Source organism: Lacerta agilis, chromosome 7 (assembly GCF_009819535.1).
Source record: "Lacerta agilis isolate rLacAgi1 chromosome 7, rLacAgi1.pri, whole genome shotgun sequence".
Lineage (NCBI taxonomy): Eukaryota > Metazoa > Chordata > Lepidosauria > Squamata > Lacertidae > Lacerta > Lacerta agilis.
Genome location: NC_046318.1, coordinates 58,491,433 through 58,634,531, shown reverse-complemented (window position 1 = coordinate 58,634,531; position 143,099 = coordinate 58,491,433). Strand labels below are relative to the sequence as shown.

General features: G+C 42.2%; 6 protein-coding genes and 1 pseudogene across 7 annotated transcripts; 5 read left to right on the top strand and 2 right to left on the bottom strand.

Annotated features, from left to right (window-relative positions):
* Positions 1 to 28,290: 28,290 nt before the first annotated feature.
* SNX16 (sorting nexin 16) lies at positions 28,291 to 49,674 on the top strand. Its single transcript, XM_033155490.1, has 8 exons — positions 28,291 to 28,370; positions 32,657 to 33,109; positions 34,849 to 34,935; positions 35,797 to 35,945; positions 42,623 to 42,692; positions 46,239 to 46,375; positions 47,610 to 47,729; positions 48,201 to 49,674. Exons 2-8 carry the CDS (start codon positions 32,738 to 32,740, stop codon positions 48,307 to 48,309), a joined length of 1,044 nt encoding a protein of 347 aa, XP_033011381.1. The 5' UTR covers positions 28,291 to 28,370; positions 32,657 to 32,737; the 3' UTR covers positions 48,310 to 49,674.
* A 9,422-nt stretch (positions 49,675 to 59,096) lies between these two features.
* Positions 59,097 to 75,410, bottom strand: CHMP4C (charged multivesicular body protein 4C). Its single transcript, XM_033155488.1, has 5 exons — positions 75,078 to 75,410; positions 62,867 to 63,044; positions 61,555 to 61,663; positions 60,345 to 60,453; positions 59,097 to 59,938 (listed from the first exon to the last, which is right to left on the bottom strand). Exons 1-5 carry the CDS (start codon positions 75,271 to 75,273, stop codon positions 59,874 to 59,876), a joined length of 657 nt encoding a protein of 218 aa, XP_033011379.1. The 5' UTR covers positions 75,274 to 75,410; the 3' UTR covers positions 59,097 to 59,873.
* A 1,988-nt stretch (positions 75,411 to 77,398) lies between these two features.
* On the top strand, positions 77,399 to 84,398 carry ZFAND1 (zinc finger AN1-type containing 1). Of its 2 annotated transcripts, XM_033155486.1 has the most exons (8): positions 77,532 to 77,586; positions 78,959 to 79,001; positions 79,989 to 80,028; positions 80,928 to 81,055; positions 81,150 to 81,241; positions 82,227 to 82,345; positions 83,843 to 83,998; positions 84,105 to 84,398. In XM_033155486.1, exons 1-8 carry the CDS (start codon positions 77,532 to 77,534, stop codon positions 84,273 to 84,275), a joined length of 804 nt encoding a protein of 267 aa, XP_033011377.1. In that variant the 3' UTR covers positions 84,276 to 84,398. The 2 variants fall into 2 exon arrangements, with proteins under 2 accessions (XP_033011378.1, XP_033011377.1); XM_033155487.1 differs by lacking the exon at positions 80,928 to 81,055 and having other exon boundaries at positions 77,399 to 77,586.
* Positions 84,399 to 91,205: 6,807 nt separating this feature from the next.
* On the top strand, positions 91,206 to 102,471 carry IMPA1 (inositol monophosphatase 1). Its single transcript, XM_033155485.1, has 9 exons — positions 91,206 to 91,343; positions 92,607 to 92,675; positions 93,459 to 93,592; positions 94,317 to 94,421; positions 95,474 to 95,519; positions 95,650 to 95,758; positions 97,169 to 97,277; positions 99,688 to 99,839; positions 100,753 to 102,471. The coding sequence occupies exons 2-9, from the start codon at positions 92,613 to 92,615 to the stop codon at positions 100,869 to 100,871; spliced, it is 837 nt and encodes a 278-aa protein (XP_033011376.1). The 5' UTR covers positions 91,206 to 91,343; positions 92,607 to 92,612; the 3' UTR covers positions 100,872 to 102,471.
* A 7,508-nt stretch (positions 102,472 to 109,979) lies between these two features.
* Positions 109,980 to 118,432, bottom strand: LOC117050431 (myelin P2 protein-like). The gene is made up of 6 exons (XM_033156096.1): positions 118,273 to 118,432; positions 115,618 to 115,681; positions 112,147 to 112,394; positions 111,386 to 111,558; positions 111,085 to 111,186; positions 109,980 to 110,137 (listed from the first exon to the last, which is right to left on the bottom strand). The coding sequence occupies exons 1-6, from the start codon at positions 118,415 to 118,417 to the stop codon at positions 110,087 to 110,089; spliced, it is 783 nt and encodes a 260-aa protein (XP_033011987.1). The 5' UTR covers positions 118,418 to 118,432; the 3' UTR covers positions 109,980 to 110,086.
* Positions 118,433 to 120,666: 2,234 nt separating this feature from the next.
* LOC117050107 (fatty acid-binding protein, adipocyte-like) lies at positions 120,667 to 127,897 on the top strand. Its single transcript, XM_033155484.1, has 4 exons — positions 120,667 to 120,827; positions 123,109 to 123,281; positions 123,881 to 123,982; positions 127,650 to 127,897. The coding sequence occupies exons 1-4, from the start codon at positions 120,755 to 120,757 to the stop codon at positions 127,698 to 127,700; spliced, it is 399 nt and encodes a 132-aa protein (XP_033011375.1). The 5' UTR covers positions 120,667 to 120,754; the 3' UTR covers positions 127,701 to 127,897.
* A 3,949-nt stretch (positions 127,898 to 131,846) lies between these two features.
* Positions 131,847 to 137,996, top strand: LOC117050430 (annotated as a pseudogene).
* Positions 137,997 to 143,099: the final 5,103 nt, after the last annotated feature.

Below are 143,099 nucleotides of genomic sequence, written 5' to 3'. Positions count from 1 at the left end.
ACATAGGGTGGAATGCTAAGTGGCACAAATTAATACATACTTTGTTGCTCAGAAATACTTTGATGGCTGGGAGGATCCTAACACTAGTTAACAGTAAGTGCACAATCAAGACTGAAGGTAGTGGAAGGAATTAGGTGCAGAATTTGAGGGAAAGATTCAGGAGCTAAAAAGTATAGAGCAGAGACTTCTGTTTCAGTGTATCTGAAGAAGTGTGCATGCACACGAAAGCTCATACCAAGAACAAACTCAGTTGGTCTCTAAGGTGCTACTGGAAAGAATTTTCTATTTTGTTTCGACTATGGCAGACCAACACAGCTACCCGCCTGTAAATGAAAATAAAGGTTTTGGAAGGGGGCAGAGGTAATTTAGCCATGAAGCCCACTGGGTGAGCTTGGGCAAGTCAATGTCTCTCGGCCTCATGAGGTTGTGTGTGAGGATGAAATGGAGAGGGGGAGAAGTGTGTGTGTGTGTGCTGTTTTGATTTTAGTTGGGGATTTCAGCTTTGTGAATTTCTCCTGGCTGGATTACTGCAAAGGGGCTACTCTTAAGGAGGATACAGAAACTTCGGTTGCCAAACTAGTATGGCCAAATTTATGAAGTTCACTGGCTGGGTCCAATTGGATTTCTGGATCCAATTCAATATGCTGGTACTTACATTTGAAACCCTAAGCAGCTTAGGAGCCATATACCTGAAGGAGCATATCCCAACCTGAACAGTAGGGATCTGTGCACCTATTGCATATGGCATCAAGGAAAAAGAGGTCAATTCACCAGGGCCTTAATAGGTGCAAAGTGATGGCATCCTCAGCCTAAGCAGTCTGTAAGTGTACAACTGCACCAAGAAAACCAAGCCCTTTTCTTTTGTGGCATTATTACATGTATTTATTCCAAGTATTTCCATGCTGACTTTCAGGGCAAAGCCCATCCAAGGCAGCTTACAAAATATACTAATCACTTCTCCCATCTTGATTTCTTTGCCAAAAATCCATCACTCCTGCAATCTATATGCTAGCTAGCATGCTATTGGCACCATCAAAATGCTCGACTGTAGCTTTAAGCATTAACTATGAAGAAATGGAAAACTATGAGCCCGTCTAGGATGTCCATCGGCCTCCCACTTATTCCCCCGGGCTCAAATGAGAAGCAATTATTCAGAAGCAAGGAAGAAGAAGCTTCCATCCAGAGAAACCACATTTCCACTTGGCTGAGAAGTTACACAGAAGCAAGGCAAAATCTGAAAAATCAATAACAGGGTCTATGAACAGTGCTGTTTTTGTTTTTTTTAATTTGAGTACACACACTATAATTGCTCTGCCTTGCTTTAAATGCCTGGTGGCCGCACACTTCACAGCTGCTGGTGCCATGGCTTAGTCTTGTGGGATATAAGGTGAAAACCGCTTGATGTACAAATTGAAGTTCAGTTTGAGTACATACATCATGCCACAGCTTTTAGGACCATGGAAGAATCAATAAAGCATGACTTTGGAGGGGAAAGGGAGAGACATGAACAGAGGAAGCAGAGAGAGGAAGGTGGAGAGAGATCGAATATTCTCTAAAGAAAGCCATGAGAAAATCTCTCCCACTCATCTAGTTCAAATGTGCTTTACTTGTATGTCTCCTTAAGACATAATTGGTTGGAATTGTTTAGCAGATATGTGCCTTAAAGTAACCAAAGCACCAGTCCAGATTGGATTCAAACGCAAAGGCCCTGAGGCAAAGCTCTGCTGCACCAAGCCTAATTCATATTTTATAAAATGCAAATACTAATAAGATGTTCCAGCATGATGGATGGGTGGTTGTAATCTGTCATGTACATCTAATACTTCAGTAAATATTTTCTTAAAATTATTCTGCTATTATGTTTGCTGTTCCCTAGATGAAAAGTTCTAATTCTGAATAATACTAGCCTGCTACTCATACCAGTCGTAATAGTATATTCTTCCCTGCTGCCCTGTGATTTATCCCTGTTTCCATTAGAAATCCATATGAATGTAATATACCTGTTTAGACAGGACATTCAGGATTTCAGAGGAGGAACAGCACAGCTTCAGACAGAGGAAGTTTGGGAGGCATGCAGAGAGCAGGAAGAAAGGTGACAGCTGAGATACAGTTGAGAGCGCAGGCAAGCGCCTTCTCTTGTTGGGCAGGAGGCAAGGGAAGCAAAAGGTCCCTATAGTCCAATAAGTCTGTTATCGATTTCTTAACCATTTATCCTTCACTGGCTCTCAGAAGCATCAGTGTGATTGGTCCTGCTTCCTGCACTTAATTGCTGGCCCTGTTTTGAGCCTTCTCAAAACTGTAAAGGTTTTTATTTGAAATATAGAAGTAGTAGTCCAGTGCAGATCTGATAGTTGAGCAACCTATATCCACCTCCTCCAGTCTGGTTACCCTCCGTATGTTTTAGACTTCAACACCCATCAGCATCAGCCTTGTTTCCTGGGGTTGTTGGGAGTTTCGTTTTGAAAAATATAGAGGGCACCAGGTTCTGGAAAGATGATCTATAGTCGTGGCTTCTGGTTTGTGCCTGTGCCTAATTCAAAGTGCAGGTACTTATTCTCTAGAGCCTTTCATGGCTTGGGATCATGAAAACAGTTGAATGACCTGTCTCCATATGTAGCTATTCATATGTTGGATTCATCGTCTGCCTGGGTCACCATGCCAATGCAGATACAGCAGATGGCAGCTAAATGGTGGCACCTAGTTACAGTATAATCTCTGCAGGAAAGGTCACCTAGCTAGAACCTGCCTTGATAGCTTTCTGGAGGTTGAGAAGACCTTTCTCCCCTTCCCAGACATTTTCAGTGTGAGCTTATTTTAATGTTTGGTATTCTGTCGCTTGTATCTGTTGCTATGTTTTATTGTGCTGTCATTTCATGGTTAATTCTTGTGGTTTTATTTTATTGCAAGCCACACTAGGAAAGCTTTTGTTTTGAGTGTAGAATAGAAATGCATTAAATAAGAAATGCTGTGCAAATTAGTTCTGGACAGCGACTGGAAATACTAAGAACTCAGATTATTTATTTACTTTTAACAAACTGGTATTAGGGTGTGCATGCCCTGCCTTTTGGGATATTGGGGAATGATCCATCCCGCCGTAGCTGTGAGCTTTCCTAGCATCGCTTGTGATGCCAGCTCACAACTTGTGACATTGTACCAGCACAGCTGTCACTGTATTCAAAGCTAAATCTTTATTTTTCGAGAACAGTGCCTCAGCTGAGAAGGCTGAGTCCATTAACTTTAAATCTTGCCATTTTTACTCTCTGTTCCATCTCTTGCAGCTAGAGTGTGACTGCCCGGCTATAAAGGAAATTGCCTCAACAATTCCTTCATTTGTACTACTTTACGATAAATTTTAAGAAGCACTATAGTGCAGGGTTGGTTTATCACATCCAGGAAAGATGTACTTAAAGCGGTGCCTCCCAAAACACACTGATCGCCATGCCTCTCATTTTATTGCAAGCCACCTAAAGCTTTTGGTACACTAGTCATAAAAAAGTAGATTTGCAATTGATGGTAGATACCAAAAGTGATGCAACACGAATTGTACCGATGGGCGCAGGGCATCATTTCTATGATACGGAAATATCTTCCACTAGAAGCAGCAGGGGTTTGATTAATGATTCATAATGCTGAGTTTGCATGCAGCAGATTGTTAAGCGCATTTCTGTTTTGTTTTTTTAACAGTGGAATACACTGCAGTCCTGCTGGTTTGGCAGGCGTGACAGGGTGCAAACCACTTCTTGTTAAAACAAGCCCTCCCTACATACAAGCTAGAGAACGAAGAAACATGAAATGAAAACAAAGGAACCTGAGATGAACCAGCTGTTTATGAATGCTCTTAATTTGTATATTAACTATGACAATGCTCCCAAGATAGAAGGTGCCTTATGTTAGTATTTCACCCCCTCCCTTTGTGAGAATCGTATAACTTGTGGTCTGAGAGAAGGGGGAGGGAACTGAGTCTTTGATCTCCTATTTAGCTTCTCTGTGTTAGTTAGTAAGACAGACAGGGTTTGTTCTGTTTCAGTTCAGTTCTAGTTATGAGTTAGTTCTATCTCTGCTGTAGATAAGATGTGTGGAAGAAACTTAGCCACACAGGCTGTATAATTTATCTATATAATGTAGCTTGTAGAAATAAAGAAGAACTGTTTCAAGTTAACATAGCCAGCGCTTTTCTTCGACCTCTGAAGTAATGCAGGTGCTCATGGCACACAGTCATGAGTCCAGTTATCTGGATTAAGCTGAAGGTGTTCCAGTCTTCTCGCCTGGCCCAGTCGGGGCCGCAAAGAGGGGCACAAGACGTGGATAGATCCTGGCTTACATCCACACCTTATATGTCCCAGGAGCAGACCTGAGGGGAATCTTCATGCTCTGTCAGTCCCGTCCCCAAGGAAAGCCCTGCCTTCAAGGCTGGCTCTGCAGGCAAGCTTGGGTCCAATTCCCTGGTTGGTGATGTGAGTGTTATAGCCAGAAATTAACCGAATACTCCATTGGACATTTCAAATGCTCCTTTAAAGAAATGCAGAGAAAATGCATGAATTCACAATCGTCCAGACACAAGGGGCTATCAATTCCACCCCCCCCCCTTTTCTTCCTAATGTCTCAACAAATGAAACTGATTTGTAAAAATGTTACATGCAAAAAAATACGAGAGAGAGACATTGCACATACTTTTGTAAATCAAGAAAATCTTGAATAAAAATACATTTAAAAAAAAAGAATGACAGAGACGGCATGTAATCTAACCTCCACATAAGCTTTTTGTGCAAGCAAACCAGGATGAATGTGAAGCAAACAGCTTGTCTGTGGATGGAGGAACATGCCAATTTTGGCTCCTCTTGGGGCTGAATCCACTTACTTGCCTTTTGCCCTTTTGCTCTTTAAAATAAATAAATAAATAAAATGAATCAGGTTCTATAGTACCATTGTTTAGTCGTTTAGTCGTGTCCGACTCTTTGTGACCCCATGGACCAGAGCACGCCATTAGGAATTTGCATAACTTCAAAAAAAAAAATACTTGCCAAATTTGCACCTTAGTAAACTTTCTTTTGTAACTTGCTGGCCTAGGAAAACTGTAGTGGTGTAATTATGTTTGCATGGGCATAGGTTCAATGTAAGCTTTAACACCTGATTTTTAAAAAATGTATCGATTAAACATGTATCTCCCAATTAAAAAAATAATATTCTTTTATTATTTCCAATTTGAAATGTGATTATAATTAGGATTTCAGATCACTAGGCAAATTCAGAGAGGAAAGGAAATAGCTGGAGCTGTCAGCCTGAAGAGTCCTACACAAAAATATTGAAATAACCTGTCTTTCTTCATACTTCCTCTGTAGGTATGTGAGGACCCCTGGGACAATTTGTGTCCTGAACCCCTGACCTACCTGGCAACAAATGAGTATGCCAAGCCTAAAGTTCAAAGTCAGAGGGTCAATCCACACAAGCAAAGGCCAAAGGTCAGGAAACACAGTTCAGGGTCAATCCAAGTAGCCAATCTCAACAAAACTCTCCATTTGTGGTTTTGCAGCCCCAGCTACTTGTTATTTCTACATCTGATAGCTAGTAAAGCAATTAAATGTCAGCTACTTCAATTATGCTACCCTGTAATCATCCAATTAGTGAACTGCACCTCAGAACTGTGGGCTCATTTGTATTTCTCAAAGCTGTTCTCTATATAGGGAGAATGTACAGCAAGAAAGCAACAGCAAAGCCGATTTAAACAAAACGTGAAGCAAGGAACAGAGTTTGCATAGGTGAGGAATTTTGCCTATATTGATATATGCTAAGCCATATCATTTCGAAAGAAATTTAAGGTTTTGTTTTTCTCTAGACATAGGTAGGGTCAGCCTTGCACACCCTCCCAATATATATGCATGCAGAATTTGAAAGTTCAACCCCTTTATTAATGGCTGTTTGTTTTTACTAGACACAGGTATGGGGAGTTCTAAAATAGTCCCCAAATTCCATTATTATCCTGCAAGTAGTATATATTAACACAAGTTCCTTGTGCCAAATCAGGCCATTGATCCTTCCAGCAGTTGGATCACAGACTGAGGTTTTTCCTCAGCCCTGACACCCAATATAATTTTATTAGAGAGACCAGGAATTGAAATTGGGACCATCTACATGTTCTACTACAGGCATAGGCAAACTCAGCCCTCCAGATGTTTTGGGACTACAACTCCCATCATCCCTAGCTAACAGGACCATGCCTTAGACCTGGTATTCACCTCTATGGATGTTGGTGATCTGACATTAAAAAAAAGTGAAACTAAAGAAGTGCCATGGTCAGATCACTTCCTGGTGCAACTGGACTTCTCCGCAACCCTTCCCCTCTGCAGGGAGGTGGGACCAATTCGGATGGTCCGCCCCCGCCACTTAATGGATCCAAATGGTTTCCAGAGAGTGGTAGGGGATACTTTATCCCATGTTGATGGCCTTTCAGCCGATTCCCTGGTGGCCCGCTGGAATGTGGAGCTAACCAGGGCTATTGACTGTTTGGCTCCGAAGCGCCCTCTCCGGTTGCATGGAGCCCGGACAGCCCCGTGGTTTTCCCCGGAGCTGAGGGCGATGAAACAATCGTTGAGACGGCTAGAGCGCCGGTGGCAGAAAACCCATTCTGAATCCGACCGAACACAGGTTAGAGCTCAACGTCGAGCCTACCAAGTGGCGATAGCGACGGCAAAGAAGACTTTCTTCACCGCCTCTATTGCATCTGCGGAAAATAGCAGCAGGAGACTCTTTCAGGTGGTTCGGAATCTATCGGAGCCACCTTCGTCATCGGGGCCTGGTAGGGACCCCAAGATCTCCTGCAATGCGTTTGCAAAGTTTTTTGCGGATAAAATCGCTCAGATTCGGAAAGAGATAGACTCCACCGTGGGAGCAGGGCCAGGGCGGGAGAGTGCCAGAGTCCTGTCTAGTCCAGTTGCGTGGGATCAATTTCAGTCTGTTACCTCCGAGGATGTGGACAGGCTGCTTGGACGAGTGAAACCAACCACCTGTCTCCTTGATCCTTGCCCATCCTGGCTTATAAAAGCTAACCGGGAGGGGCTGGGCGATGGGCTGCGCGGGGTGGTGAATGCTTCCCTCTGTGAGGGAGCCTTCCCAGCCCCGCTGAAAGAGGCGGTCATTAAACCGCTTCTTAAAAAAACATCTTTAGACCCGGCCAATATGGCCAACTATCGCCCAGTCTCAAATCTACCATTCTTGGGCAAGGTGATTGAGCGGGTGGTTGCTGAACAACTCCAGGCACGCCTGGAAGAAGCGGACCATTTGGATCCCTTCCAATTGGGATTCAGGCCTCACCATGGGACTGAAACCGCCTTGGTCGCGCTGGTCGATGATCTCCGGCGGGCTAGGGACAAAGGTGAGAGCTGTTTCCTAGTTCTGCTGGATCTCTCAGCGGCCTTTGACACCATCGACCATAACATCCTTCTAGACCGGCTAGAGGGGTTGGGAGCTGGAGGCACTGTTATACAGTGGTTCTGCTCCTTCCTCCTGGGCCGTGTTCAGAAAGTGGTAGTGGGGGATGAGTGTTCAGACCCCTGGGCTCTCACTTGCGGGGTGCCTCAGGGTTCTGTCCTCTCCCCCATGCTTTTTAATATCTATATGAAGCCGCTGGGAGAGATCATCAGGGGGTTTGGGCTGGGTGTTCATCAGTATGCAGATGATACCCAGCTCTACCTCTCTTTCAAATCAGAACCAGTGAAGGCCGTGAAGGTCCTGTGTGAGTGCCTGGAGGCGGTTGGAGGATGGATGGCGGCTAACAGATTGAGGTTGAATCCTGACAAGACAGAAGCACTGTTTTGGGGGGACAGGAGGAGGGCAGGTGTGGAGGATTCCCTGGTCCTGAATGGGGTAACTGTGCCCCTGAAGGACCAGGTGCGCAGCCTGGGAGTCATTTTGGACTCACAGCAGTCCATGGAAGCGCAGGTTAATTCTGTATCCAGGGCAGCTGTCTACCAGCTCCACCTGGTACGCAGGCTGAGACCCTACCTGCCCGCGGACTGTCTCACCAAGGTGGTGCATGCTCTGGTTATCTCCCGCTTGGACTACTGCAATGCGCTCTATGTGGGGCTACCTTTGAAGGTGACCCGGAAACTGCAATTAATCCAAAATGCGGCAGCTAGACTGGTGACTGGGAGTGGCCGCCGGGACCACATAACACCGGTCCTGAGAGATCTGCATTGGCTCCCAGTACGTTTCCGAGCACAATTCAAAGTGTTGGTGCTGACCTTTAAAGCCCTAAACGGCCTCGGTCCTGTATACCTGAAGGAGCGTCTCCACCCCCATCATTCAGCCCGGACACTGAGATCCAGCGCCGAGGGCCTTCTGTCGGTTCCCTCACTGCGAGAAGCAAAACTACAGGGAACCAGGCAGAGGGCCTTCTCGGTAGTGGCGCCCGCCCTGTGGAACGCCCTCCCATCACAGGTCAGGGAAATAAACAACTACCTGACATTCAGAAAAAACCTGAAGGCAGCCCTTTTTAGGGAAGTTTTTAATGTTTGATATTTTTGTATTTGATTTCTGTTGGAAGCCGCCCAGAGTGGCTGGGGAAATCCAGCCAGATGGGCGGGGTACAAATAATAAATATTATTATTATTATTATTATTGTAGTCCCAAAACATCTGGAGGGCCGAGTTTGCCTATGCCTGTTCTACTACATACTATTGATTCTTTAACGTGTGGTGTAGTATAACAACAACAACAACAACTGTGCATCGCAACTGAAATATGCATTGACATATTTGCAAATCAGCAAGGTACAACATGGCCTGCATGCAATTATTCAACGCCAGAATAGATGTGTATTTCCAAAATGCAAATACAGTGGTACCTCGACTTACAAATTACTCAACATATGAATTTTTTGACTTACAAATGGACATCCGTTGGCGGTTTTAGATGGGGTTTACTCGACTTACGAATTTTAGATGCAGTTTACTCGACTTATGAATTTTTCCGAATTCTTCGTTTCCAATGCATTCCTATGGGGAAATCGCTTTTTCCGACTTACGAATTTTTCGACTTATGATTGTGCATTCGGAACGGATTAAATTTGTAAGTCGAGGTACCACTGTATATGGCATTCCTAGCTGCACTGGTGTAGCTGGTACTACTTCATTCTATGACTTTTCACCAGGCTATCTAAACACCTCTAATGTGTGAAGAATTCTCCACTGGCTGTAGAGCTTCTGTGATGACACAGCTAGAGCATCCATGGGATGCTGTTATGGCCACCAAATTGAATGGTTTTAAAAGAGGATAAGACAATCAATGGATAACAGCCATGATGGGTAAGTGGTATCTCCACAGTGGGAGGTAATATGCCTCTGAATAACCACTGCTAAGAATCACAAGTGGGGAGAGCGCTGCTGCCCTCAGGTCCTGCTTGTTGGCTTCCCATAACCATCTGGCTGGCTACTGTCAGAACAAGATGTTGGACTAGACTGAGCCTTTGCTCTGAGCCAGCAGGGCTCTTCTTAAGTCTCTAAGAAAGGGAGTCTGACCCCAGGGTCATGACACCCAGCTACTTTGAAGCTATTAAAGCCATAAAGAAGTTCACAGCCATTGTTTCTTTTTAGTTGGTGAAGTATCTGCCAGCAGCAACTGACACATCTTCCCGTGTTTCTGAAAAATGCTGACAAAGGTAAATCGTACATCGTGTCAAATCATCTAAAGTACGGCAAGATGAGAGTGTCTCTGAGGTGTGAAGCCACTCATTTGGAGGATGAAGGAGAACAGAGACAAAAATCAATCAGAAGTACACATACTGGCAAATCAAGTCTTTCCTACTTCATCACTGTATCATAAATACAACGATCCATTTGACAAAGTTAATTAGCAGCAGGGAACATTGCAATCTCTACCAAGATGAAACAATATTTGGTTCTGTCATAGTTCAGTAAGTATGCAACTACTTAAAATGCAGAGAACTTTTGCAGAATAATTTAATATGAACCCATGTTTCTAGCAACAGAGACTCTGAGATATCTTTCTTTTACATCTCTAGCCCTCCTAGTGGAAGGGGTTAATTAGCTAACCTATATATTTACCTGAATGTATTGTTAGTCCAGTGAATGTATTAAGTATAAAAGTGCCCCTGTTAAGCTTTTCTGTATGAAATTGCTCTGTAAAGCTGTGAACTTTGATCTGCATTGTACTTCTCTCTGGCAAGCTTTGCCTTACTAAGTGTCTGGAGATAAGAACAGTAGACCTTACGCAGAGAGTACTGTAGCTGTCCTTCATTGAGAGGAACTGTTGTCTAGGTCAAGAGATAGGATGGCCTTGCTGGAGTGCGCATGAACCAACACTGGGCTAAATGTTCTTTTGCCTTATATGTCCTTTGCCTTATATGTATAACAGGAAATGTACAACAGGAAATGTTCCTTATATGGACAAGAGGAAGTTTTCTGGGGTGGGAAGAGAGCCAGAGAACTGTCTATAAGAACTGTCTGAAATTTGACTAGTTTTGTACTTGCTTGGCTATCTAAACACCGAAGTACCTCTGCATGCAGAAATTAAATCTTTCTCTCTCTGAAGCCAGAAGCCTCAGGTTTTTTTGCTTCTATGTTTTCTCACCGGGCGCAACAATGGGAACCCGTAGGGGCAAATAAGGCTCCATAACGTGGTGCGTTGGCCGGGAACCCTTCGCTGTTCCCCGGGATTGAGAAAACAGGGAGTCCGAGGCGTCGCTGCACAGCAGAAAAGGCTCTCCTGATCTGGCGTTTGCTGGCCCCAAGCGCGCTTCCTGCCTGTTTGTGGGAAGGGACTGGCTTACCCCAGGGGGAGAGCCAAACTGCACCGTGGCGACGGGAGAAAGAGAAAGCGGCCGCAGGGGGGAAGGGAAGTAAGATCTGCAGAGGACAGGTAAGCTCCACAGGGGGAGCAGCTTCCCAGGGAAGGGGAAGCGCAGGATGCGATCGATCCTGCAGCGGCAGTGTGTCGTAGAGGGCCGCCGCTAAAATCCGGTAGTGTGCAAATAGAGTTGCCACCGGAGCCTGGCAGTGTGCAAATAGAGTTGCCGCCAGAAGCCTGGCCGTGAGCCGTGGAGGGCCGCCAGGAAGGGGGAAAAGAAGGGGGGTGCCCTCTCTGAGGAGAGAGAAGGGGGTTAAGAATTTTTCTGTGATTTTACTCTGTGTATGGTGAATGGTGTGTGGGGACGCTCCAGTGGATGTATTGAGTGAATGAGACGCAGGAACTCAGTGTCCCTAGCGAAGCGGAGAGTGTGTGCATGAGAAAAAAGTCTGGTTAGGTGGAAGGAGTGTCCCACTGTCCCAGGTTGAACCAGAGCTAGCTGAGATGGGGAATTGGAATTTTTGTTGCTGTGTAAAAATTTATGACTTGTAATAATTTTATGATTTTTCCTTCACTATGTGTGTGTTGTATGAGTTCTGTGTTTGCAGTGATTGTGCAGTGTGATTTTTGTGAGTTTGTCTGTGTCTGCAGTGCCTGTGTGTGTGTGTTGGTCCCTGTTTGAGGCTTGCATTTATTCTGGAAAGGTGGGGCAGAAAGCAGCCCTAAAATGTGTGTTCCCAAACTCTGTGTTCCCAAAATTGTTTCATTTCTTGCTGCATTGCCAATGAAGTCTGGGAAGTCTGTTGATATGTGGTTGCACAACGACAATCCTCTTGTATTTGTTGTTTTGTTTTGTTGTCCCTTCAAGGAATCTGTTTGAACCCCAGGGTTTGGTGAGTGTGTTTTGGAAATTGTTTGTGTGCCAAGGTATGTGCCTTCAATAGAATGGGCTGTAAAAGTATTTCTCTGCAATGTTAAGGTGAATGTAAAAGTGTGTCTGAAGCATTGAAAGGAGGGCTGCTCTTGCAATCAGGAATGTTTGTTTTTAAAGCTGGTACAGTCTTATTTTGTTTCTTAATTGACCTTTGGTAAAGCAATGAGTGGGGAGATGGACAGAAACAGAGAGAAGCCTTAGTTTAAACAGCAAGGATTTTTCTCTTTGCAGCAGTGAATCTTGCAAAGGAAGGAAATTTGCCTCCCACAAAGGGGGGGGGAAGGTGATTATGTCTTTAGAAAAGAGAAGATTATGTCTTCTGAGCAGTTTGATTGTTTCCAACAGAAGTTGATTAGAGGGAAAAGTTTTATTTTATATCCCAGGTTTTAAGTTTTTCAGGGAAGGTTTTGAAACATAAGAAATGGCTTCTTGGAAGAAAGTTATTTGAGAATGTAGATGTAGGTTTGTGGGATGTGTAATGAAGGAGAAGAGAATGTTGAAGTAGAATGGGAAGGGGCTCATGGTTAGCAACTGACAGTGTAGCCCTGACAGTGTAAGTTAGGATTTGGAGGAAGTTTGAACCTCAGGAGGAAAAGGGGACAGAATTTTTTTGGAATGATTGGAAGAAAAATTGATGATAAAGTGAAGGTATACATATCACAGAATCATAGAATCATAGAGTTGGAAGGGACCCCAAGGGTCATCTAGTCCAACCCCCTGCCAAGCAGGAAACAATATTGAAGGCAATACACCAACCTCCATGCCAAGGTTGCAGAGCACATCTAGGGGGGTGAATCCATTGTCCAAACCATGGAGAGGACCGCCAGGTTGTTGCCATGGAAGCATGAGACAATGAGAGAGGCCTGAAGATGGCTCTGATTCAAGAGGTGGTAGATATAGTAAGCCCTTCAAAGATTGTTTTTTTAAAAAAAGACAGGAGCTTTCCCTATTGCCCTGTCCATAATTCGTTGTTACCTAAAAGAAGCCTGAAAATTGTCACTATTTGAATGAGCACATCAAGGGTTCAACTCCATTGTCCTAATGAAACACCGTTGTGAGGAGTTAGCAATTTTGCTAAGCTGGCCGCCATGTGTGAGATGATGAGAGTGACCTACCGATGGCTCTGAAGCGAGATAAATAGGCCAAGTTCTATTCTGTCTGACAACCCAACTCTGTCAGAATTTGTTCCCTACTGCCCTGTTTCCACCTTAAGTCCTCCTGAGGGTCAAAAATAGGTTGGTGGTGGTGAGTTAATTCTTGGACACAAGGTCCTGATAGGCTTGGTGAGGTGGTAAGTAGAAAATTAGGTACTGAGGATCAATGGCTGGTGCTTGGATGCAGGAAACAGAAGAGGAGGGAAAGTTAGTTTTTGATATGGCTGTTGGAACTGGTAATATAATTGGGATGGAGAAATGGAACATTAGAAAAGAGAAGAAGACAGTAAGGAGAGAATAGCTATACCCAAACACCCTAGATCATTTGTACAATGTTATATTGGAGAGGATTAGTTGCTAGGAGAATGTTCTGAAGGATGTCAAGATAGTGAGAATTGCAATGGCTCTAGTAGTGTGTCTGGAAGGTGATGTTGAAGAAATGGATCTTATTTGGGGGGAAATTGTATCTTTCTGTTCCCTGACATTAGCAGAGTTTATGCTAAATTGGTCTGAAATTGTGGTGATGCTAATGATGATAGTGTGTATGATTGTATTGTGTATTTGTTTATATTTGTGTGTATTCTAAGTTTAGAGTGTTTGTATGGATTGGAAAAATGAACTAAATTATTATTCTGGGCCAAAGAAGTAGACCAAGGAGCTATGGGATAATCATTGCGGAAGAATATTGTATTTCGAGGAGATAGTGATCCGGCATGGTCAGTAATATCTTGTGAGTGTATGGGAGGCTGTCCTTATTTGATTGGGTTATTCTAGCTTACCTCCAACAGGGAGGAGGACTGAGGTGTGATCAATATCGATACCTGTGAGGTTAATCTGTGAGGCAAAAGAAAGGCAGGAGGGGCCCAAGACACCACCCTCCAAGGGCAGATATAATCTCTGTAACTATCTCCTATTCTTTTAGCAGGTGCCCTAATGCCATGTAGCTTTGCTATGCTAGTTTTATCCCTACGCAGAGACTCTGAAACCTAAGTGGCAAAGATCCTGCAGAGTCTTTATGACAACACTGCCAGTGGTGAAAGTGGCTGGTGTCCGCCTCCTCATGTAGAGACAGGACCTGCCAGTGTGCTGAAACATCCTTTGAAGCTGGAGATCCAGGGAAGCAACAAAGGCCAAGAAGCAACAAACCTGCTGCCAAAGCGCACACCAATGGAAGAAAAGGAAGGAAAAGAACTCTGAATGGGAGGACTGAGTGATCATATTGCCTTAATTTGTGTTGACCAGTTACCAGATAATGTGACCAGTTGAACAGTTTCTGTAATTAGTGTTAGGAATATTTGAAGTAAAATATCCTTAGTTGTATTTGTTGTATCTGTTGATATTGTGTCCCCCATTGTTATTTTGCCTTTGTATTTTTTGTTTAATGCAATGCATGCGTATGGTGATTTATAAAGTTGTGTCATGGATTCTTTAGCTCATTGCCCTTGCTAGAGAATATCAGTCATTTCCCAGGGACGCGCTGGAGAAAGAATTCCAGCGGTCCAAGAGAACAGGAGGGAATGGAAGGGGTTAATTAGCTAACCTATATATTTACCTGAATGTATTGTTAGTCCAGTGAATGTATTAAGTATAAAAGTGCCCCTGTTAAGCTTTTCTGTATGAAATTGCTCTGTAAAGCTGTGAACTTTGATCTGCATTGTACTTCTCTCTGGCAAGCTTTGCCTTACTAAGTGTCTGGAGATAAGAACAGTAGACCTTACGCAGAGAGTACTGTAGCTGTCCTTCATTGAGAGGAACTGTTGTCTAGGTCAAGAGATAGGATGGCCTTGCTGGAGTGCGCATGAACCAACACTGGGCTAAATGTTCTTTTGCCTTATATGTCCTTTGCCTTATATGTATAACAGGAAATGTACAACAGGAAATGTTCCTTATATGGACAAGAGGAAGTTTTCTGGGGTGGGAAGAGAGCCAGAGAACTGTCTATAAGAACTGTCTGAAATTTGACTAGTTTTGTACTTGCTTGGCTATCTAAACACCGAAGTACCTCTGCATGCAGAAATTAAATCTTTCTCTCTCTGAAGCCAGAAGCCTCAGGTTTTTTTGCTTCTATGTTTTCTCACCGGGCGCAACAATGGGAACCCGTAGGGGCAAATAAGGCTCCACTAGAATAAAGTTATAGGGCAAAATGTCAGGTACCTTCAAAACAATTTACATGACATGAGTGGTGTGACTACCTTGTATATTTATTCTGGTACTGCGGAAGGCTCCCTGTTGTTACTAGACAGCAGCAACACCAGTGTGTGTGTAATCTCCCTAATCACCACCTGCACGACATAGCTGATTTCCCATGGTTGTTGGGAGTAGTTGTCTCTCCCATTTTGTGCTATGTCACACCCACTCCATGGCAGCCATTTTATCAAAATATGCCCACTTGTCCAGACAGGCAACGATATGAGACTGATGTGATTGGAAGAGCAGTATTTGGGGAAATGATTAACCCTTCTTTCTTTTCCTGATCTAAATCGCACACAAACCTGAAGTGCAAATAGCTTTGTGGTTGATAAATGCATATATCTGTATTGTGTCTGTCTTCTTTTTAAATTCCCATTGTGGATCTAAATAACAGCCAGGTGAGGTTTAAACCAGGAAAATAGGTAGGGCAGGGGAAGAAGCTTCTGTGGCTCCTTTAGAGTAAAAATGAACATGTTGGAAGATCCATTCACAGACCAAGCATACATTTGGCCTTTAACAATGTGTACATACCTTGTTGAAAGCTGCTGCTGGGAACTGTAATTTGCAAAAGGTGCTGGAAATTGCAGCTCTGTGAATGGTAAGTTAGAGTTCCCAGGGCTCTTGGAATGGGGAAGATCCTTTAAATGTACTCTAAATATATGGCGTGTATGCAGCCAAAGATAAGACAAGCCTGAGGCATCAAACCAATAGCCCCTCTAGTCCCGTGTCCTTTTCTCACAGTGACTAAACACTTGTGAGAAATGAGCAAGCAAAATTCCAGCACTCTCCCCTCCTGTGATTTCCAGCAACTGTTATTCAGAAGCTGCTGCTGTGTGAGCAGAGCAGATTTCTGCTTCTACAAGAGGAGTTCCTCTTCCTCTCCCTTCCTGCGGTTCCCTGCCATGCATCTTCAAACTCTGCTCCAGATGGTTGCTGCATGCGATGGGGGGGGGGGAGCTGCAGGTTGGAGCAGAGACAGGTAGAGCCCATTATGTGAGCCAAGATTCACTCATGCACCCAAATTCACTCATGCAACTAATGTTTCTAAGGCAAAACTGTCATCAAAGCATAAAGGTGTACATCACTTGCTGAAGTGCTGAGTATGAGACACACCCCAGAGCACTGCACTGGGAAGGTTCAGACAATCCAGAGTCCTTGGCTATTCACTCCATAGCATAGATATTTTATAAACCAACAGGACTGCTGTGATGAGACTCATGCTCAATTGTGTTTTTCCTCTCTTCAGATGTCCTTGAAGTACACTGCAGGAGAGGGTTGTCTCCGAGTCTGACAACAATAAAGCTCTCAACAGGATATTGTTTCCAACCTAGAAATAAACAAGCTACCTTGGTGTTATAAAACAAACCAAAGCAGAAAGCCTTGTGCGAAGAGGGTACTCCACTTCCTTGCGAATATATCCTCGTAGCATTAGAGCCCATTACTTGTAACACTGAAAAGTAGAAACACAAAGGATGGTTGCTGTGGGAGGTTTCCTACTGGCCGTCTTCCTACAAACCCTTGCAATTGACAATGAAAGAGCTGAAAACTGGAATGATTTGTTTCCAGTGTTTGACTTTCTCCCCCAGTAGGTAAAAGCAGATCCATGTGCAGCAACAAAATGGGCAGGTAGAGGTAGTGGCAGACTCCAAACAACAATGCGGTGTTTACTGGGGTGGACTGTGGCAGCAGCAAGGTACCTATATGATAGTAGTGGCAGCATCCTGCAGGTAGAAGACCTACCTCATCCCCATTCTGGGTACCACCGCATCCTTCTTAAATGACACTGCCTATGGGACAATTTATTCAGGATATTGTTCTTTTAAATTCAGGTGTACCGTATATACGCGAGTATAAGCCGACGCAAATATAAGCCGAGGCACCTAATTTGACCACAAAAAACTGGGAAAACTTATTGACTTAAGTATAAGCCGAGGGTGGGAAATGCAGCAGCTACTGGTAAATTTCAAAAATAAAAATAAATACCAATAAAAGGCTTGGAAAGAAAGGGTCTCTTACAGGGAGGGCTCAGGGGGTAAGGGGGCATATTGTGGGTACATTTCAGGGGGCAAGGGGAATATTCTGGAATGGATTAAGGGGGAAGGGGGCAGATTCTGGGAAGGTTTCAGGGTGGGTGGGGCATATTTAGGGAGGGCATGAGAGGCAAGGGGGCATATTCTGGGAAAGTTTCAGGGTGGGCAGTTTCTAGGGTGGGCAGAGCTGGGATGGGCAGGGGTTAAGAGGGAAGGCTTGGAAAGAAAGGGTCTCTTTACAGGGAGGGCTCAGGGGGAGGGGGCATATTCAGGGAGGAATTAAGGGGGGAGATTCTGGAATGGATTAAGGGGGAAGGGGGTTGATTCTGGGAATGTTTCAGGGGTGGTTGGGGCATATTTAGGGAGGGCATCAAGGGCAAGGGGGCATATTCTGGGAAAGTTTCAGGGTGGGTAGTTTCTAGGGTGGGCAGAGCTGGGATGGGGGATGGGTTAAGAGGGAAGGCTTGGAAAGAAAGGGTCTCTTTACAGGGAGGGCTCAGGGGGAGGGGGCATATTCAGGGAGGAATTAAGGGGGGAAGTTTCTGGGAAGGTTTCAGGGGTTGATAGTTTCAGGGTGGGCAGTTTCTATGGTGGACTGAGCTGGGATGGGATGGGGGCAAAAGCAACAGGCTCTCTGGGGCTGAGCCGGCTCGCGCGCCTGCTCGTCCTCCTCCTGCTCCCGCTGCCCCCGTCGCTACCTCTGTTCCCCTTCGGGGAGAAGGGACGGGAGGAGGAGGTGGAGGCGATCCTCGCACAGAGCAGTGACTGCTCTGTGCAAGGCATCGGAGAGGAAAAACATCGAGGAGCACTTTCTCCCCACTTTTCCCTCCCCGATGCCTTCCGCAGAGCAGGCACAGGATCATAGAGTCTCAGCGCAGTTTCTACAGTGGGCAGAGCTGGGATGGGCAGGGGTAGAGCAGGCACAGGATCATAGAGTCTCAGCGCAGTTTCTACAGTGGGCAGAGCTGGGATGGGCAGGGGTAGAGCAGGCACAGGATCATAGAGTCTCAGCGCAGTTTCTACAGTGGGCAGAGCTGGGATGGGCAGGGGTAGAGCAGGCACAGGATCATAGAGTCTCAGCGCAGTTTCTACAGTGGGCAGAGCTGGGATGGGCAGGGGTTAAGAGGGAAGGCTTGGAAAGAAAGGTCTCTTTACAGGGAGGGCTCAGGGGGAGGGGGCATATTCAGGGAGGAATTAAGGGGGGAAGTTTCTGGGAAGGTTTCAGGGGTGGGTAGTTTCAGGGTGGGCAGTTTCTATGGCGGACTGAGCTGGGATGGGATGGGGGCAAAAGCAACAGGCTCTCTGGGGCTGAGCCGGCTCGTGCGCCTGCTCGATACCTGTCCTCCTCCTGCTCCCGCTGCCCCGTCGCTACCTCTGTTCCCCTTCGGGGAGAAGGGACGGGAGGAGGAGGAGGAGGAGGCGATCCTCGCGCAGAGCAGGCACAGGAGGAGGGATCAGAGAGCAGGCACAGATGGGGGATCGGCAGGGCAGGGGAGACAAGCAGCAAGAAAGGATCCCTTTCTTGCCGCTTGTCCCTTTGCAGCCGCCCGCATCACTTGAGTATAAGCCGAGGGCGGCTTTTTCAGCCCAAAAAATGGGCTGAAAAAGTCGGCTTATACTCACGTATATACGGTATATCAGGTCAATCTTCTAAATTTGCAGGTGTCTGAATATCAGAGATCACAAAGTATTATTTTATGCGTGATTACACACACACACACACACACACACACACACACACGTATTTTACTGTTTCCAAAAAAAATAGAAAATGTTTCCTAGGAGTCTTAAACCCCCCTCCCCAATATTCTGAAAAATGTAAAAGAATGGAGAGATGTTTGAGGGTGGAACAATTCCTTCCCACACACAATTTTTCCAGGCCTTCACACCTCCGCTAACTCCAGTGTCAACAAGCGGTCAACAGTGTACTCTGCAAGAAGAGAAATCCCAAACATAGCACATCTGTGTAAGTTTAACATGCTGGATCTTGACACAGAAATCAAACCTGTTATACCGGTAGTTAGTTGTTTTCCTTACTAGCTGGCTTGCCTGTGGAGTGAACACCTGGAATGCACATATGGACAGGCAATTGGACAATGTAACCCTTTGTTTTCTGGACTTCAGTCACAAATCTATGGCCGAAGAATACAGCCATAAGTAGCCCATGGCCTTTTCGTTTGCCTTTATGAGGTGTAGTTAGTCAATATGCTTCCCTGTGAAGAGTAGCTGCAAATGATGAATCAGTGTGCTCCCTATAAAGCTAGATTAACTGCTCTCTCGAATGCCTTTTGTAAAATCTCATTGTCCTTCTGCAACAAGCGCACCTGTGCCATTGCAGAAAATGCTCGTTAGCTCAGCGACAGGTGGAGTAAATGAGTGCATCATGTACTTTGTCAGAATTATCACGTATCATCAGGTCTTATCTACATCAACATCTGTTCACAAAGCAGTAGAACCAGCTGCAAGATCATCAATTGACTCGTGGTTGAATTTTCATTACAGGGCAGCATGTTACTGGATAACCATGTGACTAAATACATACTGTAGTAAGTCTGCTAAAGGATATGCCACAAGTACTATTGGGTGAATTAATATTTGAAAAAGGAGCCGTTTTCCTCCTAGCGTGAGAAACAAATACAGTGGTACCTCGGGTTAAGAACTTAATTCGTTCTGGAGGTCTGTTCTTAACCTGAAACTGTTCTTAACCTGAGGTACCACTTTAGCTAATGGGGCCTCCTGCTGCCGCCACACCGCCACCAAACGATTTCTGTTCTCATCCTGAAGCAAAGTTCTTAACCTGAGGTACAGGTTTTCTTTATAAGAAGCTGATGTCTGCCCTTTTGTGGAAGCTGGAGAACACTTCTGAAATGTCACAAATTTGAGAGCAGCATTTGCTAATCAAGTACCATCCAGATGTTGGACACCCAGCTGCCCAATGGTCAGGGATGATATAGGAGTTGTAGTCCAGAAACATCTGGGCAGCACCAAGTTGGCAAAGGATATTTTAGGCAAAAATGACTTCAGATCCTCAGATTGCTAAGAATGGCTGAAGACAATAGTAGTTATGGCATGGCAATGGTTCACAATAAATAAGAATTTATTTATTTTTAAGTAAAAAAAAAACCAAGCCAGATGGGCAGGGTATAAATAACAAATTGTTGTTGTTGTCATTTATATTTGTTTGTTTGTTTGTTGTTGTTGCTGCTGCTGCTGTTATACTATCTGAAGAGAAACCAGGGAATAGAATTTAGAGGTGTAAAAAGCAAAAAAGTATAACATAGAAAGGCACAAAGACACAAAGTAAGCTCTCCCTGAATTCTGCATAACTTTTTTTCGACTGAATCCAAAATGTACTTTGGGTAATTTCTATAAATATTGAAAGAAAGTTGAGTTGAATCACTATCACACGGGTCAAAGGGTTATTTGAGGAATAAGGAATCAATGTGCAAGGTCAGAACCCTCTCTAAAGACTGTTGGATGATTAATCTATCATTCAAGGTCAAAACTGTGTTTAAAGTTTTGTTTATCAGTTAATAAACTGATAAATGTTGAACTAAGAAATAAATAGCAACTGATAAATTTTGAACTAAGAAGTACACGACCTTAATATATACATGTTATTATAAGGATAATCCTAAAAGCTGATGTATCGATTAAATGATAGTAAAAGCTGAATTTAGAATTTGTTAAGTTAAATTTAGGAATTCACTTTTATATAGAAGAAATGGTGTCTCCTTGTTTATGTCTTTTAGGACTGTTTGGGGATAAAAATGTAGTAAGCAGCTGCAAGTCTCCTTTATGTTTACATCTCAAGAACCAATGGAACAGTTGAGCCAGTGTGGTGTAGTGGTTAAGAGCGGTAGACTCGTAATCTGGGGAACTGGGTTCGCGTCTCCGCTCCTCCACGTGCAGCTGCTGGGTGACCTTGGGCTAGTCACATTTCTTTGAAGTCTCTCAGCCCCACTCACCTCACAGAGTGTTTGTTGTGTGGGAGGAAGGGAAAGGAGAATATTAGCCGCTTTGAGACTCCTTCGGGTAGTGAAAAGCGGGATATCAAATCCAAACTCTTCTTCTCTTCTTCTTCTTCTTCTGTAATAGAATTCTCCAAAACGGTATAAAAACCATGTGTTTGAAAATAGCAGCATCCCAGAACTCTCTTGCCTGTGTCTGTTCTTTGGCACTATCATATACAGGGGAATCTCCACATGTGAGCGTTCCATTCCAGGCACATCACTGGGAGGTGGGTAAGTGGGGATTTTCCGGTTCCACCCCCGCCCCCTTTCAGTGCCGAAAATGATGCATGTGTCAGCGGGAGCATGCATGCTAATCATGCACAAGTGCGGAGATGCCTGTACAAGCACTATTGAGACCTGAACTTATAAAATGATAGACTTCGTAACAAAATAATAATAATAATAATAATAATAATAATAATAATAATAATAATAATAATTGTCACTTCTAGAGTATTTATGTTTTATATTTGGATATTTATGTGATACCAGAATGATATGTTTATTAATAAAAATAGAAAATGTACTCAAAAGATTCTCCTCTCCTTTACGTAAAGCCAAAATCAAACCCACCAGCAAAACAATTTTAGGTGTATGCTTTGTTGAAGTGTATTAATTAGCTATAGGTGGTAAATTCCAAAAGGGATTCCTAAAGACTGGCACTGTAAACTGATAACATTAGCAAAGTCTAAATTCATAAGACGTGTTTGCATATTGTCTCTCCTTCCACTAGCTGACGAATGGCTAGTTTTTGATTAATTCTACTAATCAGTCCATTCCAGAGGAACTAATCTATCTAACGATATTCTATAATGTCACATTTTCTAATCCTCACTAATCTAATTATGATGCCACCTAAAAACAACCCAGAATAGGCAATATTGACCTTAAGACAAGTGAAATTGGAATTTTACAGATAAGCAAATAAAATATTTTTATTCTAGACTTTGAGAGTGTAAGAAAGTATGAAATGCTTACAAAGATGCAAGCTTTCATGCCCATCAAGACACATCCCTTTTCCCATGTTGTTCCAATCTTTGCAAAAGAACAGATATCTGTTGTACAATGGCCAGCTCCCACCAGTCCAGTTTGCTATCCTTCAATGGACCTAAACATAATGGAATATTTCCAGTGAAATAAATCTGGAATTACACTTTAAATGGATACAGTCTGACTTCAGTGCACAATAAATGTTTGAGAGAAGCAGCATAAATAATTCCTTCTCTTTTCCTTCTGACACGGAGCTCATCAAATCCAATCCATGCTCCATGCTGAATAATGAAGGTTTTCTTGTCTTTGGAAGCTCTCATCATGCAACAAATTATTATACATCAAAGGAATGAGTTCTGCCTCAAAACTGATGCTAAAGGTTATGAGTTAGAAAAAAATGAGGGGGGGGGGAAATCACCCCTAAAAAACATCTGCAGAAATAAGTCAACAGGGATTTTTCACCCATTCCTTTCAAATTACTGAAACAGTCAAGTGAGAAATAAAGAAATGTAATACAAATTGCAGAGTACCATGGCTAGGGCACAAGTTTTTGTATAAAAGGTATGGTGGGAAATTAACTGGAAACCAGCCATGGAAATGAGGTAGCACCACTAGCGGGGAAAACAAGGGAAGGAACTCCAGGTGCTATAAAATTATGTTTACCGTGAGCTGAACACAACTTGAGAGAAAACTTTATTACAGCACATTTTTTGCAACAATTCTGACACAACAAGAATCCTATAGGAGTTAAGATTACCTATTTTAAAAAAACCAGTAGGTTCAAATCAAAACCTGGACTTGCTTTGAGTAATTTTTGCAAAACAAAATATGGTCTACAAGTATAGTATATGAGAAGGGTAGGATTATAAAGAGGATAAGAATGGATAAATAAGTGTTTTGTTTGTGTGTATTTTGTTTTTGTAGTTTTTGTATTTGTATTTTGTGTATGTTTATTATTAAAACCCAATAAATTCTTATTTAAAAGAAATTTTAGACTTCCGGTTAGGTGCCGAGTCAATGGCGGACGGGAGTCCGACGGCTCCGTCCTCCGTTAGGCGATAGGGAGCTCCGTGCCTGCGCCACGGGTCCCTTAAAGCCACGGGAAGAGCGTCCCGTGGACCGACGGCTTCGTGGGTCCCAGACGTGCTGTCTCCGCTCCTGATTTACCCTCGTAAGGGGGAGAATCGGGCGAGCGGAGCCCCAGCACGGGACTGAAGAAGCGACTGCCTGCGGAGGATCAAAGCAGCGATCCCGCCAGACCTGAGCACCCGGCACTTCCTACATAGAAACTTCCAAAGAAACTCTGTAAGTTAAAATACTGGATTATTTTACAAGTTTAAAGAGCACTGCTTGCAGAGGAAACTTCAAAAGGAAGCCTGTTCCCTTTGAACTGTTTGCGCGAGCTTGGTAGCGCTAAAAGATCAAAGCCGCGGCTAACGGGAAAGTTTTGCGAACTCTGCCAAACTTTTTAAAAGTTACTTAAAAGTTGTTTAAAGGTTGTTTAAAGACTTAAAAATAGTTGATATGGCAAAAGAAGACACCGCTCCCCCTCTGGACTAGGATTCCGGGTCAGTAGCGGGCTGCAATATATTGTTGCCATTTTTTCTTTGTTGGGACTCTAGTGTTACAGTGACTGTTTACCAGTGGAGATACTTTGACTCTTTTACAGCCAGATACAAGCTATTTTAAAGACTAGTGTCCCCAGAGCCTTGGAATTAATTGAACAATTTGGACTTGTAGCTGGCTTCAAATTAAATAAGCAGAAAACCAAAGTTTTAGGCAAAAATTTGAGTGCAGAACAGATCCAAAGAATTCAAGAAGCCACAGGCCTCAATTTTGTTAAATCTGTAAAATATCTAGGTATCAATCTCACAAATAAGAACTTGAACCTGTATAAGGATAACTATGAAAAATTGTGGATGGAGATAAAAAAAGACATGGAGATCTGGACAAGACTTAAATTGTCGTTAATGGGAAGAATAGCAGTGGTTAAAATGAATGTCCTACCAAGGATGCTGTTTTTATTCCAAGCCATACCAATATTGGACAAACTAGACTGTTTTAAGAAATGGCAAAAGGACCTATCGAAATTTATATGGCAGGGCAAAAAGCCAAGAATAAAATTTAAGATTTTAACAGACTCTAAAGACAGAGGAGGCTTTGCCCTGCCGGACTTAAGGCTTTATTTTGAAGCTGCGGCCTTTTGCTGGTTAAAGGATTGGTTTAAATTAGAGAACGTTGATGTGTTGGACTTGGAGGGACATGATAATATGTTTGGCTGGCATGCATACCTTTGGTATGACAAGGTTAAAATCCACAGAACTTTTAAGTCTCATATTGTTAGAAAATCCCTATATCAGGTTTGGACTAGATACAAAGACTTGCTTGAGAGAAAGACTCCTAGATGGATCTCTCCAGTGGAGGCCAAGGCATATAAGAGACCGAATATGTCTGCAAACTGGTTAAGATATATGGACATATTGCAGCAGGAAGGGGACTCTTTTAAGCTAAAAAGCTATGATCAAGTAAAAAGTCAGGTCCCCGACTGGCTGCACTATCATCAGGTTTATGAAATATTTAAAATGGACAAAAAAGTTGGTTTTCAAGTAGAAAAATCAAAACTGGAAACAGAACTGATAGAATCGAACTTCAAAAACCTTTCCAAAATGTATAATCTTCTGCTAGAGTGGCATACAAAAGATGAACTGGTTAAATCCTCAATGATAGATTGGGCAAAAGATGTAGGACATAATATTATGATGGATGACTGGGAGAGATTGTGGCAAAAAGGTATCAAATTTACTGCTTGTCATGGTTTAAGAGAAAACATAATGAAAATGGTTTATAGATGGTATTTGACACCAGTTAAGATTGCTAAGATGAATACCAAAATGTCAGATGTATGTTGGAAATGCAAACACGCGAAAGGTACCTTTTTTCATATGTGGTGGTTGTGCCCAGCGGTAAGTGCTTTCTGGGATAAGATTTACAATGAGCTTAAGAAGGTAATGAAAGTTACCTTTTGTAAGAAACCAGAGGCATTTCTTCTGAGCATAACCAATGAAGAGATACCCAGTCAGGATAGAGTGTTTTTTATGTATGCCACAACAGCAGCCAGAATTCTATTGGCAAGAACATGGAAAGGTGAAGAGATACCAACGGTGGAGGAATGGCAGATGAAGATGATGGAATACATGGAACTCGCAGAACTGACCGTCAGAGTCCGGGACCAGAGGGAGGGGAAGGCGTCGCAGGAGTGGAAAAAATTTAAAGACTATTTAGTTAAATCAGTTAAACTGAATATTTGAGCAGAATTAGACAGAACATCGGCTTTGGTAGATATGTGTCAGATATAAATGGTAAGAGGAATTGTTGTTATGTGAAAGATGTATGTGTCAAAATATGTTAAGATAGGTCGTCAAGATAAGATACATAGTTATTGAGATATTTGACTAAGTAAAAGCTAAGTATATTAAAATTTGGGTAAATGTGAATCGAACAATATATAAAGCTACCTTGAAGAAGTATTTGTTTCTTTGAAGACAGTGGAGGGAACGGGGGAAGTCCCCAAATAGAGAAGTTAGAAACAAGAAATATACAAAGATAGATATTGGTTAAGGTTTGTATATGTTTTTCTTTTTTTATGTTTTTATTGCTGTTATTGTTTCGAATGTTGATTATGTTTATTGTTGATTATGTTCAATGTTGATTTTGTTTTTTATTGTTTCTTATCTTTTGATGTTGTATTTTGTTTTCTCTTTGTCTTATTGGAAAATAATAAAACCTTATAAAAAATAAATAAATTCTTATTTAAAAAACAACAACTTTTCTGCTTGTATACGTTGATAATATAATTTTGGTTACTGGGGACAAACAAGATTGTACAAAAACAACATTGGGTGCAGGCCATGTTGTAATGTAGTGCTTATGCGACTGTGAATAAAAGGTGGCTGGGCTCATTGTCTCAGGGTTTGGGGGGGAAGAGGTGACAAAACTGATTTCCAATACGTGCCCCCCTTTATTTCCATAACAAGTCCTTGAGTCTGTACTATGAATGGTGACATCAGGGACCTTGTCAGTCCAACCCCTACACAGTCTCATCAGGGCTGACCTTAAGGCATTTGGAACAATTGGGCCAACTTGGGCCCCGCGGGCTGCTCCTAAGGGGCCCCTGCACCAAGGCAATCTAGATGGATTTTATTTATATCTATAAGATTTTGCAGACTTTAGGTGTGAACTGGGGCCCTACAAAAAAAAAATCAAGTTGCGCCCCACTGCTTCAAATTGGGCTGCACTGGCTAGCCCTGAGTCTAATAGTTGCTGGGCCTGAGTTGCCCTGCCCTTGCATGAAGTCTTGGGTTTACAATTTGGGGAGAGGGGAGACTGCGGCACTGGAGAGCGGGCAGGCTGGCGAAGCCCCCTAGATTTAGAGGCCCAAGTTGTCCTGCCCTCACATGAAGTCTTGGGGAGCGGGAGGGCTGGCAAGGCCCCCTAGATTTAGAGGCCCTAGGTTTCAGCCTACTTAGTTTATACATAAATCTGGCACTGATTAAATCCCAGCCTGTAGTTTCAAGGAATGGCCAGCAGATGGCAATGCAATAAAAAGGAAAGCAAATATTTATTCTTGATCTGCTATTTTTGGACAAATGGATGCATGGATTTCGCTCCTCTCTTTCAGCATGTGCCATTCCCAAAAAGGTTCTCTCTTACGGGATAAAGGACCTCTACACCTATAAAGCGGGATGGGGGGGGGACACCTCCGGCTCCTCCTCCTCCCTCAGCGGCGCTGCAGGATTGCAGAGGAGGAGAAGCTCTGCTCTCCCCAGACTCCAACTCTCCTTCCCGGACACTCAGCTTGCCGCCCGGCCCTGGTTCCCCGTGCCACTGGTGCCACAGGATAGAGATGTGCCTGGGGAGAGGAATATTCCCTTTGAAATAAGGGAAATTTAAGGGATATAAAAAATCAGGGATAGCAGCGGGAAATGGCTTGGAATAAGGGAGTTTCCCGCAAAAAAGGGAGACTTGACAGCTATGACAGAGTTCCAACAAAAGATCTGAAGAGCCAAAGCTTCTGATTTATGGGAACCTGTTGCACGCATGTATATTACTTAAATATATTACTTACTAGGCACAGGGCCTTCTCGGCAGTGGCTTCCACCCTGTGGAACGCTCTCCCATCAGATGTCAAGGAAATAAACAACTATCTGACTTTTGGAAGACATCTGAAGGCAGCCCTGTTTAGGGAAGTTTTTAATGTTTGACATTTTAGCATGTTTTTAATGTTTTGTTGGGAACTGCCCAGAGTTATTATTATTATTATTATTAGGCTCCAATACAGAAAATACTACAAAAGCACCAGACACCTTCAGTACAGTACTCTTCTCTCTCATCCAAATGAAGCTCAGGCTGCAAAGGGACTTTTCAGTTTTCGTGAAAGCGATGAGCGGGCACCACTATTAAACAAATCCATTTGTTTTCTAGCTTCTTGGTTTATTTATTTTTTAAAGGGGTGGGCTTAAAACGAACCTAGGTAGTTAAAAAACAACAACCAAGCATCACAGTGCCATCCTGTACTTGCCTACGCAGAACTAAGCCCCGTTGGGGATCAATGGAACTCGCGTCCAGGTAAGTGCATTTACCATAGGATTGCAGTCGGGAAACTTTTAAGTAAATATCACGAGGATTGGCTTGTTTGGTTGGTTTTTTTGCGGGGGCGGCAGTTGATGGGCAGGCAGGAAAACATGGAGACGCGACACTTTTCCTGGCATTCCCCAGCGGACAAGCGAACTTAAGGCACAGGCGCCAGCCGCGAGAACTTTAAAGCCGGATCTGCTTCCCTTGATTAAACACCACCGCATTAGGCAAGCCTGGGATACGCAGCAAGTCTTTTCTCGCACCTGTTCCTGAAGCGGCACAATATCTCTTTCCCCCCCACAGAACTACAAATCCCAGCAGGCTATGCGGGAACAGGTGGCGGAAGGAAGGTGGAATGTTTTCAGCCCGCTTTTCCAGAATACGCCGATTCACGGGTCGCGCGCTTGGCCGCGCTGCTTGTCGGGACTTGAAGTTTTTTTTTTTTCCCTCTTCCAAGCGACGGTGTTTTGTCCGCGGAGGGGGCAGAGCAGGTCTGGCCGCAGTGCACCCCGGGAGCTGTAGTCGGAGACGGGCTGGAGAACCGTGGCGGCGGCTTGCGGCGGCTCATACCTCTTGGGACTCCGCAGGGGCGGCCGGCGAGGGTGCCTCCTCCCGCGCGCAACAGGTAGGCGACGCCGCGAGCGCGTCCTTGTAGCGCCTTGGCCTCGCCTGGCCAAGTGGAGCGTGGGGGGAAGGAGGACCAAGGGGCCGGGGCGGCCGGCGAAGGGCAGGAGGCGTCCGCGTGAGTAAATGCCCAGAGCGAAGATCGTAGAGTGGGAAGGGTCCGCGAGGGTCATCTAGTCCAGCCCCTTGCGGTGCAGGGATCTTTTGCTCAACGTGGGACTCGAACCCGCGACCCTGCGAGCGCGAGTCCCCTTCACCGGCTGAGCTGTGGAGTCGAGGGGGACGGTGGTCCCGAGCCCCTTGTTGAGGGGCACACCGTCGACTGCACCCCAAGGAAACGAAGGTGGGCCTGGGAGAATGTGGTTCACAAATATTCCTTCGTAATCTCCCTCCCTTCGCTCTCTGATAGTTTGCTGGCTGCTGCTCCCTGCGGTTCGAGGAATCGGCTTCAGCGCCCCAGTAATAACTAATGGCCACAGCCAAAGTAAGAGGGGGAGCGAGAGAGTTTTGTGGCACCTCGAAAGGGCTTTATTGTGGTCTACAATTTTGTGGTCTTTGGAGCCTCGTCAGATGCACGGGACTGGCAGCTGAATATGCAAGAACTGGTAAACATCTCGAGTAGGATGATTTGGCTTATTTACTTGTTAGGGTTGCACCCTGCCCTCCACCAAACAGACGGTCTCTTGATTTTCATTGGCCTTTTGCTCTATGTAGGGTTTTTCTTCCTTTTCTTTATAGTTATGTATTTATCTTTGCCAGTCTAGGTTAACACTTCATGGATCAAATGAAATGGATTTTTGTCCATAAAAGCTTATGTCACTACTTATGCTTCATTCATTTACAGCCATGTAGGATTACATCATTAAATGCCATGAAACAGCACAGTTGGTTAAAACATCAACTGAAACACAAGAGTTAATAATAGTTTGAAATATTCCGGAATAGACAGTGAAATAGTCACTAAACTTTCCACAAAAGCTGTGGCAAAAAGGTATACTTTAGGCAGTGGCAATTTACAGGGATGGTGTCTGCCTTATCTCAAAGGGGATGGAATTTCATAACTGAGGGGCCACCGTGGAGAAGGCTTTGTCATGCCCCACTGCGTGACAGAACCACAAGAAGGATTTCACTTGCAGATCTTAGTAACCATTGCTGTTGAATTGGGTGCATCAGGACTGGTAGCCTAGTGCTAGAATTACTGTTGGACATGCTGCTAGCATTGTGTTTTTAAAGACAATTCCTACTGTATAGCAGTAGAAATACTGTTGTCAGATGTAAACCATACAGATAACTCTTTTCTTCTGGGCAAGAATAGTTGAGCTAAATATCACCATCCATAATACTCCCTCCCTCACAGCAAGGAATTTGTACTGTAGGATAGTCTTTACATGCCTTTCCAGAATGTGAACAAAGCAAAGAGGAACTGCAATACCTCCTTCTGCTCTGTTCTTTCCTATGGCTATTTCAGTAGGGAATAAAGTACTTTACTGCAGAAATTAGTGTGGGAGTAAATGGCTGTAGGTGGAACTCAGTATTCGCCAAAGGGAAGCACTGTGCTCATGGCATCCCTGTAGTGGAGTCAGTGCTGCTTCCAGGGAGGGAGGAGGCAAGTTGACAGGGGCATCAACATTGTGAAAGTGCACTGGTGGAGCCGCTCTCATGCTCCTGTTGATGTGCCCCACAGTGCCAACATCCCCTCTCCCTCCCAATAAGAAGCAGCGGCTACACTGTAGTGGGTTATCAGGTGCAGAGCGCACCTTTTTCCTGCTTGCTGCTACTGAGTTCCATCTGTATTTACAACAGCGAATTGCTTCCATATTAATCTCTGCACTAAAATGGTGGTGAAAAGAGAAAGCATAGCTGAGAGAGAATGACTTAAAAAGAGATAACTAGGCTGAAATAGCAAAGAAAATATTGCCAGCTTTTGATGGTGTTACGCTTCCTGTGTAGGAGCAGGTATATAGCTTGAGGATACTTCTGGATCAATTGCTGTCGCTTGAGGCTGAGGTTGTCTCAGTGGCATGGAGTGCCTTCCATCAGCTTCAGCTGGTGGCTCAGCTATGCTCCTATCGGGACAAGGATAGCCAAACTTCTGCTGCCTGTGCTCTGGTAGCCTTTAGTTTAGATTACTGCAATGCTTCATACTGGGGGCTGCTTTTGAAGATGGTTCAGAAACTTCAGCCGGTGCAAAATTCAATGACCAGGTTGCTCACTGGGGCAAGACAGCTTGAACATATAATACCAATCCTGGCTTGACAGCGCTGGCTGCCACTTAGTTTCTGAACCCAATTCAAAGTGCTGCCTTTGACCTATACAGTGGTACCTCGGGTTATGTACCTGATCCGTTCCGGGGTGCCATTTGCACCCCAAAAAGTAGGCAACCCGAGCGTCCATTATGCATGAAAGCATGATATCGCGCTTTTGCGCATGCGCGAACTGCGCAGAACGCTTGGCGCAGCGATCTTTACTTCCGGGTTTGCGGAGTACGCAACCCGAAGTGTTCGCAACCCAAGGTATGACTGTACAGTAAAGCCTTCTGTGGCACAGGACCTCAATGCCTTAATGACCATCTCTCCCCATATGAACCAATCCAAACCCTGCAATCATAATCTGAGACCCTTCTTCATGTGGCAACACAAGAACAGGCCTTTTCAGTGGTGGCTCCCCGTTTGTGGAATGCTCTCCTCAAGGAGGCTTACCTGGTGCCATCATTATAGATTTTTAGGTGCCAGGCAAAAACCTTCCTCTTTAACCAGTCCTTTGACCTCTGTCTGGCCTTTTGTAGGTGTTTAAAATGTATTTTGGGACGTGGGTGGTGCTGTGGGTTAAATTACAGAGCCTAGGGCTTGCCGATCAGAAGGTCGGCGGTTCGAATCCCCGCGATGGGGTGAGCTCCCGTTGCTCGGTCCCAGCAAATAGATAAGTAGGTTGGTTTAAATGTATCTATTGGAGTTTTGTTTGTTTGCTCATTTGCCCATAAGTTACTTTGAATTGCCTTTGGCAAGAAAAAGCAACTAATTAATGTAATAAAAAATAATATAAAGGAGGTTACTTCCTGCAGTTAAGTCAATACAGTCGTATCTCTGGTTACGATTGCTTCAGGTTGTGTTCATCACAGGATACGAACGTGCTGAACCCGGGATTAGCAGAACGGGTTACTTCCGGGTTTGGCAATTCGCAGACGCAGCACTTCAGGTTGTGGACCTTTCAGGTTGTGAACGGGTCTCTTGAATGGATCCCATTCGCAACCAGAGGTACCACTGTACAGTCCTTGAGTCGGGAAAACTATAAAAGTGAACCTTCAAATTATTTGACTTGTAAATCCATGCAGTAGTTGGATTACAGGTGTTGGTTAATATAATTTATGCTGTTGAATATCATTTGATGATTCAGAGATCCTGCAATCCAGTCTCTGTAGTATCATTGTGAGGAGATAATCACTTTGGAGAAGAACATCAGTGTGGCTGCTTATTCTTCTTTACATTTGCTAATGATACTGTTTAATTATACAACTCCTTTTTCCAAAAAGCATGAAGCTAAAGGTGTGGATAAAATTAAAATGTTGAACACATTTCCACTTTACTCAGCATCTTATCAAAATATCTACGCTGGATGATTTTGCTTTCTGCATATGCTAGTCAGTGTTCAAAATTCCAGTTGTTCTAGGCACATTTTGTGACAGGGAATTTGGTTAGTGCGAGCTCTGGGTGCAGTAAAGGTAAAGGGACCCCATTTACCTTCCCGCCGGAGCGGTACCTATTTATCTACTTGCGCTTGACGTGCTTTCGAAATGCAGTACTGCATCTAAAATTTCAGATTAAAACTGCAGAGTGGAAGGAACGGAGAACCTTATTCTGCCTCCCCACTTACAGCTACTCTCTGAAGACTGGAAAAGAGACCCTCTTAAGAATATTAGGGGGTGGGCAGGGGAAGGACTTGAGTCACTAGACCATGTGAAAAATGAGGACAGTAGCAGGAATTTAAAATAATGTGAATTGGATGAAGCAGAAGGTGACCTCATAGTTAAGAAGGATGTACCAGGCAGGATTAGGTCAGCATCTGGTATGAGAATTTACTGAAGCATTTTATAAGACTTTGTGACATCTAGCAACCCTAAGTTATGTTCTTATTATGTAAAATTATTTTCCAGTTCTATATAAAGCCATTCGTACTCTGTTGTTGCTTAATACAGACATTGAGGGGAATCTCCATGTTTTAAATAAGGTTATGAGAATGTCTCTATAAACAGTTTTGTTTGTTTGAAAACCTGCTTTCTCTTATTTCCAGATAACTGAAGGGAACGTGAATGAGAGTTCCATAAATTCTACAATCAAGAAGTATAAGCTTTCTTACGGTTGCTAATGAAGGATGGCTACTCCGTATGTTCCTGTTCCAATACCTATAGGAAGTTCTACTAGTTTTACCACAAATAGAAACCAAAGAAGATCATCTCTTGGGAGCATTTCAACATGTTCAGATTCTTCAAAAGCACAGCTAGAGGAATCTTCTATCAGTAGTTTTAAAAAGAGGAGTGTCCCTGATGCAATTGGTGCCACTTCATCTCCTTGCAATAGTCCGCTTGTTAGGACTAAATTTATAGGTACGAACACATCTATGGAATATTGCACTCAACCATCAGAAGACAGTGAGCAAAACATAAACTCTGGGAGCTGGGAAGATCGGCCTGCTACGCCTACAATACTAGGTTATGAGGTGATGGAAGAGAGGGCAAAATTCACTGTAAGTTGTGCTTTCTTCTTCAGGAATTTTGACTAAAGTTTCACAGAATCCTTAAAAAATACTAATCACGCTGCACAGTAAGTACTGTGAACGAGACTTCACTGTGTTTCTTAAATGGCTCTTGAATTGCCTGCTAGATGCCGTTTCCATACTATGTGATTCCTCACCCCCATTCCTCTCTTGACTCCTATTCTGGACAATGACTGCCTCATAGTATCCGGCTACTAGTGTTGTGATCTGGCCTTTGTGTATGTACTCGGGATTACTGGGATCTGCAATTGTGGAGCGTGTGAGTGTGGGTGAATGTGTGCAGGTGTAGTAGATGGTTTGAGGTGCAGATGTGTGAGCAGACATCGAAGTTGAGCGGATGTAAGTGTATTGAGTGAGTGGAATTCTGTGTCACAGGGTTTGATGTTTTATATATTGTATGATTTATGGGTTCTGATCATTTCCATACAGTATTTCTATTATTTTACCATTGTTGTTGTTTGTTTGTTTGTTTGTTTGTTTATAAGCCGCTAAACTGCTTTGTGATCTTTTCTATTGAAAAGTGGAATATAAATACTTGAAATTAATTAATTAATTAAGCCATCTGTTCTTGTATAAAAGTTGTTGATTCCAGCACTGTTGAGCTTCTAAAAACAATAAATGCTTTCAGTTCTGCAAATTTTAACCTTGCTCAGCTTTATACACATGGGTAGCTTGAGCATGGCTGGAATTACATAAAGCGGTGTTGATTACTTTTTGCTGTCTGAGCTGGATTCAACAATTGAGGATAACCGAGGCTGTGTTTTTGAAGTGGTTGTTCTGTGTAAACAACACTTCAAAAAAAAACACAGAAAAGGATTTTTTATGGTAATTTAGGCTGCAGTCCTATATACTTCCTTATTTGGAGGTAAGACCCATTGAACTCGGTGGGACACTTCCGGATGGACATGTATAGGACTGCACTGAAGTCACAAAGGGAGAAGAAGACGTATGCAGGCATCAGTAGTTTAGATACTAAATAGGTGGGTATAGTCCAACGAGTTCTCCTTTTCATCTGAGTCATCATAAATTAATATTGCAGATTATTGCAATGTACCATAATGTTTCAGTAGAAATTACTTTCATTGGTTATACTTTGAATATGCATTAGATTTTTAATCCTAACCTTAATTACCGGGAAGCAATATTCAGATCTTTGGGACTTGATTCTGATTAACCGTGCAAGCCAAACTATAGGAACCCAGCGTAAATTAGGATGGCATAAATTACCACATTCCAAACTCAATCCAGGAGCAGAGCCAGCCCAAGCCTGATAGAGGGAAAACAATACTTTATAACAGTGTGACTTACACTACCCTTTCTGCCAATCTAACTTCCACTTTATTGGTAGATGATGTGATTGAGGCAACTGGAGTTTGGAAATTAGGCAAGTCTCCCCATAACCCAGTTCCGCCTGAGCTGGGATGAGTGACTAAGTGTAGGTAGGATCAGGGTATCTTGTTGAAATACACTATGTTTATGAAAATAGTTTAAAATAGAAAATCCAAATTCCATGAATTGGTTCCTCCTGGGAGCAGTAAAACAATACCAGTTCTATATTTGCATGAAATGCTTGTTTATTTTTTATACTTTAGTATATATACATTAGCAAGCGTTATGTCAGCTTCCTAGTAATTATAGTGTAATATGAGTAAACTGCTCACACAACTTACTGAAACTGCTTTAATAGTTTGTTTGTTTTTATTTAACAGGTTTACAAAATCCTTGTAAAGAAAAATCCAGAGGAAAACTGGGTAGTTTTTAGAAGGTATACGGACTTCTCCAGGCTTAATGACAAGGTATATAATTCTTGATCTCCAGCTGTTAATGTACCAGATTAACATTTTTGCTTCCAACTTTGAAAAGTTAGAGTGAGAAAAACAAGCAATTGCTTTGCCATAGAGCTAGTAAGTTCACTGAGAAGCACTACTTTTAAATGGTATTTGGAAAGCCATTCCAGAGCCATATTTATTTACATTTTTTAATTGAATTGTTAAACCACTCTTCATGTGAAGATCACAGGATGATTTGCATATTTGACACCTAAAAATAATACCTGCAAGCCCTTTAACTTTTTCTGGTTACCTTCCTTCCCCCCCCCCCATGGTTTGGTCTGCAAAATCTTAGGTGGCCCTCAACTAACTTTTACACAGAGTACACCCGTTAAAATGAACGGGCCTAACTTCCATGTTCATTAATGTTGAATGCTACCCCTTGCTTAATCAAGAGAAGGCTAGTTTGCTAAGATTCATATATCTCTGCCTATTGTTGTAAACATTCTTCTAACAAGATGCATTCCTATAATGTGTTTCCTGACTAGTCATTTGTTTGTACCACAGAAGACAGAGGAATAGTGCAGTAGCACGGCTCAAATTTCCACAGTTTTTTTGCTTTTTTTAAAACGTGAATTAATAGATAGTGGTTGTTTTCAGGTATTGGCGCACTGGTACTGCATTTGATATGGTGTTTCTGCTCTTCAAACCAGCTTGACATACCACCCTTTGCTGAGAAAATCTCAGCAAAACAACCCATTGTACATTAATCTGAGTCAAAGGGATAGAAATAGATAAAAAGCAAAGGAAAAAACAAACACCTTAGTGATATATTAACTGTATGCAGAAAGTGTAATTCCTTGCTATCTACTTGGTTTGCTTTTTCAGCTCAAAGATATGTTTCCTGGTTTCCGATTGGCACTACCACCAAAGCGCTGGTTCAAGGATAATTACAATCCTGATTTTCTGGAAGATAGACAGCTGGGACTCCAAGCATTCTTACAGAATTTAGTAGCTCACAAAGACATTGCTAACTGGTATGTGATTCTCACCTTCTTCTACCAATTGGATTATCTTAACAGGGTAACAAAAGAATAAGACCCTCTTTAGCTGTTGCTCTTTTTTGGTAATACTTGGTTTGAGCTCTGCTGCCCACTATTCTAAATTGTACTCCTGCCTTTCCAGAATTAGACTAATGAACTTGCTTTCTGTGAGTAAAGAAACCCACCCCCAGACTAACACCAGCACATATGCTGGGCCAGGTTCAGGATTCTTTTATCAATTTGCAAGGACTTTAACAACGGTGGTCCACGAAATCTTAACAAACACCTAATTCCTTATATCCATGCCTATTGCCTAATCACTGAAGGCCTTGCAGGCAGGACCGGTGCTAGGGCTTCTGGCGCCCTAGGCAAGACCAATCTTCTGGCACCCTACCCCCCTGCCAAAGCCTGTTTTAGCGGGAGGTCGGGGGTGGTGGAGAGGCAAGAAGCGGTTTCTCCGCTTTAGCGGAGAAGCCGCTGCTTGCCCGCCCCGCCCCCTGCCAAAGCCTGCTTTAGCAGGAGGTCGGGGGGTGGTGGACAAACCCGGAGCCAGCCACCCCCTGCGCGCGCCTTGCCCACCTCCGTCCAGGGTCCCCGGCGCAAGAGGCGCCTCCGCTGCGGGGCTGCTGACTTGCTGCCAGTGCTGCTGCCGCCTCGCCTCTCCACCGGCCCGCGCTCCGCCGGCAGTCGGAGGGCGCAGCCAGCTTGCACCCCGCCAGGGAGCCGGAGGGCACAGCGCGGCTGGCCAACTCGCACTCCCACGCTCTGCTGGGCAGCCGGAGGGCGCGGTGCAGCCAGCCAACTCACGCTGCCGCGCTCCACCCAGCAGCCGGAGGGTGCTGCCGGCGGGCACTGCCGGCGGGGCTGGAGGGCGGAGGCGCCCTCCAGGCGCCCCCTGCATTTCGCCGCTCTAGGCGATGGCCTAGTTGGCCTAAATGCACGCGCCGGCCCTGCTTGCAGGAGTAGCTGTTAGTTGTCGATGGCTCAAAAGCACAGCCACATTTTCAGCATTGTGGGTCCAATTTTGTGGAACTTCTTCCCAGGTGAGATGAAATAGGCCTTTCCCCTTTTGAACTTCTTACACCTAGTGGAGGCCTTTTTATGTCACTAGGCATTTTAAGTAAGTTTTGTTATTAGTTTTAACTTACCTATCTTCATTATATCTTTTTAACTTTACTGTTACTCAGCACTGCTGAGACAACAGAGTTTAGCAATACTGTATATTAGTTGTTGAAACTGAAAATTAGTAACAGTGTAGGAACTTGCGTTATTTTAGGTTACAAAAGGGCAAATCTGTTTAAGACTGGAAATTGCAAAAGGAGTTTTGAGAGGTCTTTAAAAATATTTCAGACTGCTGCATTCTAGCCGCTAGCAGGGTGGCAATCTGTCTAAATGGTGTGAATCAAAGTTATTTAAAGGACTGCCTGCACCTGTATGAGAGAGCTCAAGCTTTGAGACCAAATTCTCTGGCCGATCAATAAGACGGACAGATATCAGAGACAAGGCCTTATGAGTAGCGGCTCCACATTTGTGGAATTGCCTCACCCAAGAAATGCATAACTCTTAAGATAACTTTTGAGATGCTTTTATTTCATTTCACTTTTGATTAGTCTGCTGTTCTTTAATTGTTGATGCGCACTTTAACTGAGTCTAAATTTTCTAGTTTTACGTAGTATTATTTTCTATTTATTATCCTTATACATCACACTGTGAGAGCAATGTATTTGGAAGGTGGTTGTTAAAGTCTTTAAATATACAAAAAATCTGCTGTTGGCTGTTTGGCATTGTGTATTCAGCATGTAGAGTTACAATATGGGGATTATTCGTTAATTTTATTTTTCAGTTTCTAAAAATACATATAAGATGATGATTTTTTAAAAGCCCTCTATAATGCAGATCTGAATGGAATGCTTTTGATTCTGCCTGTATTTGTTATATGCTTTCTAAGATGGGTAATTTTGAAGATACTCTTTTATGAATGCTTTAGAGCTTGGCATTGCAATCAAAACCATGTGTTGTTGTTTTTAATTATAGAATCTCTAGTTTTATGCAATCTTGAACCACATATGTTATGAGCAGTGTGCTATTTGGCAGTACATTGAATTCTAAATGCCAACCTTGAAGCTGAAATGTTCCATTTCAGTGTGCTTGTTTGTGTTAATGGTGGCTGGTTATAGATGGGTAATTATAGTAGAATCCTGAATGGTTGGGTGGGCTAGACTGCAAGTCGTTACAATTTCTCAATGGATCAGAAATTGGTCCTGGGGGGGGGATTTGTCTTTGCCACTATTGTTGAACATTTCAGTACAGGAGTGGCTAAGCAGTTGTTCTCCAGTTGTTGCCAGTGGTTAGTGCTGATAGGGCATGGTTATGATCTTAAGAGCACAGGTTAGCCCAGGGGTCAGCAAACTTTTTCAGCAGGGGGCCGGTCCACTGTCCCTCAGACCTTGGGGGGCCACACTATATTTTTGGGGGGAAATAATGAACGAAATCCTATGCCCCACAAATAACCCAGAGATGCATTTTAAATAAAAGGACACATTCTACTGATGTAAAAACACGCTGATTCCCGGACCGTCCACGGGCTGGATTTAGAAGGCAATTGGGCTGCATCCAGCCCCCGGGCCATAGTTTGGGGACCCCTGGGTTAGCCACTTCTGCTTCTATATAACAGCTGAAAAGTAGTGACAGAAGTGCCTCTTGGCAGGTACTTTCAGTTTCTATCAACTCTGTTATATATGAACTTCTTGAACTTTTGTCCTTTAGAGATTTGTGCCATCTGATAGCATGTTGGGAGTCTCTCACAGAAATTGTAGCCTTCTGTGCTGCAGCTGTGACAGCAACAACCATACAGAACTCCTCCACTATAGGTTGTAGACCCAATGTTCAGCTAAGAGCTTGTGCTGCATAGTGTTGATGCAATGATGTTTGTGATTTTATTTTTTAAATGCAACCTAAAATATCCTGAGATGCAACAAATAAACTCATCTTTTTCTGTCGCTTCTAACTTCTGCACTGCAGTGCTAATAGACTAGTATGTAGAGTTTTCCAAATTCTTTCACGATGTCTTGAGCTTCTTATGCCAGAATCAATGTTCTCATTAATGGTTTCTTCCTGACATGCAAAGCAGCGACACTTATTCAAGACTCTGTGAACCAGTTCTCTTGCCCCAATTTTAAACAGGATTTTGTTAATGAGATTCTTCACTTTATAATGCCATGAATAAGAGTACATTAAAACTGTGCATCCTAAAGTAACACCCTCATTGGAATGATTTTTTAAATAGGGATATAAGTTCACAATGAATATCAGAAATACCACATTGTGCAAGCTGTGTATTGGAGACATTAATAGACTCGCTCAAGAGAGTTTTCCCTTTTATTTGCTCATGAGTATTTATTTTTGCATATTGTGGAAACTGGAGAGAGGTGTTAAACCTGTAAAACAGATGCTTGGATTACTTATTCTTCTGACAGGCTGGGCCGGAGTCACTTGTGACTCCACCCTATCCTGGGGGAGAATCTAAAAATGGGATTCAGTGCTCTGCTGTTCATAAAAGGCAATTGTGCATGTGTGTGTGTGCATTTTCTGCTGCTCTAGTTGCACCTTTCTGTAGAAGCATACTTTCTGCTTCTATCAGTCTTGCCCATCTTATAGCTAAAATAGTAAAGCTTTGTTGAATCTGTGTAAACAGCTTTGCTCAATCAAAAACTGTAAGTTAAAGGTGGAATTCCCTTCCCCGCATGCACTGCATTACGGTTTGGAAAGAGGAGAGGAAAACCAATATTGCTGTCGCTTCCATTAAAGTTCTAGATGCATTTGAATGAACTTTTGCATCACAATCCTAATCATATAAATATCACATAGGAGCATAAGAAATGACTTGCTCCAGCCTGCATCTAACAGGTAACCAGCATTCTGTTTCCAGCAGCTGCCAATCAACTGATTCTAATAAACTCTCAAGTGTGGCATGAAGGCAGCACTCTTCTGTTTTATACAGTGGGAGACTCTTGAGAGTCCCATGGACTGCAAGAAGATCAAACCTATCCATTCTTAAAGAAATCAGCCCTGAGTGCTCACTAGAAGGACAGATCCTGAAGTTGAGGCTCCAGTACTTTGGCCACCTCATGAGAAGAGAAGACTCCCTAGAAAAGACCCTGATGTTGGGAAAGATGGAGGGCACAAGGAGAAGGGGACGACAGAGGATGAGATGGTTGGACAGTGTTCTCGAAGCTACTAACATGAGTTTGGCCAAACTGCGAGAGGCAGTGAAGGATAGGCGTGCCTGGCGTGCTCTGGTCCATGGGGTCACGAAGAGTCGGGCACGACTGAACAACAACAACAACCTCAGGTTACATACGCTTCAGGTTACATACGCTTCAGGTTACATACTCCGCTAACCCAGAAATAACGCTTCAGGTTAAGAACTTTGCTTCAGGATAAGAACAGAAATCGTGCTCTGGAGGCTCAGCGGCAGCGGGAGGCCCCATTAGCTAAAGTGGTGCTTCAGGTTAAGAACATTTTCAGGTTAAGAACGGACTTCCGGAAAGAATTAAGTACTTAACCAGAGGTACCACTGTACTGCATTTTGTCTCCAACATCTGGTATTCAGAAAGGTGTACTGCAGGCATCCCCAAACTGCGGCCCTCCAGATGTTTTGGCCTACACTCCCATGATCCCTAGCTAACAGGACCAGTGGTCGGGGATAATGGGAATTGTAGTCCAAAACATCTGGAGGGCCGAAGGTTGGGGGTGCCTGGTGTACTGCCTCTGGCCATAGATCAATGTATATTTCTAGCTTATTATAACTTCAGTTGAGAATATACTTAACAAAGCCCTACACTTGAATCCCCCCTTTTCCACTAGTGCACAAAGAACTTTGTTTCTTAACTGCAACCACATATAGTACTTGTCTATTAGAACTGCCAAAGGCATCATAGCAAAAAAAAAAAAAAAGCCAACCCAAGGCTACCCAAAACCACCTGATATTTATCTTATTAAGTTATATGTTTTTAATCATCATTCTTCCATGTAAAAATACACATTTTGTAGTATTTTTCACATTTTGTAGTTTAATATTGCCAAAATTGTCCTTTAACTCAGTAACGGGGTCTAAAAGAGGTACAGAACAAGTGAAATCATGGTTGGAGAAGGCAACAATGCTTTCATATAATAAGCTGTTCTGAGATGGCCATTTGCAATCTCATTCCACATCTTTTCAAAGCAGCAGTTCAACCATGAAGAGAAGCTCTACTGTAAATAAAACTGTGTTTGGAAAGGGTGTGATATAACTGTCAAATGAAGCAAAGAAGCATTGTTTCTGTTTTTTCTAGACAGTTCATTTGACTGAATAAAAGTTATGAGAGGGAAACTACACATTCTCACTCGCTTACAAACTCGCTGATGAACCTGGAAATTCTACAGATGTGATGTTAGAACAGTTTTCTGCAAGCTTTCTTTTATAATATAAAACTTCCTTAGTCCCAACCTGTGTGGGCTGCTGCTCCAGAATTTCCAGCAGCTCAATGTCCCTTCTTGTTGTTTTCTTCAAAACAAACAAACTTTGAATATGTAAACTGGCAAATCTGTGAGAGGAATTCCTTCATACAAATTATTTGCAATGTGAAGTGTTCTCCATTTCTAAGGTATTTAAAGCAGCAGGCACACTGGTTTGCATGTTTGGTTGAAGCCTTAGTTTAATCTTCTCAAAAGAGATGCTTCCACACAATTGACACATACAACTTGGTTTGTTTTTGCGTTGTTTTGCATTCTCATTTTGTATTTTTATGTTGTGAACTGCCCTGTGATCCTCAAAAGAAGGGCAGTGTACAAATTTACCGGAATAAACAAACAAACTTCTGCTAGTCAAAAGTATGCTGGAAAAGAGACAGTTTAGGAGTAGTTACACGGGCTAGACATGGCTTGAGAAAAAATCAAAGGCATCTTGCAGAATACAGCAGTGCAAGTCATTCTTGCTCAGTTTATATAAGCCTCTCTATCATCTCCTGTTTGAACAGTCTTCGTTGACCCCAAACAAGTAGGCAGACAGTTATGTCTAGTGTACAGATAAGGCGATAATCCTGGGTGAAGGCTTATTGACAGTCATTATTAATCTTCAGTTTGAGTGTGGGAGAGATCCTGCTTGGTATGCATAAAGCAACTATTATTTTCTTACATTTGTTTTGAAAAGCAAGGTTTTCGTGTTTCGAAAGCAATTTGCTTCTGTAGTACAGTATGGAGAAATCTGCTATTTGGGAAATGCAAATTCTAAGCCTCCACTGGGACATGGGATTAGTTAGCGGTTCCATTACTCCTGGCTGTTGTCATTCTCTATTTTAATTCAGATTTATTTACTTTTTGCTTTTTACTGGGAAGTTAATCAGATTTTAAAATCCAGGATAAATTAAACTTTTTTAAAAAAAATATCCTTACCCTGATTGTCTTTCATTTAAAACAATTTCATTTTATACTACGCAAGCATCCATTACTGGGGAGGGTGAAAATGGTATGGAAAACATTCATTTATACCTTCTAACTGAAACATACACGTTTGTTAGAATAAAAACAAACTTGCTCATTTTCGGAGAAATGTTATGTTTTGTGTTGTTTCTCACTGACTTCAGGCTGTTCTGTTTGGAGACCAACTTATTTCTTTCTTTTCATTATTTCAGTCTTGCAGTGAGGGAGTTCCTTTGTTTGGATGATCCACCAGGACCATTTGATAGCCTTGAAGAGAGTAGGGTAAGTGTAAAGTAGTTATTTTGTCATTAGAATAAAACACTCTTAACTGACCTTTTGCATATGACGTTTTTCATGTGGTGCCTTTATAACAGGATAAGCATCTGTTCTCTTTGAGGCGGACATAAAATATATATGTCTGCCACATAGAAAAAGGCATGGAATGAATAATCTATGGACTGTATGTCACACAACAAGCGGCCCAAGGCAGAAAGACAGGGCAGCTATGGAGCAGAGATCACAAAAGCCTGGGGAGGTGAGGGTGGGAAAAGAATGCAGAAGTTGTAGGAAATAATTCCAGAGTTTATTTTGGCTATATTCTTCCTGAAGTTTTTCTCAATCTCCGAATGTTGAATATTGTTTTATTCTGCTGCCTGGTATATAATTATTGATGACTCATGTTTGATGCATTGTTTTAAATCTACCTCTGCGATCTGATCCTTTTGCCTTATCAGTTGTGCATGTATCACACTTTAGGGTTTTTACTTCACTGGTTTAATTATATTTAGCATAAAGTATTTTCTCACATATTTTTAATATGTGTATCTTCATGATTTATCAGTTACACTGCTCAGTCTCACTGCTATTTCCTCCTACCTGAAATAGGATATTTTATTTGGATTGTATGTCATTCTTTTGATTTGTTTTCCTTGGGCATCTGATTTTTCAAATATTGCAGAACCCATCTAAAAGGCTTTCTGAATTAATATAATACCATTTGCTGAATACATGCAGGAAGAACAAAGAAAGACATTTCTTTGGCTCACATCTAGCAGATATGAACCAGCTTAACACATCATGTTAATATGTCCAGTTCAAATGCTTGGTAAAATTATTTTTAAGTTAAGACATTTGGAATTTTGTTAGCATTCTGAAATGTATACAGATGTTGTGTGTGTGTGTGTATGTATGTGTTGAATTTGGCTTTTTAGAGAACAACTTTAACTATTTTAACTTGGTTTCAGTCAAAGTATAATGCCATTGATGTATTTTAATTCCTGTTAATTTTGGCTCTAGTAAATGGCTGGTCCCTTCAGAACCGTCCCATAGTTTAAAGGGATTGGTAGCATTCTATCTGTACCAGCCCCTGGTGGATGCCTGGTTAACTGAATGTGCTGCACAACCAAATGCGGATCACTGCCAAATTACATAATAGGCTGTTTTGCTAGTGAAGTTAGCGACAAATTATGAAATGTAAACTTTTTAATGTTAATTGCAGGCTTTCTCTTAAAGAGAAAGAATTGTAAGCCCTCAGTCCGTGCTTTGTGATTTTCTGCATCAAATGGTTTTGTTTACGTAGGTAAAGGGGAGCTCACAGCTACAGAACTTCTTATATCTATCAAAAATATAGAGGAAGTCAAGAAGAAAAATATATCCACTGCTTATAGAGACAGTCTTAATAGCATGTGCAATGTACCAAGCATTGAATCAAATATTTCCTCTGGCAAGCTATTAGCATTTCACCCCAAAAATGTTAAAATGCAGCGTGTACCGGTATACACATCTGAAGAAGTGTGCATGCACACGAAAGCTCATACCAAGAACAAACTTAGTTGGTCTCTAAGATGCTACTGGAAGGAATTTTTTGATTTTATATTTTGTTTTGACTACCGGTATATTGGTTTAGTTTTTCCTTTACCCTGTACACACACACACTTTACACACACACACACACACACACACACACACTTTTAGAGATGGGAAAGTGGTTCCATTTAAAGAAAGGGAAGTAACTTGAATGACTCCTTGTGACATCAGTCAGGGCTTTACAAAATATTCATTAACAGTTTTGCAGGATGTTTGCTTTTCAGGTAACTATTAACCTTAGAAACTCGGCACGGTATCATTGGACATACGTATCACCTGTGTGGCACCTTGAAGATGAACTAGCTTAGTGGGTCATGAGCTTTTGAAGACAACTTCCTCTTTAATTGGACACTTGTCTACAAAAGCTCCTGGGGACATGGGTGGCGCTGTGGGTTAAACCACAAAGCCTAGGGTTTGCCGATCAGAATGTTGGCGGTTTCAATCCCTATGACGGGGTGAGCTCCCGTTGTTCGGTCCCAGCTCCTGCCCACCTAGCAATTCGAAAGCACGTCAAAGTGAAAGTACAGTGGTACCTCTGGATGCGAATAGGATCCGTTCCGGAGCCCCGTTCGCATCAAGAGCAGCGCGTATCTTGAAGCGCTGCGTCTGTGCATGTGCGTGACGCGATTCGGCGCTTCTGTGCATGCACATGACGTCATTTCATGCATCTGCACATGCGCGAACCACCGAACCCAGAAGTAACCCATTCCGGTACTTCCGGGTTCGGTGCATTTGTAACCCGCCAAACGCAACCTGCAGCGCCATAACACGAGGTATGACTGTAGATAAATAGGTACCACTCCAGCGGGAAGGTAAATGGCGTTTGCATGCGCTGCTCTGGTTCTCCGGAAGCGGCTTAGTCATGCTGGCCACATGACTCGGAAGCTGTACGCCGGCTCCCTCAGCCAATAAAGCGAGATGAGCGCTGCAACTCCAGAGGTTCCTTTACCCTTTGCCTTTACTACAAAAGCTCCTACCTCAAAAACCCAATTGGGCTTAATCCTAAACATACTGAGATATAAACCCCATTAAAATCAGTGGAATTTACTTCCAAGTAAGTACTGTATATTTAGGAGTGGGTGTTGTTACTGCAGCTGTACTGATCTCTTTGCTGCAGTTCAATCTTGGGATCTTAAGTTCTGCAATAAAATCTTTTAACATCTGATAACCTTTGTGGGGGGAGGGGGCTCCACAGTCGTTGCAATGTTTATTTATGTCACAAGGGACTGGGGGGGGGGGGAATCTCTAGTTGACCTTCTGAGCCGCATGAGGGGATTTGTAGAATTATGTGGCGTGGCAACAAGACAACATCATGTGTGCCAAGATGTAATCTCAAGTAATTACAGTGAGCTTCACCTATGCTTTTTTATATAGCTTTAGCAGAAAATGTCAACTTCTGGTGGACTTTCTCAGTAGCCACATTCAAACTAAAATGTGTTATTTTGTGTTTCATCGTGATTATGCCGTTACTATAAGATTCTGCAATAGATGCAATGCTTTTCTGTTCCCTTACATTTTCCTAGCTCCGTTTTAATGTGCCAGTGCAATGAATAGTAAAGTTGCTACAGGATGCATGTCTGCAGAGCTGTGGTGGCTGGTCATGCAGATATTCTCAGCTGCATGTGTAGGCTGCAGCTTGTCATTCTGAAAAATATTTTGAAATATGGGTTTGGACAGTCCCTTTGTGAGCCATTGTCTTGTTGTATACCATGAGGTTGTTGTTGTTTTTTGTCTTGCATTTAAAAACAATGGCAGCTTGGTACAGCTTGACCTCATTACTGTCACATAAAAATGTTCAGTGCAATGAAATCAAATTGAGGTTGTGTTTTTAGGGATATTAAAAATTAAAAGTATTGCAGTAGGGGAACCATGCATAAGAGAAGAACATCATCAGTCTCAAGCCTTTGCATTTCTCACACAAAACTATTGCCTTAAAAAGAAATCATTTAATTTTTCTTCTAGGCTTTCTGCGAGACCCTAGAAGAAACAAACTACCGTCTGCAAAAGGAACTTGCTGAAAAGCAAAAAGAAGTGGAAGCTCTGAAAAAAATGCTAAACGAGAAAGAAGTGTACATAGACGCCATAGAGAAACAATTGGGGTAAGTGGATAGAAAATTCTTGAAACTAGACTGCAATTTAAAAATTAATCCCAAAGCATTGAGCACTTATTCATTCATTTCTGAAAACTTCTTTTGTTGCAACCATACCCTCAATTCTCTCCTGAAAGACAGGAGATAACCCCCGGAGTAACTCTTGCATAATTTTAAACTTCAGTTTAAAAAGGAAATCAAAAGTCTTGTGTGAAGTAAAGCACTTAAATACATATGTGAGCGTTTCTGACACAATTGAGGTTGGTGCAGGCCACATATAGCCTGTCAGTTTAACTACATATTTCTTTGGATAGGAATAAGGGGAGGGAGAGAAGTTTCCAAGTAGCAATCTCACAAAGAGGAAATCCTTAGTAAAGTATCCTGAGGATGAGGACTTCTATTTTACTGCCAGTATGAACCTGAAATAGGGTGAAATAAATGATACTGCTAACTTTATAGTTATTGCTTGCTAGCAGCATTGTACCTGACATTGCCCAGGAATTCTAAGGAGGGTGGGAATGAATGCAGAGTGAAAATTTGTGCCATTTTGAAAGGTTCTGTGCAGTTTTGAAAGGTTCACCATCTTTATTCAAAGGATTGTCCAATCTTATCCAAACAGAGGGGGAAAACTGCTCCTTCATCTCAAGAACCACTATGCAATCTGATTATGAAACCTTAAGAGCTGTCCAAATGCATAGCAAACAAAATACTGTACTTTCCAAATTATTTTGTAGATGAGCATCCTATTTTGTAGTCTAGTATCTAAAATACTTACTTTACCAACATCTAATATAATTAGATTTTCAGTGCATAATGGATAAACAGTATGCTGAAGCATCAATACAAAATAGATACAATATGTAATGAAAGTTCTTTGCTAATTAGTATCAGTGTCATTTCAATATTAGGTCTTAAACCTAATAAAGGAATGAAAATATAATTATGTGTAGAAAAGACTTCTAAAAGAAGTTCTGCTTAGGTGCTTTTTCATTATTTCCTAGCTTAACTACAGTATCGTATCTAAACTAAAGTTTAGCAGGAGCTACAATTACATTTGAAGAAGCAGAGGGGGCAATTTTCACCAATTCCTCCTTTTCCCCTTATGCTCCTAGAAAACACTGGGGGGAAGGGAGAGTTAGCAAAAAAATGTGTATTCTCTTCTTTCTATAAATAGAAAGTCTCCTTACATTTGTGAAAGTGGTATTCTGGATCCAATCAGCTGTACCTTGACTTTGTTACACAGGGATTTAAATTTAGGAAAAGTGAAGTCTCGTAAGTTGTCAGGACAAGAGAGTGAGTGCAGTGGAGAAGTGGAATCCTCTGCAATAGAGGCAGATCAAGGAGGCCTGGAAGAAGACAACAGGTACAATCTAAAATTCTCTGTTTTATTTAAGGTTATTTTCTGAAAAGCCTTTCACTTGTACAGTCTCCTGTGATACGTTGTTGTAGAAGTGCCATTCACATTCCAAATGCAATTCACACTCCGGAAATATTAAATATATTTATGTTACTTGAGTTTAAAAGGATAATAGTTGAGGGCTGTACCTCTTCAGTAGGAGGTATGATGAAGAAGTTGCACTGGTTGAACATGAAATGATCTTACAGGCATGCATCTGTGATCCACCTTAACCCAGAGGTCTAGGTATCCATGACTAATAATGTAAACAATAAAAAATTGGCAACCTGGCTTAGCAGATTTTGGAGGGCAAGGGTCTACCTCTATAAACTCTTAGTAAAAGAGATTAGTTTTCAAAGTGTGTTGATCAGAACTGTGAGATATGAAATGATCCCCCCCCCAAAAAAGTGTGTCAAACATATTGATCTGTTCCTACAGTTCTGAGAAAGAGAATCAGGCAACATCTTGGAGCGGTTCATTGGCTGAAAATCACGTGCCAGAAATCGAAGTTGCTGAGGTAGCGTATACCACCGATGAAGAGATGTAAATGCTACCAGCTGCCTTTACAGTAGTGTAAAAAAGTCAATGTCTGGATTGCATTGAACAGAAGTATATAGTAGCTGTCAAGCAGAAGTTGAGATGGCAGAAGCTTGAATGTTTACATAAACCAATCTAGAGAAACCTATGGCATAGGAAGGATATAGGTGCTGCTTTGTCTCAGCCTTTATCTAGCCTTATGAGAGATATATATTAATATATAAAAAGCTCTGGTTAAAGGCAGGTCAAGTTGTTCCTGGAATCCTAAGTGATGTATATAAGTTATATGTACCCATATATAAAGGATAAATGCCACATATGTAGATATACCAATCATGTAGCATGTTTTATATCACATGCTTGCTATTAATATCTCACGTTTTGTATGGACAGCTTTTTGGTATTTGGATTTTCAGATTCTTTATATAGGCATGTAACTTCTGCTCTGGGAAATATAATTCTGCCATCTGGACTTGGAAAATGTACATGATTTCTTGTGGTTTTTAAAATCATAAATGTAAATAAGTGATACGTAAATTTTAATGCAATGATCTAGGAAAGCTTGCAGTACCAAAATTAAAACTTTCAGTAACGGGAATGTGATTTGTTTTCATAATGCAGAAAGAAATACTGCACTGTGGGCATTCACCTGCACTTGAAAACAATATAAAAGCTGTCTTTTAACTGTTTTTCTTTAAATCTCCTGACACTTTTGCCACTCAGCCACCGAATCAACAAATTTGCCTTATATAAAGAACACTACCTCTTTCTTTTGTTGCTAATACATAATTGCGCTGTTTAAAGGATGTATATTATAAACATATATTTGAGTCATTAAAGCCATACTTCTGCACAGTTAAATAACTAAATCTAATTGCAGTTTATGTTTGTGTGTGTTTATAAAATATTGTACACACAGGAACACACGCTAAGCTTCACTCCCATTTTAAAATTTGTGTTGAACCTAATAATGCACTTTATAACAAAGAAAATATTGTGCCAAGTTCATTGGCTCTGTGTTTTTTGTGCTTTTTGTTCGACCTTTAGACTGAGGGAAGGTGCAATTGGTTTGTACAGTAGTGCCTTTTTGTATTTTGCTTGTTACAGATGTTATAATAGTGTGTCAGCTTTAGGGAATCTTCAGAAACATTCTGCTCAGCAGTTATTTGCTGGAAGTGCCTTGTTTTGTCTGCTCTTTCAGTAGGAAGAATGCTTCTTTTGTTCTTCTCTGTGCCACCTACTTCTTTGTTTAATGCTGTTAACACACAGTCTCATGTGCCGGAATTTTCAATGGTCGCTTTGTGTTTTAGGGTGCGAGGACAAAGATCTCTGCAGAACTGTATAAAACCATCTGGGGCAAATAAACCTTTGAACACGACAACATCTTTTTTTGGTCGTCTGTTGCAAAATAATGCTGGGTTTAAGAGAGTCTGGAGTGTGGCTAACTTGCTCCTTAGCTTTTTAAAATCTACATTCCATGTTTTGTAACAGTGCATGAAATTTTAATGTTGGCTTGGAATGCATTTTCTCTGCATTTTATTGCAGGAGATTTTTGTATATTAGCACCATTCTGGAGGTCTTTCTGCTACTTCTACCTTCAACTGTACAAACACTCTTACTGGTCAGGGGTGCCCTGTTCCATCTTCATTGTCAGAGGCAGTAGGTCCCTGGATGCCAGATTCTGGGAGTTGCAGATGGGCAGAGGGGTGGTTGCATGCTTCTCATACACATCTGGTTCACTACTGTGAGAGCAGGATGCTGGACCGTTGGCCTGATCCAGCAGGTACATCTTATGCTCTTAACAAGGGGAGTATAACAATGACAGGTCTCCGTAGCCCGATGGGTCAGTGTGTCTGGCTGTTAACCAGAAGGTTGGTGGTTCGAGCCCACCCACGGACAGCTGTGGGCAGGATTCCTGCATTGCAGGTAGATGGACTAAATGACTCTTGGGGTCCTTTCCAACTCTACAATTCTATGATTCTATGAAAACAGGTTAGGTAGGTTGGAAGGTAACTGTTATTCTCACCTTGCCTCTCTCTGATTACTCTGTGCGTCTTAAAAAGCCCTGTGCATTGTAGCCTACCTTCTTAATGTGAGAAGTCTTTCTTCAAACCCCCACCACAGGGCCTGTCTCATCACCTTTGCACTATCGCTGTTCCTGCCCATTTACATGGGACCTAATATTGTACTAACAATGGATCAGGACTACTAGAAGTCTAGTGCTTATTGTAAAATAGAGGTGTGGGGGGAGAAGTTGAAACAACTGGAAAAGCAGCCTGCCTATTAGCTTGGGTGTGGATTTGCATTACTTAGTAGGTATGAAAGCATTAATTGTTGCACATACTTCAGATTAAATGTGATTATTCAAGCGTCCCTTTTTAGATACATGCTTAGATTTCATTGTAATAAATCACGGTTGAATCCTTCACTAATTAAATATGAAGGTAAGTTTCTTTGGACTGAACTATACTCAAAATATGATTCGTACTGAAATACCTCATTGTGTTTGAAATTTTGCATAATTCTCAGTCACTTAAGCTTAAAAAAAATACAAAAAAAGTTTTTGTTTTATGCATCTGTTTAGATAAGCTATATGAGAATTTCTCTCAGCTTTATAATAAGAATAATTTTATTCATACCCCGCCCATCTGGCTGGGTTTCCCCAGCTACTCTGGGCAGCTTCCAACATATATAGCTGTGGCGGGGAGGTAAATGGTGTTTCCATGTGCTCTCATTTCCATCACAGTGTTCCGTTGCGCCAGAAGCGGTTTAGTCATGCTGGCCACATGACCCGGAAAGCTGTCTGCGGACAAACGCCTGCTCCTTCGGCCTGAAAAGCGAGATGAGTGCCACAACCCCATAGTCGCCTTTGACTGAACTTAACTGCCCAGGGGTCCTTTACCTTTTCCCTTTTACCTTACAGCATATATAAAACATACCAGTGTGATGCTGGCATCCTTCCATATCCAGTTTAGTTCTGCATGGCCTCTTCAACAGCTGCAGTCAAGTTTATTAACAGATCAATTCTAAACTATCCCTCCCCATGCCCCTGGGCTTTTGGTTTGTTGACAGGTTTAAATTGACTCCAAAAAATATTAAATATAATTCAATAACTGTTCGGAAGAACCACTGCCAGCCTGTGGTCACATTCACACCTTGCATTTAAAGCTCTACAACACCACTTTAAACAGTCATCATCAGTTCCCCCAAATAATTCTGGGAGCTAGTTTGTTAAGAGACCTCTGTTCCTCTCACAGAGCTATGATTCCAAGAGAAAGGTGTTTGATGGTTAAATCACTCTGGGAATTGGTCTATAGGAGGGGAATAGTCAACAGTGTGATGCAGGAGGGGAATAGTCAACAGTGTGATGCAGCAGCTAAAAAAGCCAATGCAATTCTGGGCTGCATCAATAGGAGTATAGCATCTAGATCAAGGGAAGTAATAGTACCACTGTATTCCGCTCTGGTCAGACCTCACCTGGAATACTGTGTCCAGTTCTGGGTACCACAGTTCAAGAAGGATACTGACAAGCTGGAACGTGTCCAGAAGAGGGCAACCAAAATGGTCAAAGGCCTGGAAACGATGCCTTATGAGGAACGGCTTAGGGAGCTGGGTATGTTTAGCCTGGAGAAGAGAAGGTTAAGGGGTGATATGATAGCCATGTTCAAATATATCAAAGGATGTCATATAGAGGAGGGTGAAAGGTTGTTTTCTGCTGCTCCAGAGAAGCGGACACGGGGCAATGGATTCAAACTACAAGAAAGAAGATTCCACCTAAACATTAGGAAGAACTTCCTGACAGTAAGAGCTGTCCAACAGTGGAATTTGCTGCCAAGGCGTGTGGTGGAGTCTCCTTTGGAGGTCTTTAAGCGGAGGCTTGACAGCCATCTGTCAGGAATGCTTTGATGGTGTTTCCTGCTTGGCAGGGGGTTGGACTGGATGGCCCTTGTGGTCTCTTCCAACTCTATGATTCTAGGAGTCTAATGACTCTTTGGAGAAAGTTTCGACGAATGGGGATGTATTCAACTAATGTTTGCTCAGAGGCCCATAGAAATTAAGGGACCTAAGTTAATTTCAGTGAGTCTGCTCTGAGTAAAAGTTGAATGCAATCTATGATGTTTATGAGAGAGAGAGAGTTGTCAGTAAAACTGTCTCCTAGCCCCCACTCTAGAATAGCTATGTATTTCAAGTTCTGACCAGAGTGTAAGATCGTGCCAGAAACTCTGGTGCCATTTTCCTACTTCAGTCAGTGTTGTTGTCTCAGGAGGGAATGTAGGAAACTGTAGAAGACCTGTGATGCTTTGTTGCATGGCTCAGCAAGCCCCTCACAATCTCCTCCCCTGCTACTGAAAACTAGATGCAGACCTTGAAAATGGATGGGAGGAAAGTATGAAGTAGGAGCAGTGAATGACTGAACCTAGTGGGGAGTGTTTTGGTGATGCTATTTCAGATTAACTGGAATAGGAACATGAAAAGGAATTTAATTTCTGGTAATCTGGGGTTGCTGTGAAGAAGCTGTGGAGAAGAAAAGGGGGGGGGGGACCCTAAAGGAATCAACTAGTCAAGAGAACAAGGGAATCAGTTGTGTGTTAACCTTGGCAAACATGCATTAAATAGCTCCTTTATTTGCTTTCCAGAACAATCATCCGTGGACCGGAAATGTTTTGATCAAAACACTGCTGCTTTGTTGGATATTATTTTATATACTGATTATATTCTATTGCCAATGCTTTTTAAGTGGAGAGCTTTCTTTGCACACTGTTATTCAGGATAATTAAGGGTTGACTTTCAAGGCTAGAAACACCTGCAGATTGTGTGTGACCATAAGCAGGTCATTTAACTCTGAATTGGATCTAAAAGTGTAGCTACTGTATAAATCTTCTGGGGTTTTTTTAATAGCTTATTTTATTTATTTGTGCCATTTACAACAGACTTAACACATTTATTATGGTGCAAGCTTTAGTGGCACAGATTAAACTTTATCAGATACAATGAAATTTACTTGCTGCTTAACTTCATGGTGTTAAAAAGACACACTTAGTTTGGAACAAGTGAGCACTAGTAGGCCGGCACTCATTAAAGTAAGTTAAGGAAGTTTGGAAACATTTTCTCTTTTTTAATCTACATGCAATTTGGGAGAGAAGTGTAGCTTATGTACTTATTGTGCAGTTTACAACTCTTGACTGCCTTTTCAGTTTAAAGCCCAAAATAGTAATTGCTTGAATTCTGTTTTTTTTAATATTATTCAAAATTAAATATAAATTCCATGATGAAAATACATATTGAAAAACTTAAGTTTAAAAGGGGGAAAGCTAATATTTTTATACACATGCTTTTACAAGCACTTTGCTTCATAATGAATTATTAATAAATATTCCTTATACACAAATCCGCTGTTATAAAATATTAAAGTTTTAAATTATTAAGTTTCAACCACTGGAACTAGGAGGACAGGCTAATGTTAATTTTTTTTACTCTAAAAATACAAATCTATTCCACTCCCCAAAGTTCCTAATTCTGCTTTTATTTATTGGGTTATGACATTCCAACTCTCTATAACCTCCCTATATTTTTCTTGATCTTAAATGATAATCACTGTATTCAATTGTTCCCAAAACTTCCCTAAATAATTGGTTGAAATCTAATACATATAAGGATGATAGGGCATGGCCATTCCCCCAGTCTCACTCCATTAGTAATACTTCCACTAATATTTTGGACAGAACAATCCATGGGGCTAGGTGTTGGAGAAATGAGGCTAAGGAGCCTGTGGGTCCTCAGTCAACCCCCCCCCCCAACAATGGGCCACTGTAGCCCCACAGCTGATGGAGCACTACTGGCAGAACACCTGTGTCCATTGAGAGTGTACTAGGTGCACCAATGCCATTTCACTGGCTGGGTGGTACCGTATTTTCTGGCGTATAAGACAACTGGGCGTATAAGACGACCCCCAACTTTTCCAGTTAAAATATAGAGTTTGAGATACACTTGACCGCAGATTCTCCACCCGGCGTATAAGACGACCCCTGATTTTTGAGAAGATTTCCCTGCATTAAAAAGTAGTCTTATACGCCAGAATATACAGTACTTACTGCCTCTTTCTATAGCCCATCTGCCTGAATGCTGTTTGTAGGATTGCAGCCAAGGTCCCTTCTGTAAGCAACAAATCAGGATCAGCTAGCAGGTGGTGGGAAATATCTAGCCTGGTATAAGGCCATATCAAATGCCTGAAAAAGCACAGTAAGTTGTGTTGTAACTCTTAATGAAAATGCTTCCACGCATGAAACATAATTTAGAACTTGGCGTTTAAATAAGTGCCCTTTATTGCAAAACCTGGGCAAGGTGTTCCATGACTCATTGTTTCCAGATCTCCAGTGGTGTCTGGTTTTTTGTTGTTGTTGTTAACGCAGAAACCGGCTAAACCTTTAGTTGCAGCCAAGTTTGAGAAGAGCTGCTAATCTTTTCAAAGACAATATCTAACGTTTATTCACTGCCAACTGTATAGGAGCTACTGGGCAGAGATGGCTGGCATTCTTCAGCATGGGACAGAGGTCACCAATCTTTTGGGAAGTGTCCTGGGAGTCAAGTGAAAGTAGGAGCAAGCATGTAATGAATAGGAACACAAGGAGAGAGCTCTGCTGAAGTAGACCAAAGGTGTGTCTAATCCAGCACCCTGCTTTCACAGTTGCGAACTCAATGCCTGTACAAAGCTCACAAGCCGGGCACGGTACCATATGGTTTTATTTATATCTACCCTGCATTTCCTTCAAAGAGTTCAAGGTTTGTCCCCTCCCTCATCTTAATTTCACACAAAAAAGTTGTTAGGTAGGCTTCTTATCCCACTCCAGCTGTTATTCTCCAACAACAGAGATACACTATTTGGGGATGGTTTTGCCTTTAGTCTGCTGTAGTGGGAAGCTGGTAGAAGCAAGGATATGGAGACAAGCAGTATGAGCTGGACTCTACTGGAACATGTTCAGGTCTTCCACAAACCACAGCTGCCTGGGGTGTGCCGGTTGGCCATTTATCTGTGACTGAGAGGGTGATGCAAAGATGAGAATCGTCTCTACCATACGTTTGGTGGGACACTTGTTTCCTAACTTATAAAAATCAGCTTTTTTACTTTTGAATAAAAGTGAACCAAAAACAATGCAGCATAGTAGTTCAAATCCCCACTAAGCCATTCATCTCAATGGGTGGCATTGGACCAGTCAGCCTAACTAGGCTCTCAGGCATGTTTTAAGGATAAAGGAAGGGCAAGTGTGCATGCTGGCTAGAAGAGAGGGATAATAATAAAAACTGAGCCATGTCCATCCGTCTTGACAAAGTATCTTAATATAGTGGCACTAGTCTGACATAAGTTAACTGTGGGCTATAGACATTAACAAATAAGGGGTGGGAAGGGGGGGGATGTAGGCTTCATTCCCCTGAACTAAATCCAGCACTGTATGTCTCCTTGCATTTCTGCAGCAGATAAAAAAAGCTATCCCTCTGAACCGATCCATTTCTGTGTATAAAACGAAGCAATATTTACATATCCTCAAAAAGAGGTTATGCTGATTTCCTCATGTAAGGGAGCCTAGCATGAACAGATCTTCAAGCAAAAGTGGTCAAGCAAGTTTAACATTTGTTACTGAATTCAGAGTGCCACCTACAGGCCACCAAAATACCTCCCATCCTGTTTAAAAAATAAAAAGACCTTTCACATGCATCTCTCTCATACATATTAACTTGGTCCAAAGGCCATTACCATGATGCAGGTGAGTCTAAAAGTTATTATAATAATTGCTTCAATCTAGCATTATTGGGATGCAGGTGGCGCTGTGGTCTGAACCACTGAGCCTAGGGCTTGCTGATCAGAAGGTTGGCGGTTCGAATCCCCACAACGGGGTGAGCTCCTGTTGCTCGGTCCCAGCTCCTGCCAACCTAGCAGTTTGAAAGCACGTCAAAGTGCAAGTAGATAAATAGGTACTGCTCCGGCGGGAAGGTAAACGGCATTTCCATACACTGCTTTGGTTTTGGTGTTCCGTTGCGCCAGAAGCAGCTATGTCATGCTGGCCACATGACCCGGACAAACGTCGGCTCCATTGGCCAGTAAAGTGAGATGAGCCCCGCAACCCCACAGTCGTTCCTAACTGGACTTAACTGTCAGGCGTCCTTTACCTTTACCTTTACCATTATTATTTAATGCAGAGATTCCAGTAGTTCATTAAAATGAGGAGAGCAGCTTTCCTTCTGAAAGCTTCAGTTGCACTTTGGAGCACAATGCAGAAAGGCTCTGTGTCTTTAAGATGGATTTCTAGAGAGGGATTTCCACCAATCTTACAAGATCTGTCCAGCAGTTCTGTAGACCAGTGTTTTTCAACCACTGTTCCGTGGCACACTAGTGTGCCGCGAGATGTTGCCTGGTGTGCCGTGGGAAAAATTGAAAAATTACTTTATATATAGTCAATATAGGCACAGAGTTAATTTTTTTAACATTTTCTAATGGTGGTGTGCCTCGTGATTTTTTTCATGAAACAGGTGTGCCTTTGCCCAAAAAAGGTCGAAAAACACTGCTGTAGACTGCATGCATCTATACTTAGAAGAAAGTCCCACTGAGTTTACACCCAAGTAGGACTATACTTTGACTCTACCTAAAGAAAAGCAACAACTAATCCACTATGATGCAATTCCTAGTTAATAACACTTCAGCCTCAGCTTGCTTTGTTTGCGCCTATCAGGAGAAACAACATTACCAAGCAACTTTTAGCTAGTTTTGGGGTTGTTATACACACACCCACACACTTAAAGAAGAAATCGGAGACAGGGAGAGAACATGCCAAAATGTGCCATGACTCTATATATAAACTGCAGAAAAATAATTTGCACCAATAGCATTTTAACTTGCAATAATTTTAAAAATCATTTTATCGAAGGATTTCAACAGCTCATGCTTTCTATATCCAAAATCTATATAAATAGACTTGTCATAGTGGATGCCGGTCAGGATTCAAACAGTTGTACACATAAAAGCTTTTTAGGCTCTCCTGAATGCAGCCCCCTCTCTCTACATACATGCACATACACACAAATACATAGAGCCAAAGGATCATTTACAGCAGAGGGAGCAGGTTTTCAACCTACAGAATCTGCTTGTATTTGAACCTGGACATCTACCACCTAGAGCCAGGTACTAAAAATACATCTTTGCAATAATTGCCAGTGGCTCTGAGATGCTGCTGAGCACAGGGATTTGTTTTGAGTACTGTACCAGAATAGACCTCGGCTCACAATTCTGATCCAAGCTGCTTTCACTTAAGCAGTCAAATTTGCTATTATTGAACAACTTAAAACCAGAAATCTTTTCCAAATCTGTTGCAGATCACCCAGAGATCTACCTACCTCCTGATCCATGTAAGAATTATTACTTGATGTTGGGTATGAGTGTCACATTTTCCAGGGTATTACATGATTAAGCATCAGTCATCAGGGTGAAGAAAATATGTGTAACTCATCCCCAATAACGATGAACCAAGGTGTAAGAGTATTAAGCCAGATCAATACCGCATCCTTTAAAAATAATTTGTGTTACCATTGGCCAAGTTGGCTAGGACTGAGTGGCGCCTCCCATCAGATGTCAAAGAAATAACTATCTGGCTTTTAGAAGACATCTGAAGGCAGCCCTGTTTAGGGAAGCTTTTAATATTTGATGAATTGTTGTATTTTAATATTTTGCTGGAAGCCACCCAAAGTGGCTGGGGTATAAATATTATTATTATTATTAAAACCCCTGCTTTATAGCAAGATAGGGAAAACAATTGCCAAGTCAAATACAAATATTTTCAGACAATATATTTATTTGCACCTTCATTATCCAATCATCTGAAACCCGGTTCTGTTTCCCCCAGGTCAAAAAAAAATGACCCCGTTTGAAATTTGGTACTTCAAGTTATATAAATAATTCCAATGTAAAGTGTTTCATTCAGGCAAAGAGGGAAAAAAAAACTGAACAAGTGTAAGGAGGACATTTCAAAAGCCACAACCTTTAAAATCTATTAAGATTCTCCATTTGATAATAGGCATGGCAATATGAAAGGTTCAGTGTTAAAAGAAAGCTAAGTGGGAAGAGGGGAACCGGAGATTCTCGGCCATTCTCTGTCCACTATTTTCCAGCATGAAGTCAGCCCTTTGATTTAGTGGACTGCAACCTCCATGTTAAAATGGTTTGATAAAATCAGTTTTAAGTTGGCTGGTCACAAAACCAAACACCCATTATAAACTGGTTTCTCAGCCCGCCAGCCCCCACACACCCCAACAAACATGCTCCATTTGTTGGCTAAAATTAACTCCATTTTAGCAATCTAAAACACACGAAAACCCAGTGGAATTTAGCCACTTATAGCAAGCCAAATTGTATCCAGCATTTTAGACTGCACAGCTCTTCATGTGTTATGTGCCTATACAAGACCCAAGTTGTCTTTCTATATATATGCTTGACAAAGATAGTGTGCTAATCTTTAAGGTGCCACATCAGTCTTTGACTCTTCCATATAGGACCCTGAGTGAACAAGGAAGAAAACTCCCATAGAAAGCAAAGAAATCCAACAGCACAACACTCTGGGAGGACTTAGACAAATATTTTCACGACACCCTGTAGGGGTATATGAATCTGCCAATTTTGGTGTCTCCCAGTTGTTGGTTTGTCAGATTTTAAAATCGGTTCATCATATTTCCAAATCGGTTTGTGATTACATATTTTCACATATTTGTGAAGGCAATTTCTCCTAATGTAACACATTTTAATACAAACTGCTAGACACATTTTTTTACACGTTTTGGTTGGAAAACTGCATTGCAAAATTCAGGAAAGTGCAAATATTGAAAGGTAAGTGCATTTCGGCTTGTGTGTTGTCTGGGGAGGTGTGCATTAAAATGCAAACGAAATCAAATTTCTCCTTCATCTCTACCTAGTGGGACCAAATGGACCACGTATTCCAACAACTCCAATCTTGTTTGGAGGATGTTGCTCTATATTAGAAACATGCCTGCTCATACCATCCTCTGCACCAAACAGGGTTTGCAACCTGTACAAGCAAAAGTCAGTACTGTACGTACGAAAGAAAGAAAGAGGAAAAGCAACAACCTGGGAGAGCTGCGTTCTCAGCTTTGAATGTTTCTATGGAACAGAACCAATTAATTCAGGTAATAAGCATGCATGCCTGTACCTATACAGAGCTTTCAGAGTCAAAGGATAATACTGTGTAGTAGTAATAGACTACCCCAGTCAATTTTCACCGGTAATATATAAAAAAACAAAACAGGTTTCTTCTGTATGAAAAAAGAAATTCATCTGAGGCTGCATCTGAAGGAGAAAGCACACTTCAAGTACAGGTCTTAAGTAATCCTGGCTCTCTTAAAAATGCACACACACACACTCATACATATATGTGTACATATACACATCTAGACAGACATAAAATCCCACCAGGGACCAATGCCGGACTGTATCAAACACAGCCATGCTCTGTATAAAACAAAACACTGTTCCATAAACGTCTTCCATGGCGTTTCCCGTAACCCTGTAGATTGCTGTTAAGAAGCCCATGCCGCAAGCTGCTGCATATCATCTTCATCCTCCACCCTCTTCCTTGAAGATGCTGTAACAAAGAGATGTGCAAGAACTGTCAGAATATAAAAACAAGGTGCAAACATAATGACTCAGTGGGAAGTCTTGGCCATGGCCATCATGCACCCGATCCAAATTCTAATTATATCACTTGAAATGCAAGACTCGTCATCATGGAGGATGTCAATAGAAGTTACACACTAGAACTGCTCACAGAGTGCCAGTTAAGACCCAGGTCTTGGGTCTTGAACCTCAGTGCTTTTTTCTTTTTTTTTTAAACCCTGTTCTTAGTGTATTCTGTCTCAATTCTTCCTGCCCATCCAATCAGAAATCTTGACAGTTTCAGGATAGATATACTAAAATTTATTTCACCTGAATCATCCTATATCATATATCATTAACAGACAGCTTAACATAAGAAAAGAAAAGAAGTTTACCAGGATGGGAAGGCAGCGGCGTGGCTGGTACACTTGGTAGTCGAACATTTGCCATTTTATTATTGAGTTCTTCTTGCTCCAGTTCTTCCAGTTCTGCCAACAGCTCATCCTGAAAGTTTTTTAAAAAAAATGGTTGGTAATGTTTTGAGAAACAGGGTCTACTATCTCAAGAGACTAATAATGACAGCCATGTAAACAGCCACTCGCCTAGTTTCCAGTAGCAAGTAAGTATCTGCTCCAGGCAATCAGGCAGGGAAGCTTTATTAAACTGGAAAATGGGTTGTTGTCATGTCATGATTGACATAGGTCAGAGGTGGGGAAACTTAAGCAGGGGCCAACTCTGGTCTGTCAGTCATCATTATTTGGCTCACAGAGCCACTCTTTATATGTCTCCCACCTGTTGCATACCTGATGTCAGGTGTGGGGCAGGTGGAGATGCAACTGGATTGGCTGCTTGTGCAACTGATCCAAGCAGAAAGCATGATTTATGGCCCCACATGTTAGCTGATACACAGTGGTACCTTGGTTCTCAAACATAATCCGTTCTGGAAGTCCGTTTAACTTCCAAAATGTTCAAAAACCAAGGCGCAGCTTCCAATTGGTGCAGGCGCCCCGGAAACAATAGCCAACAACTGCATTGGACGTTCGGCTTCCAAAAAACGTTTGAAAACCGGAACACTTCTGGGTTTTTGGTGTTCGGGAGCCAAAATGTTCGAGTACCAAGGCGTTCAAGAACCAAGGTTCCACTGCATGTGGGAAATGGACTAGTATTATTTTTGATTGTAGACTTATCTTTAGGACTCTACAAACAATTACAAATCAGTGCACCACACCCATACGTACATACAGAGCCTTTTTTGTAGTAGAGGCTTTGTTTCAGTTGAGATTCCTGCATTGCAGGGGATTGGACTAGATGATTCTCAGGGTCCCTTTCCAACACTACAATTCTATGATTCAAAGACCATGAAACTTCGCTGGGTGTATGTATTATCATGTCTTGCATATAGTTCTGAAAATTTTCTTCAGGGAAGTACTGAATCCAATTTCCCACCATTTAAACAGTTATCTCCTCAGTCAACTGAGAACTGAAGTGCACTTAAAGACAGGTGTTAAGTGCTTGGCAACCAGCCTGACAAGATTTTATCGAGCATAAAATTAAGCAGTGGTATTTAGTCTGCATCTAGTTTATGTCCTTAATTTCATTACCAACCTCATCAAAGTCATCACCAACTTTTCTGGTAAGAGCTTCTGTGATTTCCTGAGCGATATCTTGCTGTTCAGTGATATCTTGCATCATGTCGTCAATTTTGTCCAAGTCCCTGAAGAGACAAATGTTGATGTAATGAACCTGTATACCAGGCATGAACATTTTATAAAGTTACCAGGGTGGGACAGAAAATGGACAAAAACCACAGAAATATCATGAAGCACCAAAGAACAGCAGAATAAAGAGCAGCAATAAAAACAAGCAGAAAATCTATAGAATTATAGAACTGTGGAGTTGAGAGGGACTCGGAGGATCATCTAGACCTACCCCCTGCAATGCAACAATAGATGTTAAAAAGCCCAGGAAAATAACAGGTTCAGCTGGTGCCTAAAAGACTTTTTGTTGGAGTCAGACTTGGCACATCAGAGTTCTATTCACTATGGAGGAAGGGGCAAGATTATTTTTGCCTTTACGGTACTCTTTTCCCCTACAGAGCCTGTTTCCCTCACCACCTCCACACACACACAAAATCTCTTCTGAGCTGTTCAGCATCAAAGACTACACAGGATCTCAGTCCCTTTAATTAGCGAAAGGGACACTGTAGACCCAGCCTTCCAGCTTAGGTGCAAGGCAAGCCTCCCTGGTGAGAAAATGCCATAAGGGCTGCCACAACATCGGACCCTCACCCTAGTCACCATGACCAATTTCAGAACGCAGCCAGGTTGATGCGAGGGAAGAGGTTCCTTCTAGAACCCACATCCCAAGCCATGCAGGGCTAAGCACCAGCACTCTGAAGTGTGCTCTGAAACAGAATGGTAGCTACTGGAGCTTTTTAAGCACAACTGAGATGTGTTTGCAATGACCAGTTATTATCCTAGCCGCTGTAGCTGGGCAGTTTCCAAAGGCAACCCCACATACATTACACTGTAGAAGTCTAATACCACCAGAACATGAACTTGCTCGCTTGTTTTGTTTTAGTCATCCCTCCCTACACACAAAGAAATTGGCCATAACCTAAAATGGAAAGGAAGGACACCCTTGTAGCTCACCAGTTCATCACCTGCTTTGCACAAGGGAATCTCAGGCACAGCACAGACTACAGTGAGCAGCTAATCATGTTAATCTGGACTGCCACAGGGCCTGCAAAAACACCACAGGAGCCAAAAATACCACACTCAACCCCTGATGTCTACCCATAAAATCTTGCCACACCTGAGGATCTAACGAAAACAGCACAAACTAAAATAAACCCAGTGGTAATCTTAACATCGAAGAGCATTTCCAATGGACAGTTGGCAGTGTGTTTTCCACTTACATGTTTTCATGCACCTTCTTCATCGCTTGGGCTGCATAGCCCATGTTCTTGAACACTTCCGTGTTAGTGTAGGAATTTTCGAGGGCTTCGCGTTGGAATTCAATGGTGGAAAGGGTCCCATCAATTTGGGTCAACTGTTTCTCGTACCTCTTTTTCCTCTTCAGTGCCTGCAGTGCAGCTGTTGGTGTAACAAGGAGAGGTTAGCGGGAGAGCTTTTCGTGATGCAGCTGTGGAGAACCTGTGGTCCTCCAGATGCAGCTGGACTGCAACTCCCAGCACACACCCCTGACCACTAGCTGGGACTGATGGGAGCTGGAGTCCAGCAATGTGTGGAAGGCCACAGGTTCCCGACCCCTGCCCTAATGCAGTGCAAATGGAGCTGCTTCACACCAAATAAGGCAGAGTAGCAGATAAAAAAATAAAGGAAGGAAGAGGGCTTAGGAATCCATCAGGCCACACACACAAAAACCCAGGGTCCCTCTGTAGCTATCAAGAGGCAAAAGAATCTATATGAGGCAACAACATTCTAAGGGATAAAATACTGTCACGATAAAAGCAAGATTTCGGAGATAAGATACAAAAAGCACACACTTGGGATACTTTCTCCTCTACTGCAGAGGCACGTTCCAGAGAAACAAACAACTAACTCCACATTACCAGTAGGGCTTTCTGGCATTCACATCTCGAAATCTGTCTCAATAGAAATTTGTTAAAAAGCAAAGGAGGAGGAGGATAGAAATAAATGGTGTTCAGTTGGGGAAAGTGGGAAAATCCCCTTGGATGAATGCAAGACTTGTGAATTGTGGCTGTTTGTTTTGTTTTCTGCTTTGTGAATGTTTCCGCCCCAAAGCTCAGGCATTAGGGTCTCTACACAAGGGCACAATTTAAGGATTCCAGAGATCATGCAGTTCCTTCCACTGTATTTCTTGGACAAGGTCCCCTGCCCTAAATGACCCATCCTTTTATGAAGGATGCATCAGCTTTGGCAAAGCTAGGTACCAGTATTAAGTCATTGTATGAACACTAGGATGGTGTGTCCGGAATCTGCTTTAATCAGAATCTGCCACAGATGTTGCAAATTCTGTATTTCTAGCATTGCTTCTAGAATGGAATTTGGCAGGACAAATCCATGGAAGTATGATCAAACTAATTCCAGGGAATAAAACTAATTAGAAATTATTTAAAATTGGTCCCAGCCCTGCTGCCCCCATTTTGTTATTTGCAAAATTACACATTTGGAAAATCAGCAGTGAGACTGAAAGAGGCTACAGCCTAAAAAAAAGCAAAAAAAAAAAAACTGATGGGGGAGGGGGAGCAAATATTTTAGATAGTGCTTTTTTCTTTAAAAAATGTTTAGGGGTACTCTCATTTTGAATCAAGAAAATCACCATTTTATAGTCCAGATTGGGGAAAATAAATACAGTAAATGGACAAAAGCACAAAGATTCACAAAATGTTTAGGGGTATATGTACCCCTGCGTACCCCCAGAAAAAAGCACTGATTTTATAACACTCTGAGTCTCCACTTATATGTTCTCCGAAACAAAGTGAAACTCTGAGCAGTACTGTACCTTGAACTTCTTGCCACTCAGGAAACTGGGAGTGTCTCACAGAGTAATACAGCTCTGCTGCTGTATTTGTGAAGGAGGCTGATGAGGAAAAAGATCAGCCTTAATTCATTTCCTTAATGGGATCTAATGACAATGAAATGCTTAGAGATTTCACTGGAACGTGAAGTCAGTGGTAGGGGATATAAATAACTGCTGCATTCAACCCAAACGAAGTTGTTGAGCAGCAGGTGTGCACTAACAGATCAGGGATTTCTTTGGTTCATTGTGGCCAAAATAAGAGGATTCCATGCTTCAAGAACTACCCAGTTCAACCAGTCCAACAACTGCAGCATGGAATGAGTTCATGCCAGGAACTTCCATAAGAATCTGAACAGCTAGTGCCTTTATAATATGAATTTCTAGGAAGACAGAATCCATTCCCTTTAGCGTCATCATATGTACAGTCATTTTTACAAATGGGTAGATTTATCCAAATAAAAACATATAGTCATAGATATATGTCTTTGGATCATATGACTCTACTTAAGCCAGTGGGGAACCTGTGGCCCTCCAGATGTTGCTAGACCATAGCTGTCAACTTTCCCTTTTTTTGCGGGAAATTCCCTTATTCCAGCACCGTTTCCCAATGCAAAAAAAGGAAGGTTGACAGCTCTGTGCTAGACTACAACTCTCATCATCCTCGACCAACAGCCATGCTGGCTAAGCCTGATAGCAGTTGGAGTCCAACAAGGACTGGCCAGCTATAGGTTCCTCATTCCTGCCTCCACAGGCGTTTTAAAAACTCATGAAATTCAAAATCCAAAACATTCTAAAACAGAGGCCACTCCCTTCAGCTTGACCCTGAATTGTATACAGATAAATATATGAAACCATTATGCTGTTATACCAAAAAAAAAATTCTTCTCAGCCTTCTAAAGACTGTATGGCCCCATCCAGTCAGAAATCTAGACAATTTCAAAATATATATGCAATATATAATGTAATCCCCAAAATAATTATAAAAATACATTATAGTGCATTTATAACTGGTTGTCGGAATGCCCCAGGTGAATTAAAGGAAAATAAGAAGTAGACATAGGACTGCCAATTGCAGAGATGTGAAAGACCGACTGACACCCTAGAAAGTCAGAGTCCGAGCCTTTGTCTGTCTGCTTCACAACAGTGGATAAGACAGGCTCAAGAATCTGGCTTTGCTTATCAGTACTACCATTTATTTATTAATTGGTAAATGCACATTTGTTGTTTACTGTATAGTCAATATAACCTCACCTGATGGTTTCACAATATTTGAGAGTAACTTACTTCACAGACAAGATATTCTGAAAGACCGGAAAAAGAAGGTTCCCATTCCAAAGATTTCAGAAAGAGAAGAAAGCCAGAGAAGAAAGAGAGTAATCTGAGGAAATAAACATAACATCACAGGTCGCAAGACTATATAGATTTATCTTTAGTTATTTATTTTTTTACTTTAAGAGTGCTGCAGTTTTAAAGAGTGACAATTTCAAAATTGAAGTAGTAAGAGAAATATCAAGGGTAGAGTTTGATATTGGATACTTCTCTAATTCCAAAAGTATTCATTTGGTACAACAGTTGTATTCAAAAAATAAAAGGGAAACTTCCTTTAGAGAATGAAAATACAGCAAGCATACAGTCTAGTAAGGCAGAGGCTACAGTTGCAGACACAAAGCTGTGCCCTTCAAACTAAAATGTAGAAGCAAATGGAAATGCAATGAATTCTCCAATCATTAAACCACAATTATTTCTACAAAACTCAATGATCATGGCGTAACAACAGGCAGGATTCCAGAGAGTTCTGTTCCCTACCAGCTATTTGTCAATTTTTTACTAGCTACAGCACACACACACACACACACACACACCAGAGGTTCCCCAATCTACTGTAGTAGGAATGAGGGGGTTTCTTGGTGGGGGGAAGGTAAGGAACAAAAGCAACTACGGAAAGAGAAAGTTATTTCACATGAATAGGGCTCTACTCATAATTTGTTAGGATTTACTTTAATACATTTACAGTGATACCTCTGGTTACAAACTTAATTCGTTCCAGGGGTCCATTCTTAACCTGAAACCGTTCTTAACCTGAGGTACCACTTTAACTAATGGGGCCTCCCGCTGCTGCCACACTGCTGGCACACAATTTCTGTTCTCATCCTGGGGCAAAGTTCTTAACCCGAGGTACTACTTCTGGGTTAGCGGAATCTGTAACCCAAAGTGTTTGTAACCTGAAGTGTTTAAATTTCAATTAACACGCTTCTCATCTGACGATCACAGGGCCATTTACAACATAAAAACACAGGAAAAAGATAGGAAAAAAGAGATTGTATATATTTAAACTAAGTTTAATTTCTGTGAATCCAAAAAAGAGTATTAGTACATGGTTGTTTTCATTTTTGTCAAATTAAGAGTGTGTGTATTATGTATATTATTTATGAATTTCAATAAAGTTATGTTAAAATAAACAACAACAACAACATAAAAACACAAAAATACATGACATAGTAGCAAACAAAAACAATACCCCCTCCCACAAAATATCAACAGGTTTAGACCACATTCCTTTTCTTTCTTTCTTTCTTTCTTTCAAAGCAACAGGTAAAAATAGTCTGTCAATTCAGTTTACACTTACATTTTGGCAAGGGCTACTTATGAGTGGAGAAAAACTGATAACCAAGTTATCTGTTTGGGGAAGGGCTGTAACTCCGTGTTAGAGCACTTGCTTTGCATCTGGTTCAGTCTCCAGCATCTCCAAGTAGGGCAGGGAAAGACCCTTTGCCTGAAATCTTAGACAGCAGCTGCCAATCAGTGCAGACAATACTGAGCTGGATGGACCAAGGGTCTGACCCAATGTAAAGCAGCTTCCTATGTCTACTTCTGATACAGTCCATGAAGCAATGCCAGCATGTTCAGTATAAACTGAGGGGAGAAAGTTAGCCCTGGCATTTGTAGCCAATGAAATGAGAAGGTGTTAACCCTCTATAAAGATAATGTGTTTCTAAGCAAATCTCAGAGAGCTTCCTTTACCACAGTTACAATAAACTCAATATTTACACTTAAAAGAAGTAGATCAGCTCCACTGCATACCATTTGACAAATATTTATCCTTGGGGCTCTTAACTCATGTGTCAGGACTAGGAGGTGCCGATTTTGTACACCTCATGTGGACTGCTGCTGGATCAGTTCTGGAGTTGATTAATGGCTTAAAGACATTCATACTAAAGGAGAACTTACTATGGCTCTGAGTTGTGGCTTAAGGACAACTCTAATGAACTAAGCCCCATTTTCTCTTGGCATAAGATTAGAAATTCAGACAAAGTTTCCCAGCTGAAGTTTTTACACAGGGTAACCTACTGTGTTACAAGAACAGCAGGAGCAGATCTGAGCCACTCCTGTTCTGAAGAAGGTGCTTTTTTCTTATAAAACTCTCTGGAAGTTACAAAACAATTCTCTCAGTGAGTGAATGCGTCCATTATGGTTTCCAATTTTTCCAATCTTAAATTCAGTTCTTCACATTTCCACATCAGTTTGCAATTTTTTTTATTAAAAAAAAGTCCTCATGAAAATCCATCAACATTTTAGTACAATTTCCCCCCAATAAGCACATTTTTGTATAGTATTTTCGCTACTGTAATGGTATTTTCACTAATACAGTCATACCTTGGAAGTCGAAAAGAATCTGTTCCGGAAGTCCATTAGACTTCTGAAACGTTCAACTTCCCAAACACGGCTTCTGATTGGCTGCGGGAACCTCCTGCAGCCAATCAGAAGCCACGGAAGCCTCGTTGGATGTTCGGCTTCCGAAAGAATGTTCAAAAACTGGAACACTCACTTCCGGTTTTCGATCGTTTGGGAGCCGAAACGTTTGACTCCCAAGGCGTTCAGGAGCCGAGGTACGACTGTATATGCTTTTAAGATAAACTTTCCCCTAATACGCACATTTACATATGCATTACTTGTCTGGAGAAACTGCACTGCAAAAATTCAGGAAAGTGTGAATTTTGAAGGATGGTTGCATTTGGTTTTGCACATTGTTTCAGAAAGTGTGGATTAGACAGGTTCACTCTTAAATGACAACCAAATCGAATTTCTGGTCCAGAGCAGGACAAGTGGGCAGAGGGGTAGGGACTCTTTTCTTCGTATCCTTTTCCCAGCTAAAATATCACCCTTCCAAAGAAACAACAAAAAATCCAGGTACCCATTTAATACTTCAGTGTTTTGCCTGACGAAACAAATGAAGCAGCATTTTAATCAGGAAACCAATCAAGAAGAAAGGCTTAATGAGAGCCAGTGTGGTGTAGTGGTTAAGAGTGGTAGACTCGTAATCTGGGGGACCGGGTTCGCGTCTCCGCTCCTCCACATGCAGCTGCTGGGTGACCCTGGGCTAGTCACACTTCTTTGAAGTCTCTCAGCCCCACTCACTTCACAGAGTGTTTGTTGTGGGGGAGGAAGGGAAAGGAGAATGTTAGCCGCTTTGAGACTCCTTCGGGTAGTGATAAAGCGGGATATCAAATCCAAACTCTTCTTCTTAATGCCCCTTCCCACAGAACCATCATGGTCTCACTCTTAAGTCACCCTCCCCACCAGTGGACTGCTAATTTGACATTTACAGACTACACAAATCCTGATGATGGATCTCCTGCTTCAAATTGAATGTGGTTCTTATGCACCAATGCATCAAATCTTGGGGAGAACCAATTGTGCATTTTATAATAAGAAATTAGTAAGCTATTGCCTCTTTTTATATTTTGTAGTTCGCAATTGAAGCTTATGAAGCGACTTCCTAGAAGGCTGGAACAAAGCGGTATTTGGGATATTTATGGGTGCACGCCAGCCTCGCTATGGTGTTCTTAATAACATGTCGCTAGGCTTGTTCTACAGTAACATGAAACATTTGCATCATTGCCTGACTCTTGCATTGCCCAACCTCAAGTAACAACAGTCAAGACTGCTAAGTCAAACACATGGAATGCGGATCACCATCATGAGACATGCAAAACACCACCAGCAGTACATACATTTTAATTATCTATTACCAGCCCCCCTAGGCTTGTTCTTTTAATCCCATACTTCCTTAGACTTTACCAACAACTTGCTATGCATCTTCCAGACAAGAGTGTTGATACATTTTCTGAGCAAATATCAACTAATAATATTTGGTGCAAGGAAAAATATATTGTTGGAAAATATGCCCTTTGCTTTGTGCAAACGTGATTATTTTTTAACAACCTAAAGGACTTCAGATATCTAAAGGGCTGTCACATGGAAGATGGAGTGAGCTTGTTTTCTCCTGCTCTGGAGACTAGGACCCAAACCAATGGATTCAAGTAACAAGAAAGGAGATTCCGACTTAAACGACAGACCTTTCTGACAGTAAGAGCTGTTTGGCAGTTGAACAGACTTCCATGAGAGGTGGTGGATTCTCTTTCCTTGCCTTGGAGGTCGTTAAGCAGAGATTGGATGGTCATCTGTCATGGATGCTTTAGTTGAGATTCCTGCATTGCATGAGGTTAGACTAGTTGATCCTCGGGATCCCATGCAACTCTACAATTCCATGATTCTATGATCTGGATGTCATGGACATCTGCTGCATATAAGTTGATATAATTAGTGACAACAATCCTTCTAAGCCTATTTTTCTGGATTACTTTATTTATTTAGTAAATAGCCTCAAGAGGCTATCCAAGTTTGGGCTTTACAGCCTCAAGAGGCTATTCAAGTGGCTTACAAAAGACTTACACAATGCAATTATATTCAAAGGGTGATGACCACTTGTGCTGTCTTGCTTGTGCAATTGATTTCTGCTTGTACAGAAATCCCCTTGAGCACTTGAGGAGCCTCTGCAGCAGGTTGAAGACAAGCAGGGATTGCAAGGGGAGGGAGGAATGGGAATGGGGAGAGTAGGGTTATTGGTTTGTGGGAGCTGTTGTTGTTGTTGTTATGTATTTTGTATTTTTATCTTATATTTTTATGTTGTGAACCACCCTGAGATCTGTAGATGAAGAGCAGTATACAAATAAACAAACAAATCAATGGGAACCACAATGCCCCCATGACTGCCACAACCCCTGAATCCAACATCAATCACGACACAGAGCTGGAGGCTGCAGAGGCATCAGCTAAGGAGCCAGATCACATTCAGAGCTCTGAGCTAAGCTGCCTGGAGATCCAGGAAACTCTGCAATTGAGGATGGCAGATAGAAACCCCCCAGAGGAACTAGCAGGACCAAATCCAAGACCCTCATGGGTGCCTTCCCAGAGGAACCAGATGCCTCCCATTACACCAGTCCACCAACTAGCTCTGTGAAGAGCTTGTCTGAGGTCCAGGGCCAGAGTCTTGTTCTTGGCATGACAGCATAAGTCCGGCGGGCCCCGGGCTGGGCCCCCCAAACAGCTTAGCCCTCCAAGGCATGGGGCAAGTGTACCCAGCTGCTCCACCACTCTGCACAGGCTTCCCAGAGACACAAGGAGGACATCAGTAGGGAGGCTAGGGAATGGAGGAGGAAAGCCTGCCTCCAGGCCCAGGCCCTTTAAGCCTCTGAGGTTCTCCATGAGACGGTGGAGCCTAGAGGAAGTAGTTTGTTTTCTCAGAGTTATTTATGGTTCTGCAACTTTTAAGGATAGGGAGGGAGGGAGAGGGTGTGTGTGTGGAACCTAGCCTATTGTACAAAGGTAAAATTCACACTCGGTGCTCTGCCCCTCTTTTGCCTCTGGCCCTGCCCTCTGTTGACATTTGGCTCCCATAATGATTCTCAGAAGGAAATGTGGCCCTAGGTTTCCCACCCCAGCCCTATAGCTAACTTTTAAACTCAAAGGTATTTTGATCTGCAATGTGTTCTTAAGCAGTTTCTCATCACAAAATTATTATCCCCATAGTAAATATATATATATATATCCTTCCAGGAGCACCTTAGAGACCAACTAAGTTTGTTCTTGGTATGAGCTTTCGTGTGCATGCACACTTCTCTAGATACACTGAAACAGAAGTCACCAGACCCTTATATATAGTGAGAGAGTGGGGAGGGGTATTATTCAGAAGGGTGGTGGGAATGGGTGATTGGCTGATAGGTGTGGAAAAACTGTTGACGACTGTTAACAACTGCAATTAGTCTTACAGGAAAAAGCAAGGGGTGAGATGGCTAAAGATAGCTTTGTCATGTATAACCCCATGTTCCTCTATTACATATGGAAGCATATTGTGGTTGTCGAAGCATCACACAAAGCCAAATGGGCCAAGGTTTGATAGATTGTGTGGAAAGCTGTAGAAAAACCAGTGTTTATATATTATTGAGTTCTGGGAGACGACTATGTCTGCATAACTTTAAAGGCTGTTCCAACAACAAAACTGCAAGTGCCAACATTGCCTTTGTTCCCTGGCTCCCTTTCTGTAAGTACGACAAAAGTTTTCTTATCTACAGCTCACACATCAGGGTAGATTTCCTTGACCCACTTCCTAGCTAAAAGCCTTTGTGAAATCTCTGCGTTTTTATATTCTTGCTTCACAAAACAACAGTACTGTACATTCAAAATTGCTTTGATATTAGTCTAATTTAAAGCACTCTGGGTCAAGATAAGGCATCGTATTGGGTGATTGTTACTGTTACTTTTATTTTTTTTACATAATCAAGAATAAGGTTTTCAGTGTTGCTTGTATGCTGCCTGAATCCATTCAACTGCCCTTTCCTTTCCTCTGCAATTATACCATGATCTACCAAACATGCCCACAACATGGTCTTCAAACAATTGTATTGTCACCCCACTATTGCAACACCACAAGCTGCTCTCATTTCATTGATGCTGCTGTACTATAGCCATTTACCCATTGTACTCAATAGTTTTGTACCCATTGTACTCATAGTTTTGAATAGAAGTGTATAGGATTGCATTGTAATATTGTAGTCAAAAGAGATATTTCAGAATCAAGGCTAACAGTTTCACCCAGGTAACCATAACCAATGGAAGCACATACCCGGTAGCTTTTGTGGTTAGCTTGGAAGGTCAGCCTATCTGTGCAAGAGATTGCGTTCGCTGATGTGGGTGGGAGCTTTGCAACTGCCCTTCATCCTCATGCTCTCCCTCCTGCCACTGTTGACCTCTAACTCCACGTTGGGCAAAAGATTCCGGCATTGCAAGAGGTTGGACTACTAGACAATCCTCGTGGTCCCTTCCAACTCTACAGTTCTATGATAACAAATGTTTGGAAGATCCTAAATGAAATTTTTTAAAAAAACAACCATATGATTGCCACATGCCAGTTTCTGATGTAGCAATACTTATTCAGAAGTAAAAACCCACAGAGTTCAATGAGGTTAATTCCAAAGAAACGACAGTATGTAGTGGCCTGCCAAAGTTCCCTTTACTGAAGGTTGAAAGGGGAGCACTGTCACAAACTAGAAAGCCATTCTTCCAAAGTACTGTTATATAAATCTCGAACACACCTACATGACTTCATCCAGCTATTTTTATTGGCTAGCTAGGGTGGGTCTACGGATGCAGGCAAAAGAAACACTGAAATTACCAAGTGCTGTTCTAATTCTAACTTAGATTCTAGCCAAACAACGAAGACCCACAACAAATCCAAGAATATACTTCACTTCAGCACATGATCTTCAGTTTATTTTTGTAACAGTCTATGCAGCAACTAAAAAAAAACCTAGTTGCGCAATACCATACAATACCACACAATAAAAAAGTCACTAATATGCAATGTTTCATACATCTAGAACTACTCATAGTGTTGGAATATTTTAGAAACTTAAAACAATTATATATGATAGTCGCAAAGGAGCTCTAGAGCCACTGCAATCTTAGCCTTCAGCCCATTTGTATATGGTGATGTGCAATTCAAAGGATGTTTACTCAGAAGGAAGTCCTGCTACATATAATGAAATTTACTCTCTGGCAAGTGTGTTCAGGATTACAGCCCAAATACAGGACTCACAACCCAAAATCTTGCAAGGTATCATTTTTGGATACAAAAGTATCTTTAAAACAATCTGCTTCTGCGGACCTTTTATAACTAATTTTAATGATTGTTCTTGTTCCATATTTACTTATTAAACTAACAAAGATCAAAGTAACAAACTTTCTAGTGGGTATAAAGTTCACATTGTGACGCAGTGTGATTAGGAAATAAAAGGCTGTATACAAAGATAGCATCATATAGACACAGTTTAGGTGGGCCATTATTGTGGAAATGTGTTCTCTTTCTAGGAAATGGGTGTGAGAGCAGCATAGGTAGAAATTTCTAGGGAGCAAGCATCCTAGCTTGGCAACAGGAAAGGAGATCACTTTTGTATAGGAAATAATGTATGTGTACATCCTGCACTCGGTTGTCACGTGGTATGATTGCAAAGAAGGATGGGAAGGAGCTTGTACTGGGATACAATCACAGGGAGCAACAGCCAATTATGCATTCTGAGTCAAAACCCAATGCACTATTTAGTTACTAAGATGCATACCCCACCTTTCTAGGCAAAACAACTCCTCTCCAAGACAGCTTACAAAAACAAAATAAAACAAAGATTTTAATTGCAACATTCCAAAAACCAAGTAATACGCAGCAGCAGGATATAACCACGCAAACAGAAAAATGTAAAAGGCAGATACAAGTGCAAAATTATTTAGCACATACTAATTTAGAGAGCTGTTTTGGACTACAACTCCCATCAGATCCAGGCAGCATGGAAATGGTCAGGAATGACAGGTCTGGGATAATGATATGGTCTTAAAATGAATGGTGAGGTAAAGGGGGGAAGGATTTTAGGTTGATTTAATTTTAAATAGGAGGTCGTAATAGATTTGGAAAAAAGAAAAGAAAAGAAAAGAAAAGAAAAGAAAAGAAAAGGGAAAGCTTAGAAATACATTGAGTGTGGAGGATTATTAAAAAAAGAAGTAATCGATTCGTAAATTGGAAAAATATTTGGTCAGAAGTATTAGTAAATGTAAGAAGGAGAGAAAATAGTATTGTGATTATTGGCAATAACTGTAAATTAGGTTTGATGTGGGAGTCAACGGGGGGGGGGGGGAGTCGGGGAAGTCCCAGAAGTTAAGATGATATGCGAATGGTAAAGTGATTAAATGGACAAATCAGAATTGTTCACCCCAGTGAGAGGGGGGTTTATTTGGTATGCTCCTCTTGGTGAGAGAAAGGGGGGTTAGAAAAATTTAATCATGTGTTATAAATTGATTGTAATTTGGTTGTAATTGGAAAAAATCTAATAAATATTATTATTTTTTAAAAAAAGGAATGACAGGTCTGTGTATTCCAGAACTTCAAGAGGGAACCAGGTTAGGGAAGGTTCCTTTAAACTAGAAATGCAATACATTCCAGTAGCCAAGCTGAAACTGCCTCTGGTGCAATAGACTTTATGACACAGTCAGCTGCCTTCTTCTGTCTCTCCACTCCACACACAACAGAATCGACAATTACATTCCTAAAGAGTGGGAAGCGAGAGAGCCGGAACCGACAATGTTTGGGGCGAAAGCAGCGGGTAGTCCGACGCGAAAGCGTTTGCACTCTACACGTGTTCAGAGGCACCGCTTCCTAAAAGCGCCTCCCCCACAAAAGTTTGACCAACTTGACCCTGAAATCATGCCTTTAAGGCCTGAGCCGGTCCAAAGCTCACCTCGCTTGTCTCGGGTGCCGTGTTTCTTGGCCAGCGCCAGCTCCTTTTGGATCCTCGCCTCCAGATACTCCTGCTTCTTGGTCAGCATCTCCTCGGTCTCCCGCAGCCGGGCTAAAGCCTCCTGCGGGCTCGGGCCCCCTTTGCCTTTCCCCTTGGAGCTTCCTCCGCCCTTGAAAAACTTGTGGATCTTGCTCATCTTCGCCCCGCCGAGGACCAGCCGCCTTTGCCAGGGATACGATCGCGCCTCCTCGACGCCCCTAACTCCCCACCCGCGGAGCTCTTCCCTAGAACAAGCCCAGAGACGCGCCAGAGAAGCCCCGGGAGGGGAAGGAAGTGGCTGCTGTTGCGGCGGCTCCCGAGGCCGACGGCCGAGCCACGTGACCGACACGTACCTGCGACAGGTGTTGCCACCTGGGGAACGTGCGGCGCCAGCGGAGAGGCTTTTCTAAAACGGGAGCGTCGGGGGCCCCAGCAGGAAGGGCCAGCCAAGTCGAGGGGTTGGGTTTCCCGTGTACGCCGCTGCACTCTGCACATGCTCACCAGCGCCCTCGTTTTCATTCCTTCCCAACATTCCTGGGTTGAGCAGTGATTCCTTTGGGGCTTTATCAGACGTCAAAGAAATAAACGATCTGACATTTAGAAGACATCTGAAGGCAGCCCTGTTTAGGGAAGTTTTTAATGACTGATGCTTTAATGTATCTTTAATCTTTTGTTGGAAGCCGCCAAGAGTGGCTGGGGAAACCCAGCCAGATGGGTGGGGTATAAATAACATATTATTATTATTATTATTATTATTATTATTATTATTATTATTATTATTATTATTATTATTATTATATCAGAGTCCGGTTGAAAACTTGGGAAACCTTAAGAGCCTCGTGGTAGCTAAATGCAAATAAGTCTATTATTATTAGCCAGGATAGTTGGTTAGAGTGTGATGCTGATAATGACAAGGTTGTAGGTTCAATACCCATATGGGACAACTGCATATTCCTGCATTGCAAGGGGTTGGACCAGATGATCCTCAGGGTTCCTCCTAACTCTATAATTCTATGGTAAGCTTTCATGGGCTGCCGTGCATCAGAATCGAGGCTAGTCAACGTTACTCGCATTTTACGGGTTTTTAAGGTTTGACTCCACCCAACCCCCAAATTGTTGCATTAGGAAGGATCTGGATTCGAGAACCCGAGGTGGAAATTCAGCATGCATGATGGTTTAATATTGCTTTATACAGAATGCCTAGTTTACGCGATTCTTGCTTCGTTGAGGGATACAGTGAATCCAGCGTTAGGTTAGAAATAACTGAAAATAAACGTAAATATACAGCATTATTGAGGATACCAAGACACAGGGAGCTAAGCATTCGTGCCATGACACCTTGCTTTAGTCATAAAGCTTACAATAGGCATGACTACCAAACAGCGTGCCTTGATTAATCCTTTCCTTTACATGTATAGATTCAAAAACCAAGAGATCCCTAGGTAATTAATGTGTCATTTTAAATTGTAATGGCAAGGAAGATTCCTACTGATCAGCGGTGGTCATGAGAGCAGTTATGTCATGAATCGCACATGAGTCACCGCGTGTACCTGCAATGATTGACAGCACTGTGCAAAGTATGCTTGCTCAGAAGTAAATCCCTCCCATCCAGTGGGGTACAAGGGGACGACAGAGGATGAGATGGTTGGACAGTGTTCTCGAAGCAACTAGCGTGAGTTTGGCCAAACTGCGGGAGGCAGTGGAGGATAGGGGTGCCTGGCGTGCTCTGGTCCATGGGGTCACGAAGACTCGGACACGACTGAACGACTGAACAACAACAACCAGTTAGTTACTTAACTGGAAGCAACCCACACTGAAATAATTGGGCTCTTACTCTCTAGTAAACTGATTTAATGCCTAATAATACAACTCTAGACATACCTGCTCAGAGGTATAGCCCATTAAGTTTACTCCTGGGTAAGTGATATAGTAGTAATTTATACTGTGGCGAGTGGGAAAGATCTAGAATTTTATTTATGACTTTTGTATGGACACGACTAAACAACAACAAATGTCTCTGGACTTTTTTAATGTCTCTGGAAGTTTTAAAGAACTTTAAAATAAATAAAAAATAGAATGTAAAACAATTTTTAGAAATTGCAGTTGCAAATCTACGCACGTTTACCTGGGAGTAAGTCCCATGGAAACCAGCAACACTTAAATGAGGGTAAATGGGCTGTGCGCGTGCGCACACACAAAACAGACACCTACATCAGAAAGGGGGCGGACGTGATGTGACAGAGGGTAGGCGCCCGTCCTACATAGAGCCCGGCCCACCTATCTCTCAAGCTCCGCCTCTTAGATGACGCCCAATGGGCGGTCTTCGGAATGCCGCGGCTCGGGAGGAGGAGCCGATTTTATCCTTTTAGAACCGCCGGAATATGGTGGCGGCGCGCGCATGCGCCGTACGCCAACATGGCGGAACTGGAGATTGGACAGCACTGTGAAGTGGAGGACTGCGGGCAGCTTGGTAAGGAGCCCTTGAGCGGCAGGGCAGACCATGGGACTCTCCGTGGCGGGGGAGGGGGAAGTGCATCTTCATGGTAACACTTCTAGACCTCAGGTTTAAGCTCTGAGGGGCGAGTTGGAATTGGACGAAGAGGCACCACCATGGAGATTCGAGGGTAGAGCGGCTTCCTGCTCCTGCCCTTCAGGAGGTGTAGTCGAATGTGCTGTTCTGTAGTTTTTGCTTCTATGGGTGTGGAAGGCAAAGGGGAGGAGATAGTTGACAGTAACCAAATTAAGGGGCGTGGCTCTTTCCAGAAGTGGGCGTGGACTGTTGCTTGGTAGCCAGTGGAGTTTAGACAGGACTCTGCTTATCACTGAAGGCAAAAAAGGTGTTTATCCTGTGGCCGATTTGCTTAGATAGAAAAGGACATGCCCTAGAGCTCATGCTTGCCAGGCCAATTGTGTGTGCGTATATGTGTAGGAAAGTAGTTGTCTTTTATTTAAGTTTTATTTCATGGTCTTGTCACAAAACGTAGCTTGCACTCAGTATAAAACCCAGTTCTAGTGCTTTCTTAAAGGAAGTTGGAGACTTAACACCAAATCAGTCTGCCAGTTCTTCTGGCCTTTCCAGATGCAGGACGCACTGCGCAGCAAAGAGATGGCTAGTCTGCGCCCAAGCAAATGTGTATACATTCTTTATACACAAAGCAGCACGTGTCATTTCACTTGATTCACACCTTATAGATAGCTCCCCTTTCTGAGCTCAGAGCCCAGCACCCCAAGCCCACAGATAAAGATAACAGCAAAGCAAGCCAATTAGCTTATATAAAAGCAAGTGAATGTAAACATATATGAGCTCATTGCTATGACAAACTACCAGTTAACTGGGGGGTTATCGTGACTACCAAGATGGCATTAGCAAATCATATTTATTAAGGTTTCCAATAAAATAACATGATCTGAAACATTCCAAATTACATTCCAAATTATTTCTCCAATTATAAAACAAAAAAAGGTTCCAGATTGTCCAAATTATTACTTTAAATTTTACTTAGCATTAGCAAAGCTTCCAGAACAGTTCAGCTTCAGTTCAGCACATGTGTTGATTGACATTTGAGATTATTTGTCTTATTTTTGTCACTGGTAATTGCATCTGTAAAATGTATATAGATATGAACTCATTTAAATCACTTCTACAATGCTTTACATTTCCAAAAACAGCTCTTTACAGCCTCTCTTAAAAGATCAAATAAAATATTACAAAATACCCACAAACAAAAATTACAAATGAAAGTGAGATACAATAATGATCCACATTTAAAACAACATGAGTAACCTAAACACAAAAGTAAAAATATCAAAAATTCATTTGAGTGTTATCTTTTTCATTTTAGATTTTCTCCCTTTTGTGTGTGATGGTTGCTCAGGAGTCTTCTGGTAAGAAAGAATTTATGCTGCAATCCTAACTCCCAAGATATACCACATCCTAATCTCTCCCTGCAGGCATATCCTTCCCCACACTTTAAACTGACATAGATGACTTGACCCAGGCATATTTATTTATGGGTGCTGAGGGAAAGCCATGCTGTCTTAAGTCAAACCAGCAAAAACAATGTCAGAGTAAAGAGCATGTCAAGGGTGAGAATGGGAGTGGTGGGGTGGGGTGAGAAAGATAGACAAAGTTGCACTGCATCCTAACTCACTTTGTTCACTGGTCCTGCCTACAAAGCTCATTATAACATATCAAAAATTCACCCCATGGGAGACAATGGAAGGGCGGAAAATGAAAGCTTACACTGTCACCCACAATCTGGTCTTGATCCACAGGCCAGGAGAAGTTAGGATGCAGGCGATGCACTGGTTTAACTGCCTTCTGGAATATCTGTCTGTATCTTTGCTCTTCTTATTTGTACAGCACCATCAGTTTTTTGTGGCACTTAAAAGAAACAAGAACAATAATATATATGAAATATTCCCAATCCTGAGGAGGTTAGAATCTGTAGTTGAACCAGGAATGGAGAACCTGTCACCCTTGAGATGCTGTTGGATTCTCAGCTCCCATCAGCCCAGCCAACATGACCTCTGGTCAGTGCTGGTGGAAGTTATAATCTAGTTACATCTGGAAGGCTACAAGTTCCCCATCCCTGATTCAGACATTTGGATGGATGGGCTGGGACACAACATGGCTAACAAATAAACAGAGAGAAGAGAGGAACGAGAGAAGTAAATGAAACTAGGGATCAATATGAGCAAAAATATGCATGTTTATTATGTATTTTTAAATCTTTGTTCAATTTAAATGTAGCGCTCGTGATTAGTTTTGCTGAGATAACTTTTCAGAAAAAAATGTGCCAAGTCGTTTTTTGTTCTCCTGTTAATTCACACACTAATGATGTGTTGGTCTTTATTTTTTGTAATTTTAAGTCTTCAGCACAGAAGTCGGGCTGCACATGGTTGTTCTGAGGTAAGTTGATAATTTTTAATCATCTAGCATTCATCACCTCTGGAGTATTTTAGTTAACGGTGAAGTTCCCTTAAGCTCATTCTGAATAATTTTGCATGCAATGCTTTGTAAGTTTTCGTCCAGCAATTCACATGATCTTTTTGCCAAATTATGTTTTAATTGTATGCTTGTAAATCACCTTGAGACTTAGGTGAATGACTTGGCTTAGCACATCACCCAAACCAGAGTTCATGGTTTAGCTCTCCCAGACAAACCACAAGCCATAACGCACAAGACAAACCTTGGTTACAGCTTGTGGTTCATCTGAAAACAGCTAAACCGCAAGTCTGGGTTCAGATGGCGTGCTAAGGCAAGACATGGCTTAGCTAAGTGCAGGGCAGCACCAAAATAACTGTGTTGGAACAAAGCAGCTGTGATCTCTTCCAGAGTCTGCAAGCTCTCATGTTCACCTAACCCATAATATGTCTTAGCATGTCATGCAAACCAGACCATTCTTTGCCTTTCCCCCCTAGGTTGCTTACAGAGTATTTATTATTTACCTTAAGTTGTGAATTGGTTGCTTTTAGTTGCTGTTATTCTTTTATGGTATCCTTTTTCCTGCTTATAAGTTACTGATAAATCATAGGCGTTTTGGTGTACATGAGCACTTCTTTTAGATTAATGGCTTCTATTAGTTAATTAGGAGTAACTTCCTGGACATATTTTATTTTACTCAGTCTCTTTCCACCTGGCATTTGGCAAAAGTGGTCTTGTATTAAGAACATAATATCCTCTCTCTTTATTAAGCGAGAGCTACTAAATAGCTGTGATGCATGACGGAGAAAATTCCCAGTTATGTTTTGGTAGAATTTAGGATGCGTATTTGTAAGTAAAATGAATTTCCTTTGAAATTCTCTTAGGCAAATCTAAAAAGTGGGGAGGTGAAACCAGATCTCCACAAATCTTTCTTGTGCACATATAATGGTTGTGATGGAAAAGAACTTGTACCTGTGTTGTGCCCTTCCTGTGAAAAGCAGTTTTGCTTTCGGTAAGCAAATTAATTAAATCTAAGCAACCTCACTCCTCATTTTTCATTAGCTTGTAGACTAACTACTGAGAGTTTCTTCATCTGTTGTTTTCAGTCACCGCCATGAACTGGACCATGAATGTGAAAAATTGGAAATCCCTAAGCCTCGCATGGCTGTTACCCGGCAGCTTGTTAAAGATATTGTAGGTAGGTACAGTAAGACTTGCTAAAAAAAATAGTTTTCTGCTGCAGAATGTATGTTACTGTATGTAGACTCCTCCTTTCCTGTTGTGGGGACATATTGGAGAAACAGGATAGCTTTGGAGCCAGCAGATAAAGCACCCTTGGAATGCCCCCTTTTACTTTTATTGCTATTGGAGCACTGACAGCACAGGTTTCCACACCCACGGTGGTAAGACTTCTTAGGACAGGCTTCCTTTGCTCACGGACCTCCCTCTCCATGGCTGAGGCGGAGATCTACTACGGTCCCTAGGATGCCTTTTCAGGGGCCATAGGATTGTGCCCTTAATAGGGTTTCTGATACAGAAAGAGGATAAGAGAGGCTGTTTTTTCATATTTCATATTGTGTCCTGAAAGTAAGGCTGGGTCCTGCAACTTCCATCTCCTTGTTACCATTCCTACACATAATAGAGTTGTCCTATTGTTCTGTGTACTTGAGCTATGTCTGGGTCTACTTCCTATGAGACTTAAGTGGAAATCCTATGCAGGAATAAGTCGTTCTGTTTTTCTAACAGCTAACTGCAACTTCCGAATGCTAAAACACTTCAGCTTGAGTGCTAGCAAGATATAATGAAGGAGTGGAACCACTTTCATTCCCACAAGTTCTCAACTGTAATTGAGCAGTAATTTTTTAATTGCGTGAAACTATCCCTCAGACAGGCCTGTGGGACCAAGTTGGTTCCTTCGTATCTGAGCTCCCCTGAACATCTCTAGTTCTATATATTAATGTGGCCCATTCTCAGTGACACATGTTGATTACTGGGAAGCATATAGTACTCGGAGACTGGAGAAAAGGTTCCATCCTATGTACACAAGCAAGAGAAGGCTGCACATTGTTCCAGTACACCTGTTCTGAAGAAGCTTTAACATTCATGCTGGTGCATATTTCATTTTTAGCAAAATGAGAGGGACTGGTGATAGCTACTAAAATGAGTCCATGCCTAAATCTCAGATTCTAAAGAAGCCACAGTGAGTAAAAAAGGCAGAGGAGCAAAGAACAGCGAAACAGCAGCAAAGGTGGCCCTAATGAAACTGAAAATGCACGCATCTGGGGATAAGTCCGTGGTGCAGGTAATTCACATTCATTTGTCTCCAAACACCATACCCATTTGTAATTACTGCCATATTTAGTGAAGCAAAAGTGATGTCCGTACTTCTGCTATTGTTTGTTCAGGGTTTTCTAAAGTGGGGGCAGGGGTTACCTCCTGCCCTTGAAAGAATGCAAGTGTAGGAGAGTGTTGTCTGCTACACAGTCCTTGTATAGCAATTTGAATAACTGCAGGACCTGAAGGAAAGAGCAATGAAGCCCCATTAGTAAAATCTTCTTCCCACAGGGACTGTACATGTTGCAGCAGCTTTGTATATTAAACTCTGCACAAATGTAAAATATGGTATAGAATGGAAACACCTGGAATTGTGGGGAGAGTGAGATAAGTGGATTCTAGATTGCTGCTGGGTAGTTTTAGTGAATTTGTATCCTTTTCAACTGAGGTCCTCAAAACTCAATAACATTCAACTAATATTTGTATTTTATTTTTATTTATTAAATTTGCAAACAGCCCCACCCCTATACCTTTTTTATTAGTTTCAGTCTTTATTGAAAGTTCAAAAGGTACATAACCATACATGTACCAACAAGAGAAAAAAGAGAAACAGTGCAGAAGGGAAAACAAAAGGAGGGGGGGGACCCAAAACTGTATATTTTACAAGTTGGTTATTGTATTTCGCCAGATCTTAACCTATTACAGTATTTGTAAGAATGGATTCCAAATTTCATTGAATTTGTCCATGGCAAGTCTGCGTTTACAGTATATGCAAGTTGTTCATATGTTGCAAGTTTGTGTAAGTCTTCAATCCAATTGTAGAATGGAGCCACATTTTTATTTTTCCAATTCATTAGTATCAGTCTTTTTGTTATGGTAAGGGCATGGAGAGTCCATTTGTATTGTCCTTTTGTGAGGTTCCATGTGCTGGGTTCAAGAGGATATTTTGATCTGTAAATGTAAGGTTGTTCCGTACAGTTCTGTTGATGGTTAGTTACCTTCTGCCAAAAGTCTTTCCATATAGGACAATGGAAAAACATATGTTTTAGAGTAGATCTTAGGGTGGTTTGCAACATAAAATCACAATATAAAAAACAGAAAATAATAATAAAAACAAAAACATCCCAATAACCCCCTTTCTACAACACATTTTTAAAGCTTATTAATTATTATTATTATTATTATTATTATTATTATTATTAATTTGTATCCCACCCATCTGGCTGCGTCTCCCCAGATTCTAGATTGCTGAAAATGAAATGAAACCATCCCAGCTGGAGCAAGAGTAGGGACTTGATGTTTTCTTTGAGTGCCTGCCTGCCTCATGAACAGCTGGTGGTAGTGGCACTGGGGAGGCGACATTCTGTGTATGTTTTTTTTTTGTTGTTTTTTACAGATGGTGGATATGGGTTGTTTTTTTTTTACCTTTTCCTCTCTGGTTTACCTGACCCTGATTCTTTGTAGAGTTCCTTTCTGAGGAGTATGTTCCTTTCTAAAGCCACATCAATGCCATTTTCTATTGCAGACAGAGAGAATCTACTTCCAAGTGTTTTTACCTAAAGAGAGTAAGGAGAAAAGCAAACCCATGTTCTTTAGTAGTAACTGGAGCATTGGTAAAGTGATAGATTTTGCCGCTTCCTTAGCAAACCTTAAGAATGATAACAACAAAACCACAGCTAAGGTAAATCAACTACAGCAACTATTTTTTATTGTTCAAATATTTTTAGTTTCTTTAGAGAGCTGCAACATAACAACAGGGTATCCCCCCCCCTTCTCTGGATTTTCAGAAAGTACGACTCTGCCACCCAACATCTGGAGAAGCTTTGCCTTTGGACCAGACACTAGCATCTTGGATAAGCAGCAGAGAATCCCCACTAAATAATGGTGGAAATGTGATCTTGGAATATCTTGATAATGAAGTCCAATTTCTAGAAAATGCAACTTCTTATATAGAGTAGTTGTGAAAAACACTCTGCATGTGATTGTCAGGCCTAACAAAAGACACACTCTGTTTATAGTTTCATCATGTGTTATTTTTATCACCTACATGAAGAAATTTAATAAATTCTGATTTATGTCCATTTCAAAGTAGTCCAAGGAATTACAGTACTCATAAATGCATGCTCATCAATTGATGCCTTTTAGGGCAATGGGTGAACTAGAGCTTGTGCAAGCCCCGGCCCCCAATCAAATTATACTACTGAAATGATCATGTAAAACAAAAAAGCAATGGGGGGGGGGGGGAAACGTATTACATAAAAGAAAATGTAACAGAATTTACTACGGTACCTAACAGAGGCATGCTCTATAAAGAAAATATAACATTCATAACTTTATATATATTTGCAAAAATTGAGTTTTAGGGTTCTCTAATAGAAAACATTTTAAAATATGGAAGTTTTTCACCCTAAAGTGTCATTTTAGACACGCACATGCACGCACACACACCTGCATCTTGTATAAAAAAAATCCCACTATGATTGCAAGTGAAGTCGTTTTAATATGGATTCTCCAGATGTGCAAAAACTAAGTTACCGTTAATCACTCCAAAACTGTCTTTTCACCTTTTGCATTGCTTGAGCTCCAACACTGACTGGTACAATTTTTGATCCATATGATTTATAGAAACAGTACACATTCCAAAGAAGTTATGCTGTCAGACATACACAAGAATTCATAAGCTTCAGTTGCAATCTGAACATAATTGTACTTAAAAAAAAATCTTGAAGCTATAAAGTTGATTGTCAAAGGAATCCTTTAATTACAGCTGTCATGTCACTGGCAGCACGTTCGGATTTCAAGATTCTCGCTAAAAGCAAAGAAAATGTCATAAGAGTCAAGTTTTCAGACCGGTGCCACAAACAGCTACACACACACCCCATCCACCACACAATCGCCTTTGGCTGCACTCCAGATGCAGCTGGTGTTTGTCCCACTCTCCCTCCAAGCTGGCGTCTAAAGACATACTCTATAAGCTCCCGCCCCCAAGAAACATCAGAATGCGTGAGAGCCAATAGGACGTGTTGGCTTGTGTGGCGTGAGCCAGCTTGTTATTAACTCTGGTGCAAGCACAGTGATGGGACCAAAGGGCGACATCTGGGTTACCCCAGGACTGAGATTTCATTTACGATGGCGCCTGCGCAGTGGGTTCCATTGATGCTGTCATGTGTAAAATTCATGATGCGAGTCACCAGGGGCCTTCACTTCCAGACGGTGAGCACACTTGCCTATTAAAATATAATATTTAGCTCAGGTGTGTTTGAGGTGGGGTGCGTGTGTGCAGTAGCATAGCAAGGTCAGGTGGTACCCGGTGCAATATTTTTTTTTTGTCACCCCTCGCCCACAGGACTTCCTTCCAAATTTTGAGTTCCCTCAAAGTGCCTTAGGAAGATGCCCAAGGTTGTTGAGCTTTTTGGGGGGATGCCCATAGTTCTTGAGCTTTAAAAAATAAAAAATAAAATAAAAAAGGCCAGGAGGATCAGCACAGTGGATTCCTAATACAAATCAACAGAGCAACAAGACATGCAGCGGCTTAAGTAGACTGGAGAAAAATCTATATTGAAATTGCACATATATTCCAAAGTAGCTAAACAACTAACATGAGGAACGCACAGATCTCTAACACAAGAACAAGAAAGCTGTGGACCTCCAGATGTTGGATTACAACACCCAACAGAGTGTCCCTGAAGCTCAGCTCACCTTGTGCTCCCTCCTCACCCGCTGCCCTCCAGGCAGTGACTAGCTCCGCCCACAGCTAGTCACCTGACTCAACAGAAGCCCTGCCCCTTCAGGGAGTGCACCCAGCCAGAAACAAACACACACACAAGCCTGGATAGTCCCACAATTCCAAGAGGCAGAAGCTCTAGAAAACAAGCACAGCCCTTGTGCTCCCTCCTCAGCTGCTGCCCTGGATCATATTTTGGATTTTCTCTGTTTTTAATGGCATTTTTATCAGGGCATTTTATCCTTACAAAGAATGGGTTAGGCTAACTGTGGATTTGAAACTGGGTTTTCCTCACCCTTAGTCCAATACACTAACCACTACACCAGGCTGCCTCTTTATGCATCACATAAGCACACATCCCAAATGAGGCTAACATAATGCAGCCAGTGACGAGGGCTATAGACCAAGGAAATACATACTGCAATAAATGTTGTTTTGTTTTAAGATACCAAGAACCACTTTGCTGTTAAAACCTCTTTGTGCTTTAAGCACTGCTTATTTCACCAAACACATGGCCCATCACACCTACAATTCCCAAGAGACACACCCGTTGGATTTCTGCCTGTCTCACCACGGCTAAGGATTTCCAGAATGGCATCTGATTATTTTTTTTGTTAGTACATTTACATCTCACACTTCCTCCAAGGAGCATGGATTCTGACCACTCCCCATTTTAACTTCACAACAACCCTGTGAGGTAGGCTAGGCTGAAAGACAATGAATGACCTAAAGCAGGCACTTAACCACCTAAAGTTGCCTACTTGTTGTTGTTCAGTCGTTCAGTCGTGTCCGACTCTTCGTGACCCCATGGACCAGAGTACGCCAGGCACGCCTATCCTTCACTGCCTCTCGCAGTTTGGCCAAACTCATGTTAGTAGCTTCGAGAACACTGTCCAACCATCTCATCCTCTGTCGTCCCCTTCTCCTTGTGCCCTCCATCTTTCCCAACATCAGGGTCTTTTCTAGGGATTCTTCTCTTCTCATGAGGTGGCCAAAGTACTGGAGCCTCAACTTCAGGATCTGTCCTTCTAGTGAGTACTCAGGGCTGATTTCTTTGAGAATGGATAGGTTTGATCTTCTTGCAGTCCACGGGACTCTCAAGAGTCTCCTCCAGCACCATAATTCAAAAGCATCAATTCTACGGCGATCAGCCTTCTTTATGGTCCAGCTCTCACTTCTGTACATTACTACTGGGAAAACCATAGCTTTAACTATACGGACTTTTGTCGGCAAGGTGATGTCTTTGCTTTTTAAGATGCTGTCTAGGTTTGTCATTGCTTTTCTCCCAAGAAGCAGGCGTCTTCTGATTTCGTGACTGCTGTCACCATCTGCAGTGATCATGGAACCCAAGAAAGTGAAATCTCTCACTGCCTCCATTTCTTCCCCTTCTATTTGCCAGGAGGTGATGGGACCAGTGGCCATGATCTTAGTTTTTTTGATGTTGAGCTTCAGACCATATTTTGCGCTCTCTTCTTTCACCCTCATTAAAAGGTTCTTCAATTCTTCCTCACTTTCTGCCATCAAGGTAGTATCATCAGCATATCTGAGGTTGTTGATATTTTTTCCGGCAATCTTAATTCCAGTTGGGGATTCATCCAGTCCAGCCTTTCGCATGATGTATTCTGCATATAAGTTAAATAAGCAGGGAGACAATATACAGCCTTGTCGTACTCCTTTCCCAATTTTGAACCAATCAGTTGTTCCATATCCAGTTCTAACTGTAGCTTCTTGTCCCACATAGAGATTTCTCAGGAGGCAAATGAGGTGATCCGGCACTCCCATTTCTTTAAGAACTTGCCATAGTTTGCTGTGGTCGACACAGTCAAATGCTTTTGCATAATCAATGAAGCAGAAGTAGATGTTTTTCTGGAACTCTCTGGCTTTCTCCATAATCCAGCGCATGTTTGCAATTTGGTCTCTGGTTCCTCTGCCCCTTCGAAATCCAGCTTGCACTTCTGGGAGTTCTCGGTCCACATACTGCTTAAGCCTGCCTTGTAGAATTTTAAGCATAACCTTGCTAGCGTGTGAAATGAGTGCAATTGTGCGGTAGTTGGAGCATTCTTTGGCACTGCCCTTCTTTGGGATTGGGATGTAGACTGATCTTCTCCAATCCTCTGGCCACTGTTGAGTTTTCCAAACTTGCTGGCATATTGAGTGCAGCACCTTAACAGCATCCTCTTTTAAAATTTTAAATAGTTCAGCTGGAATATCATCACTTCCACTGGCCTTGTTGTTAGCAAGGCTTTCTAAGGCCCATTTGACTTCACTCTCCAGGATGTCTGGCTCAAGGTCAGCAACCACATTTCCTGGGGTGTATGAGACCTCCATATCTTTCTGGTATAATTCCTCTGTGTATTCTTGCCACCTCTTCTTGATGTCTTCTGCTTCTGTTAGGTCCTTTCCACTTTTGTCCTTAATTGTGGTAATCTTTGTACGAAATGTTCCTTTCATATCTCCAATTTTCTTGAATAAATCTCTGGTTTTTCCCATTCTGTTATTTTCCTCTATTTCTTTGCATTGCTCGTTTAGAAAGGCCCTCTTGTCTCTCCTTGCTATTCTTTGGAAATCTGCATTCAATTTCCTGTATCTTTCACGATCTCCTTCGCATTTTGCTTGTCTTCTCTCCCCCGCTATTTGTAAGGCCTCATTGGTCAGCCACTTTGCTTTCTTGCATTTCTTTTTCATTGGGATAGTTTTCGTTGCTGTCTCCTGTATAATGTTACGAGCCTCCATCCACAGTTCTTCAGGTACTCTATCCACCAAATCTAAATCCTTGAACCTGTTCTTCACTTCAACTGTGTATTCATAAGGAATTTGATTTAGATTGAATCTTACTGGCCCAGTGGTTTTTCCTACTTTCTTCAGTTTAAGCTGGAATTTTGCTATAAGAAGCTGATGATCTGAGCCACAGTCAGCTCCAGGTCTTGTTTTTGCTGAGTGTATAGAGCTTCTCCATCTTTGGCTGCAGAGAATATAATCAATCTGATTTCGATGTTGCCCATCTGGTGATGTCCATGTGTAGAGTCGTCTCTTGTGTTGTTGGAAAAGAGTGTTTGTGATGACCAGCTTGTTCTCTTGACAGAACTCTATTAGCCTTTGCCCTGCTTCATTTTGATCTCCAAGGCCAAACTTGCCAGTTGTTCCTTTTATCTCTTGACTTCCTACTTTAGCATTCCAATCCCCTATAATGAGAAGAACATCCTTCTTTGGTGTCATTTCTATAAGGTGTTGTAAGTCTTCATAGAATTGATCAATTTCGGTTTCTTCAGCACTGGTAGTTGGTGCATAAACTTGGATTACTGTGATGTTAAAAGGACTGCCTTGGATTCGTATCGAGATCATTCTATCATTTTTGAAGTTGCATCCCAGTACAGCTTTCGCCACTCTTTTGTTGACTATGAGGGCCACTCCATTTCTTTTACGGGATTCCTGCCCACAGTAGTAGATATGATAGTCATCCGAACTGAATTCGCCCATTCCTGTCCATTTTAGTTCACTGATGCCTAGGATGTCAATGTTTATTCTTGCCATCTCATTTTTTACCACATCCAGCTTACCAAGGTTCATGGTTCTTACATTCCAGGTTCCTATGCAATACTTTTCTTTACAGCATTGGACTTTCCTTTCGCTTCCAGGCATATCCGCAACTGAGCGTCCTTTCGGCTTTGGCCCAGCCGCTTCATCAGCTCTGGATCTACTTGTACTTGTCCTCCGCTCTTCCCCAGTAGCAAGTTGGACGCCTTCCGACCTGAGGGGCTCATCTTCCAGCGTCATATCTTTTATATGCCTGTTGTCTTTGTCCATGGAGTTTTCTTGGCAGGGATACTGGAGCGGCTTGCCAGTTCCTTCTCCAGGTGGATCACGTTTGGTCCAAACTCTCCGCTATGACCTGTCCATCTTGACCTGTCCATAGCTTGCCTGAGTAATTCAAGCCCCTTCGCCACGACAAGGCAGTGATCCATGAAGGGGAAGTTGCCTACTAGCAAGTATCAAAAGCTGGCAGTGATCTACCACCCTCCAAAGCCATTTAAGTTTAATAAATAAATAAATGGATCTTTATTTCACAGATACAGTAGTTATGTTTGGATATCATTGACAGGTCCAAATAGTTACTAGATGGAGAAGTAACTAAACAAGTGACAAAAGTCAAACTATATTTTATATTAGTTTGGACAGATCTGAGGAGCCAGCTTCTTTCTTTCTTTCTTTCAACACTTTCCCTTCCGAGTTGCTTCCTTGCTCCGTGATTCTCTTTCCCTGTCCCCCTCTCTGTGTTAACTCCTTCCCTTCCTTGCTTGCTCCGTGATTCTCCTTCCCTGCTTCTCTCCCCCCCCCCCCAGGCAGCATCCCATTCAACCCCACTGCCAGCTCTGAGTGCAGCAGGAAGGATCCACCCCAGCCAGCTCTCCCTCGGAGGCGGCAGACAGTGCAGCATCTCCCTCACGTCTCCCTAGGAGCGCAGCGACCATAATCGGTCTCTGGTTCATCGCGATCGACGCATATATGCAGCGTAAGGGGTCACACAGACAGCAAAGCGGTTGCTGAAAGGCAGTGAGCTGCAAACGTGCCATCAGTAACGACTTAAAAAGATAGAATGAAACTTAACCAGCTAAGCATCACATAGCCTGTTGGAGCCTGGTGTGCCATATCTGCCTGCCCTCCCAAAAAACCTCACAAGAAGAACCCACCCCGCCCCAAACATGTCAGCAAAGCCTTGCAAGACAAAAGGGAATTAAAGCGGGCTACAACCATGGTGTCTTTCTACCACTCTCATCTATTTCTAGTTATTAAAAAACCGTCGGACTAGAATGCACTCTGCGCATGGTCAGGGGGCATTTGCCAACGATATTTGTGTATCTATCAAGGCCCTGAAGGGAAAGGTCACCATTGCTTTAGAAGCAGCCTCCCTTTTTCATAGGTGCGGGTCGGGCAGGAAACCAACCAGCTGAGTCCCCAAGGGTTCTTCGGGGGTCTGCCGCCTGAGCCAGGAGGCGGCCCGGCGCTTGCCTGCCTGCCTGCCTGCCTGTCTAACCCGCCCCTGCGCCTCACCCGAGGCATCCCACTGTTGCCAGGACGACCGTGGGATGCCGGTGAGCCATTTCCTTCCGCTTTTAGCCGCGCCCCTTGGGGGGGGGGAAATACCGGTGGCTGCCTAAGAAAGAAAGCGACCAGGAAGGAAGCACATAACGGAGAGAGGTGCAAAGGTCACCATTTTCCTCCCACGGAGGTTTTCGCCGGCCGGCCCGCTTTGCAGATTTCCGTTTGAGAAGTTTAATCTGAACAGTGCTTCGATTTGCTGACGGTAAGCCCGGGGCCTGGGGGGGGGGGCTTCTCTTTAATGCATTTCCATGAGTTCCGGGGCAGCCATTGTTTCCTTTTGGCGCCCAGTTATTTCCACTGCCTTCCTCCCCCACTTCGCGATGAGAATCTGCTCTGCTGCCAGCGCTCATGGAGTCTCCACCCCACCCACCCACAACTAAATATATGTAGTGGGGCTGGGCCATGGCTAAGATTAAGACCCAGGATTGGGTTGTTGTTGTTTTGTTTAGGGGCAGCTAAATACAGTTCCTCTCCTTCCTTCTCTGGCATTCCTGTTAAAGCATGCAAAACTCAGGGGTAACAAGAGGAATCCATGTTTTGTTAAATTTAGACCCCCCCAACAAGATGCATCCTTTTTATATAGCACTGAAATAACAGATAAATGAAAAGTGTAGCCCTCCAATTATTATGTATTGGGTACCCTTGATGGTCACGGCTGTCTTCCACACAATGCTCAGTATTGCTATGGGGAATGCTTAGTTGAATGGAGAAAGTCACATTTCCCTAGAAGCAAAACTCCTGTTTTAAGTGCTAGGAAAGTGCAACATCTACACAACACATTTGCTGGATCTTTCACAGCAGCTAAATGTTAACAGCCACCTTGTAGCATATTATTAACTGTTTGTCTGGAAGACTGAAAGGTTTGGAAAACATTGCAGAGATGCTATTGTTGGTCATCATGAGTAACAACTTTTCATAGATTTGGTCTCTGTTGGTTTATCAACTTTTATATGTGCAGAAACATGCTAAGGGAGCCTACAGTGTGAAATTGCTAATAAGCTATAAGTGATCTTCCCACTGCATATTTTCCCATGTTGCACTTACTTATATTTATACACATCACTCTCTATCAGCTTTTATAATACATCTACTGCAAGTAGAACACAATACATCTACTGCAAGTCACTGCCAGTTCTAGTCATCTGTGGCAAGGACATGTCTCTTGCTACATTTATGCAGGAGCACAAATTTGCTCAGCATCTGCCTGACATGCAGGTTGGCAACATACAGGAAATTGTATAGTTGCAGTGTAGCCCATATTACAAAATAATGCATTGCTCTGGACTGTGCATTATCGTGCAGTGTCGCAACTTTGATACGGTATCAGCATTTTGAAACAAAATAATAGTATTGTTTATGTTGAAATAGTTTGAACCTGCAGATTTAGCATTTTAACACATCTTCAATGTTGTGCTGTTTGCTCTTTTGATTAGTATAATCTGGTGATGTGTGTTCTGTTTCCTAGAGAAGGATGGCTGATCCTTGGCAAGAATGCATGGATTATGCAGTTATTTTAGCAAGAAAAGCTGGAGAGGTATGTTTCAGGAAATTTTTAATGTTTTATGTTTTATCATGTTTTTAATATTCTGTTGGGAGCCACCCAGAGTGGGGAAAGTCAGCCAGATGGGGGGTATAAATAATAAAGTATTATTATTATTATTATTATTATTATTATTATTATTATTATTATTATATTTGAATTTTTGTAAGCACATAATTATTCTGAAAAATGTGTATGTCTTGCTTGTACTTCTGTTTAGTACTTCAGCAGTATAAAGTGATGGGGTATTTGCAAAACAAATAAGGAGACCAACTCCATGGTGTACTTCCCTTCTGCTAGTCATTTTTGGATAGGAGACAATGATCACAAATGGCTGTGTTCAAGCCTGAGCATGATGGCTGCTTTCAGATGAGCTATTTACTGTGGAATTGCCATTCACCATCGACTCACCTTGAGAAGTCATCCATATGATACTATCATGCATTTGTAATCTTCCCATTGTCTGATCCCTTGGTGGTTTCTGACTTTTTTTTTTGTACCAGAAAGAATCTGATATGTTCTGAAAAGGCTGGAATAGTAGCACTTAGGTGGGAATGGTTCACAACACCATTAAGTAGTCTTTGGAGAGGGCTTTGAATGTGTTAAGTGACATTGCTGGGGCAGGGAGGGCATGGCACCCCTCCTCATTTCTGGTGCATAAGCCCCTGATCATGCCTGAGCTTCTGCCTGTTCCACGAGGGAGGAAATGTTTTTTCTGCAGCTGACTTGAGTGCATTTTGTTTTGAAAAAGTGTCATACAAATAATTTTCTTTGCAGGTGGTCCGGGAAGCACTAACAAAGGACATAGCTATCATGATTAAAAGCTCTCCAGCAGATCTAGTGACTGTCACTGATCAAAAAGTAGAAAATATGCTTATTTCTTCTATAAAGGAAAAATACCCATCTCACAGGTACAGAATATTTTAGAACTTGATTTTTTTTATTATCACTGGGGAGAGGAAGGATACACAGGATATATCTATTAACGGACACATCCCAGTTCTAGGACTCATTTTAGGTTCAGAGTCTCAAAAAGGTGCAAATGAAGTATGCAAAATACCAGTGGTGGCAGAAAGGGCTCTCTCTACTTTAGCAAGTTCTCCTGGGTTATATGGGAAGATCCAGTATAGTGGAGCTTTCCAGTGCAACCCCCTTGCTTACCAAGCATATATAGCAGAAAGCGTAGTATCACACAACACGTAACTACTTTGTGGAATTCACTCCCATAAGGTATTGTAATGATCTCTAGCTTATGTGACATGAAAAGGAGATGACAAAAATACATGAAAGATGGAGTTTTATAGACACACCAGGGCAGAGGCAGTAGTGGGGAAGGTTGTTGCATTCCTGTCCTCTTGGTGGGCTGTCCAGAGTCATCAAGTCATCACTGTGGGCTTCCAGGACTACATCCTGCCTAGTCTAGGAAGCTGAAATAAATCCGACAAGGCTCCTTGTGGCTATATATTTCCTGTGCATAAAATGAATCTGTACCATGGAAAATGGGATATTCCATAAATGATTTGTGAGATGAATGATCATTTTTGAAGTTGTGACATTTTAAGATCTATATGTGTCAGGTGTAAATCCTGTTGTACAGATGTTTATGTTTGTTTGTTTTTTAAAATATCCCCTTAGTTTTATTGGAGAAGAATCTGTTGCTGCTGGTGCAAAAAGTACCTTGACAGATAATCCCACTTGGATTATTGACCCTATTGATGGAACTACTAACTTTGTTCACAGGTATGTTTTTTGCATCTTTCTCTTAGAGTCACGGTGGGCGTGTTTAGGTGTCACATTAAATCACAAACCGATCACACCCACTTCACTCTTCCCCACTAGCACTGGGAAGAAACAAACTACGATCCCATTCTGAGCATTACATTAACCAGGGAGTACAGTTTGGTTTGGGACTTGGGTGGCGCTGTGGTCTAAACCACTGAGCCTTGGGCTCGCCGATCAGGTCAGCGGTTCGAATCCCAGCAACGGAGTGAGCTCCCATTGCTCGGTCCCAGCTACTGCCCACCTAGCAGTTCTAAAGCACGTCAAAGTGCAAGTAGATAAATAGGTACCACTCCAGCAGGAAGGTAAACTGCGTTTCCATGCACTTCGCTGGTTCGCCCGAAGCAGCTAGTCATGTTGGCCACATGACCATAGCTGTCAATCTTTTCCTTTTTTTGCGGGAAATTCCCTTATTATAGCATTGGGAAACAGCAGGGAGGGTTGACAGCTATGCACATGACCCAGAAGCTGTCTGCGGACAAACACCGGCTCCCTCGGCCAGTAAAGCGAGATGAGTGCGCAACCCCAGAGTCATCCGCAACTGGACCTAATGGTTAGGGGTACCTTTATCTTTACCTTTACAGTTTGGTTTGGTCCAAACAAACCACCATATCTAAGCAATGTTTCTTCTTGGCTTATTGATCATGGTTTGTTTGTTTTTTAAGTCAACTAAATTGCAGTCTCTGATTTGAACATCACATTAAGCCATGGTTTGTTTCTCCCCTGTGAAAATGGTGAAGTGAGCAGGATTGACTTGTGCAATGCACCTCTGTGTATTGGGGAAACAATATTTAAAGGTGCTTTTACCCTCTGGAATCAGAGTAAGATCTTTGTGCTGTGCTGTGGGATGGTCATGTTAGACTTTGCTTTCCAATTTGTATTTGATTAGGAGTAACTAGTTAAAACTTTGCCTTAGTTCTCTAATTTACAGTTGAACACGTGCTGCCTGTCATTCATTAACAATATGCCTCTGAGCTTACAAGTGCAATATGCTTATCTCTTTGGTTTTCAAGGTTTCCCTTTGTGGCTGTTTCAATTGGCTTTGTTGTAAAGAAACAGGTAACTTATAATTTCTTTTTAACATACAGTAAAAAAGTAAAATACTACCATTGCAGCCTACACACAAAATGTGAGACTTTTTTTGAAGGTGTAAAAAAACCCCAATGATATTGCATTTGTCTGGTTGCAGATGGAATTTGGAGTTGTATACAGCTGTGTAGAAGACAAAATGTACACTGGCAGGAAAGGAAAAGGAGCATTTTGCAATGGACAAAAGCTCCAAGTATCAAAGCAACAAGGTACGGCTTTTGCATTAATATAGCAGTTTAACTATACAAAATTGGGAAAGTGATGGGCCAGATTCAACTAACCAGGTGCCCCAGTAGAATGACTTCCATTAGCACTACAGGGCTTCCCCACCTCCCACAGTGCCTCCCCCAGATCTAATGTAAAGTATGATGTGAACTCTCAGAATAGTGCTCACAAGAAGCAGAGGGGAGATAATTATTTCCAGCAAGCAGAAATGCTTGTGCTGGCAGAATGGTTATCTTAGCACAATGTTGAATTTCACCCAGTGGATTGAGAATTGCAAACACCCAATTGTTGACTTAAATTTATTTTAGATGTATTAGACTAGAATTCATGATTTAACCCAGAGAAGCATGTAAACAACAGGATTTGTTTCTCACTAAACTAGTTGTCCATACCACATTCATGCTCTGGAGTTTCAAAGGGTGTGGATGGATGGATGTATCTTAAAATAGGGCTTAAGGATCTTTCTCTTGAGGAATGAGACTGATCTTCACTTGCTGCTGGATTTGACAGGGACCCTAACCAGAAAATTTAATTTGTCTGGCAACAACCTATGCAAAACATGGAAGGGAATCTCTCTCTCTCTCTCTCTCTCTCTCTCTCTCTCTCACACACACACACACACACACACACTACTTACGTGTTCATTCTTTGTTTGATGGAGGTGAGGGGGTTTTCAGCCAACAGTGCAGAACACAACTAGCTTCTGCTGCAAAACAGGCATGCCAAATTTTCTAGAACTCTATCCTGGAGACTAGATCATTCATGTGAACAAAATGTGATGAGTGTTTTTCCATACTAGCTTCACTGTTCATTTTACATATTATCTGTAGGAACACACACACAATTTTCAGCTCAGAAGACCATAGAGAACCTTTGGGTGCACAGTGAATTTTGCTCCTTCAAGTAAGGTTGATGCAGCAAGGTTGGCCCATGTATCAGTCTTGTGCTTATTTTTTTGATCTTGTTAGAGGCCATGTGTTCACCAAAGGGCACTGTATAAATTCAGGTAAGTGCAGGAAGCAGAGGCCAAATCCTGACACCCCTGGCATGTTACATGCAAATTTCTATTTATTTGCAGATTTATAAACCGCTTCACAACCAAAAGTTATTGAAGTGGTGTACAGGAAAGTAAGATAAAGTACAAAAGATTGTGAACTCTGTGAGCAAAAGGCAATAAAACCATTTGTATGGATATTGTATAATGGTTTAATGAGTTATATGCTTTGGGTGGAACATTGTATGAGTACTTTTCTTAAATATTTGCTGTTTTTCCTTTGAGCTACAACAACCAATATTTCTTAAATATTTGCTGTTTTTCCTTTGAGCTACAACAACCAAATTTGAATTAAAGTAACGGGCAGACTTGTCTACCTTTCCTCCCCCCCCCTCTACAGATATTACAAAAGCACTCTTAGTGACAGAGTTGGGTTCCAACCGTGATCCAGAGGTTATAAAAACTGTTCTTTCTAACATGCAAAGACTACTGAACATTCCTATTCATGGGTATGTTGTTGTTGTTGTTGTTTATTTTTTAAATTACTCTACTGTCCTGCATCCGAAGGTCACAGGGCAGTTTATGCATGCCATTACCAAAAAACAACAACCCTCCCACAAACAATTTAAAAGGCCATAGATTGTTTAATTAGCCAAAGGCCTGGAAGAAGTTTAATTGCCTAGTGCCTAAAGAAATGTAATAAAGGTGTCAGGCAAGCCTCCCTGAGGAGAGCATTCCACAAGTGGGGAGCCACCACACAAAGGCCCATTGGCATGTTACCACCCTCCAGGCATCTCAGACAAGGCACACAAAGAAGGTCCTCAGATGATGATTGCAGGGTCTGCAGTGGTTCATATGGAAAGAGGTGGTCCTTGAAGTTTTGTGCTCCTCAGCCGTTTAAGGCCTTATTGGTAAAAACCAGCATTTTGAATTGAACCAGAAACCGATTGGCAGCCAGTGCTGTCAGGCCAGGATTGGTGTTATATGCTCAAACTGTTTTGCCCCGGTAAGCAACCTGGCTGCTGAATTCTGCATCAGCTGAAGTTTCCAAACCGTCTTAAGAGGTAACCCCACGGATAACATGCTGCAGTAATCTAACCTAAAGGTCTGTGCTCTGGCATAGATGACAGAAGTTAGGCTATCCCTGTCCAGATAGGGGCGCAGCCATAGCTGTCAACTTTTCCCTTTTATTGCGAGGAATCCTATTCAGAATAAGGGAATTTCCCTTAAAAAAGGGAAAAGTTGACAGCTATGGGTGCAGCTGAGCCACAAGCTGAAGCTGGTGGAAGGCACTCTGTGCCACTAAGGCCACCTGAGCCTCAAGTGACACTCTCCCTAGCACTGTCCTTGTAAGCAGTGGCAGAGCAGTGGCTGTCCTTGTAAGCAGTGGCAGGCAGGGGGGGCAGCCGCGATGGAACCCCACCGGGACCGCGCTGCCCAGGGCAATGCACTCCCATCGCCCCCCCTTCCTCCGCCCCTGCTTGTAAGCTGCCTCTCGGCTGATAATTTTGGCACATAAGTTCAACACAGGTATTTGCAGGAACTAAAAGATTGCCCTCATTTCCCTTTGCATCTATTTCAAAAGCCCAGTTGAGCATCTGTCTATCTTAATATGCTGACTGTGGTTGGACTGCATGTTGTCCCATATGACGTGAGCAGAAGACAAGCATTTGCTCTCGCGAGAAAAGGGGTGCCCATTGGTCCAATAAAGGAATTGTGTGCCCCCTTTCTTAGAGTAATGCTGGAGCCAGAGCAGAAGCAATGAGTGCTAGGAGTTCTAAGAAGCTTTGGGAAAGTGACTGGAGAAGATATTTATTGCAGGGAAGTCCATAGAATCATAGAATCATAGAATCATAGTGTTGGAAGAGACCACAAGGGCCATCCAGTCCAACCCCCTGCCAAGCAGGAAACACCATCAAAGCATTCCTGACAGATGGCTGTCAAGCCTCCGCTTAAAGACCTCCAAAGAAGGAGACTCCACCACACTTCTTGGCAGCAAATTCCACTGTCGGACAGCTCTTACTGTCAGGAAGTTCTTCCTAAGTATGAGATCTACATGACATCAAAGAGGCTTGTTTAGAATGAGCCACAACTTAATTTTTTTAACAAATAGTCTTTAAAAGTGTAGTGTTGGCAAGCCTTTCTTTAAAAATGTTTGTTTGTGTGTGTGTGTGACAACATATTTCAGTTGATGCAGGAAGGCGAGGGCAAGGCAGAGAACGTCAATGTTTATAGCAGTTAAGTGAGCCTAATCTGGTCGTGAATGTCCTGGCCAAAGGTTCCACAAGGGGGCACTATTCAGAGGCCAAAAAGTCAGCTATTCTAAAGTGCTTAAGAGGTCACACATTTGGGGGAGGGGGTTATATATAATTTAGGACATAATGGAGGGATGGTATGATGCGGCAGTGTGCTCCTATTAAAAATAACATGCAGCTATTGACAGGTAGGTAGCCATGTTGGTCTGCCATAGTCAAAACAAAATAAAAAATAAAAAATTCCTTCCAGTAGCACCTTAGAGACCAACTAAGTTTGTTCTTGGTGTGCATGCACACGAAAGCTCATATCAAGAACAAACTTAGTTGGTCTCTAAGGTGCTACTGGAAGGAATTTTTTATTTTGTTTCCACATGTAGCTATTGAGTTAGATTCAGACTGAGGCTGCATCCCTAAATTCACATACTTGGGAATAAGCCCTATTCATCCCAATAGGATTTACTTCTGAGACGACACTATTTCACAGAGACCTAAGATGAGTCACGACTAACTTATCTCACTGATTTCACTGAAAGAGACCCAAGTCAAATGATTTGGTTTACATCTGCTTCTTTTGCATTTCAGATGACTGGTGATTACTGTGAATATTTTAATGTGAAACTGCAGGGTTTGAATTTGTTGCGATAATATACTTTCTCTGTTTTAGGATTAGAGCAGTTGGGACTGCAGCCGTAAACATGTGCTTGGTGGCAACCGGAGGAGCAGATGCCTACTACGAGATGGGCATTCATTGCTGGGATATGGCAGGGGCTGGGATTATCATTATGGAAGCGGGCGGAGTGCTGCTAGATGTCTCAGGTAAAATATGTTGGGAATGTAGCAAGACCAGTTAATTTCTGCTTTCTTAACTGAGGGACGTGCATTTGTGATGTGCAATTCTGATTGTGTTCTATGTCTTTTAACGGTTGTCAGTTTAGTAAACAGTAGGTGGGGCTTTAGAATTTGAGTGTATTCCATCCAGTGGATTGTCAGGGCCTCAAGTTTTTGCAGGATTTAACCCACTACTTTTGTCCTGGAAAACACACCAGATTAGTATGACTATCAGACAGGGGTTGCCTGTACTGTAAAACACTATGCAATCTTCAGATGAAGGGTGGTATATTGTTATTATTAGGTTACTTTGGAGTGCAGTGGTACCTCAGGTTACATACGCTTCAGGTTACATATGCTTCAGGTTACAGACTCTGCTAACCCAGAAATAAAGCTTCAGGTTAAGAACTTTGCTTCAGGATAAGAACAGAAATCATGCTCTGGTGACGCAGCAGCAGCAGCGGGAGGTCCAATTAGCTAAAGTGGTGCTTCAGGTTAAGAACGGACCTCCGGAACGAATTAAGTTCTTAACCCGAGGTACCACTGTAGTCCTAAATAAATTTTCACATGACTTATCCAGACTACAGTGGACCCTTGGGTTACGTTACCTGCGGGTAATGTAACTTTTGGGTTGTGAACGTGGCAAACCCAGAAGGGTATATTTCCGGGTTTCGTGCACATACATGCGCAGAAACGCTCTGCGCGCCACGCACATGTGCAGAAGCAGCGCCTCTAGATGCAGAATTTTCGGGGTACGTACAAACCCCCCCGGAAAAATTAAGTTTGTATCCAGAGGGTCCTCTGTATTTTGATAATTATAGCTAACACCCTGCTTCATAATATTAGTTCATATATAACACTGTAAATCAGTTGTGTTTGTTGTATTTTTTTTCATCCCTAGGGGCACCATTTGATTTGATGTCAAGAAGAATAATTGCAGCAAATAGCCAAGTACTAGCAGAGCGGATAGCAAAAGAGATTCAGATCATTCCCTACCAAAGGGATGATGAAACAAATTAAATGTTATAATTGCACCATCTCTGTTATGGACAATTCCTATCAGCTGGTCTGTATATTTAAAAAGAGCTTTTAATGTGAAATGCACCCTTTGTGCTAGGGCACGTGATATAGATATGTTGCTGAATTCTGACATTTCAAAGCTTGATGCTTCAGTCCCTCCCAAAGTTCCTAGAAATGTGTTCTGTCTTCTGCTAACAGCACACAAGTATTTTTTAAAATAATGTTTCATTACCTTGTTTATGTCTCTTACAGGAAGACATATGGGGTGTGGTGGTGGGATTTTTGCTTCAAACATCTTGGGCCCAGAGACTCATTCTGTAATCTGAGGACCAAACTAGATGTTACCTTTGCAAATAAGTGGCCTCAAACTCATGTTTGTCAATACAGCCAGCAGGTGGAGCAGATGCATAACTCCTGAACAGCCAGTTTCTCCTGCACAATTTTTTTGGACTCTCTCTTCAGCCAAACACATTTTCTGATACAAAGCTGGATGCGAGCAGAATTTGCTGGGGAGAATCAGCAAGCACATATCTGCCTGCCAAGTCTTCCCTGCAAAGTTAGCCTTATGATGGAAAAAAAACTGCCCTGTTGTTTCCCTTGTAGTGTCCAGTTTGGCCACAAAACTTCTGCATTTGCCAACTTCTGTATTTTTCGCCTCGTGATGTATTTCATATCAACCTTATTGTTGATACTGGCATGATCAGTATCATCTTTGATATGCTGAGCACAGGATGTCAGAGTTGAAGTCAGGATCCAGTTAACCATTTTGAAAACACCGTGTGTGAAATGGTGGCGCAAAAGCATGTGCTTAAATCTCGTCAGCTGAAATCTATGGTACTTAAAAAATGTTTAGCTTTGGCTTTATTATTCCGCAGCTTTTCACAGAATTGTGGTTTTTCCTTTCTCCTTCACAATAACTGTTAAAAGGTGTTTTAAAAGGGGGAATTATTACATAGATTCCAAAAACAAAAATAAAATAAGACAGGCATGCCCTCTTTCGAATACCTAATTATTAAACCAGTGTAAAAATATTTGGCCAAAAATCATGGAACAGTTATTGTCAATATGAGAGTAAACATTTGGCTGAGTTTTACACTGAACATTCTTCACAGGAAACTTTTTATAGCCTTATTTTGAGAAGTTTATTTCCAGTTCCAGATATTTATTTCTTGGTTTATTTTGGAAGTCAGTGTTCGGTCAGCTGAAGTGGAGTAAGTAAGTAAACAATAGCTCCTTCAGAGGCAGCAGAAAGTCTTGTGATGCATGAAACTTATGAATCAATAGGGCATAAGCTTGTGTAGGTCATTTGCAGAAAGTAGGCTATGGCCCAGAAAAGCTTCTCCTCTAATGTATTTGTTGGTCTTTAAGATGACATAATACTTTTTGTTACATTTTCTGATTAACACTCATTCAGGGATTTATCCGTTAAGCTGCATGTGTCAGTCTTACGTACTATAAAATATCTGACGTTTGCCATCTGTTAGAAAGAAAAGTTAGAAACTGTAAAGAAGCATTGGGAGGTGTAAGGAAGGTAGCCTTGTGGTGTCTAGAAATAGTGACTTGAATCATAAATTAAAGCTTGTACCTGCAACAGCTGGAATTTTGACAGCCGAAATGCTTTCAGTATAGAATACAGGTCTCCTGATAGAACCATAGCTCTGTTGCTAGCAGTTTTCTGTGATGATTGACTTTGTGATGCTATTTCAGATGTACAGGCGACCTGTTTGCAACCATGGAGAAGTGCCACCAATGTAATATGTTGTAGGCACATGGTTAATGGCCCTCTGTTCTTCTGTAATTAGAGCTTTCATTATGCTAGATCTTCTAGTTCAGTCATAACCAACAGGGCTTATGGCCTAGTCACGTGAACCTCCGCCATTGTCCTGAAACATTAGGTTGCTAATCTGGCACCCATGGGTGCGCATATGGCCAGAGAAGAGCTTCCTAGCACCCACAGGGTCCTGTCTCAATTCCTCCCCCTGCTGAAATTAGGCTTGAAATAAGCCTAAACCTAACAGGATAATGAAAGCCTAACTTTTGCTTCTCTCTCCAGGAAAATTGCCACCACCATTAGACTTTGGAGGTGGGGAGCAAAAACAATTCCGTCAAGTATAATTGCTGGCAAGGAGGGAGGGTCTTAGTGAGTGTGTATATTCATGCAGGGTTGTGGTACCCTCACACAGTTTCTCCATTTTGCACTTTTGCCCATAGGCCCCCAAAAGGTTGGCAACCCCTTCACCTAGTGTATAGGATTTATCACCAGTGTTTAGATTTTAGCAGTGCATGGACTGTAGCACCAGTGCAAGGGGACAACTCAAGTGTAAGCTCTAGAGACATTTCCTGTATTTCAACCGTCTTCAGAATTTTACTTTTTTCAAGGTGCCAGAATGATTCTTTAGCATAGCAGGCCAGATAAATTCTGAGTTTTTGTATAAAATCCGGGGGGGGGGGGGGGTAGCATGGAATGCTAATATTAAGAAGCTTTACTTTGTAAAACTGAGAATTGCTTTGAAAAGTATTGTAGTAATATATTTAAAATAAAGTCCAGCTTTATTTTTTGGCTTCTAATATGACCGTGACTATTATTGCCCTTTATTTTCAGAAATTTACATGCTCCGGTGCCGTCTTCACTGAGCAGTGATTAAAACATATATTTCAGTGGTGGTTGTTTTCTTAAAAGCTAGCCTAAAATTGTATATCCAGCACCTGTGATCGAACGTCCTGTTGCAACATAATTGATGGGAGTAGCCTTGGCATTGTCCCATACGCATTGTTGCCTTTAACAAAAAAAAAAACCAAGGAAGAGATGTACTGTACTTGAGAAGAGGCATTTGGAAACAATAAGAGGAAAAGGTGTGTAAAATAGTAAGGGTGTGTCCGTGCTTCTGTGCAAGGGAAGGGCTGGCTACGCTTGAGTTCATGGTTTTGAAAAAGAACTAATACGTATTCCTTTGCATGAGTTGCGTCATTATTAAATCAGGCATGGCTGAAAATGAAGTGTCCTGTACAGTTGTTAGCCAGCCAGTAGAGGGACTCATTTCCCCAAGTTAAAATGCTGTACATTGCTTCCTCTTACTGTCATATGCTAATACACCAATATGGTATGTTCATATTTCTAAAACAAATGGGCAAACACACTGTCTCTTTGGCTGCACATCAGTTTGTTGCTGTTGATATCCCTCAAGTAATAAAATCCAGAGAGCTTTACTTAGAGGGATTGGTTCCAGAGAATAAGATCCAGTATTTGGGTGGTTTAGGATCCTGCTGTTGCCTGGCTAAACTTAGTATTTTCCAAGTCTCACACAGAGTAAAGGTCTGATATCAGGATTTGCCCTATGATGATGGCCTTTGGAATTTTTCTCAGGGGGCAGTTCAGCTATCTTTGCTCTGTATTTCACATACTTTTCCAAGTGTGCTGTCTTGTAGACATTCACATATAAAAGTGTACAGTCTTGCATTTCAAACCAGACATTCCTCCACAGGTTTCACAATGTCATATAACTTAATCTTCACTTACATTAAAAAGCAACGTGTAAATTGTCCGCAAAATGAAGGGAAGCTTTAGTTAAAATGTTATATAAACTTTACTCAGATTGTTCTCAGCAGAATGAAACTGGGTGATGTTTATGGCTAAGAGAAATAACAGGCTGAAAAATACTAACTGATAAGCATGGTATTTTTCCTGCTGTGCTCGGCACTAGCTGGTACCACCTCCCTCCCCCATCCTTGAAAAATTGTTTGGGGTAAAGGACTTAGGGAAGAGATTAGAGTTGCAAAGGCTTTATAGGCAACTCTGCATGAAATCTGATGCTCTCATCTGTGCAATTAACCATTTCTTTTTGAACAAGAAACATCAGCTCACAATAACACAATGACAAACAATACATCCATCTCATTTTAAACATGCAAGTCAATATAGGTTATCCAAATACCCTGATAGGTATCCAAAGGAAATTAGCATTTATAAGAAATAGCAAGGGCAGTAAAGTCCCTGGATCTTTGCATAATAGATGGTGGGTGTTCTGTGTCATTTCAGGCTTGAAGTATAAGCCTCTTGGCAGCCATAAGGGCTTGCAAAATCCATCTTTGTCCTACCATTTGTCCTCACAGGAATATAATTTAAAAGTAGATGAATATCTGCAATCGAAAAGCATTTCTGCAATACAAAATAAATGCAGACAATAACCAAAAATATATATCACCGGACACGCTCACATCATATGCCTCAATGCCACATTGAAATTAACGATTTCCATTTGGCAAGAGTAATTAACCTATATCTACATATAGGATTAGATCCAAACAGTGTTTGGGTTTTTTTTGTAACCCTCTAATTTATTTTGTTTATAGAATATATCACAGCGCAAAGCAAACAAGAAAGACAACCTCACAAAATAGCAAATGTATGCTTCTGCAAAAATAATAATCAGAAAATGTTCCACCAAATATATATGAGTTATGGATGGATTTAATTGTGTGTGCCTTTCTTTTCATATATTCAATAGAGCTTTAACTACTTTGTCGAATATTCCATTAATACTGGGTTCCAGTTTTGTTACAACCAAGAATCTTACGTGTATTTATTTATTTATAACAATATTTATATACTTACCGGTATATACATAAAAAATGTAAGTGATTTACAAAAAGTATACAGTGGTACCTCGGGTTACATACTCGTCAGGTTACCTATGCTTCAGGTTACAAACTCTGCTAACTCAGAAATAATTCTTCAGGTTAAGAACTTTGCTTCAGGATAAGAACAGAAATCGTGCTCTGGCGGCGCAGCAGCAGAGGGAGGCCCCATTAGCTAAAGCGGTGCTTCAGGTTAAGAACAGTTTCAGGTTAAGAACAGACCTCTGGAACGAATTAAGTACTTAACCAGAGGTACCACTGTATATAAAACCATACAGTTAAAGTTTTAAAAATAGAAATCAGATAATTACTGTGGAAAGAGCAGTCGAAAAAAAATATATAATAAAAAATTGTCCAGTAGCACCTTATAGAGACCAACTAAGTTTGTTCTGGGTATAAGCTTTTGTGTGCATGCACTTTTTCAGATACTTCAGGTATCATGCACATGAAAGCTTATACCCAGAACAAACTTGGTTAGTCTCTAAGGTGCTACTGGACAATTTTTTATTTATTTTTATTTATTTCAACTTCGTCAGACCAACACGGCTACCTACCTTAATGTGGAAAGAGCAGATCTTAATTGCCTGCATAAGCCTGTCAGAATGGGGGGGGGGGGAAGTCAGCAGGTGTGCAAAAGCTGAAACACAAGGTGCCTGCTAAATCTCTGTAGGTAGAATATTCCACAATACCAGGCTGATGGTGCTAAAGGCTCAGATCCTGGTTGTCAGATGAGTATTGCCAACTTAGGGAATGACCAGCAACACTCCTGCAGTTGATCTCATCGATCAAACTTGAGCTATAATGGTCCAGGCTGCCCCGAGATGCCCTAGACCTAAGTTGCTCAGCCTTTGTAAATTAATGCACGGACCTTGAACCTAGCCCATTAATAGCTTGGCAGCCAATGCAGATGTTTTAGCAATGGTGCCACATGTTGCCGGTTAGATGGCTCCATGAGCCTGGCTGCTGCATTCTGTGCCAGCAAGAGCCTCCAAACCAGGCTCAAAGGCAGCCCCAATGTTACTTGGTGACATTCTCTTGTCAATTTAACAAGAGGCTTGACTCTTACAGTTCAAAAGTACTTTTAAACACAAGACTTGGAAAGGCAAGTGCTTTGCAGGCAAAAGCCCCCAGGTGCAACCCATGACATCTAGCAGCAGAGGGCAATCCTATACCAGGATGAACTGGGATGAGCAAGTTGGGTCTCTGGCTCAGCTCGTCCATACTGGTGTACACCCCCAACTCCATTTTAAAGGCTTGTTTTCCCTCAGAGGCTTGGGCCAGCTTAGTGAGCAGGAACCTTGATCTTGAACAAGGTTTAGATCTGGCTTAACTTTATGCCATCTTAATATGCACTGGCTTCCCATAGTTAGGATTTGCTTCCTAGGTTCAGAGACCTGTTTGAAACTCAGGAAAGCTACTGCCACTCACTATGTATTTGGTTAATTAATTACATTTATATCCCACCTTTCTTCCAAGTAGCTCATTATTATTATTATTTATTCAATTTATAGGCCACCCTTTATCAGAAGATCCCAAGGTGATGTACAACATTAAAAACAGATTACGGAGCATCAGTGATAAAAACATAAAACATAATAAAAAGCTGACTGACCTGCAGCCTAATAATAAAATTGTTATCAGAATATGATAACAGTCCTCTCCCCCACACTTTCACACGCCATAGATTACCCAGGCCTGTGGCTATTAAATAAAGAGGAATGTTTTTGTCTGGTGCCTAAAGACATGTAGTGATGGTGCCAGGTGAGCCTCTCTGGGGAGAGCATTCCACAATCGGGGAGCCACCACAAGAAAGGCCCATTCTCTTCTTGTTCCATGGTTCTCTTGCTCTACATGTTATCCTGACAAGGACAGTGTAGAGTTGGTTGGACTAATACTATGAGACAACTTCCTGTGTTCTTTGGCAGGCACCAGAAAGTTGACTCCAACTTTCCTCAACCAGTGTCACGAACTGGCAGGACCATGGGGAGGGGTGGGGAAGGATCCAGGTGAGGGGGTGTAGCCATGACTGGTACACACTGGGGCATGGGGCAAGCTGGAGGTCGAGAAGGAGAGGTTGGGGGCATAGAAAGTACTCATGGGGTGACAGCGGACAGCGAGGGGTTGGGGGATGGTCCAAGGGACCAAAGAAGCAGGGCCCATTGCCAGAGCCTGAGCTCCACCCTCATCTCCATGAACATGGCAGGCTCTGAGGCACAGGGAGCAGTGGAAGGTGTGCTCTAGGAGGCCGAGGCCAGCAAGGCCCACAGCCCAGCTCATGAGCTGATCAGATGGAGCTCACTAGCTCTGGGAGAAGGTTGTGATTTCTCAGCTGGAGTGGGCTTGGAACAGGTGAGGGTCACATGCCTCATCTAGCCTAGAAGCTGCAATCAGGATCAAGGGATAAATGGGAAGCAGAGGTGAGGTTCTGTGTCTGGTGGACTTCCCATGTGGATGGGCCTTGGCTTGGATATTCCAGAAGCAATTCAGGACTGTACTTTTTGGGACTGTACAGTATATACCAGTGGGGACTTGGCACCAGGTATGCCGGGGGTTGAGGACAACCAGGTGCCTGCCAGATGTTTTGAACTTCAACCTCTATCAGCCCCAGCTAGCACAGCCAATGGTGAAGAATGATGAGCTACATCTGATGGGGGCGAGGTTGGGGAAGGCTGGTCTACCCACCAGCAAGCATATGGATTATCAGTTTTCCACCCACTCAGACTGTGGCAGAATGACACTTTACTTAAATAAGAGATTCTTTTTAAAAAATGATCCAGCTGCAGTGGGAAATAGAGATACAAGGTCATGAGAAGCTGCAAGCCTGCAATTGTCCATATCCCCAAGATAGCTTATGTAACAGACGGGAGGAAATGCTTTTCTAATCCCCTATTCCTGTAAATTAAAATTTAATTGTTTTTAATTGCTGGATTTTAAATTGTGGTAACTCACCCTACGACCTGCTGGTGCAGAACAGGTAATAATATCCAAATAATGTAGCCTGTGGGTCTAACGGTAGTTAATAATCCTGTTTTAATTTCTATTTCATTTATTAGTTTTCTCGAGGAGAGTTTGGTAACCCTCTCAAGGTGAGAGGGTTGTGTGGACTAGCTAAGCCCGGCAAGACTGCTTACTCTATGGGTTTAACCCCTGAATGCATTAAATTGAAGTAAGCATGTTGGTTATATGAGATTGGATTTATCCCACAGGTCTTACTTCAGTATCTAATCAAGGCAGTGGATGGAGGAGGTAGTGTGCCTCTGAATACCCATTGGTGGGAGTCACAATTGGGGGGAGAATACTTTGCACTCAGGTCCTGCTTGCAGGTGTCCCGTGGACATCTGGTTCGCCACTGCAAGCATGATTGAACTAAGCAACCAGTACACATTGACCTTAAGACTTTAAGACTCTTAGCTGAAGAAGAATACCGAAACAGGGCCTTGTCCTGGCACATTAATTTCACCTGGTATATAAACTTTAAGAAATAAATCTATTCATAAGAGACTTGAAAAACTTGAATCAATTGAATCATCATTGTGGCCTGAGTTCTTGTTTTCTACTATTTTCTGCATCGCTTCTATCAAGAACTCCAACTTTTTTAGTTAGATGGAACTTTGGCTTACGTCTGCAGGGCTCTTATGTTTTTTTGCATTAATTCTGTGCATTATGCATGCAGCCAGATACCATAACAGCAGCGAGAGCAGGTGGCGCTGTGGTCTAGACCACCAAGCCTGTTGGTTCGAATCCACGCAACAGGGTGAGCTCCCATTGCACTGTCCCAGCTCCTGCCAACCTAGCAATTCAAAAGCACACCAGTGCAAGTAGATAAATATACAACACTGCGGCAGGAAGGTAAATTGGCCTAGGTGCCTTCCTAATGTGCTAGCTTTTTACATGCATCAAGCTTTGTGGGATTTATGTATGTTCAGAGTTGGGGAAGTACTTGATTGTCTGCTGTTTGGGATATATGGATTGCCTCTTATTTTAATTCTCCCTAACGTGTCTTTCATCCCAAAATGTAAACTGCAAACTCCACTGGACTTAACTCCAAGTTAGCCTTTATTGGATACCATAAGTATATTACCATAACCCTTTAATCAACAGCTGCAGATCACAGCCAGATTTGGGTAAGTAGCTTATTATACAGCCCAACTTCAAAGGGACTTCTTGCACAATAACACATTCCATCCAAATCTGGTAAGCTACAGCCACTGCCCCCTACACTGATTTGCATTCTGGTGCAAATATTCCTGGAGACTGGAGTGTCTGAAAGGAAAATGCTGAAGGGCAAAAGATAAACCTTTGTAATTAAGAATGTTCTTACGTGCATGAAGCTGTAACAAACTTAGTTTGTGAAATGGAATTGTGATCGGTTTTGTAAAGTAAGCTTGTTCAAAGGGCGTGTGTTTGTGTTTGCGGGTGGCTGAGTGTGAGTGATATGAAAGGCTGTCACTGAAGCAGCTCCCTTTAAGCCAATTCCTGGAAATTATTTATTTCATTTCCACATAAGTGCTGTGTTCATTTTTGTAACACTAAACTAATATGCCGTAGGTAAAACAAGCTGAAATGGAAAGATAATGTCTTCACACTCTTCCATAGACTCTGGTACAAATGATGTCATTCATGGTATATTCCTAACAAATGAAAAAAAATAATAGGTTACAACCCATAGCCTTCTATCATCTTTATAGCAATGCTGGTGTCTTCTCAGTTGCTTCTATGTGTGGGGTTGTACTTGTGATGCTGTTGCCAGTAACACTGACCCAGTTTGCATGTTACATTAAACCATAGCTTATATCATTATGACCAAGCAGCAGACCTGCACATGCTGCTGAAATCATGGACACACGACTCCTACCCTTTCTCATATACTTTGGGGGCTGTCCACTCACTCCTTCTGTGACTGCTTCACAGAAAGGACATCAGGGTAGAATACCAATTTGTTAATTTCAGAAGAGCGGTCATCATAATACAGTGCAGCTATTGAGGCTGTAGTGTCAAGAGCCAAGGAGAATAATAATAATAATAATAATAATAATAATAATAATAATAATAATAATAATAATAATTTGTACCCCGCCCATCTGGCTGGATTTCCCAATTGCTATTCTTCCCAATTTCTTCTTGTTCCCCCCCCCCCCCACTCTCTCCTTCCATGCTCCATCTGATGGGCGGGGAAGGTATACTATGTCCTAGTACTGGTGAAATCAACTTGATTGGGAAGAATAGCATTCTCCTTGGCTCTTGACACTACAGCCTTGATCGCTGCAACTTTAAGCAAACAACAACAACAACAGAACTGCCTGCCTTGGTCCATCTGGTTCAGTACTGTCTCACACTGACTGGCAGGGACTTTCAGACAGAGGACCTTAGCAGCCCTAGCTGGCGATTCTTGGGTTTGAACCTGGAACTGTTTTCATGTTCTGTAGGGTTGCTATATTCCCGCCAAACATCAATTCCGCCTTTGAAATCCCTGTAATGTCCGACAGAATCCGGACCTATGGCAGCCCTATGTTCCGCCACTGGACTATGCTCCTGTCCCTGGCCACATGGGTGTATGAATGAAATGGAAAAGGCTTACCAACACCATAGTTCCATCTGCTATTTTTCTTTTGATGGTAGTCTCTTTGCCATTCCACTTCTGCACTTGAATCAGAGTGCCATTCTCTCTTGTTATAATGCTCTTAAAAATAATTATAAAAGTAAGAGTTACCGGTATAAGGAGATGAATCTTTGGTTCTACCTGCTATCTTTCTTCTCCCCCACCAACAGGAATATATTTATCTAACTGAAGTTCTGATTATTAGCAGACGGTCCTGTCAAGATACAGTACTGCACTTCCCACCATGGGAACCATTCCTAGGGGAAACAATAATATTCACCTTGGCATGCCTGTTATCCACTGTTATTTCCTCAAACTCTTGGTCTAGCTTGAAGGAAATCTCAGTAACTTTAAAGACAGTCTCTGTTCTGATGGTGGCTACATCTTTGTCTGTGGTGATGATCATGGTGGGTTTGGCTAGGCTGGCCAGTTTCCTTTGGGCAAAACCTACTCCTGCAGATGAAAAGGAAAACAGAATTTCACCTTGGGAAACTGACCTTACTCTGTCTCCCACCCAGGGCCACTCTCAACCATCTACAAACTCCATGAGTACACAATCCCTGGAACTTAACAAAGGCCCCAAAAATATGACCCAAAAGAAGAAGAAGAAGAAAGCAAAGAACAGAAACAAAAAAGGGGGGAAGAAACAAGAAGATGGAAGGAGAGAGAGAGATTAGAAAAAGGGAAGGGAAAAAGGGAAATAAACATTAGAGAAAAATAAAAAGGACTTCTGATTCTCCATCTGCCAGTTACATAAAAACGGTGGGAGGAGATTATTTAAGATATTCAGTCCATGATAACAACTATCTTCTCCACTTTCTGTTACAACTGTATTTCTTTTAAGTCAAAGTGCCTCAGACTCATTCTGAACAGTTTTCTTGTTGCCCCACTCCTTTCCCAGGGAAAACCTTTTCTTTAGTGCTAAATTGGAGCAAACATCAATCCAGAGAAAATCTGAATTGCCGTTTCCTTGGATTGAATACTAAAGAACCATTTTCCCCAGGGGATAAGCCCTTAGTTTGTGACAAAGTGTTTGCTTACCCAGTTCTTTCATATATTCATCAAAATTTTCACTAGAGATGAGTTTCCAGGTTCCCGAGAACTGCTCAACCATTATGTAAGAGTGATGGGGGGGATCCTTGTGAGTACTGCTGTATGGGAAAACATGATGATAATATTTTGTAGGAAAAAGAAAGCTTTTGGTGGGCCAGCTCCAGATTTTTTTTATGTCCTTGGCATGCTCAGACAGGGAGTTAGTTGCTACAGAATGTCGTCTCCTGGGCTGCCACCTGCCAAATTTATAATCTAATTTAATCTCACTGTAAACATGTGGTGCAGTGACAATAAAGTATTTCTATAAGGGTGGTGGGACTACCTAGAAGGTCCTTCTGCTGATCTGAGAGGGTCTCTCAAATATTTGGGGCCTCAGTCATTTACGCCTTTAAACAGTTGGGTTGCCTAGGAGTTCACTACTATCTCTCATCAACTGATGACATATCCTACAACATTTCTCCAATGAAAATAGGGACATCCTAAGGAAAAGTGGGACATTCCGAGATCAAATCAGGAACCAAGACAGCTTCTCTAAATCAGGGACGTCCCTGGAAAATAGGGACACTTGGAGGGTCTGTGATGATGCTTCTCTTCACTGCCAGCACTTCCTTCTCCTCCTGCCTCCTCTTACTCTTCAGGCCCAATGTTCAAGGAGGAAAAACAGGAAACAGCACTGCTGCTGTTAACTCATCTATTTGCTCACACTTTTCCTCTGGGCCTGATGGACTATGCATGCAACTTGCACACTTCAGCCCGCAAATTATAGCACTGACACTCTGTGTGGTCTGTCCTCCTCCGCTCCTCACTCCCCATTAACCTCCCTCTCCAGGGCCTGTCCTCGTGACATCACCAGGGGCATCCTGCCATAACATGGCCAGGACCCGTCCCTAGGTCTCAGGTTTGGGCCCTGAAATCTCAGGGTCTGGGATGCTCTTGACCTGGCAACCCTAGTGGCCTGTGGGCCTCTTCCAGGTCCTTCCTTTCTCTGGTAATGGTTCTTTATATTTAAACTGGAATTGGATCAGAGTTTTTCACACTGAGGGCTCCTTCAAAGAGAGGACAATGTCTCTAAAAATCAGGCCACATTATAGACACACACGGCCTAAATCAGGGGTCAGCAAACTTTTTCAGCAGGGGGCCGGTCCACAGTCCCTCAGACCTTGTGGGGGGCCGGACTATATTCTGAGAAAAAAAAATATGAACGAATTCCTATGCCCCACAAATAACCCAGAGATGCATTTTAAATAAAAGCACGCATTCTACTCATGTAAAAACACCAGGCAGGCCCCACAAATAACCCAGAGGTGCATTTTAAATAAAAGGACACATTCTACTCATGTAAAAACACGCTGATTCCCGGACCGTCCATGGGCTGCATTTAGAAGGCGACTGGGCCACATCCGGCCCCCGGGCCTTAGTTTGGGGACCCCCTGGCCTAAATCATTGCAAATGATCCATTTTATTTTTTTTACTGGGCCTTCTCTCCCTTTAGCAGCTGTATAGCAGGCAGTAATTCAACTGGTGAGAATCCCCCCTGTCAGCTGCATGCATATGCTGGAGGAAAGTAGCATTTGTTGGGTTTCTGCCTGTTATGTAGCTTGAGTAGAAAACTTGTTCTAGGGTAGAGGTGCAGGAAGGTGGCAGGCCCAGCCCAAAAAGCATGGAAAAGAAAAGTGCTTGCAAATAAGTAGATAGATAGAAGCAATTTCAATCAAAGCAAATCATGTACTTGAAAAGGTCAGTGTTTCCCCAGAAACCTTTTTTTAAAAGTTCACAGCTTACCTATACAGATATATTCTCCTTAATACTGAGATCGCCAATGCAGTGCTACAGCATTATGGCTTCAAAACCTGAAATATTTCCAGGGTCAAAAGGGTCCCAAGGACTTTTGCTTTCTGGGTAGGTGACATTTTAGAAAGGTGACGGATAAAAACTTTGTGTTAGTAGTAAAGAGCACTGGCAGGTTAAATGCCTGTAAGCTAATGAGGGTATCCTCATGTGTGTCTTAAATCTCACCCTGAAGTGAAATTTCAATCCGGTTATTAACTCTCTCCTTCTCCCCACCCACTCTAAACAGCCATGACACTTGGTACAGTCCTCTAATAGACTGAAAAGTGCAGCTAGATTAAAAAAAAAAGTCCGATACAAAACGCACCAGAGAAGCAAAGCTAAAGTTGCTTTCTGGTCCCTGCATGTCAGTGCACTTCAAATAATACATGCATTAGCAAAGAAAGTTGCTCTGGAAGTTTTGAAGGTTAATGAAAGCTGTGTGAGATAAAATGGTCATTGCGTGGCCAGGCGGAGTCCACCGAACCCCGGGCAGCCCCTGAGGGAAATAACGATACGTGACAACGTTCTATGGGATTAAATTGACCACAACTTTATTAATATTCAGATGTAGGGAGACCTTGGCTCAGGCATTGGGTGTTTATCCTTCCCAGCCCCCCAGCGGGGGTTCTGGGTAATATCAGGGTTATCCAGCATGTGTGGGGAGTGGGCTAACTCTGGAGAACATATGTTCAAGCAGATAGCCCACCCCCCTGTTTGCCGCCACTGGAGGGGGGGGCAATGACGACCTCTGGGCGTATGGGCCAATGCCTCCCCCTGAGACCCCTTTAACGGGAACCCTGTTATTGCCGCCGCAATGGGGGTGGGGGTCACTGCCCCACGCCTCCCCCCCATTTTGTAAATGACTAAAAGATTCTGCCCAAGGCCTGCAACCGCCAAAGTTGTGACTAATTGCTACGGGAAAGGCGAAACCTGCCAATGCAGGGAAAGTCCTTTCCGGCCCTTCAACAGCGACCTTGACATAGCAGCGCCTGCGTTCCTGTGTGGCTGTGGAAATAAAATGGTTAACCTGCAGAGTAAACACCAAATGAGGGAGTGGTGGGTGGGGAAGCTCTGAATCCAACAGCCGCTTCCCAGGTATGACTCAATTCCTGTTGTGTGTACTGACTAATCCCTCCTTCTACCTGGCCAATCCCGCCGGCAACACCTCCCCAGCCAGGATTGGGCGGCTGCTTGAGTGGGTGGAGACCACAGGTATCCAACCTGGGAAGGTAGTGCCAGACCCAACTGCCAGGAGCTGCACTGTGATCCCAGGAGGCTACTCGTGACCACGCAAAATGCGCACTCCATTTGATGCGGGGAGCAGTCATTACTGCTCCTTACCAGCAGGGAAAGACCTTTGTATTTTCAAAGAAGGAAACCACAATGATTACACTTAGGTCAAAGCAGAATAAATGAAAGAGAAAATAACATCCAGTGTGCAGTTGGATGCAAAATTCAGAGTTAGAAAAATGTACAGTTAGAAAGCAATTGGAAAAATGGGCAGGGTTATGACCCATTATCAGGGACCACATGTACATAAATATAGGGCAGAATGCTTAAAAACAAAGTGCCTAAACTATGTTAAAACACCATCATCTTTTGGGCCAGAACCTCCTCTTCTTCACCTACATCTTTGGGCAGGTAGCACTTTTCACATCTTTGTAAATAGTCTCAAAGTCCACCTTTTTTGTGCCTGTTAGTTAATGAACTAAGGCAGAATCATAAATGAATCTTCACTGTATAGTAAATAAGCACTGACTACTCTGGAGAAATTGCCACAGATACAGGGTGTAAGCAAGAAGCAGAACACACTTTATGTTGGCTCAGCTCATTATTATTATTATTAGTGTGGAGTGTCTGATGGGAAATTTGAGCAGCTGGAAAACCAGCTTTACTAAAAACAATCCTGCATTCAGTTAAGAAGCGGGTCAAGTTTGTATGCACAACTGATGCAATGTTGATGTAAAAAGCTATCCATTTGACACAAAACAGTCAGAATAAACCTTTTTAACACCAGCAATGACTTAGCTATTACAGTGTCCCTTGTAGGGCTGTTACCTTTCTCCATGCTGTGCGAATACTTCATGCCACTGTTGAATTTCTGCCTACTATAAAGTTGAAAAAAGGAGAGGGTCAGTTAGAACAAGGAAACTTCAACTCCTTTTATCACCTATTTGTTTGCATCTGATATTTGCAATATTTGCTACATTGTAAGATGATACCAATGAAAGTTGCATATTTGGTAGTTTGATCTCCTGTGGTGCCTCTGTACTATAAAGTTTCTGTCAACTTTAAGCTAGACTGGCAACCATCCCGCAGTAGTCACTTTTGGCTCTGAAACATTAGCTTAGAAAATGCAATCTAACTCATTTGCTGAACTGTTCAAGAGGAAGCCTGCAACAATGTTGTCCTTCCTAATTACTTGTAATTAAAAGCAGGAACGTCAAATACAAAGCAGCTGTAGGATAGAAATCCTGATAGCCAGGAAAAAGGAAACACCTGAGTTTGTGTTGTAATGTATCTCCAGTCTAAGCAGAAAATGTCTTGTTTATGTCTCCAGTGTGTTTCTGCTGTTTATCAATTTTTCCAAGATGAAGGTCAAACTTTGTGAAGTTCCTTTTTCTTAGCTGTTTAATGTCAGTTTTTACAGAAAGATTAGTTGTATTTTTAAGAATAATATTCAATAGGACACTGACTAGCAGCGTTTTTAGAACTCTTAAAGATCTTTGTCAATGTATTAGCAAAGCTTAGCTGCAAATCATGCCTGAAATCAGCCTCAGTTCAGATTAAGTCCAAGAAAACCATCAGTCCTGAAACAACACAACAACAAAACAACAAGAGTTGCTACAGAGATGCAAGATGGGTGTGACTCCAGCCTACCATTTTAAGGAGCAAGCAGGAGCAACGCCTGTTTAGATGTCTGAACATTGTGGCATGACTTTGCCACCTACTCCCAAGCCATGCCAAGTTAGGTTTATGTACCTGCATAAAGCACTGAGTTCAACTTTTGACTCATAAATTACTTCCATGTGGATTAGTAGCTGGGTTGCAAATGATGTTGCGCAGTGGTAGATTCTGGGAGGCAGAAAGGACAAGACCTTTCCAACAGCTGTTCTAAATGAAATACTGTACCATAAACTGAAGTCCTTGAGGTTCAGTCACCACTGCCTGAATGTTAGGAAAGCATAGAAGAGGCAGAATTGGTAAGTTTTGCTCATTACGACAGGGGGAGTTTAGAGGAAGCCCCTCATACATTCAAATAATGATTGGGGAGGGCTGTGTGGGCTAGCCCCCTCTGTTGCCACCATGCCTCCACTGGCAATACATGTGGTGGTAGCCATGCGTCCACCATCTGTACACTTGGCACACATTGTCTGCCAAAATACATGTGTGGAGCTCCTGGATAGCTCAGTTGATTAGAGCATGGTGCTGATAACGTCAAGGTTTCAGATTCGATCCCTTTATGTGACAGCTGCATATTCCTGTATTGCAGGGGTTGAATTAGATAATAAATTATTATTATTATTATTATTATTATTATTATTATTATTATTATTAATACCCAACCCATCGGGCTGGGTTTCCCCAGTCACTCTGGGTGGCACCCAACAGAATAATAATAATAATAATAATAATAATAATAATGCGCTGAATTGCGTCACACGCATGCACAGACACGGCGCTGCGGGTTGCGAACGCTGCAGGTTGCAAACGTGCCTCCTGCACGGATCAGATTCGAAACCCAAAGGTATTTCTTTGACATCTAGTGGGAGGGCGTTCCACAGCACAGGCACCAATACCAAGAAGGCCCTGTAGCTTCACTTCTCGTTGTGAGGGAACCGCCAGAAGGCCCTCGGAGTTGGTCTGGGCTGAATAATGAGGGTGGAGACGCTCCTTCAGGTACACTGGGCTGAGGCCATTTAGGGCTTTAAAAGTCAGCACTAACACTTTGAATTATGATCCTCAGGGTCGCTTCCAACTCTAGAATTCAATGATTCTATGATCTGCTTACATGGAGGAGCTATATCACATGAGGAAAATGTGCAACTCATGACCTCATGTGTGAAGTGTTTATCTGACCACCCTGGCTGTGCTTTCTGGGAATGCCATTTGTTTACCCTCATAGAGCTACACTTCCCAGCACTCTTAACAAACTACAGTTCCCAGGATTCTTTTTTTTGGGGGGGGGGGTTTGCTTTTAAATGTGTGGTGTGTACACAGCCTTCATGATGAGAAAAGCTTTGTTTGCTGAATATCTTCCCGTCATGAAGCTGCTAAACTCACTGGAGCCGTGCCAAGAAAAAAGAAAAACCAGAACCCTACTACTATAAGGCTCTCCCAAGGGCCACGTAAACAAGAGCTGCTTGTCACAAAGAATAATAGAATAATTTCCCTCTATAAAAGCCCAGCTGCATAACTGAAAACTCATTTCCCCTCTTAAATGGGTAAAGAAGCAAGAGTCAAAGCTAGGAGCCAGCGAGAGGGAGGAAATGAAGGAACAAAGTTCAAAAAAAGACTGATTCCTTTCAAAAATGAGTGAAAGGTTGATTAATATTGTTAGGCAGCCTCAAAGTTCTCACCATCTAGCTTAAAGCAACATCAGTGCTATACACTGAAAGCACTGTGAAACTATTTCAACAAGCGTGGATTTCCCTAAAGAATCCAAGGTACTGTACTTCGTTAAGGGTGCTGCTAAGACAAAAGCAAGGACTGCTTCAATCAGCACATCGTCAAACTCTGGAACTGGCTTCTCCAAGATTCTGTTCACATATAAAGGAGAAGCTACCTAACTTGCATGTTCCAAAACAATGTGCAAACCAAAACACAGATATCCTTTGAAATTTGCATATTTTGCAGTGCAGTTCTTCAGCCCAGTATTGTGTACCAAAGAAATTAATAAACTATAAAAATGCATTTATTAGGGGAAATAACACAAAAATCTAAATTAGGGGAAATTACATGCCAAAGCTCATGAGAAGAGAAGACTCCCTGGAAAAGACCCTGATGTTGGGAAAGATGGAGGGCACAAGGAGAAGGGGACGACAGAGGATGAGATGGTTGGACAGTGTTCTTGAAGCTACTAACATGAGTTTGGCCAAACTGCGAGAGGCAGTGAAGGATAGGCGTGCCTGGCGTGCTCTGGTCCATGGGGTCACGAAGAGTCAGACACGACTGAACGACTGAACAACAACAACATGCCAAAGCATGCATATTTGGCAAAATCATATAGGATTGGAAAAATGAGAAATTGAGAGAAACCAAATTACAGTTTTGCCCATCCCTAGCCAGAACAATTCTTCCTTTTCTTTTCTGTTTGCATTTTTCCATAACAGCATAAATCAGGCATAGGCAAACTCAGCCCTCCAGATGTTTTGAGACTACAATTCCCATCATCCCTGACCACTGGTCCTGTTAGCGAGGGATGATGGGAGTTGTAGTCCCAAAACATCTGGAGGGCTGAGTTTGAGGAAGCCTGGCATAAATCCTGATCAGTGACATGTTTGATTTGTCCATTGATTTCACCAGGTCTGTTCTGAGTGTGAATTAAAGGAGACAACCCAGTTTAAGCTTCCAGTTCTATGCACACACTTACTATGGAGTAAGTACCATGCTAAAAATTCAGTGGGACAAACTTTAGAGTAAGAATGCATAGGGTCTAGCTGTATGAGTGCAATTCTGAAACTACTCGCCCATGAGCGGGCCTATGGACTTTAGTAGGCTAAGGCTGCAATCCTGTGCACACTTAAGGTAAAGGTAAAGGGACCCCTGACCGTTAGGTCCAGTCGCAGACGACTCCGGGGTTGTGGCGCTCATCTCACTTTATTGGCCGAGGGAGCCAGCGTACAGCTTCCGGGTCATGCGGCGAACCAGAGCAGTGCACGGAAACGCCATTTACTTTCCCGTCGGAGCGGTACCTATTTGTCTACTTGCACTTTGACGTGCTTTCGAACTGCTAGGTTGGCAGGAGGTGCACACTTAGTAAGGAGTAAATCCCTCTGAACTCAATTCGGTCTCACCTTTGAATAGCCACAAACGGGACTGTAATGTGAAACAACGTGACATGAGAGTTGATTGCATTTATTTTCTCATAGCCGCTCTGATTCAAAAATTGCTCCTACAACATTTACATGATATTATAGTAAGAATCTTTTGATTATCCAAGCTGCCACATCTGAGCAGCTTTGAAGATCACAGTCTTTGATCCACCTACCCGAGAGCAACTAAAGCAGCTCTTCTACTGCCATGAATTTATTGTTTTGGCACGCACCATTTGAGACAGCTCGAGTATTTCTATGCTGCTGAGTCATTGAAAAAGATAGCACTGTGGGCCCCACTATCTTCTGAATGAACCATGCACAGGATTCCTCTGTTAGTAATTGTGAGTGTGTAATCATGTGGTGGAGAGGAGTAATTAATAAATCAATGCATAATAAAGGTTACAATATTTCCTCCCCAACCAGGAAAATTAATTAGGATGCAATAGCAGAAATTGCCACAGACACTCAAGCACAATAATTAAGTGCTGACAATACAGTGATTTATATTGTAGTGACTAATAGTACTATGACCCACTGGGAAAGGAAGAAACTCTGGTAATTGGAGTCCTTGAGAGTCTCTGTTACCATTGGCTAATCTTTTGAGGGTCACATGCTCAGGGTTTCTTTTTAAAGTCATCATCTGGCTGTATAGTAGAGGTGCTGTGCTCTTTGTGGTGCTTAGTTAAACGTGTAAGAAGTTCCTTAGGAGACTTAGTTAATTCTACACCATGTGTGAACAATTTGTGGGAACTTGGAAGCTGGTTTCCACTGAAAAGTTTGATGACTATATGAAAGAACTTGGTAAGTAGGAAGCAATATTTTTTGTGGGTTCGGTTATGGTGCTGAGTTTGTTTGTTTTTTTGCTTTAGTTTTCTTATGTGTGAAAATACTTCCCCCCCCCCACCCACATTGATTACTAAAAAAAAAACAAATTAGCTGTTGTTCTGCAAGTAGTCTTGTATAGTTCTGAATTTAATATTAAGTTGCTGAGTTTACCGGAATTAGACTTCTTTAATAAAGCGAGAGTCAGGATGGAATGCTGCAACTCAAATCAAGTTGTTGTTGCATAATCCTATGCATGCTTGTTAAGCAGGTGCCACATTGTGTTGTTTTTGGAACGATTTCCAAGTAAATTGCATGGTAATCCTAAAGAAGCTTATAAAGTAGTAAGACCTATTGTAAGCTCAGCCCATTTTCCATACAAAGGCTGCAACAAGGGTACCATTTTTATCTGTTTATTTTTGTGTTTTTTAACTAGCACTAGGAAAAAAGTCTGTAACATGGGACTATTCAAAAAATCTACTCAAAGTCTTTATAGTACTAGGCCATTTTTTAAAAAACTTACTGAAATCCTTTTTACTCATTGCCATTTAATCATGTTGCTGAACTGATAGCTACCTCAATAGTGTTGCCACTGTTTTAGCAGCAGGTTATCTAGGAAGAAAAGCCATAAGTGCTGCTTGCCAACAAAATATTTCAGTGTGGAGTGCTTCTCTTCATGAACCAGCTAATCTGTGGTGTTTCCCCTCCTTTCTGCTTGCTTTTAAACGGTGCCCACTGGACATGCTCAGCCCCCAATGGTCGGGTGGGGGTTCTTCATGGGTAGGGGGATAGTGTGGTACTGATACCCAGTTCAGCTACATCAATCTTTGATTTCTCTGTCCATTTGGGGGTTCATTTGAAAGTAGCTTCTCTGTGTGAACCAGGAAATGATATATCCATCCAATGAGGTGGTTTTCCTCTATCCTACGTATCCTATGTGTCCTTTCATCCTGTTCTCCATCAGTTCTAGTCTCTTCCCCCCCCCCCCCCCGCCCATTCAGTCTTCAATTTCTTTCCCCTTTCAGAGCTCAACTGGTATTTTATGAGCAGTAAACACTTTCAGTCCTCATTCAGCTGGGTTTTTATGGGGGTGGACCCCCTAAGTCCCCCCCTAAAAATACTTTGTATCTCTGCAACCATTGGGAAGGTTACTCTGAGTTTGCTGATACTCTCCTCTTATTCATGGGTGGTGTGGTTTGGACAACAGAAAGGCCAGCATACTGGAAATGGATAAATGGATAGTGGCAAGCACCATAAAGCAGGGAGCATGGTTTATGTAGTACATAAATGAAACTGTGGAATTTGCTACCATCTTGTTGTGTTTTTGTTTTTTATTGCTTTTATATCTCCAAGGAACTCAAAAGTGGTAAACAAATTTTCCCCTGAGATGTGTCAGTAGCCACCAGTATGGGACTTACCCACATTTGCCTTTCACCTGCTCTTTCTAGAAGCAATCCACACTTTAAAGCTTCATGTCCAGGCACTCTTTTTTTGCTCTGGAGCTTTCTCCGTGAAGACCCACTCTCTAAAGCTGAATTGGAGCAAACTGCATTCCACGGAAAACCTGAATTGTCATTTGTTGCCCTTCAGCTTTAAAGAGTGGGTTTTTTGCGGGGAAAGCTCTGGAAGCGAAAGAAGAGAAGAGTGCTCGGACACTGAGCTTTAAAGCGCAGGATAAAAGGGGATTAGAAACGTTTATGGAGGAGAAGGTTATCAATTGCCACAAGCCATTATGGCAATATGTTACCACTAAAGAAGATCACAATGGTCATCTGAATATGTCACTGGGAAACACAAGCAGGAAATTGCTATTGTGTGTACATCCAGCTTGTGAGACTCTTGGAGGCACATGACTACTGTAGAAAATGGAGTGCTGGTCTGGATAGATGTTTGTCCTGCAATATCTCAATACCACAGCATGGGAATGCATAACACTTCATTCTCCATTTTGCCACCCATGCTCTTCTCCTGAAATAGTTTTTCTCTAGCTGTTTGTTCTGGTTATGCTCTGCCGTGAGGTATTGTGTGTGTGTGTGTGTGTGTGTGTGTGTGAGAGAGAGAGAGAGAGAGAGAGAGAGAGAGAGAGAGAGAATAGTTGCAGAGAAGGGAAGCTTGAGCAGGACAAGTATTTAGTTGCCTTAAAGTTATCCTGCAGGACCTAGCTTGGGATGTACCACTGCCCTGACTAGTTAACTGTCTTGATCTTCAGAGACCCAGCAGCTTACGCTGAGAGCTTAACAGTGTTTCATTTGGCTTCTAGGTGTGAGCTTTGCCACCAGGAAGGTGGCTGGTGTTACCAAGCCCAATGTGATCATCAGTTGCAACGGAGATGTTATAACCATCAAAACAGAGAGCAGTTTAAAGAACACCGAGATTTCCTTCAAACTGGGGGAACCATTTGATGAGACCACAGCAGATGACAGGAAAGTAAAGGTATGTCCTGCTGTTTTCTTAATTTATTTGATTTGAGTCTTGATGGTGCAGGATGGGTATCACTTGAAGTGTGGTGTGGGAGGCGGAGTGGATCTGAAAGATCAGATTTGGATGGACTGATTTTTCCATCTGAATGTGGAGGAAGAGTTTGCCCCAGGTATCAAGCAGTAGTTAATGGTCATGGGAGCCTTTGGTATGCACTTCCAAGGCCATGGATGGGGAACATTTCTTATCCTGAGGGCCACATCCTCTTGTCAACAACTGTCTGGGGGCCATGTTCTAGGGGTTGGCAGGATCTGAGGGAAGAGTGGGCAGAGCAATAGAGGTGGAGCTGATTTTTGTCTAGCGGGCTACATTCCAACCACATACTCTCTCTTCCCTTATTTACACATCTCCACTTTCTATCCAGCCAAGCAAAAAGCTTTATCTGGAGGGTACCACCTTGGGTACCCCTGGTTTAGCTTCTGGAGATGTGTGCTTTGGCAATCACTCCATGGTTTGCCAGTTCATGCATTGGGCGAAAACACAAATAAGCTTCTTAATCACAGTTTAACATGATTTAGGATCCACTAACCAGATATTCACTCTTTTCTTGGCAGAGTGTTGTGACATTAGACAATGGGTCACTCAATCAGGTGCAGAAATGGGATGGCAAAGAGACCACAATAAAAAGAAAAATAGAAGATGGAAAGCTGGTTGTGGTGAGTTCATTTTTTCCCTTGTATCTATATTGCAATGTGAAAGTAGAACTGGCAAAATTATTCCCTACCGCTATTGAAAGGGAGAGATAAAAATGGAAGCAATGATGCAATCTATACTACATGCCATGCATGGTGACAGAAGAGCTTAATAGGTACAGAAACTACTTTTAAGGGGACATAGAATGCAATTGCTCAAACAATTTTTTACATCAAAACAGCACACTTTGATGGCCGCTCCTTGCAGGCACTTGTATTTGGACAATGTACTGTAAACATGGTGTTTCTCATTTTATGAGAGCCATGGTACATAATCTGATCCAGCATTTCCTTGCATTTGAACCTAAGGAAACAGGAACGGAAAACGGCTAAAATTCACTCGGGACAAACTTTAAATCGAACAATATGCTGTTATGGTTTAAGGCAGCTGCAAATGTTTGGATTGCAACTCACATCAGCCCCACATCAGCATGGCCGTGATAACTAAGGCTGATGGGAGCAGTAGTCCAAAACATCTGGAAGGTATCGGGTGAGGGAAGGCTGGTTCAAGGGCATCACTCAATCACATTAAGTGCCATTGATTCAGTGATATTGTTAAGAGTACATGTCAGTTGGAATAAATGGGCTTTGATGATGAAGGTAATGTTCTGAATACAATTTTTGCAAGTGTATAGACATAGGGTCAGATGGAAAAGGTAGGTATTCAGGCTGTTGGAAGGCACTGGGAATTAAGAGGGAGTTCCTATTGCCAGCTACAGCGTAACTTCCAGATTGGATTACCGCAATGTGCTCCAGGTGGGGCTGCCCTTCACGACAACACAGAAACTTCAAATGATCCGAAATGCAGCAGCCAGATTACTGGCTGGGATCCACCTGGAATTTGCAAAACCCCTGTTTTGAAACAGCTTCATTAGTTGCCAGTTGTATTCTGGGCCGATCCGAGGCACCCACAATAGCATTTAAAGCCCTAAACTACTTAGGCCCAAAATATCTGAGAAACTGCATGCTTCCTTACGCGCCATATTGGATAAGAGGAAGCCCTCTTGATAGTTCCACCCCCATCATAAGCTTGGGGTGTGTGCATGTGCAGGAGGGATCATTCTCTGTGGTAGGCCCTAAGTTGTGAAATTCCCACCTCTCAGAGAGCTGCATCTGGCACCTTTGTTACACGGCTTTCGGCAGGTGCTGATGAGGCACCTATTTAGCCTGGGTTTTGAAATGTGAGATGTGTGCTTTCAGGACCCACCCTATCCCAATGACTGTAATTTGTTTTAATTGTTTTTAATACTGAATTTTATAGTGCTGTATCCTGCCTTGGGACCTACTGGAGAAAGGCGGGCAATAAATCTGGCACTAATTGATGGGCTTATAAAATCCATCCTGTTGAGTAAAGGGACATATTCCGTGGCCAATACCAACAGGGTTTCGAACCATCTCTGCAATTGCCAGAACACAGGTTTTATAAACAAACTGATGACAGTTTTTAATACTGGGATTTAATTGTTGTAACCTGCCCTGGGACCTTAGGGTGAAAGGTGTGTTGTTATTCCTAATAATGGTTTACAATGAGTAGACAACTAGCTCCCTGCTTGCCATCCCAATGTGTAGGATCTCGGGGGCGGGGGACATCAAGTATTAATGGCAGCTACTTCAAAGATGCTACCAGGGTGCTGTCTAAGACTTTCTGCAAGAGGAATCCCACAGACACACAAGCGGGTTGACCAGCTTGCAGGCGTGAACTTACCTCCAAGTTTCTTTGGCTGTTGTGCCAGTTGTCAGATCTATCCAAACTTACTGAACTCTGCACATGTCCATGCATGTAGACTACCAGCCGTAGGCATAGTTCACAGATTAAGGGAGACGCCAGGTAATTGGATGAAACAGTGGTTGATACTGCCAGTCAGCATTAAGGTACAGGGAAATCTGGGCACCCCTCTGCCTAGCTTCTCTTCTGTCAGGGTGTATCTCTTTTTTGCACCGAAAAAAGAATCCAAATTATCTTCTAGGAAACACGCTCTTCTTATCTCCAAATCTCTATCAGAGGTTGGGAACCTGTGGGTCCTCCAGATGTTGTTTGACTACAATTCCCACAATCTCTGACTGTTGCTGACATCAGAAGGGCCTCAAGTTCCCCATCAACACTGCTCTCTATATTTTGCCTTTCATTAGGAACATACTCAAAAGCACTAGTGATAACATAGAATACCAGGACCCAGACCGCCAGAGCTTTACAGCTCTAAAACTGTGCTTTGAATTGAGTCCCAAAATATGTTGGGAGAGGTGTGATAATCTACATCGGGCAACAAATTAGTGGCTGCACTTCTGAAGCTGCTGGAATTTCTTAGACTGCATTTTGGAAAGTCTGACAGAGAGTATATTAAAGTAGTGCAGCTTAGAAGTCATCCATGGCATAATGTGGCTTATTCTGCCTCTGCATGACAAATCAGTTATGCATCATTCTTCTTCAGGGTTTGAGGTTATTGGGGGATGGAGAATCTAATTTGGGGGGCCAATGGAAATCTGGTGGTGAGAAGCAAGATATTGGGGCTCGGGAAAAGCTTTGGATTTTCTGGGGTTCTGGCCTGACCCCATTGCTTAAGGTTTAGAACAAGCACTTTAAATCCAGAATGATATGTTAGTGAGTATTGAATTTCCACCTGCATATGGAATGTTAATTTGGTGCCCCACAAAATCACTTGTTGTGTTCAGCATTTGACATTCACCGGAACAAGGCTCCCTTTATATGTGGGGGCATGGAAGCTGCTGCCATGTATACAAATACGTGCACAGCTGTAAGATGCTTGTGAATGATGTAACAGTGGTCACCAGTGAGGTTGCTGGTCGGTGGTGTGAAAGATCATGTGATTTGGGCCAGGCCCATTTTGCTGTGTCATTTTGTCAACAACTCTGACTTGTGACATGCAGAAGCTTCTCTCGTACTATTGTGGCTGCATCTGAATGGGGGCTTGTTCTCTAGTAATCTAGCTGTGGTCCTCCTGCATTCACAAACACCATAAGGGATGTGAACAGGAGATGCTCCATACTCTGATAACCCCCAGATTAGACCATTGCAAGCCTACTTCAAGATGTTTGTGTTAGTGTTTAAAGCCCTAAAACTTTGGCCTCAAATGTCTGAAAGAGCAGCAACAGGCTGCAGATTAAGATAAGCAGAGAAAGCCCTCCTGGAAGTTTTGCTACTCTCAAAGGTTTAGGGGGTGACAACCTGCGAGAGTGTCTTCTTGGCAATGGCCCCCCAAATGTGGAACTCCCTCACCACAGTGGTGCATTTGGCACAATCTTTTAAAAACAAATGTTAGTTGCCATTTACCTGTGCCATTAAGAACTGAGTTTGGTATTCTACCTGTAATGTGTGTTATGGATTATGATTTTAAGGTTATGGGTTTGGGGTTTTATACTGTGGTTTTGTTATGCTGACACTTGTCCTGGGATCTTTTGGTGAAGGGCAAGTAATAAAACAATGAATAATACTGCTGCCTTAGCTAAAGTCAGACAGCTTACTCAACTGTTGGCATTATTGTAAATCTTGAAACTTTTCACTACAACAGTTACTTAATTGAACAATGGAACACTTGAGCAACTTGTTTGAAGTTGCTTGTATGAAATGAATGGATTATGGGATGTACTGATTCTCCTGTCTTTTACCTCCTAGGAGTGTGAAATGAACAAGGTTATCTGCACCAGAGTGTATGAGAAAGCATGAAGACAGACTCCTTCCCCTGTGTGGTTAATGGGACACAGAAGCAGAAGAGTTAGCTGGTTTGGGATGCAGAGCCCCACAAGGCAGTTGCTTTCTCCAAAGAACTGATGTTATTGATAGAACCGTTCCAAAGAACCTGTATACAGTATTCAACCTAAAAGTATGGTGACTATTCAATAAAGTGCTTAATGAAAAAGAAACAATGTTGCTGTTTCCTTGCGGTCAGATTCTGTATGGAAGCTGAATAAGGAATATATCCAAAGTGAGATTTCAGAATTCTTTCCGTGGGATCTGTCAAGCTTCACTAATTCCTTCTTAAAATAGTAGCAAAAACCTGGCATCTAGAACAGCCATTCTGCTCTATTGCAGAGGTATCTGACCTTCCTTGGTGTGGGACCTGCATGGATGCTCAGACAGCTGTCATGGGAAGTCAGAACACTGGTCTATCTAGCTGGGTATTGTCTATACCAGGGTTTCCTAAACTTGGATCTCCAGCTGTTTTTGGACTACAACTCCCATCAACCCTAGCTAGGAGGATCAGTGGTCAGGGATGATGAAAATTGTAGTCCAAAAACAGAGTGGACACCCATGTTTGGGAAACTTGATCTATACTGAGTGGCAGTGCCTCTGCAGGGTTTCAGGCAGGATTCTGTCCCAGCCCTACCGGGATATGCCAGGGGTTCAATTTAGGACCATCTGCATACAAAGCAGATCTTCAGCCACTGAGCTTCACTCCTCTGATGGACATTTGGCAGCAGTGTGCATGGGCAATGTATACTTCATGCACACACATGCAGGCATCTCTTACACTCTTCTTGGCACAGTAAGGAATCTTACCAAGTCATCCAGCAGTGGGTTGGGGAGGAAATGTTGCAATTTCGTTTGCTTCCACCATTGCAGTTTGTGCATGGAACTTTTCTGTAGCATCCGCACTACATTGTCCTCATCAAAATGCGCTCCCACACATTTAATCTGAGAAGCTCATCTAGAAGGGCGGGGCTTTAGCTCGGGGGCCTAGCAGACACTGAGGAGTTGCAGGGTTGATCCCTGGCATCTCCCCAATTAAAAGGATGTTGGGAGTGGATGGGAAGGACTTGTGCCTGAAAGTTGAAGTGACTCAGAATATGCAACTGGCCTCAAGGATTCAGTAGTCGGACATGAGCCAGCCTCATGTGTACGCAGGCAGAAGTAGCACAGTTTGCTTAACTCTAAAAGATTTCATCTGGGTTCAAGCAACCCAGATGAATAATTATGTGCAAAGGCTGGATTCAGTGCCATACCGTATCAGATACACAATTGCTCCCTAAGCATTAGGCAGCGAAGTCTCCTATTCCATGCATGAAGCTGTAGCCCTGTGACTGCTTACCTTGAAGTAAGTCCTGTGGAATTCAACGAGGCTTACTTTTCAGTAGACATGTGCATTGGGTTGTGCTGTTAAGGAACCTTTAGTGGATTGGAGGATCAGTTTAGACTGCCCAGTCAGTTGTTATTAGAGCTTTTTCCCACTAAAGGAAGACTATTCAGATTGGATGGTAGATGCACAAGGTTGTAATCCACCCTGGCTGCATTTTTCATGGCAGAACTTACACAGAAGTAGACCTACTACAACACAGTTCTCATTTATTGGTTCCTCTGCAGTAGGAAACACTGTTCCTAAATTTCAGTGACTTGCCATTTACAAAAACAAAAAATACCTGAGGCAAAATGCATCCCAAGAAAACCAACTGAATCTTACAAATGAGCTGGTTTTGTGGGGAGGTTGTGTGAGTATGGTACTCCACACAAAGTTCACATACTGAGTAAAAAGATGTTCTATGCAATTAAGACCACCCATTCATTTATTTAATCCATTACTAACATTTATTACAAAAAACCCATACACACATAAATATGTATATATGAAAAAATAACATGAGTTCACATTTTCCTATCTTTAAACCAAAGCCAATAATGAATATAGTCTACAGACTGCACCCACCTTTCCTTTTCCAACTGGCTCATTTATTATAATTTTCATTTTTGACAACTTCCAAAGGCTCCATACTTTCTTTTTAAAGAATGTATGGGTTGCCTTATCTGAAAATACTTAAACCTTTGAGGAACAAAAGGTAACAGTCTTTCTCTTAGTTGTTCAAATAAAATGATCTCATTATTAACATGCAAAAAGTCTTGCAGGGTTTAGAAACCTTACATTTCCCATTCTCTCATATCTCCCAGGATCTCATTTCGTCTTTATTTGATTCTTATAATTACATGATGCACAAGGAGAGAATTCTGGTGAAGCTTTACCTTTAGGTCTTAGCCATACATAAAAAAATGATTGTGGCACATGGATTTTGTATTTCTTATTGTGTTTATAGCCCGCCTTTTCCTCCAAGCAGGTCACTGTGGCATACATGCTTCTCCCGCTCCTCACTGAATCCCCACAACAACCCTGTGAGGTAAATTGGGCTGAGAGGCAGTGACTGACTCAAGGGCACGCGATGAGCTTCATGGCCATGTGAGGATTTGAACAATGGTCTTGGATAATTGATTCCCTTCCCCTACACCAGCCAAAATTAAATTGTTCAACCTCAGTTATGAATCAATATTTTCAGGTTGTTCAATTTCATCAGATTTCATCTACCCCATGCCATTTTTTCAGGAAAGAGAAGCAGATAAGGCCCCTTTCCTGACACATTACATTTGACTTATTTTGGAACAATTTAGCAAGCTGAGGCACCTTGAATTCAGTTTGGGGCAGAAAAACACCCCCTAAGACTATCTGTGTCGGTTTCTTGGTTTCCATTTTAAAACCAAGTGAAGCAGATTAAAGTGTTCTTCCTCCGATGCTTTCGTTTGGGGCATTCTCATGTCTCAAAATACATTGGACGTCAGCTTAGGGTCAAAAACTGCCCCATAAAACTTTATGTGTCTTGCTTTTAGTATTCCTGAATGATGGTGAGCCAGAGATGCAACCAACTTCTCACATGCAAGTAGCAAGACCATGTCTATCAGCATATTTCGAAAGATTTGCCCTGCTGAATCACTTGACCCACATGTGAGATCAAGAGGCTCTAGATTATCTTGACAGGCTTATTGCTTTCATAAACTTAGGCTATGTGATAATAATAATCTGTTTCTCCTTTCCCCTACATTACTCATTGCAACAGATGACTCTGTGGTGCACCAGATTTGCTTTCATTTGAGTTCTGCTACTTATGCTCTACAAAGAAATTGCATGAAGTTTTGCCTATTTGTCACCCTTTTTCTTAAGTGATCACTCTTCACCACAAGAATGATAATTGAAAATAGAGTAACTTTGGGTCACAATGAGGCTGTAGACACTTTCCTCACTATTCAACAACCATTCCTTTCGCCTTTGTACTCAGGAATTTACTCCACACCTTGGTTGTCTTTGTGATTCAATACAAAGATTATTGGAGCTACTTGAAGCAAAGGTGTTCACCTACACTGCAGTTTTTGTGGGGCAGTCACCCTGGCAGCCCCTGTCATGGCCAAGTGTGGGTGCAAAACAATAAAGACCAAGAGATATGTATGGATGAAAACTTGGCCACAACTTTGTTGACTGGCAGACATGGGTGGGGCTGGCATTGGGTTAGGATCTGTAGGCTAAAGGACTTCCAACCTGATGTGCTGCCATCATACCACATGCCTGTCAGGGCATCCACTGGTCATTAATTGGCATCAGTGACTCAGCATGGCAGATAACTATGCAACTGGGACCACTGGTATCTTGAGATAGCTACTGGACAGCCGGACACACCCAAGCTAGGAGCAGGGGCTGTTCACCTTTCATGACCCCATCAGGGTCCCCCCCTTTAAAGTTCTACCCTTCCCAATGGAGATGAGATGCCTAACAAACAGTTGCTACCCACTAAGTGAAAAGTGAAAGCCCCTGAACCTAATACCAGCTGTGGTTGGGAGTAAAATGCCCTTTCTGACCCTGTTAACCAGTAGCTACAGCACTCCTCAGAGTCTCTGAACTAGGAATGGAAGGGCTGGGGAAAGTTTCCCCTATTTCAATTAAGGAGGAAGGAGGTTGAGCAAGATGGCAACCTGTGTTTTAAAAATAGGTACTACCCTACCCCAAGATTTCACAGGTTCTACACTGAGATCTTGCATGAAAATTGCCCTTCTTCCTCAACCATGGTGGCTGCTACCTCACTCCACAAATTGGCTACTACCATCAACAGACTGTGAGTTCTACACTCTTTCTGGATTATCTGATCAAAGCTCCTGGTTTTCAGCAGCATGTATATTTGATGACATCCTGCCCTGCTTCTCTACCTTAATATTTTCTTCTTCCATCACATCCTGTATCTCCTGGTATCTCCATCTAGATGCTTCTAGGGAAGGTGTAGGGAACTACAATTCCCATCAACCATGGCCACTGGCCATGTTTGCTGGGGGTGATGGATGCTGTAGTTCAGTAACATCTGGAGGGCCAAAGGTTCCCTACACCTGCTCTACAGGTGGGAATCCACTCTCACGTTGTTAGTAAAGAATCACATACGTGGAAGAAGCAATAATAATAATGGCTATGAAAAAAAGTTAATTTACTTTCCTTTTTCAAACTCGTCTCCATTTTTTATACTTGCATCTTAATAGCATTCCTAGTCTCCTGCCACATTTGTGTGTGTGTGTAATTGTATGGAGAAATATAGTTGGGTGTTAACAATAAGTACACTGATGACACCTTGCTCTAAATCTTACCCACCACTTGGGTGCTAAACAACATCAGGAACAAGATTGGAACTATCAAACCCCATAGCATATTTCCCAACGGGCTGATAGACATTGTCATTCCCTGCAATGCTACTCTCTGGCCAGGTATCATGTAAGTAGGAATAGAACCACTAAAGAACTGTGCCCCCAATTCCCATCCCAATGAGATGGTCCAAGATGATACCAGGTTATTGAAAGAGTAAAAGGGTCACTCACACATCCTTTATCTCTTGATAAAGGTCATCCAACAGGGTGAACAAGGCTGAGTCAGTCTCCAAGGCAGGTTGGAACTCAACAGTAATAGATGCAATCAGGATCCTCCAAGTCCTGTTACAGTTGGACTACTATTACCCTTCCATTCACCTTGCTCAAAAAGGGAGTGTTAGCATATGGATGGGAGTTGTCTAAAACCATGTCGTTTGAAATGAGTTTTTCAGAAGTAGTAAAACTACCGCCTCCTCAAGGATAGTAGGCCCGACTCCCCTGTGCAAAGAACATTTCATACTCCCAACTATTTCTTGTGGCCAGCACAAAACTTTCTACATCCTGAACAAAAGGCCTCTGCTCTCCTCTTGAAAACACACAAACTGCTAGTCATACCCATAACACCCTCCTGAAAACCAAATATTGTTCTCTAGTGTGGCTTTGTGCCGGATCTTCCTTCCAGCATAATAACAGCAAGATCACGTTCTAGTCCTAACTATTCTGCTTTATGACAATAGTGGAGGAGTTGGTGGCAGGCGCAATGTTGCCAGTCTTGGGACCAGCATGAATTGCTTGGAACAAAATGCCCATTGTTTGGCCTCTGACGTTGTCGCTTTGCATTGGGTGGCCCTGAACACTACACATCCTGGGACTCTCTTAAAAAGATGCCATTGAGATGCGTGTGGCTCACACAATCCTTCTGCCTCCTACTAAGAACTGTTCCTGTCACTTCCATTCTCCCGAGGAAACACTGTCTAGCAAGCCCTGCATAATGTGCAACAAATTTGTGGGAAGCTGGAAACTTGTCTCTAGTGAAAACTTTGATGACTACATGAAAGAACTGGGTGAGATTTGATTTGGATATTGGTATACTGCTGCCATTGCTATACATTTCAGTGGTGTCTTCTTTTGGTGCTTTTCACTCAGATCATTAAACTTTTCTCTTAAGCATCTTGAAAAGGAAGCTGAACAAGAGAAATTATTCATTTCTTCTGTCTTACTAACCATGCTCAGATTCTGTCCTTTCCTTTCATTATTGTCTTGCATATTGTGAAATTGCATCTGCTAGCGATGGCTTGGTGTTTTTCAGAGCCCAGTTTTATATCATGAATTATGTATTCCTTCCGCAGAAATATTGGGTATCATATAGTGTCCCATATTCTTTTAGGGTATGTTTCTTTTAATTACAGATAGGGAAGAAATTAGTTTGCATTTAAAGGTGAACCTACCTAATTTGCACTTTCTGAAACAATATGAAAACAAAAACACAGTTATCCTTCAGAATTCACATTTATCTGAATTTTGTAATGCAAGTACCTAGCCGTGTTCTGCATACAAAGATGTGTATACTTGGTCAATGTCTCCATAAACATTTTAGTGAAAAAAGCATACAAAATGCATTATTTGCAAAAAATGTGTATAGTAGGCATAATTTTGTATAGAGAGAGAATTGCCCTAAAATGCTGATATATTTCAAGAATGCTGACTGGATTTGTTGTAGGATCAGTACATTTGTTAGGCAGTAGGGCCAATACTCCCAGGCTGCATTTCAAACAGTTAAAATACACAACAAAGGTTTCATTTCTTAAATGGAGATTTTTGGGGGAGGGCTGATGAATCCATATGTATGTATTCATCCAGAAATGCCTGCAGCACTAACAGTGAAATCTTAAACACATCTACTTAGAAGTTCAGCAAGTTCAGTAAGACTTATCCCCTCGTAAGTGAATGCAAGATTGCAGCATTAAGGGATAATATTTATCTGTGAATGAACTATTACAGACCCAAAAAAGCACTACACAGAGATCACTTGATATCACCTCAAATGCATTATTTCTCAATGGTGCTAGTCCACGTATGCAGATGTGAGTCTTCAGATACTGAGTACAGTACTCAAAAGAGAAACCAAGTCTTGTATATTCATGTCTGAATTGCTTCTGTGTATAGGGGATATGTGATATAAGACAGTCTGTCTTCACTGGTCTTCCATTCAATCCAGTATTGCATTTTGTGTCATATTGACTTTTGCATTTGAAAACACCAGTGTGGTTGACAGATGTTCCCCATTGTCTTTAAGATCATTTGCTAATCCCTAAGAATCTTCCCATTCAAATATAGTTTGGGGAGAACATGGGCAATCAATAATTGTAGCACTCTCCACTAATACTGTAATTCTCTCCAGCTGATATTCCTTTTTTTCACTTATAGTTTTCAGGTGTATTTTTGAGGCCAGGGAGTGTGTAATGTATGCAGTGCCCAATGGGGTATAATGTTCTTTATCTGGTTTGTAGGGGTGGGGTTGGCCACCAGAAAACTTGGCAGTTTGGCCAAACCCAAAGTCATCATCAGCATGAAGGGTGATGAAGTAACAATCAGAACTGAAAGCACCTTCAAAAATACACAGATCACTTTCAAGCTGGGGCAGGAATTTCAAGAAACCACTGCAGATGACAGGAAAACAAAGGTGAGAGATACCTTCCCCCTCAACTTGCTTCCTTTTAACAGCACTGTAAGGTCTTCAGCTCTTTTGACAGAAACCAAGGCAACTTGATATGTGGGATACAGATAGCGCAGGACTTGTTAACAATACACTTGTTCCAAGTATCCAAGGAGTGAGACGTTCCTTCCAGGAGAACAGCACTTACCCAGGTTTCCTTCTCTGTCGGAGATCACTGGAGGCTTCTTCTTTTTTTGTAATATGTTCTGCCAATTTACAAATATACAGGTCAAGCACCAGTGGAGAAACACAAACACTTCAACAGACAACCAAAGTATTCCGTTATCACATCAGACATTGCAGGAGACAGCCAGCACCCCAAAACACTGTTAACTTACAAAGTCCAACACTCAGTTCTCTCAGAGTAAACTCGGCTTGGCATTTCTTCTTTCGAGAACATTTTTTAAAGTAAAAATAGTTGTTGTTGTCATCATAGACCAAAGTTAGTTATGTTCATTCGTTTTAGTGTGTCTACTCTATAAGTATGACTAAGTATTTAATACAACTTGATTACTAACATTTAAATAGGAATTCAATGCACTCATTGTAGTGGGGGTGTATGGGGTGCTAGTGGGGGACACACATTATTCTCCTTTTGAGGTAGTTTGTCCACCTTTGATCCCCACCTTGCACTCAGCTCTCACCTGTGGCTCCTAGAAGCTGTCAGCATGAGACAGCAGCCAAACCCCAGGAAATGGCTTTGACTGGCCAAGGCTGATTGGTCCCAAATCCTCAGTGAGTTAAGGACTTCTCCCTGTATGTGAAGATAGGCTCCAGCAGATTGAGGGGATGAGACCAATAGTGGATCCAACGGTCGAGACGACGGTTTCTATACGTGCTATAGATAGAAATGATGAGGACCTCTGTACACGCTGCCCAGGCTTGCACCCCAAGGAAGTCACTTTGATGCTGCTAATGCAGTGATTTGACTTCACTCCCAGAGACATACTCCGTCGTCTCTCGAGACAACAAGTGACACCAGGTGAGCTGTGTACCCACTCAATCTGCTCTTGAGGTACTAACTGTTGATCAGCAACTTCTTTCCTTTCTTCCGGTTCTTTATCTTGAAAGTGAACTTGGACCAGACAGTCCTTCAAATCGGAGATGCCTTCAACCTCCCCTGTTCCTGTCCTGGCTCCACCTATGTAACTTATGCTTCAGCTTTGCTAAAGCTAAACAGGTGTCAGCCCAATTAGCTGCTTGGACAAAGATCACCAGGAGCCTCATTTACAAGATGGGGATAATAAAACAACAACAACAACAACAACTGCTACTACTACTACTACTACTACGATGATGATTAGAAAGAAATACAAGTGCTCCTGAGATATAATCATATGTTACTTGATTACCAAGGATGTATATGACTGCCCCCCCTAAATGGCATCCCAACTTTGACTTGATATTTGCAGAAAAAAGAAACAAAATAGTCATATTTTTATTTTTTCCTTTGTGTCTCCAGACTGTTGTAACCTTAGAAAAAGGTGCATTGGTTCAAATGCAGAAGTGGAATGGCAAAGAATCAACAATAAGGAGGAAACTAGTTGATGGGAAAATGGTTGTGGTAAGTTACTGTTTTAAATTACATAATACGGAACCCATTCTAGGCAGTTTTCAATCACATTGATTTCAGTGAGAAACCTATAACCATGTTATTAGCTTTTTCAGTGTAATAGTGGGATTTGAAGGATTGTGCCCAACATTTTTGAAGGGCATTTTTGCCAGTTTTGAATGGCAAGCCTCCAGTCACTGTTGTAATTTCTAGAAAGGGCAGACTTCAAGGGCCTGTTTAAAATAGATTTAAAAACTACTGTGTAGCTAAGGGGAAAGTACACTTGAATTAGATTTAGCAATGGTTCAAGAATGGGTGGATTTCATCTTGTTTTTCTCCACTTGTATGCCCAGTTTAATACAAATAGCAACCTTGATGAAGGTTAGGGGTTTCAAGGTTGTGCATGTGTCTTTGGCTTAAACATCATCAGGTTTAAGGTTTTCAAGCAGCTGCCACCACATAACCACCTGCCAGTGCTCAGGGATCAGGAACCAAGCAAGGAACCAAATTGTTCCCCACCTGCCATACACACTATGGATTAAAAGTATTTCATGACCGCATGTAATGTATTTACAACAGCGTTTTTTAAAATGACTGCATGCAAGGCTGGGGCGGGTGTTTCGATTTGAGGTGTGTGCAAGCCCCACAAGTGACTGCTAGGGGTGAAAGGTTGGTACAAAGCCAATTGTGGGATAGAGAAGTACTGTATGCACAAGCAAAAATTGGATACTAGCCACACCACATAGTGCAAGTCATAATTAGTCGAGATGTTTCGATAGCGTTAAAATAAAGATTCACTTCCCAGGTGGATTGTGTTCCTTCCCATGTGCAATTATCTTCAAGTATTGTTTTGGCTGATAGTGTAATGCAAGTGTGGGGAACTTGTGGCCCTCCAGATGTTGCTGAACTCCAACTCCCATGATCCCTGGCCATTGAGCATGCTTGCAGGGGCTGATGGGAGTTGTCGTTCAGCAATATCTAGAAGACCACAGGTTCTCTGCTCCTGGTGTAATGTCATTTCAATAGGCTTTATATAAGTGTAACCCACTCCTATGTTATTTTTGATTTCTCAGGAATGCACCATGAAAGGTGTCACCTGCACAAGAGTCTATGAGAAGATGTGAGGAATCTCCAACTGAATCTAGTTTGTCTGATCCACATTATTTCTGTGGGGAACCAGGGGAGCTAAACATCATGCCCTTTCCCCCCTCGATTCATTTTACTAAAGAGCAACTAAGCTGTAAACATAGATTTAGAAACAGCTGTGTAAGCAAATGTGGAAGTATTTGCGATTCAATAAATGCTTACCGCTATCCGACACGTGAATGTATTCTTTCAGTGCACAGAATGTGCTAGACAGAAGTGAGTCTCTCTGTGTGAAAAGAAATCAATTCTCTTAGGCCAGAGGGCAGATGAATGAAATAAAATTTCATACATATGGTGAATTCTGGAGAAAAAAACACCTGGCCAATAAATGAAAGCTTATTCAGTTACTCAGGCTGCAACTGGGGCTAGAAAATAAATTGTAGAATACAGATGGCTTCAAGAACTATTTTTTTCACTTCCACCCAGGAATGTCAATTCATTCTGTTGAATGCCAGGCACATTAATTTAAGCATACCTGAACTGCATAACATGTTATTTAATGAAAATGTGGTTTGGTTTGTTACTTTGTCACCGAATTTGAATCAATAAATGAAGGCAGCACATCACAGAGCGGAGAAAAAACACTGACAATGTCCTCAAGAGAGCCAGCATCAAACATTGCCCCAAGCAATTTCCATTCTCCTCAGAAGCTGACCATCCCTGCTATGACACCTCCATGGGACTCATGACACACAAAACACATGTCTTGAAGAATCCTGAGTTACAGAATGTCATTAAAACTGGGTGTGTGTGTGCCAAAGTATTAACAGAAAAGATGGGTTTTGAGGAGGGATTGGAAGTAAGTAAGAGAAGTGGTATCACATGGGTGTTCTGGGAGGTAGTATCAATAGGGCAGCAGGGGGGAAAGGGCAGAGTCTTTTGAGGCAGCTTGTTTGAAAAGTATTTACTTATTATAAAGTGTCATATCCAAAGGTGTTGCTCAGCTGATGCAAAGTTTTCTGTTAGTGGACAGAGAAAGGAAGCAATTATTTGCAAATTCCCTCCTGTACCCCCTTGTCCATTAAATCTGTTCCAGGGAAATGGGGGACCCTTCTGAGGAGATGCAGGTGGCACTTGGTTGGAAAAGGCCCACCTCACTGTTTCACTGACGAAAAGACTTAACATCAGCTGAGTGATGCCATTCGATACCACCCAGCTTTTGTTGTTTCTCTGAAGAAAAATACAAAAATGCATACATTAAGGTTCAAAACAAGCTAAAGCCACTGTTTAAAACAGAAGCAACAGAACAGTCATTTAAAATCAAACTCAACCAAGTTCTTGAAACGTTTGCCCAAGTTCTTCAAAAGCCTTCAGGTATGAACACATTTTAATGTCCTAGTGAAAAATGAGTACAAGTCTGTTGGACTTCTCAAGCCAGCAAATTTCACAAGGTGGGTACCACACCTGTTCAACGTTCCTTTTTTTAATTACAAGTTTCAGAACTATTTAAAACTGTGTTTTAAATTATTATAGCCTGCCCTGGGACCTTAGGGTGAAGGGTGGATGATTAAAATGATGACTGGTGGTAGTAACCCTAGTTCATAGTTCTAATGCCAGCAAATGAGAACTACCAGTGTAGGTAGTCGATTTGAGGAGGCAGGAAGATAGGAAACAGGAAGAGGGTATGCAGGGCCCAGGTAGCCAGGACTCAAAAAGCAACAACCAGAACTGCTGTAGGTTGAGTTGTTCTGTCTAGTGTTTGCAGCTGAGAAAACAATACATAGCCAAATGACAACTCCAGCAGAGACACAACCGGGGATGGGGGAGAAATTCAATTCAATTCGCATTTAAATGTGAGCCTATACAGGTGAAACTCGAAAAATTAGGAGGAGGAGGAGTTTGGATTTGATATCCTGCTTTCTCACTACCCGAAGGAGCCTGAAAGCGGCTAACATTCTCCTTTCCCTTCCTCCCCAACAACAAACACTCTTTGAGGTGAGTGGGGCGGAGAGACTTCAGAGAAGTGTGACTAGCCCAAGGTCACCCAGCAGCTGCATGTGGAGGAGCGGAGACACGAACCCTGTTCCCCAGATTACGAGTAACCACTACACCACACTGGCTCTCATGCCCGTGAATTTTCGGGATTACTTCTAAAAATATCACAAGCTTGATGTGGAAGGTGTGGAGATTATAAGATTGGGAAAATGAGAAATGGGATAACTGGTTGTTATTCCTTTGTATTTGTACCTACGAAAGGTTTTTAAATTTGTTGTGAAATTGTTAAATCTAAATAAAGTTTATAAAAACTTTAAAAAAAAAGAAAAAAGAAATGGGATAACTGGAAATTGTCGGATTCACCATCCCTGGACACTGCAAGTAGAACTGCAAGTCTTGATGAATGCAATGATGAAACAAATAAAATAAAGCTCTGGCGTGGGCTGCGTTTTGCATAGATCCACCAAACGCACATAATCACAACATAAAGTATGTGCTGCAATCCTATGCACACTTTCCAGGCAGTAAACAGAGATCAATTTATTAATAACAATAGCAAGAATAAAGCTTTCTGAGCAGTAAAAGTTAGCTACTTTATATACCACGGCTCCCTTCTAGAAATATGCTTATAGCAGAAAGAGTGTCAGTCACTTAGTTTGACAAATGGCATTTCCTAAGTGGGTGATCATTTTAAAAGAGTATTCGAATAGAGCATTTAGAACTCCCTCAGAACTCATGGAAAGAATTAGGTTGTTTATCAAGAAGGAAATTCCTGCATATCTTGCTATTTCAGTGCAAAGCAGTGCATTGGGCGACAGGTCATTGTGCTTCATATGGGAAACTAGTTGCCTGAAATTAATGATATCATAATTTGGAGTAAAGGTCAAAACATCATTAAAAAGCAATATAATCCCAAAGGCAAGTATGGGTGGAGCTTGTCACAAAGTAGTTTGTAGCATTGTGTTACACTAGAATTTTGGATGGTGCATCAGCTTCTCAACATGCTTTCCCAGATGCAATCTACTTTCAACAATATATAATGTTATTTAAGGAAAGGGAGAGCTCATGGGATTTTGAACAGAATAGCCAAGGTTGATTTGACAGGTCAACGACTTGGCTTGGAGTCAAGCACTTTGATCCCAAAACTTGCTACCATATGTGGACAAATGTCATGTAGGCTGTTTTAGGTTTTTTGTATTTTAAAAAGAGGATCCAGTCTATTACTCAAAGACTGAAAAATGTGTGAACTCAGTCCTTTAGTTTTCTAAAGTTTTCTTGATCTCAGTATCAAGGAAGATACACGGCAGGACTAGAAGGTTGGCTATTTGTTCTCGGCCTCATCTTCATTATTCTAGTTTGGGGATTCAGTTTAAAACCCAAAACGCAGGTTGGATATCAGAACTAGTGTTGACTGATTTCAGAAGGATCTCCAAGGTGGCTTATGTAAAATAATGGTTTACAACAAAACGGGATATCCCTTCTAGCGTATAACATTATTCTGGTATAAGATATCCTCTCTTTCCAACAGGGTCACAGGTGTTTTCACTGTGAAAGGGAGGAGTCAAGAGCAGCAACTGGGGCTGATGCGCTGAGCAATGGCAGATCCTTTGTTCCCTGTGTATATTCTACGCCTAAGAGATGGTTCAAAAAATTGAGTCTTCCACACCCCGTTGGAAAATGCCCTGTGTGTGATACAGGAGGGGGCGGGAATTCTTGGCCAGGGTGTCAGTTTTTAGCAATTGGTAAGTTTTGCAGCTTGCTTATATGTGCATCACAGCAGAATACACCACACTTTCTCAGCTTAGTGCTGCAAATGTAGGCAAATAAGAGGTCAAATACTTTTTTGGTTAATTAATATAATAATAATAATAATAATAATAATAATAATAATAATAATAATAATATTTATTATTTGTACCCCGCCCATCTGGCTGGATTTCCCCAGCCACTCTGGGCGGCTTCCAACAGAAATCAAATACAAAAATATCAAACATTAAAAACTTCCCTAAAAAGGGCTGCCTTCAGGTTTTTTCTGAATGTCAGATAGTTGTTTATTTCCCTGACCTGTGATGGGAGGGCGTTCCACAGGGCGGGCGCCACTACCGAGAAGGCCCTCTGCCTGGTTCCCTGCAGTTTTACTTCTCACAGCGAGGGAACCGACAGAAGGCCCTCGGCGCTGGATCTCAGTGTCCGGGCTGAATGATGGGGGTGGAGACGCTCCTTCAGGTATACAGGACCGAGGCCGTTTAGGGCTTTAAAGGTCAGCACCAACACTTTGAATTGTGCTCGGAAACGTACTGGGAGCCAATGCAGATCTCTCAGGACCGGTGTTATGTGGTCCCGACGGCCACTCCCAGTCACCAGTCTAGCTGCCGCATTTTGGATTAATTGCAGTTTCCGGGTCACCTTCAAAGGTAGCCCCACATAGAGCGCATTGCAGTAGTCCAAGCGGGAGATAACCAGAGCATGCACCACCTTGGTGAGACAGTCCGCGGGCAGGTAGGGTCTCAGCCTGCGTACCAGGTGGAGCTGGTAGACAGCTGCCCTGGATACAGAATTAACCTGTGCTTCCATGGACAGCTGTGAGTCCAAAATGACTCCCAGGCTGCGCACCTGGTCCTTCAGGGGCACAGTTACCCCATTCAGGACCAGGGAATCCTCCACACCTGCCCTCCTCCTGTCCCCCAAAAACAGTACTTCTGTCTTGTCAGGATTCAACCTCAATCTGTTAGCCGCCATCCATCCTCCAACCGCCTCCAGGCACTCACACAGGACCTTCACGGCCTTCACTGGTTCTGATTTGAAAGAGAGGTAGAGCTGGGTATCATCTGCATACTGATGAACACCCAGCCCAAACCCCCTGATGATCTCTCCCAGCGGCTTTGTCCTATTAAAGAGTTAAAAATATTCATAAATATGAGTAAAAATAATGGCATAATATTAGAACATGATTAGCGTCTTCTTTTAGCTCAACTGATTATATAAACGAGCCAGTATTAGTGGCTGGTGCTGGGTCAAGTGTATGTGTTAAAAGGCAAAAAAAAAAATGTTACATTTTTGTGTCTTTGGTTACTTATTTTGTTTCCATGTGAGATAATTTTTTAAATTTTTAATTATGGCTGGAGGACCTCAAAAGCTGGAAGTGGCCTGGTTTTTTCTGGACCTCTGAAAGGGCCTGCACACATCTTGACCAGCTATGACTGCAGGACCTGTGTTTGCTCCTTGTTTACAACAAAAGGGGTGCATGCCTGAAGTCCCCCACCTCCTGCACTTTCTCTCTGTGTGTCCCATTGCCGCAGGCACTTCATCCTGGAGGCACAATAGCCAGTTCTTATTTAGA

What these genes read in the sequence shown, in the direction of transcription:
- CHMP4C (XM_033155488.1), bottom strand. Translation starts at nt 75,273, where the DNA reads ATGAGCAAGATCCACAAGTTTTTCAAGGGCGGAGGAAGCTCCAAGGGG. An exon ending in CGGCACCCGAGACAAGCGAG is followed by an intron (nt 63,045 to 75,077) that starts GTGAGCTTTGGA and finishes TTACACCAACAG; the next exon opens with CTGCACTGCAGGCACTGAAG. An exon ending in GCCGCTGCCTTCCCATCCTG is followed by an intron (nt 59,939 to 60,344) that starts GTAAACTTCTTT and finishes TCTTTGTTACAG; the next exon opens with CATCTTCAAGGAAGAGGGTG.
- IMPA1 (XM_033155485.1), top strand. Translation starts at nt 92,613, where the DNA reads ATGGCTGATCCTTGGCAAGAATGCATGGATTATGCAGTTATTTTAGCA. An exon ending in TAGCAAGAAAAGCTGGAGAG is followed by an intron (nt 92,676 to 93,458) that starts GTATGTTTCAGG and finishes TTTTCTTTGCAG; the next exon opens with GTGGTCCGGGAAGCACTAAC. An exon ending in GAAAAATACCCATCTCACAG is followed by an intron (nt 93,593 to 94,316) that starts GTACAGAATATT and finishes ATATCCCCTTAG; the next exon opens with TTTTATTGGAGAAGAATCTG.
- LOC117050107 (XM_033155484.1), top strand. Translation starts at nt 120,755, where the DNA reads ATGTGTGAACAATTTGTGGGAACTTGGAAGCTGGTTTCCACTGAAAAG. An exon ending in TGACTATATGAAAGAACTTG is followed by an intron (nt 120,828 to 123,108) that starts GTAAGTAGGAAG and finishes TTTGGCTTCTAG; the next exon opens with GTGTGAGCTTTGCCACCAGG. An exon ending in CAGATGACAGGAAAGTAAAG is followed by an intron (nt 123,282 to 123,880) that starts GTATGTCCTGCT and finishes TTTTCTTGGCAG; the next exon opens with AGTGTTGTGACATTAGACAA.
- ZFAND1 (XM_033155486.1), top strand. Translation starts at nt 77,532, where the DNA reads ATGGCGGAACTGGAGATTGGACAGCACTGTGAAGTGGAGGACTGCGGG. An exon ending in GAAAAGCAGTTTTGCTTTCG is followed by an intron (nt 81,056 to 81,149) that starts GTAAGCAAATTA and finishes TGTTGTTTTCAG; the next exon opens with TCACCGCCATGAACTGGACC. An exon ending in GCTTGTTAAAGATATTGTAG is followed by an intron (nt 81,242 to 82,226) that starts GTAGGTACAGTA and finishes CCTAAATCTCAG; the next exon opens with ATTCTAAAGAAGCCACAGTG.
- LOC117050431 (XM_033156096.1), bottom strand. Translation starts at nt 118,417, where the DNA reads ATGAGTTTTCAGTTATGCAGCTGGGCTTTTATAGAGGGAAATTATTCT. An exon ending in AGTGCTACCTGCCCAAAGAT is followed by an intron (nt 112,395 to 115,617) that starts GTAGGTGAAGAA and finishes TAAATTTGGCAG; the next exon opens with GTGGCAGCCCAGGAGACGAC. An exon ending in CAGATGGAACTATGGTGTTG is followed by an intron (nt 110,138 to 111,084) that starts GTAAGCCTTTTC and finishes TTCATTTGTTAG; the next exon opens with GAATATACCATGAATGACAT.
- SNX16 (XM_033155490.1), top strand. Translation starts at nt 32,738, where the DNA reads ATGGCTACTCCGTATGTTCCTGTTCCAATACCTATAGGAAGTTCTACT. An exon ending in TCTCCAGGCTTAATGACAAG is followed by an intron (nt 34,936 to 35,796) that starts GTATATAATTCT and finishes TTGCTTTTTCAG; the next exon opens with CTCAAAGATATGTTTCCTGG. An exon ending in ATAGCCTTGAAGAGAGTAGG is followed by an intron (nt 42,693 to 46,238) that starts GTAAGTGTAAAG and finishes TTTTTCTTCTAG; the next exon opens with GCTTTCTGCGAGACCCTAGA.